Source organism: Syzygium oleosum, unplaced genomic scaffold, assembly GCF_021117445.2.
Source record: "Syzygium oleosum isolate NSW1041296 unplaced genomic scaffold, Sole_v2.1 Sole_v2.01, whole genome shotgun sequence".
NCBI lineage: Eukaryota > Viridiplantae > Streptophyta > Magnoliopsida > Myrtales > Myrtaceae > Syzygium > Syzygium oleosum.
In genome coordinates, this window is record NW_026607485.1 from 24159622 (window position 1) to 24295907 (window position 136286).

The window sequence follows — 136286 nt, forward strand, 5'->3', positions numbered from 1 at the left end:
ATGGATATTTTGACTTCGAAAAGAAGAAAAATAGGCTGGATATAAGTGCAAACGCTGATACTTTTGGAAACAATTTTTTGACCAACGTGAGGTGAAAGAGAAAATTTGAAAATTAGGACCGTAATATAACATAGCGTGACGCACTTAACTCTTGTTTCGCACTTATCGACGCATTTTTCACTTAGCCCAATCATTCGACTAGATTAATCAAAGTTATAATGCTGAGTTTTAGCATCCAGCAAAACCCTTTTCCCAAACATAAGGCATTCTGACCTCAGTTTCTGATGTACGAGATCCTCATGGAGGCGAGTGTAAATGATATTACCAAAATAAGGTGCTATCTTACCATTATAAGATCTCTAATATTGGACAGAAATTCAAAGGGAAGAAGGGAGGATCAGTTTTGCATGGTTTACGCACACAAACACACAATTTTATTGCCGGAGGCTAGTCTGCCTAGAAAGTGATATGACGGACCGACGCGAATTGCTAACTCTGTATGAAACAGGGTATATGCCGGCAAAGCTGCTCATCGAACTTCTTTTCCGAATTCTGCTGATCACCCATGCCGGAATCCCGGCGAAAAGGCCGGCGAGCACCCGATCATCGCTCCGCTTCGCCGGCGAGGTTCGCTCCCCTGCAAACTCACTTAAATAATCGGGACGCCACTCGGATATATAACCCATTTGATTCACGGACAGACACCGGTCACTCGTAGGCAAATTTCACGTAAACAATGAATTATGCATGCATAATTATGGTATATGAATTTCAAAAATCACATAACAATAACGATAATAATAATAATAATATTAAAAAGGCCCAAATTTATTGGACCAATTTTTGGAAGAGCCCCTCGATGATCGGCGCCTTCTTCTTCTCCTTCTCCATGCCCAAAGCCCACTCCGATTCGCAGAAGCAAGAGAGGTGTCGCATAGTCTCTCGTCTCCTCCTTTCCCCCCTTCCCCTTCGAACGAGCAACACGAACCAAAAAAAAAAAAAAAACGGGAACAGCACCGGGGGCAAAACCTAACAAACCAAAAAAAAAAAAAACCGGCCAATCCGCGTCGGGGATTTCGCGTTCGTTCTTCGACGGAGCCCCGCGGGCGCCCTCGCCGGAGATTCGCGCTTCCTCCCCATGGTCTGCATTCGCGGCGGATTTCCTGGATTCTAGGGCAAAATTCGGTGCCGTCGCTCTGAAGGCGGAGGAGGTCCCTCAGATTGGAAACCCTAGGGAGAGGAAGGTCGCGCGGGGGAGCGCCCACCTGAGCCTCCGGTCGTCGTGCCCTAGCTCCCAATTTGGCGATTCCGCACCCAATTCAGGTGATTTTTCTAATTTCTTTGGAAACCCTAGAGTTCGTGGAATTTCCGCGCGAGTGCCGGGGGTCGAGCTCCGGCGTCGCGTTAGGGTATGGTTCGGTGGGGGGGAATCGTCGTGGACTGCCCTAGGCGTCGGTGTCGTTGCGTGCATTTGGGTTGAATGCGCAAGGATTCAGCTTTCGCGGGCGTTTGTTCGTGGGCATTCCGCCATAGTCCGCGCGCGAATGTTGGAATAGAGGGGTGTTGTCACTGTGGGGGAGCTGTCTGGGGTTTGCATTGACCCTAGGCTCTGACGTGGAGCTGTCGGGGGCACCCAATAGAGGTTACGTGTGCAAGGCTCGATGACAGGGGTGGAGTTAGACAATGTTGAATGTAGATGCGTCAAACGGGTCTGTTGTTTTATCATTCTCTCTGGGCTCCGATTCTATCTTGACTTTACATTCCTCTATTGACTTTAGATGAATTTGACAGCTCTCCCCATACCAGTGAAGCTTTGGGTACTAGGTTATTGCTTCAGTTACGGGTTTTCATGACCATTCGTAGTTGTATCCTGGTGGATAGCAGGTCGTCCATTGTGTAGCGTAATCACGGACAGATTAAGAAAGTAATTCCACACTTCTGTTGAGCTCTCTGTATGTAAATTAATGAAGGGGTGGTTGTGATAGGAATGGAACAGTGCCTACTCTTCCTTGATTGAAGGAAGAAAACAAGCAGTTCTCGTGTTTTGATTGCAGATAACTGCAGCTGCTTTAGTCACCGCATGTACCCATAAGACGGGCTAGCGTCTTTACTGCCTTCTGTGTATTCTGTATTGCATTATTTCCTCCTTACTGCCTTCTGTGTATTCTGTATAGCATTATTTCCTCCCTACTGCTGCAAATTTGCTAGATGTTCTTCATATTTATGTGTAGCGCGGATACTTTTCTCTGCTAGTATATGTGAGGCATCCTGGTTGGCAATAGGCTTACAGCGAGTTTTAGATTTGAGCCTTTGTCTTTGCCTCAATGCTAGATTGGTTTTAGGGATATCTCTGGGGTGGTGTTCGTGTTATAATTTCAGAAGTGATGTAGTCTCGATGGATGAGAGTGAACTGCAAGTAAAGGTAAAGCGCCTTTATGAGGGGACTTTTTGATCTCAAAGTTCTTGATAGTTTGTTCCCCTCTTGGCCAACAAGTTCTTAATAGGTTGAAAGTAGAGCTTACGAGTATGAATATTTATAGAAGAAGGTAAAGGATAGAAGAAGCGGTTTTGTTTAAAAAAAATCAAGAGTCGGTTGTCCCTAATCGAAATGAGAACAAATCATGAAGTGGAAATGTAGGTACGGTGGTCGAGGGATAATTTGGGTAATTTATTGTAGGATGAAAGAGAAACTCATTGAAGTTTTATTGATAAGAGGAAGCCAGTCGTGCTTGAGGAAATATCGTGGAACTTTTATGAGGCCTAATTATGCTTTGGGAATGGAGAATTGGGGAATTAAGCATGGGCATTGCATTATGGATATGAAATGAGTGTAGTTGATTGAGATGGGATGCTTGATGGACGTGCGGCAGCCGGAAACAATATTACTGTATTGAGAAAGTTCATTTGGCCTTGTCAAGAGTAATATGATATGAACCTCATCTCAGATGTAAAGATTTAAAAGCATCTCAGATGGAAAGATTTAAAAGCAAGTTAGGAGGTATCATGTCTTGTGCAATACTTGCTTGAGACATAGCAGAAGGTTCGAGGATAAGATGAGGTATCTATTTCTTTTTCCACACATCCTTGGAGTTTTGTGGTGATTCATTTTTGCCATTTATCTTTGTGTAGTTCAGTGGAATCTCATGCATATATTCTTCGAATAGACTGAATTACCCAGGACATGGACAGCCTTGACCTCTTTGGTTTGCCGCAGATTTATTGAAGTATAAAAGAAAGGACAAGATGGGGGGAAATGTATTTAAGGCCTAGAGACCTAAAATAATGATTTTATAAAATGATGAGATATGATTATTGTGTGGCCTATATCTAGGGAGGGAAGTTAAGGAAACAAGGTAGAAACTTTGTGGAAGAACCTTGAATATCATTTCAGAAGACTTGTTAGTAGATGAGGTGTGATGGCATAATGAGGGCTTAGTGTAGCTGGGGTGGACTTAATGTAGAGGCAAAGTGCCTAATTTTATAATATAATGCTTGTTTGTATTAACTCGGTAACGTTTTAATGCCTGGTTATCAATCCAAAATAAAATGTAGTGCCCCCTCCAACAACCAAAACGAATAAAAGAGATTAAAAAAAGTTATGAACCACATGCGTTGCTGGTACCTTTGAGTTTATCAGAAGCATCTTATTTGATTTTTCAGTTTTTCCTATAGAGTTGAAGTAGCTCAGAAGTTCTATTCGAAATTTTTTATTCCTCCAGTATGATTCGATTCAGGATATTAATATAGAGAGCAATTGGATTTCCTTTTCTTTTCTTTTCAGTTGGTTTACTCACATCTTGTTTTTCCATTACCTTCAAATCTATTATAGATTTCTGCATCGGTTAGAAGGGAAAGGCTGTTGGAGGTAGCTACCAATGCATGGATGTAGCTCAGTACTTGTTTTATAGTAAATGCTGAGTTTGATTCCATGGGAGGGATTGTTGACGGCGGAGTTGGCATTGGTATTAAAACCTCTCCACGTCGGGCAGCAATTGAAAAGGCTCAAGCAGAGCTTAGGTATACTTTTTTCCCTAATCTCAGTATTGATTTTAATATCTGAATGTTTTAGCAAGACGTGCATTAAACTCTTATTTATTGATAACAGACAAGAGTATGATGTCCGTGAGAAAAGAAGAAGAGAATTGGAGTTTCTTGAGAAAGTATGGAATTTTTTTCTCTTATGTAGTTTGATTTCCAAGAATTTCTTCTTGCAACGTTGCTTTGGATGAAGTTCTCTTCATATGGTGCATTTCTTTTTGTCTGTTACTTCAGGGTGGCAACCCATTGGACTTTAAATTTGGAAATGCGGCTTCTGTAAGTGGACAATCTGCGTCACCTATCGATCGACATCCTGAACAGTTTGTCTCATGGTATGTTCTTCTACTCTTCGACATTGGTGGGTCTTCAATGATTGTGTAACTATTCACCATTATTTACTCTCTCTTTTGATTTCCTTCTTTCTGTTTTACAGTGAAGCTAAAGGTAGTTTTGCCTTGACTGCCTCGCCTCATGGAGATTCTATTGAGAGTAGTGGTCGACCAGGCGCTCCTCCAGTTTGTGAACCCAACAGCGCTGATAATCTTTTACTTTTCGACAGTGAGAATGAACTGCCTGAAGGCAGTAAGAAGTCTATTCGTGCTGATAGAAAGAACTTTATTATGCCTTCGGTGCAATCATCACAAATGGATGGTAGTCGGAGTGCCAAAGATTCAGAAGAGTCGGCAATTTTTCGTCCATATGCTCGGAGGAACAGGTCTCGACTGAACCGTGATGGTGCTAGGTTGAATACAGCTGAGGCACTTCACAGCCGTGGAAGTCATGGATCCTCTATACCTGCCCGTGCGGGTATTAAGGATTCAAGGGGTTCAACGTTGGCATCAATCAACCTAAAAGAACAAAATGTGCGGATCGGAGCAAAAGGGGAATGTGCGAGTACAAATGGCGATTTGGTGTCAAATGTTACTCCTGATAATCGTTTGAATGTAGAGGTAGATGATAGTCAAGCTTTAGGATCTAGCGGGAGCCTCAAGCAAATTGGTTCTGTTGAGGGTAAATTGGATATTGAAACAAAAATCTCCAGAGATGAGCAGCATAACCAATCTTTACAAGCTGATGGCCAAGAAACTCCAGGGGATGTGGGTTGTGGCGGGGAAAATCTTATCAGAGAAGGCGAAAATATCAGTTCAGACAGTCTTGATCGTCGCCCTTCTATAGCTACTGAAAGGGACAAGGATAAAATCAGTCAGCTGAACAATTCTGCTGAACTAAAAGGGAATGATAAACCTATTAGTAATGAAGTTCAGAAAAGCAGCACAGCATTTAGTACAAAATGTTTAGAATCAGAGTCATCCTCTGCTCCTCTTATGGCAGAGGTAAAAACCGATGTGATGAGTATTGATTCAGGTGGTAAAGTGGGAGCCGGGAATTCAGAACACGAAAGTACTCAAAAGTTAACCGTTGCTGAGATGGTAGCTGAACAAATGGATGAAAAGACCTCGAAAGGCAATGCTGTCCTTAAAGACGAGCAGAATTCGTCTCATCAGAACCACGTAGATGATGCTTTGATAGATGGAGTTGAAGAGAATCATAACAGTAGATGTGACCTGCAAAAAAAGGAGAGCCACTCTTCCTCTATTGACAATGTGGATCTGGCTGAAGTAGACCCCGAAAGAGAAGGAACCAAATTTACAGTCAGTGATCCCAATGCAAGTCAAGAAAAGTGCAGTGCAAGGGGATCTCAGGAGTCAGTTGATCTGTCACCTTCGGAGATTCAGAAGAGCAGTCAATTGGAAATGGGTGTTGCTGCCCCCACTCAGCTTCAAGTTCCTTGCAACCGCCTACGACTGGAAGACAAGGCATATGAAGATTCTATCTTGGAAGAGGCTCGAGTTATCGAAGTATTCTTCTTGATTTGCTTTGTTACAGTTGGAGATTTCCTCCAAGTCCTAAATTGAATTATATCCTGTTTATATTCTAGAATATCTGACATAAGACTATAACAGGCTAAACGTAAGAGAATAGCTGAGCTATCTGTGGGTACTGTTGCACCAGAGAGACGTCAAAAATCTCACTGGGATTTTGTCCTTGAGGAGATGGCATGGTTGGCAAATGATTTTGCGCAGGTTTGATGATAATTATTATGCTGTTGGGTCTTTATCATAGTATTCCTGTTACTCTCGAAAATGATCCCATTAATCAATCTTCTCCAAATTTATCCCTGCTAAGTTTACAGTATTGTAAATTTTTGCTGCAATTTATCCAGGAGCGTCTCTGGAAGATGACTGCTGCCGCTCAATTGTGTCGACATGCCGCGTCTTCATCACATCTAAGATTTGATAGACAGAGTCAGCAGATGAAGCTAAGAAAAGTAGCATACACATTGGCAGAGGCTGTGATGCACTTCTGGCACTCTGCGGAGGAACTCTTAAACAATGAGGGTGAGTGTTTAAGTCTTGATCTGGGAGGCATCCAGCAGGAATTGGATTGTTCAAGACAGAATGGCGGCAATGAAGTGTCCGAGGGGAAAACTGGAGATTCTGTTGTTAAGGTGGTAATCTATTTCAGTGCTGCTCCAGCCAATTTTAAGATTGGCCTCACAACTTTGTTCTTCCAGCTTAGATGCATATAAGTTGCATCTTTCCTACATATGACAGTAGAACTGTGTGGCTCGTTTTTGTGCTTTACTCATGAGTTGTCATGGCTTTTGTCAATGGATGCATGAATTAGACTCTGACTATATTGAAGTTTGTTAACGCGATGAATAATATATTTAAAGCACGTTATTTAGATTGAAGTTGATGAATACACTCAACTTACCTAGAAAGATGGTGAGTTGCATGGATAAGAAAGATGAGTCTGGGGTTATTTTCTTTCATATCTTAACTAGGACCGATATAATTTGGTTGGCATTAATGAACCTAGTAATGAATTGATTGCCATCTTATGTGCAGTGGTAATATAGTTTACATAGGATGAATGCGTTACTGTTATTACTACCATTCTAAGTGAATTTATGAGTGGGTCGGTGTTAGAATTGGTTTATACAGCCTTTTCGCTCTTGATTATTTCTAGGTCCACAATGTTTACTTTGTTGGTCTTTGACTCTTTAATTTTCATTTGTTGATAACGTGTCTCGGATATAATTCAATCTAGTTTGTGTCGGAGGTGCTGCTGTCACATGTTGATGAATTGTTTAATTTGACCAGTGTCAGGGATCAAGCAATGAGTTGCCATCGGGAAGTGCCAGAAAACGAAAAATTACTGTACAAGGATATGCTGTGCGATTTTTGCAACAAAACAATTCTCATGCTCCTCTCCTAGCCGAGGCACCAAAGACTCCTGATAAAATATGTGAAATGGACTCTTTGGATTTGTCCTGGGAGAATAATCTTACAGAAGTAAGATTTTTTTATTTGAGTTTGGGCATGATATATATCCTCTTAGTAGTGTGTAAACATTATAATATCTTCTTTTTCACATGTGCAGACAGAGGTAACGCAAGCATTATATGCACACTTAGTTATTAATTACTGCCGGTATATCATGTCTAATAGAATATTTGTTTTGGCAGGAAAGCCTGTTCTATGCAATTCCCTCCTGTGCAATGGAGAATTACAGAAATTCAATTGAATCTTATGTGACACGGCTGGAGGTAAGCATATCCAACCAACATCTCCTCCATCATTTCTGGCCATCTTTCCTATTTCGGGACGTTTTCCAATTCATCTATTTTTTCCTTTGATCAGTTATTTGTTTCTTGAATATCTAGCGTAATAATGGACAAGTAAGCTTCTCCTTGAAATTCTGGCTTGCTGAATTGGTTTCCTTTTTCAGAGAAATGGAAGTAATATTCAAGAAGTTGAGAAATCAACCTTTGATGTTGCAGGTAATGCAAATAACTAATTATTTTGTCTTTGTAGTTAAGTATCACTTCTAATAAGTTATTTGAAAATAGAGTACGGATATCAAGAGAATTTGTACAATGAAGATGAAGGAGAAACAAGCACGTACTACTTGCCTGGGGCCTTTGAAGGTAGCAAGTCATTGAAATTTGCCCAGAAGAAAAGGAAAAACCCTACAAGATCATATGAAGTAGATGCTGAATTGCCCTATGGGCGCTACTCAATTGGCAGTCAACAGCCTCCCATGATTGGAAAGCGGACTTCCAATCTGGTGGGTCCCATACCGACGAAGCGTTTCCGTAGTGCATCTCGGCCCAGGGTTTTAATGCCTTCCAATGCTGGAGGTAGTATGGGCATTCATCCTCCCATGAAAACTGATGCTTCAAGTGGAGATACTAGTTCATTTCAAGATGACGTCACTACATTGCAAGGTGCGTCAAGAATGCCAAAAAGTATGGAAGTTGACTCAGTCGCTGACTTTGAAAAGCAGCTATCCTATGACTTGGGTGAAACATCTATGAAGACCAAGAAGAAGAAGAAGGCAAAAAATATGGTGAGGAGTTGATCATCCAGAAATAGTGACTTTTGCTATTATAATCACTCACAGCTCACTTGATCTCTTCTCTACTGGTGCAGAGCTCCCCATTCGAGCAGGGTTGGCAGTTGGATTCAGCCATGCTTAGCGAACAGGTGATTCTTGTTTATTTGGAAGTTGAAAGCTTAGCCGATGTTGGGTTTGATTTGTGACTTTGGTCTTTTACTTCTACTTTTGACGTTAAATTCTGACTCTTTTTCACAAGAAACACCATTTTTTTAAGAACATATGAATGTTAGCATTTACAGTTGCCCTAAACTTTGCCGTATTTGTTTATAAGTTAAGGTACATTTTGAATTTTGCCGGAAAATTCAAATGTGGCTTATTGGAACCAAACAGGCCTATATATTTGGTTGAACTTTCTTATCTGATTTTAAATGGATTAATTCCTGAATGTGCTCATTTCGTCTTGATTTTCTTGATATGGTGCCCTTGGGGAGCTTGGCTCCATTGACAATGTTGTTTCTCACTCTCTCAATAAGTATTTCCTAGGGGGGCTTTCAGTTGCTTGCGTAGGATTATCTTGAATAACCATTTCTTCTTAATTCATTGTGGAGATTGTTCAAGTTTTTTGCATCCTTTCGGGATACGTAAGAGCATGGAATTATGTCTCCAAACGTGGCTTTTCGTTTGCTCTCATCCTTCCTGGCTTTTTGTAATTTTAGGCAAATAAAGTTTCTCGTGGAATCTGTTGCACATTTCAGCATATCATAAAGAATTTTCTTGTCTGTTTTAGGTTCATGTAGTGATATCGTTCTAGCAACTTCATAACAGTTCTGACATTTCATTTCTTAATTAGATATTGGATAACAGCGCCTAACTTTGACTAAGTTTTAGTGGCCCTTCTGAAGTTAATCGTGACTGTTTTTTATCTTGAGATAGGTTGATGACAGCTTGAGGCTGGAAAAATGCGCCATTGTAATAGAAGTTTTAAATAAAATTCATTGAATTGTTTAGGGGCTTTTTTCCTTAGAACAGAAAATTGTCACTGTGTAAAATGTTTTTTATATTTGCACAATTAGTTATCAACTTATTTCGCTTATGTTTGGAGGGGCGATGACCAAAATATTTCAAAAAAATTATTTAAATACAAAAGCTGGCAGAGCAGAGGCTGTATGTAAAGTACTCTTGGGTGTTGTGAAAAAAAGTGTTAATTGTCTTGATATGCTTTGTTATAGCTGCTGCAACTGTTCAGAAGTTGAAGCTTTCCTAAAGCAAATGCTGAACTAATATTATTGAGGGTGTATTGGACATAAAGTCTGAATTTCAGCGTAACCAAGAAGTTAAGCCGAGTTGGTGTTCATGGCTTGCATTGCACTTGCACAATAGGGTTAACTCTTGCAGCAATTCATTTCATTATTAATTTTCTTCCTTTGAATTACCTTGGTGTCACCTTATATTGCACGTTTGGTCAAGCACTCATGTTAAGAGAACTTATTTCTACCTTTGGTTCTGTAGAGTAATCAGTCGAAAAAGAGACTGGAGAATCACCAGTTTGACTCGAATGGTACCAGTGGTAATCTCATCTCATTTTTCATATATTAATGGTAGATTCATTTTAAATCTGTTTTCTCTCCCTCAACTTTTTGTGGTATATGAAATGAAGGTTTATATGGGCAACATAATGCCAAGAAACAAAAGATGAAACACTCGCTGGAGAACACTTTCGACAACATCATGCCTATGACTGGGTCAATTCCGTCTTCCATGGCTTCACAGAGTATTTCCAACCAAAATAAGTTCATGAAATATATTAGTGGCCGTGATAGGAGCAAGAAAGCAAAACTGTTGAAGGTATAGTGTAATTGCTATGCCATCAATGCATGCACTTCTTAACAGCATAATATAAATGTTTGTTACTTGTTCGCTGATTCACTTATTTCTACGTTATGTCTAATAGTTTTAAGCATTTGACCTGTCTCCAGACACCTTCTATGCAGCCTGGTTCTGGAAGTCCTTGGTCTTTGTTTGAAGATCAGGTTGTTACTTTATTCACTGTTTATGTTTGTCAAGTTTGGTGTGCTTGAATTGACACATTTTTCCATCCTGCTCAGGCTCTTGTCGTCCTTGTGCATGATATGGGTCCGAATTGGGAGCTTGTAAGTGATGCAATCAACAGCATTCTGCAATTCAAGGTGAAGAACATCTGAGAAAAATTTCTTCCTTATACACACACACACACACACACACACGTGCGTGTGCCTCTTGTCATGCATACACACACATGTGCGCCTCTTGTCATGCATGGCTTGATACATCTCTCTGCATCATATTTTATGTCTGTAAATAAGCGCTCACGGAGACAAAATATGTTCAAGGCTGCTGCCTGGTGGGACTCACATTTTCCTTATTAAGTAGGGCAGGAGGGCAAAATTAGTAATGAAGATATAGGGTACAACAATGTCTGTATATAGTAGTCATTTATAGAAGGTTATGCTATCTGACCTGATTCACTATCTGCTTCTCTTTTCTAGAATGTATTAAAAAATTCTGATTACAATTTACCGGCTTGATTACTCAAAGCATAATTTCCTCCTGGTCCTCATTAACCAACTTGTTTTTCCTGTGCAGTGCATCTTCCGAAAGCCAAGAGAATGCAAGGAGCGTCACAAGCTATTAATGGATAAGACTGCTGGTGATGGAGCTGATAGTGCTGAAGATTCAGGATCATCTCAATCTTATCCATCTACTTTACCTGGAATTCCAAAGGTACTTCTTCCACTTTTTTTGAATAGAACAATGTTGAATTGTTTCCTGAACGTGCCACTTTGTTAATCATTGGATTTGTTGATGCCATGTCATCTCTTGCAGGGAAGTGCCAGGCAGCTGTTTCAGCGATTGCAAGGCCCTGTGGAAGAGGATACCATTAGAGAACATTTTGATAAAATAATTCAAATTGGGCAAAAGCATCGTCAGCGGAGGATACAGGTTGGTCCATTGCTGAAGCTTGCATTAGCTACTGTGCAAATTTGAGTATGTTACTAATTTGAAGCCTAGACTTTTCCTGGGTTATCGGCATGCCTCCTTTGAGCATGCTTGCACAAACCCAGCTTTTCAAGACTATGTGCTCCATGAAAATTTTATCAGAGTTATGTCCAAAAGTTTGTTAGACCTAATGTCCGTGAGGGCCAGCGGGGCTGAATTCAGCATGATCCATTGGCCATATGTATCCTTCTCTTTAGGTTGTATTATGCTTGGCCATTTTACGAAATGGATGTGTTGTTTTTTCCTCGATGATGGTGCCAGTAAATATTATATTTGTCGAACTCCCTACTAAATTTAATGTTTGAAAATTGTGTTACAATTATTCACACATGGGTACATCAGATTTTTTCTTGATAAAAGTTACACCTTACTTATGGTCACTCTAATTGTCCGGATTTCCAGTCATATTCAGTTGATAATATGGCTGCATGTGTCAGTTATACGGTGGTTTTCTAATCATCCAAAACATATACGTGTAACTCCTTGGTTAAATGTGATTCGTGATGCTTGAATATTTGGATTGAAGATCTGGCCTGGCTAAGATGTTTTCGCTATATCTTGCGGCTGACCATTGACTTTAGCCTTTGATATGCTATGCTGATAAGTGTCTGTTATCTGGAAAGCCACCTCAGTTATATTAACATGACACGTGAACTTAGGATATAAGCAAATTGAAAATGCGGACATAATGGTATTGCTTACTACATCGGAGAGACACCCTTTAGACTCTTAAAAAGTTCAAACCATCTTTTTTTTTCTTGACTACTTATCCATCTAATTAGGTAATGGAAGTTTTAGAAGTAACTTTTAGTTCTTTTCTATTTTTTATTGTTATAGCCATTTTATAACTTAAGGTCCAAATTTGCTGTCAATTTGCTTCATGTTGTTTACTTGGCTTCATCCATGTATTTAATGAACTCCTCTTCCATTGTCCATTGGCCTTTTAATTATGTCCGTATGATAGAATGTATTCACGTTTGTATATTACTCCATCTCAGATTGGCATGTTTGCATGTCAATTGTTTACCTTTATATAGTCTGTGCACCGCAGTGACATGATGTATGTATGGAAGGAAGGGATTTAGTATTAAAGTATGTGGACTTTGATGAGGAGTACATAATTTGAAAGCAAATGCCTTTTTTGTGTATTTCTTTTGAAGTGACATGTATCTCATTTTGCAACTCTTCCTTTTTTTCTTGTGAAGAATGAGAATCAGGACCCAAAGCAACTAACAGGTCACACTTCACATTTTGTTGCTCTTTCCCAAGTTTGCCCAAATAACCTAAATGGAGTTCTTCTCACGTAAGTGCTATCTTTTATATGGCGCAATCTTCTCATGCCTTTCCGTTCCTTTTTTCCTTATTTGGGTATTTTCTCCTGTCGTGTTGCTTTCTCTTGTTTTAAAGTCTATGCATAGTAATGATGGTTTTCCCCCCTTGATCTCTGTGAAGGCCCCTTGATCTCTGTGAGGAAACTTCATCAAATACCGACTTTCTTCCTGTTGGTTATCAAGTTCCTCATGGGGGTAACTTGGCAATGTCAAATCAGGGTGCTGTGGCATCAATGCTTCCAGTATCTGGGGTATATCCACCAGTTCAAGTATCTGGTGGTATGGGCATGGGAACTAACTTATTATCACCTTCTGGTCCACTCAATGCTTCTCTCAGGTAATTCTGTTTCTATAATTTTTTTTTGGATGAGTGGTAATTATCGTTAACGCTAAATGGGGAAGCAAGGGAACTTATTCCTGCTACACGATCACATACCTCACATCAAGTCGCTCAATCAAAAAGTTCCATCTTGCATGCTATTTTCATTTTTATGTCATATTTCCATATCATTGCAAGACAATCACAGTAACTTCTATATCTGTGTGCTGAACGTTTGCAGAGATGGCAGATACAATGTTCAAAGGCCTTCACCTTTACCGGCTGATGAGCAGCACAGGATGCAACAACATAATCAAACCCAATCAAGCAGAAATATTCAGCAGTCAAACTTGTCTATTCCGGGGAATATTTCTGGTAATAATCGAGCTCGGATGTTGTCCAATGGGAATGGCATGGGTATGTCATCTGCAATGAATAGAAACATTCCAATGTCAAGACCTGGGTTTCAAGGATTGGCTGCATCATCAGCACTAAATCCTAACAATATGCTTTCCTCGGGAATGGTGGGTGTGCCAAGCCCTGTAAATATGCACTCGGGATCTAGTTCTGCTCAAGGAACCTCCATGTTGAGACCTCGTGAGGGGATGCATATGGTGAGGGTGAGTTGTTTTATCAAACATGTGCCTGAACATCAATTTCTACTGGTTATTTCACTAATGCTGCCTCTCCTATGGTTTTGCTTGTATGGTCTATTTTGAAAACAGTTTGTTCAAATGTGCATGACTGTGTGAATTAGCCTTTTTCAATAAAGTAACTGTTAAGGTTGGTACGATTTAACTTTCAAACCAAATACTTATCTTCTTATTCTCTCTCTCTCTCTCTCTCTCTCTCTCTCTCTGTGTTTGTTGGGTGAGGGTGGGTTCAGCTCCCCTCCCCCCTCCCCTTCTCCCATTTCTTCTTTTCTCTCCTTTCGGTTTTCTCTTTTTTTGTTGGGGTGTTGGGGGTGGGGGGAAGAGTTTCATCCATGTCTTAACATTTTAGCTACTTGTATTTTCCTAGATATCATGATCAATTAACAACTCTGTAATTGCTGTAATCATATCATAGTGATTTCATGTGTAAACTATTTAGAGATGCCTTATCTGGTGTGTGCTTATAGTTTGTGCCTCTCGCCAAGGGCATTTTTGGTCTTAGTGCCTCAGGTCTGCCTTTTGCCTTTGAAATTTCTGCTGTGAAGGGTGACAATCACACACAATTTCTGCTTATGAAATGTTACTGAAATGCTGTTGTCGGCATTGTTTCAGTAGTCAAAAGTCCTCATCATCATATGGGTGCTGGCATTGCTACTTTTTGAAGGAAAATTGATGCTTTAATTTACAATGAGTTCTCTATTTGCTACAGCCTGGCCATAATCTGGAGCAGCAAAGACAAATGATGTTGCCAGAACTTCAGATGCAGGCTGCACAAGGGAACAGCCAAGGTATTCCCCCAATCAATGGACTGGGTGGTTCTGCCTTTTCCAATCAGATGACACCACCACCTGCTCAGTCATATCCAGGCCATACCCAACAGCAACATCAAATGGCCCCGCAACAGTCTCATGCACCGAACCACCCTCAAAATCATGTTGCTGGCTCACAGCAGCAAGCTTATGCAATCCGATTTGCAAAAGAAAGGCAGCAGCGGTATATGCAGCAACATCAGCAGCAGCTTGCTGCCTCTGGTTCTTTGATGCCACATATGCAATCTCAATCTCAAGTTCCCATGTCCCCATCCTTGCAAAACAGTCCCCAGATTCAGCCACGACCGTCGTCTCAATCAGTGCCAATATCCCCTCTAACACCAGCTTCCTCTATGAATCCCATGCCCCCCCAGAATCCACAGAAACATCAGATGCCACCTCATGGTCCCAGTCGAAATCCTCAAACAAATGTTGGTGGGATGAGTAATCAGATGGGGAAGCAACGCCAACGTCAATTGCAGCAGCAACAATTCCAACAATCTGGAAGGAGCCACCCTCAGCAACGGCAACCGTCCCAGGCCCAGCAGCAGGCAAAAATTGTGAAGGGAATTGGAAGAGGGAACATGGTGCAACAGAGCATGCCTGCTGAACCATCTCAACTAAATGGTCTGTCCGCAGCCCCAGGAAGTTTGGGTGGTGAAAAAGAGTTTGGGCGAGGTCAGGGCTTGTACTCTGAGACATGCGTAAACCCTGTTCAATCATCAAAACCTCTGGTTTCTCAGTCTTTAAACCATTATCACCTGCAACAGCATTTGTCTCCTGATCCAGCACTCCCTTTGTCAAAGCAACAACAGGTGCCTTGTCATTCTGACCATGCCACTCCAGTCCAGATTCCACCACCCGTTCCTCCCGGACAAAGTGCCACAGATTCAGTTCAAAGTGCTCCATCCACATTGATGGCTTCCAACCATCTGGAGGTACAGCTGCAGCAACAGCCACGGCAAAAGCAGGCTAATCAATCGTCACCAATGCCACAGAGGATGATTCAGCAGAATCGTCCAAATTCTCAAATTGACCGAGTTAAAGGAGACCAGAAGCCAGTCAATAGTACTTTACAAGTAGGAACAACTGCAGTAACATCTCAGGCATCTAATGATTCTGCTAATAGAGCAACCTTTACGAGTTCTGCCCTTCCTTCTCAGTGGAAAGCATCAGAACCAGGATATGATACTGGTATCTTGCATGCATCCAGTCCAAAAGGCAGCATAGTGAACTCCACTCTTCCAAATCCTGTCAGGAATGAGCCTTTGACTAGCCAAGGAGTAGGCCAAAGGCAATTATCAGATAGCTTGACTCCTAAAGGGGACACTGTTGGAGGCATTGTGTCGGAGTGGCAACAGCAGCAAACACACTTAAAACAGTCTTCTGTGCCGTCTCCTCTACCGCAACTGCATTACCAGACAGAGGAACAGCCTTCACAGCTAGAACAGCGATCACCCGAAGAACATCCTCTTCGTCCACAATCTCAGCAGCAAACATAACATTTGCCCTTGGGCCAAGGCAATCATGGTACATCAGACAGATGAATCCGATGGAGTGAATGAAGCAACTGGCTGATGTAGCTGTTCTGACAGCAGTGGGTCCTGGTAGTCTCGGATCAGCATGGCCTCATGACAGTGGTGTACAGGTAAATATTTGATTCTTTTTTCTCCTGGTAACTATTGCCTAATTTTGCTATTGGTTGTATGATTGGGTGGGTGGTTGTCTGTTAAAATGAAGTGTCTTTAGGGTTCATAAAAGTTTCATGGTCCTATGCAAAGATTCACTCTGGAGACGACAGGTTAGTCTTCTCTAAGTGATAAAACATCGACAGTCAGTCCACATGGGTCAAGATAAATTGAATTGTTGTTACCTTTACTGTCTTTGTTCTAATCAAGCCAAAGGAGTTTAAAAGAGAAAAGTTTTATGCTGGGTGGTGGAGAAATAACTATTAGTCCAAACCTTAAGGGAATAGAGAACAATGGTGAGGATCTCTCTGATTTGCATTATAATTCAATGAGCGCTTTCCGCTTTGGTGCAGATTATGCTTGGTTTTCCCAATGGGGACTTCGAGGTAGACAGAATGGCGACGGCAGTTTGCTAATTCTTCAAGTGAAGGGATGTAAGCCAGGCATCATTACTTTTCTAACCTGAATTCATGTATAGTACCAGTAGCCTAGGGATTCGGAGGAGAGAGACAGATATAGAGATTTTGTACAGGTTCTCCTCCCCTTTGTACGTTTTTCCTACCCTTTTAGGCTTTTTCTAGGTGCTCTCTCTCCTCTTAATTGGGGGGGGGGCCTTCTCGTTTCTGGCCCATTAGATTAGTGCCTGCGACATTACCCTCATAAAATTCAGTGGGTATCAATTATTTTCACAGGCAAAAGCCTCTGCAATTTTGTGAATACGGGTTTCGGCTGTATAGACTGACTGGTCCATTATGTTATTACAATTATCCCTCTTGGCTTTTTGCCGTGTACACCTGCAAAATAGACTGTATCCTGTAATCGCAATTAAGGGGAGAATGCAATTTGCTTACCACATTCTTCTGTAATCATCCACGTATTGAATTTCGGTACAGAATAAGATACATTATGCGACGATTGATCCTTAAGAGTATGACTTAAAAAGAGCGTGCTTTCCCATTATCGACTTACCTGTGCTTGGAAATTTGATGGGACAAAAAGCAGAAAGAATCTTACTTTGTCAAGCGTAAACGCCATTGTGTACAGGTTGTAAGATTTGCAAGTTATGTATGTTCCTCCTTGACAAAAATGTCAATTTTGGTAATATCTATATACCATTGGGGTACTTCTTAAAAAGATAATTTGAGGTCCATGCGCTTGTCCCTGCCCATCTCCAACGATCATGTTATGCCGCCTCAATATGATAGCTGAGAGAAATTTTTTAGAGTTTGTTTTAGTTTTGCAACAGCCAAGTGTGGACAGTAGAATTTGGTAACACAAGCGAAGCAAAGTTCATACCAGCAAACCGGACTCTAATTGTACCTTGTAAGGTGGCGAATAGACTACGGCATTTTGGTGCCAACACGATTTCTAATAGCGTTGCATTTAAAAATGATAGCATCGTCTGCCATTTCTACTCATGAGCTCATCGCGTAACAATCAGACGGTGTCATGAGAGAACATATATCGTGCTGCAAGTAAGCATTTAACGAAAATATACTTTTGAGTCTCGGAGACAAAATAGTGAGCTCTTGAACTTTTATGTCACTATGCTTGTGGTCACGTATAACATCGATATCGCTCCGCAAAAGAAAATTCTCATTTATGTACAAGAAATTATGAACATGGGGCACATTCATTCTATGCCCGGCTAGAGAAATCTGGGGTCTAAATACACAACAGGCCGGTCCTTCCAAGGTTCACCCTACCAATTAGGAAATGCACGCCTGAAAGACCTGTGGGAAGCAGGAATAAGGTGTCACAGAGAGGAGGGAGGGAGGGAGGGAGAGAGACAGACAGAGAGCGGGGGGGAGGAAGGGAGATCACCTGGAATTATAATTATTGTGGTCCAGCGAGCAGTTAAATCTTGTTGCAATTCTCTTCCCAGGAGGTACGAGATACAGCCGAAAAAAAACTTTCTTTCTGAAAATAACAGAGCTCAAGTTCCTGGGGCACCAGATCTATATCTTGGCCAACAAGTGTTTGTTCCGTGCTGTAAGACAGAATTTACGAGGGAACATGATAAGATCAGTATCGAATTTACAATAAGAGTTCATCTACGAGGGAACGCGATGAATCTACCCATTCAATGTCATATCTTTTCGGTAGAGAAGATGACAATCCCTCTGACTAACGGCCGTGTCTGGCCATTTGATTACGACTTTTCTCAATGGCAATCAATATTTGGCCATTTGATTACGACTTTTCTCAATGGCAATCAATATTAACATACGTATCATGTTGTTCTATGGCCAAAAAAGAAAATCAGTCTTCCCACATTAGTACTACCTATACAGCTGTAGGAATCTAAGGATGATTAGATGATGGGGAGACTTTCCAGTGACTTCAAACTCATGCATCACAGTACTTCAGATGAACTAATGCCAGAAATTTTTTTTTACTAGCTATGAACCAAAGGAACCTTCATTTGTAGAAAAACAATCATATTATCTCATGTGTGTGTGTGTGTGTGTGTGTAAAAGAGTTCAAAAGTTCCTTGTTTGCTGTTTCCGGGGTATATAGAAACTCACAGCTGATCTGTCCTTTAAACTTTCAAATGATTGAGCAAGTTCTACTTGCTGAGATGCAGTGGCAAGCAGTGCCTGCAATGTACACGTTTAGAATGAAAATCAGCTTCCACAATAAGACAAAGGACTTCATTTCTGATAGCTTCCACACCATTTAGGAAAGATACGTACCTTTTTTGTCTTCTGCAGATCATATTCTATGGACTTAATGCGACTCATCGACTCGAGAAGTATGTCGTCTTTTTCTGGGGGTATTTTCGCATGTTTATTGGATAGTTCAGTCACCACCTTTTCTAAGTTTTGCAGCCTTTGCCAGCACGGATGGAGCGAGTTCTCTTCTATAACCTGGGATGTGCCTTGTGCTCTTGACTCTTCGCCATGAGATCTACCCTGGTCTTCTGACTCTATGCCATGATGTCTTAATGAAAAGGTTCTCCCTACCCTCTGGAATAGAAGATATATACACCCTAAAAATTTGACTAGGAAGCGAACTACAAAACTTGTTATGGGAGGAAGAGCTCTTCTTGGGGTATTGGCATCGGTCAGACGATCTGTAAATATCACCAAACGAGATTATATTCCTGTTTGTTTTATAGATGTCAAAACTCAAGCTGGAGGGAAATGAGTATAGTGCCTCCATGGGATTAATGAACCAATACAGGGAAATTCGCTTCAATTTTCTCACAAAAGACATGCTTCGTCATAGATTAATCAGCATAAGTCATGATTGAGAAGTCATCTATTCAAAGCTATTTTCATACCAGAGAACTTCTATTTTCACTTAAGAACGGAGCGTAGTAAGACTCGGAAGTTACATCGCATATAAGAGACATATATTTGATGTTTATAATGTGAGGTTCTAGCTACTACACAAAAATACAGTGCACTGTAAAGCCCAAAGTATTCAATTTTTGCATATGGTTCGCCATGATCGAAATGTGGCGGAATGGTCAAGTACCTGTTGGATTAACATCTCCAATTCTTTCGGTGGCATCAACAGATGTTATTGCATTGGAGGAAACTCCGGGATCTTCCATTCTTTCCTGGTGAAAAATAAAGATGTAGAAGTTTGATTTATATGTAGAGGAAAGTACACGGATGGCATAAATATGCTAATCCCTTATATAAGGCTATGTCTTCAATCTTAATCGAAATTCTCATTTCACAATTAAGAGAATGATCTCAGAGCAGGTTTCGATCATAGAACGACAGCTTCTACATACATCACCAACAAATACACAGTAGAGTTAAACAGCATGGACAGATGTTCATATAGATTGTAGGATTTTGTGGAGTTACATGAATACTAGCATTTTATTTTCTCACTACCTACCTAACTCAGTTTTGTCTTACATAGAGGGTTCTATTCTGCAGGCAGTCACTTATGTACATTAAAACCACAAAATTTGGAAAAATGAGTTTCGAATAGCCATGAGCTCAGTGTTTTCGAGAAGCTCTATCAACTGCTTTCCATATAGTTTTCCTTCATGTAAACAAACAAGGTCGTTTAGCAATGAAATGTTGAAATTTTTTTTTTTCCCTCGGTACCCAGGCAAATGGGCTATTCAAACCTCGAAACAATCTTTTCTTGTTTAATAATCAATTGAGAATTTGAAAGAAAACAATGCTATAAACAGAAGCTATCATGAATTGAGAAGAAGGTAATATCAAATTGCAAACGAACTTACTTTATCACAAGGTGGTATCCAATGCACAAGGTCTGAGGCACCTTTCCTTACCTCTGGTAGCAGCTCTTCTCTGGACACATCATCGCTGGTGTTCTAAAAGAAGAAGAAACAGGCATTATAAACCATACCTTGTAGTTCCACAAAATTTCGAAGACTTGGTCGCTAGTCTTGCAGTAAGTTACCTTGGATGCAAAGAGTTCCACTTCTAAATCATATTCATGGTAGCTTTTTATTTTCTGCAAATACATTGCTTCCCCGATGTGGACTAGCTGCACAGAGTAGATGGACCATTATATATATATATATATATATCTATCTAGCAGAATGAGGGTAGATACATCGACAGCAACTCAAAAGTTTTGTATTTTGAAGCATCCACATTCACCAAGTTGCTGATAAAAGATATAGGACTCTAGTCATTCAGTAGCGCCATACTTTCATTATCTCTGGATCAGTCCAAGGTCCCTTGTCAAACCTAAGGCATCCACCTTCACATGAGCAAGCTCCTCCGAGAAAATCTGGCAATTGGCTGCTCCATGATAAAGATCCTCGCATGAGTTCTACTGCCTAAATTAACAACTAATGGACAAACTTTCCATGAAGTACAATTTTGAGTACTGACCTCGAATCGATAACTTCCAACAACTTATTCCTGTATTTGGTCCCCAGAACCTGTAGGTCAAAGCAGCACCATTTAGGGATTTGTGTACTTTTCATCTTCCAACTAAGAGAGCATGTAGCATGAACCATACATGTATCTTTGAGGTAGTCCTTGGGTCAAGGAAGCTCTTTGCTGTGTTCCAAAGCAGTTTGAATCCTTGACCAGAATTAACAATGTATAGCTGATGCAATGTCTGCAAAGAGTGAAAAAAATAAGTGAAATTGCCTTGGCATTAGTTTTACTCAGTCGCGTTCTTATCATTATTAAGCTACCTCAGGATAGTTGTCGCCATCAATTTTCTGCATGCGCATAACAAGGTCATGTGCGATCTTTCCAAAGCTCATAAAATTCTGCATAATGTCCGATATGCCACTCGGTTATACACTGAAATCGATATGTGACAGGCACTCTTCACAAAATATCATAGTTCACAAATTACCATTCCTTGGACGTCCAGTATGGTGGTTGTAGAGTCGATGTGCCTTTTTGCAGCAATGGAGCATGCGGGGAACTTTTCAGCAAAAGCTTTCTCAAAGCCTTGAACATGGTACCGCAGAAACCGATCCACAGTTGTGATAGACATCAGCTTGCTAGGTTCAACTTTTCCGAGGCGTTCGATATATACAGGTCTTCCTCCTTTGTCAACACCATGGTAACCATGAGGATAACATGACTTGACTTCCTCATACTCATCATATACATAATCCTAACATAGGGACCATATAGCAGAAAATGTCAGAAGAGAAATTAGAGGCACTACACAGGGAGCCAAACGAGAGCTTTCAGGAACAGCAATCTGTCAAAATAAAATACCCCGAAACCTCAGTGGAACTTGGTTTCAACAGAGACTGAACTAGAGTGCATCAGCCCAATGAACCTCAACGATAAGCAAAAATATAGAGATGAGAAGACGATGGCGATGCCAGTTCTACCTGTAAAATAGTATCTACTCCATTCTCTTTCCTCCAGTTGAGCATTTGTTCCCACATATGGACTGTTTTGTCTAGGTCAAATTTCCTTGCCTTTAAGAATCTGCAAAGAAAAGAGGCGATATCTCGGTGACATCAGCTAAGCTCAAAAGTGAAACACATGGAAACTGATGAGGGGTAATAGAGTTACACCCCGAAAAAAAGTCAAAGATAACGCAAAAACTGGAATATGGTCTGACAGAACGATTGGAAGATAATCTAAGAAAAGCAATCTAACAACCTGATAGTTTCTACTAGTCGAAGACAACTTAAACCATCCGTCACTGCAGTCTAATTCTTTTCACGGTTTGAGAATGCTTCTCCATTGTCTATTTACTCATTCAATGTGCTAATTATGGACACCTAAATAGGACCAAAAAGACAAAGGATGCTAACAAAGCAAGCACTCAGACCCTTGAATACACATCAAAATGCATTTGCAAATGAGGAAACACAACGTAGGCTGCAGTGACATGAACAAAATGTTTAGGTTGCGGTGACCCTTGGATACACATCCAAATGCTTTTGCAAATGAGGAAGTACAATGTAGGGCTGCAGTGACACAAACAATGTGATGTGATTTACTGGGTTCAACGCTGGTAAACCAAGTCACCTACTAAAGGAACAGACAATATAGGTGGCGACAGAAATGGAACCAAAACTACCGATTCTTTATTCTCTAGATTGAAAGTCCTGAAACACGTACCATTTTCCAAGACACCTAAAGAGTACATTTTTTAGTGCTGAACATACAGTCCAATCTTAAACGACCACCAAACCTGCGTACATTTTATAGCGAAATTCCATATACCTCAACATTGTGTGGTAATCATCATGGAGAGGTGGAAGCAGATCCCTTGTTATCAATGTCTGACGGAAAGCCTCGACAGCCCTCTCCTCTTTCGCATCCCGCACATCCTCAACAGAGATCGATGCGTATCGGCAATCAGTGACGCGCTTACCGCGCTTTTTAAGAGAGTGCGCGATTCTCGTGGACGCAATATTCATGGCCTTCTTCTTGTGGGACCTGGACCGCGGTCTCCTCCTCTCGTCATCGGATATCTCGTAATCGGACCTCCTCGCCTTCTCATCGTCAAGCATCGCCATCATCGCTTCCCCTGAGATCACCAGCAATCAAGGACTCAACTCAGCGAATACATTTCCGATCGAGTTAAACCTCAGATACTCCGACAAAAAATTCCAAAATCATCAAAATTACCTGACATTCCACCAGTCCCTCCCGCGTTCGGTTTGGCCTCGATCCTAGTATCTGCAGAGATCGAGCGTAGTCACAATCTACTGGCGAATCGACCTAACGAACTGATTCAGTTTCAGGATCACAAAACACGCAGCGACACGAGCGGAACAAGCGAAAAAAATATCCGGATTGGAAAAACAGCAGATCGCGACATTGATCGCCGCACTCTCGAATCAGCTCGCCACTGCTCGCGTGCGCCGAATCGAAAAAAATGCAGGACGGACCAATCCAGGCAACCACAAAAAAAAAAAAAAAACAAAACAAGCAAGCAGCCAAGCAGAAACGGCAGAATTCGGCACGAGCTACGGCGATCGGCGGGGTTCTCGCAACCGACCTGGAAAACCGGCGACAATGGAGGAGGTCGAGGTCGAGGTGGAGGCTCGATGGAGAGAGCTGCGTAGAAGAAGCGGTGGGGAGGCGAATCGATTCGAACCGAACCGAACCGAATCGAATCGTCGGCGATCGGAGGAGCTCGGGAATCTTCGAGGTGCCGGGGAGGGAGGCGCCGGCGCCGGCGGGGGGGGCGGCGGCGGTTCAGGCGGAGGAGGAGGAGGAGGAGAGGCTGCGGCGGAGGAGAATATATGCGCCGCGAATCACTCGCATTTCCGTCTGAAGCGTATCCGAATAATGCAGCTCTCTCTCTCTCTCTGCCCTGGGAGCGAGGTTGCTTTTTTACGAAGTTGGCACTCTCTTTCGGTTCTCTTTTCTCTCTCTAGCGAAAAAAGAAAAAGAAAAAGAAAAAATCTTCTTGCTCCTTCTCCTCTCTCTCTCTCTCTCTAGCCTAACCAACTCTTAGAGGCTTTTTAAGATTTTCCTTTTCCGCTTTTTTTTCTTTTAATTAAATTAAAATGAAAAAAGTTTAAAAAAAAAAAAATACTGCCAATAGAGAGATCGCGGGTCTTTCTCAGAAGAAGCGTTACGAGGCGGGGCCTCCTCGGCTCCCCTTTTGTTTAATCCAAACGCCAGACCGTTTTGTTGTTTGCTTTCCCCCCCACCTCGTTTCCTCAGAGGCCCGCCGGCGCCGTTACTTGACGGCGGACGGCGGACGGAGTTTGTGAGACGCTCCTTCCTTCGCGTGCAACGCCTTTTGCCCCCCCCCCCCCCTAGTCGTGGAAAAAAATCGGCATATTTTTTTTAAAATCGAATAGAAAAAGGGGGAAAATTACGAAAGAATTGCATGTCGTGCTCCGGGTAATATTCTGACGAAGGGATTCTCAAACTCTGCAAAAGAAAAAGAAAAAAAAGAAAAGATAAGAAAAACAGAAACATGCGTGAGGAATCAAAAAATCAAAAATCAAAAATCAATCAGTCCCTTTTGACCGTTCGCGGTCCGCGCATATATGCCCGAGGAGAAACGTAATCCGTTTTATTATCGAGCAGCGATCGTCGACCGAGAGGGGCTCGTGGGAAGGAGTTTCGAGCTCGCACGCCACGGACCACTCGCTTCGCGCCACGTGCTGGTTGTCGGTACTTCGCTTCTACCAAAAAAAAAAAAAGTGATTATTTTCTCCAAAAATACATAAGATGATTTTTAATTTTTTATTTATGTGTGGAGTATACAATATAGGAAGGTGCATGCAAGAGGAAGGGTGGGATGGAAGCATAGGTCGGTCACCTACCGCTACCACGTTGTGGGGTTATGTAATCCATGAGGCGGTACATGTACACAAACATGTCCATGTGTTCGCTCCTAACTTTTATTATTATTCTTTAAATTTAAGGATTTTCTTTTATAGTTTTCTTGGTAGGATACACAGGCCCCTTTGTATGTAGACGTCTCACGATTCGATTAAAACCGAAATTATATACCCAAGAGTCAGCAGCACGAGGCCGAGCATGCTCGAATAATCAGGCAGGTCGAGAAATGTCATCTTAAGCGAGAAATCGGATAGGGATCGCGCCATTTATGTAGAAAAACAATTAATACGTAGTAGGGTCGGATCTTCTTTTCCTTTCTATGTTTGGGAAATTGCCTTACTTTGTAGGAAAAAATCTACATAAATCAACCCTCGTTATGATTATTATGGTTAATACTATGAAAAACCCTAAATTTGTACACCAGTAATAAATTTACCCAAAAATAATTTTTTAATTACCAAAAATCCCAAATTGGTATTAATGTGACAAATTTACCTAAGACTAATTTTTTTACCACAAAAAACCCCAAACTGGTACGTTTGTGACAAATTTACCTTTCGTCAAATTGGATTAATACTACGAAAAAATCACAAATTGTTACACCCTAACCCCGAATCGGCACACCCATCAACCACCACGTGTTATTTAACTCAAAAATTTGACAGTAAAATTTAACGGAAACTGATAAAAGGTAAATTTGTCACGGATGTACCAGTTTGGGGTTTTTCGTGATATTAATCATTATTATTATTATATTGCATTTTATGACCAAGGGGGGGTTGCGGGAGAGAAGGAGAGAGTTTTTCTAGATTCCAACGTTCGATTTTGCTGCCATGCCCTTCGAGAAACCGGAAATTGCGATGTGGGGACGAGAGAGGTGCGGGCAATCGAAATCAATGAGCTGACTTTGGGTTGCGTATTTAAAGGGGTTGGTGATGGTCCAATTGGCTGATGCAAAAAGATGCCTCCTCTCTTTTTTGATGCCCTTTTGGACTCAACTAATCCTTTGCTTCGGTTGAATCGGCGCGATAGGAGGAAGCATCGTTTTGCCAAACGGGTGGGACACGATTCGATTGCAATCGCATCCTTTTGGTTTTCTAGAAGCACATGCTGCTGCTTCTTTTTTTTTTTCTTTTTTTTTTGAGCTTTGCTCTTCTTTCTTCTTCTCTAGCTAGTCGGGGAATAAGAAAGTTTCCACGTGTTGATGGAAACCGTCGCGCCCACGTGCATTCGTGTAGAGTTTCGAATGAGTGAAAAGGTGAAGAGAGACGACTGGTGCAACTGCCCCTTTTTGAATGTTGTAACAGGAGTCTCGTACCCCTTGACGATTTGGTCCAATCTCGGTCATGGTAGCTCGGCAATCGGCGTGATTCATGGTACGGAATTTCGAGAATGACGCGTCCATCATTGCGAAGAATTGGTGAACATGTTGCTTTTATAAGCAGTTTTGATCTCGTTTTGTGGATTACTGGATTGTATCGGTTGGCTCTGCAAGGAATATTCACCGGTCAAGCTGTGGAAAGAAGACTCCGTGGATATAGAGAGCATATATGACTCGTTGTTAAACAATTGCACGTGGAATTCGATTGATGGAGGGTCCACACACATACGCGAAAGGAATAGTATTGATTCTGAAACCGTTTGTTTGGGATGCATGGTGCAACAGAAGCTCGATACCACTGTTAGGATGCATGCAGCAGAAGCTTGATACCACTTTGTTAGGGATAGCACGTCAGCTCCCCTGAATACGTCTCCACTCTGTTGTGTGCCGACCTTGTTCAAGAGACTATCATCGGGACGATGTTTCTACATCTCAGCACCCATCTTGACCGAAGGTCTTGGGGGTGACCAGTGGGAGTGACCATCAATCAATCATCGGTTTCGACGCCATAAAAAAAGTTCAATCCAAAAACTTAAACTGTCAAGTGGAGGCAGACCACATAGATATGAATGGTACACAAATCCCGCAGTCAAATTGATGTTGAATAATATTTCAACACGGAAAGCACGACAAAGAGCATTAAATACGAATCTTGAGTCCACTTGGTCCCAAACAATAGTTGAATTGGAGTATGATGTATCGATGGTGGGGCATCAGTGTATTCCAAAAGTTCATGCTCTGGTATCGGTCGAAAGAGTGCATATCTCAGAGTACTTTGGTCCGGTTCTTGAAGAAGCAAGCATTCAAAGTGACAATGTTTCTTCCCAACAAAAAAAAAAAAGGTGACAATGTTTCCAAGAATTGTCTCTATCAAGACATCACTTCGACAACGTCTCTCTTCATTCCATATACAACGTAAAGCTCTAAACTATAGACGATGTAGATTTAAACATTTTAGCTTACAATTTTTTGGAGCTTCTCTAAAGGCGCACAATGTGAGAATATGGAAGAAAATGTGAATTTTTTGCGGTAATCGTGCTTGGTTAATTCGTTAATTTTGCTGAACGAAAAAAGGATTAGAAAGAATGGTTATTATCACAAAAAATCTCAAACCGGTACACTTGAGACAAATTTATCCCGAACTAATTTTTTTACCACTAAAAACCTCAAACTGGTACACCTGTGATAAGTTTACCCCAAATTAATTTTTTGACAACTAAAAACCTCAAACCGGTACATTTGTGACAAATTTGCCCTCCTTTATTTCCTTTAAAGTAGATTAATATCACGAAAAATCACAAATCAGTGCATATGTGATAAATGGAGAGTAAAATCTCAAATTGATATACCCGTCGACTGCATCAGAGGGTAAATTTGTCACAGGTGTACCGGTTTGAGATTTTTTGTAGTATTAACCCTAGAAAAAAAATAAAAGGAAATGAAAGGAAACGGGAAAAAGAAAAATTGAATTCCCCAATATACACTTCCAATGCCCACGGAAGCAAAAAGGTCCAACATCAAGTCGCTTTCAACGTTGCCAATTTAAACTAAACTATTCAGAACGTACCGTCCACAATGACTCGGTTAGTATTGCACGAGATGAACTTGTCAAACCATTTCAAATTCTAAATAATAATAATAAAAAAATAGACAACTTCTAGAATTGATTTGCGATTGAATTGAAATGATCCTTACACAATAGCCACTTTTGCGATTTTGTTCCTCGCTGGTTTATTTTGTAGCAAATTTGATTCCGAATCTAATATTCGGTCACAATTTCAAGACAAATTTCCGTAATTCTGTTTCAATATCGGTGGAAAGCATCGACCGAGCATTGCAGATGAACACGTAAAATAAATAATTAAAAGTCAGTGAAAGAAATTTCAAAAGAAGAAAAAAACTCCTTATACTATTACCTCCATATAATTTTGATCATCGTACTTTATTTTGCAACATAGAAATTGTCCTCATAATTTATTTCGCGATAAATTTGGCCTCTAAACTAGATTTTGTCCTTATAGTTAGATGAAAAATTCCGATTAAGCGTCAAGAATCGATGTGCGGCGTCAACGTGATGTCAGTAGATGCATTGATGATCGGAGCCTGTAGGTATAACCATAAGCTAAACCTCTAGGTGTAGTACTCATGTAGCCATCTTAGGGTTAATCGCTAGTAGCAAGATCTAATTGTGGATCTGGCAACTCACAGAGTCGGCCAGGCCCGATCTAAGTCACAAGGGTCTAAAGACATTTTGGTCAAGGGCATTTAGTGAAAACTTTGCCTGGTCCGCCCTCAAAATGTACGTATGAATCTTTTATGCACTCATGGCAACGCCGCATGTTGATCGCTAATACTTAATCAACGCTTTTCTATTTTCATTTGGACAGAAAAATACAATATATTGGATCTAAGTCCATTCTAAAGTACACATACACGGATCGAATCTAGACATAGCTGATGGTACATGAATTGTTCTTGTCATCTTTCAATCTTTTTCCATTTGCTCATCCAACATCATAGCCACATATTCATTTTACGTCAACAATTTCCGTCGACACTTGGTCGAGAAAATGGAGTTTGTCCCGAAATAATGAACGGAGAAGGGACCACATAAATCACCAAAATGAGTCATTTTTTTTTGTATTTCTTCAATTTAATTTAATGCTCACTCTATCTATTTTCCCTTTTTTCCTTTTATTTTTTTTTGAAAAATGACATAAACAATCTCTGAATTTTAGCCGAAAAGTGTAACGTGGTCCATGAACTTTTAATTAGTTCAATATGATCCACGAACTTTAACCTAATGTATAATGTGGTCCATGAACTTTTAGTACATATTCAATTTAGTCCCTGAATTATATGAAAATGTTCAATGTAGTCCCTGGACTACATTGAACATGTACTAAAAGTCTGAGGATCACATTGAATAAATTAAAAGTTCATGGACTACATTGAACAAATTAAAAATTCAGATACGACATTATACTTTGGGCCAAAATTTAGAAACCATTTGTGTCATTATCCCAATTTTTTTTTTAAGTTTTTCCCTTCCCCTGTCAAAGAACAAAACAATGTAGAAATGAAGAAGAAGAAGGGAGAATATGTTTGGTTCGGAAAAGAAAATAGCATATCCCCTCTCTTGGATCTTGAGATGCTCTGGGCCCCCATTAGCATCGGAACACATGGAGCCAACGCCTCCTCACTTCTCCCTCATTCTCTATCTTCTTCTCCCCCTTCTGCACTTCGTCGCCTTGTTCACTTTCTTCTGGCAGCTGTAGCAAGCATGTGCCATTAGTAGCTGCCCATAAAGAAGCGAAAAACGCAGCTCTGTTTCTTGTTCTCTTTCATCGACACTCCACGAATGTCTCCGCCCCTCGCTCTCTTGAGCCAGAACCCGCCTGTTGTTCCGAATCTCAGGTCCCTCCGTCCGCGACCCATTGCCGGTCGTTCTTGCTCCTTCGCTCTCTCCCGTCGCGGAGTGTCGTTCTTGGAGCAGTATGGGAGCTCGGCGACTTCGGGTAGTGGCAGGGGTTCGAGTCTCAGGTGAGCTTCTTTAGTTTCCACGTGTTGCGATTGGACAGAGGGAATATCTGATGTGGGTTCTCTTGCTTGTCGCTTGTCACGCGGTACGTGGGATGTGGGTGTGTGTCTTTGTTGGTGTTCTGGTATCTTCATTTTCGCCGTGGCGTGAAATGCGTGCGCGCGGACGCGTTCTAATGCGATTGCTCCAGTTCCCTTTACATTTTGAATTTATGGGCATGTCTTGGGAGCACTTCATATATTTGGTCATTGAGGGAAGCCTGGTCAGGTTCTTGACCTTGTTTGATTTTAGCTGATCACTTATTGCGATGATGTGATATGGCCCAGCTAAGTTGATTGGATGCAAGGGGAATGTACTGGTTCACCGTGCGTGATCAAGCTATAGCCTGTGCCCGGGCTTGCAGTACTTGCGAAGTGGCAGTTGTGTTCTATACAAAGGAGAACTGCAACATGAATATTTTTTTCTTGTTAACTTTGCTTTCTTTCTGGTATTGCCTCTCATGGATAAATTTGCCACCTTTCCAAGATGCAACAAAACATCTTGCATGTTGGATGTTCTCCTTATACATCTTATTACGTTTTGGCACTAATTGTTAGCTAGCGGTTGCTTGGGCTGACATTGTCAGTTTATCTTTATGGAATTTGTAGGGCTGACAGGTGGTTTTTTTTTAACTGTGCAGAGCTCGGAGCTTGCAACAAGGGGATGGAGAAGTTTTTGAAGCCATCATCTCCAAAGATACTCTGGATGCAGCAGAAGCAGATATGGTTGAGAATGAGCTTCAAGACAAAGTAAAGAGTGGCGCCATTGGAGGAAGATCGTTGCTCATTAAATTAGCAATTGCCCTTGGCATAGCTGTATTTGGCACATTGATATCTATTAGTGTTAAGTGGTCTTCCCCTGGATCATCACTGGGATTTCAGATTTCGGCAGATGATTCTTCCTCTGCTGTAATGGCTGCATCTCCTGTTGGTTTCAGTTTCAAAGCTTTTGGATACAAAGTTTTGCTTCCAGAATGTGCCCCCGGGTAGCGTCTAGTTTCTGAATGCTTGCTAGAATCAATTGCAATTCGCATTGCTAGCTTGCTAACATAAAAAGCTTCACCACACCCTCTTCTCTTTGAAGAGTATCCAGTACTTTTCTTTTTCCTTACGATTTTCGAACCAGCTATGGGTTCGAATCTAAGAGAAATTCTAGAGAAATCTTGTTATCCTGAAATTTTCTTGTCTTCCTTTTTTAGTTATACTGGTTTTAAAAGAAATAATAATTTTTTTAAACCTTTCAAAGGAAAGAAAAAAATGGTCATGAAAATCTTCTATTTGTCAAAGGGATAATAAATGAAGTTTGAAAATTTCTCTTCATGTTTCATAAGCAGCAGTATTTGTCCATCTCATGAAGCATAAAACTTGAATAGACTTTTATCTTTCGTGTCTTTCGTGTGCATACTGCAAGTTTGAAGGTATTGTCACTTGCCACAATGCAGGTGGATTTACTTTTGGCTGTTAATGGCTGCTGGGTGTGGACTTTTCATTAGTGAGGAGGCTTTGAATATATGGGTCTGTCCTTTCTACTGGTACTTCTGTTTGACATACTCATCGTCTACATATTTTTGCTAGTTATTGTTCTCTGCTTTTCCCCATTGGCTTTCAGTTTTGCAAATTCATAAGTGGAGGTAAATACTATAGGTTGGCATAACTTTGTCCCGGATGCTCTCCTTGGATGGCACGTGGCAATCGTTTGCGGAATCTTTCTCAAGAAACACCCCTTTCATCCTGTCGACAGTTATGTGGGTATATTGGTACGTGGTTGCTCCCTGTGCTTCAGTTTTCTCCATTCTTGTGTTGATATTGTGGATATTGCTACCAACTCGTCCGATTATCTAATCTTACTTGATCATCTAAATTGTCAGGGGAGTTTGTATAAGCGATATGATACCCTTTTACCTTGGGAAGCTTTTCAGACAAACTGGGGCATCAGATGATATTTGTGCAAAGGTTGGTTTTTCCTACTTATTCTTTGTCCTTGCCAATCTTTTAGAAGCATTTGGAAACTCAGCATGCATGTATGGATATGGAGGACGTGATGCCATCTAACTTGTATGCATTTTTCCTAACAAATCTTTCCTAGTTGTATACCTTAACCAACTTTCCGACCATACAGAAAGATGACTCACCACCTTCAGACATACACCAGCATAAACATCACTCAAGCACTTATATGAGTATGCATGAATGGATGTCCATTTTTGTTCTCTAATAATCATAATTACATTCTAGCACATTTACCAATGGATGTCTGAAGTAACAACACCACTTTTTTCGCCACTTCACCTTTTTAAGTTGTATTTTTGCAGTTAGGCATTGGGAAGGAGAAGGTTTTGAACATTACTCGTATTGTACGAAAATATGGAAATCTCATCGGTTTTGGTGAGCACTCATACTTTCAGATTCTCTTGAAATTTTCAATTGCTACATTTGCATTGTTGGATGAGCTCAAGTACGGTGGTAATGGGGTAGTAACTTCTGCAATCAGGGCATCTCCCTTGCTATTCACCCCCTTCATCACATGCTTCTTTCGTGCTTTTCGTTTTCTGAAGATTCTTCTTTGTCAAAAATTGCGCCTATCTTCTACATGGTTTACTTAATTTCTTAGGCTGAACACTTTACTGGTCAAAGTATAACACAAATTTGTGCCGTTTCATGGCCAGAACATATCAGTGTCGGACTACTACTGCAAAGTGTAATTCTTTATTAGATGCCTCATGCTTTATGAGTCATGACAGTGATTTCTCTTGGAACTTTATCTGCAGTTGAACGATTTTCCCTTGGAGTGAGGAATCCAACAGCTTTCCTCGCAGGGGCCTCGGTATATCATCATCTTTGATTTGTTACCATATTAATGAAATATTGGTGCTTAAAATTATTTCATGTGCCAAACTTTTATGCTATAGAAGCTTCAAAAGAGGCTTCTGTTCATAATTTTGATGTTGCGTGATTATTCTATGCCCACTTTCTTGTCCGATTCATGAACACTGGACCTACTTATACATACAGAGTTTCACGGATGTTTGTGGCGTGATGACATTTTGAGAAGATATTTGCTCCTCTTGCTTTTTTTTTCACATTTCCTCCCAAATGCAGCTCTAAAGTTGGGAGGCTTTCTATTTTCTCGTGCTTTTGATTCCATCTCATCTTCTGATGCTACTTGACAATTTGGTAGTTTTTCCTCGGATTAGATCAGATGTGATTAGCAAAAGAACCCTCTATTTTCAGTTACAATCTGGTGACTGGTCTGGGGTGATGCTTTTGAGTTAAGTTAGTGAGAAATTGTGAGGTTATGTGGGCGTGTCATCCTTGAGAGGAAATGCTTATTTATTTGCACAATTAAGTCTCAGCAGAGAACCTGTCCTTGGCTTCTATCTTAGTGAGTTAAATCTAGGTCAGCTTTAAGGATTTTCCGCTTTTGTGGGTGAAAACGAATTTAACACCTTAGATGAATAATTAATTTTCTCCGCATCACATAATTGCACAATGTGCAGACCATCATAAAGAGTTGTTAGTAACCTTGTCATTTGCAATTCAGGCATACGAAATAACAAATTAGAGACACCATTCTTCATACAGTTTGCAGAGATTAATTTACTTTTGTTCAATGTGCAACAATACAAGAACTATTTACCTTCTATATCAATGACTGGACATCGTGTAATTGGTTGGATGACATCCTCTCAAAATCATTCTCAGGGAATATCTCCAGAGTATTTTTTTGCTGGAGTGTGTTGTGGAGGCTTGATCACACTTCCTGTCCAGGTGAGTCGAGTTTGCATAGAGTCAAATGTGGCATTTCATTCCTTTTGAATAGTAACATGCACTAGTAAGTTTCTAGAGTTTCAATCATACCGGTTACCTTCAATTTTCATTCCTTTTTCTTTTCTTTGCACTTCTTTTGGGCTTAAAAATAGGAGTTTATCATTTATTTGTCTGTTGATTATGGAAAATTTGAAAGTTGGAGAAGAGAATTTGGAGAATTTGAAATAAAACAAAAACTGATGAACTGGAGGTGTGCTTCATGAATCATCTTGTTCGGCATGCTTGTTCTTCTTTTCTTCGGTTTGGTAATAGTCCTGAAGCTGTTCTCTTCTCTTTGCTTCTGAGTCCAGTTGGGAATCGGATTTTTACTGAGGGAACGTCCTCTATTTGCTGTTGCAACTGTTGCGACTGCAGTGGTATGGATATATTCCTTTGCCTAAAGTATTCTGATTGTATTTTTGAGGTAGTAAAAATTACCTGTTAATTGCATAAATCGCGCAGGGAACTTGGACCATCTTTCCATATGCAATAGCTGCTTCTACAGCGCTATTTCTCTTTCTGCGGCGGCGCTACTCCACATGATTGGCTTGTAAACTTGTTTTCTGCAGCGGGAACTTCTCGTGTAGATTCATGGAATTTGCTACATTGTATAAAAGGAGGAAATAGCTGCTAGCATCTTATTTATTATTTTTGGGATGGTCATTGCAACTTTCTGTTGAATCACCATCCGTGTCATAGCTTTTTCATGATTTTTAACGGAATAGTCTGTCTATTAATTTGTTAGATGTGTGGGCGGTGTACAACCAAAAGGGAATAATGTTTGATGCTTAGAGTGTACCCTTGTTTGTGATGCTTTCCTGCTCTTCAGTTTCCCTGAGCTAAAGTGCTTGCGTTATAATTTTCTGCAGTTAGTATAATCTCATCCAGTTTCACCAGCGACCATTTTCTTTTCCTTTTGGGTGAGGACTTTGTGATAATTTTGTAGAGCCTTGCTTGAAAATGCATCAAATTTTGTTAGGCCCAAAAGATTTTGGGCATCAAATTGGTTACTGTACGTGTTTCAGTTGCTGCGTCCATTAATTTTTAGTCCCTTGACTATGCTCCTCGAAATGCAGCACATCTCGAACCTAGACAGTCAGAACTCTCTCTGACCTCAGAGCCACTTCCCAGTTCATCTATTGTAAGGGGAATGTGCAAGTCTTTTAAAGGCAAAGTTTGCATGAGACTTGCTCAAACCTTGTCGAAACTTGCTATAATCCATCTCTTGGATGAGTATAGATATCATGAAAGAAGCTTGGAAGACCATCTCATCCGGGCAAACCGCAGTGTTGTTCTCCCTAAAAGATTGATTATGGATGTGTGTTATCAAACGAGCAGTCTTCTGTTACTGCTACAATATTGGCTTATATATCAGAAGAAATATGTTCTCTTTCAATAGAAGCATATGGGAACAAAAAGTTGCTTAGTTTCTCTTGCATAAATAAATTTTACATAATGCCATACCATACGTTTACATACAGCAAATATGATAATTGCACCCAAAACTCTTTTTCTGTACACAGGTTCTGCTCAAACAAATGATAAACAACCTTGTTATCAGGACAAACGACCTTTTTTTAAATTCTTTGGGCTGAAAAGAAAATCTTGTCTTGGTTTTAACACGAGCGGAATCAGTTCACATGTCCAGAGGCTGCAAGATAAGAAAGCTGAATGCTGTAAGACTCTTTGAGCACAGACAGTATCTGCGCGATGGTTGGCCTTTGTGATGCATTCCTCTCTACAGACCTCACAGAGATTTTCGCTACTTTCCTCATGCTTTCCACATCAAAATCTCCTCCTAAACTCTCGTCCACTATCTCAAATGCACCTGCCAGCAAGTAGGGCTTTGCCTGCAAAATCTCACAGGACAAAGGATTTTGCACTGATCACAATACCCTTCAATAGATAAGTAGAGACCATAACCAAGAGATATGGCTAGAATGCAAGAAAATATAGGAATTTTGAGGGCTTTTTGATTTCTAAATATAGGAATTCAGTTACTTTGGCTTTTCTTTGTTGAAAGATTTAATTTAGAAAACAGATGGCAACTCAAATCTGCTCATGCTTTTCTTCACCGATAGAGATCATTATAAACAATATAATTTAGAAGGGAATACATCGAAGATGAGACAATCGGCCTAGACTTTGTTCAACAAATAGGCTCTCAGGCAATTGCTCAAAGTTGTGTAGTATATATTCCTGTTCATTAATTATCGGTTGGTAGCAGAATCATTTATCATGTAATTCTGCATCATCTGCAGGAACAAAGCAGAGCAGTGTGCCTTACCCATAAAACCAAATTGAAGGAATCTGGAGTTCCTGAATGACTCAACGGCTCTCGTCCACAGATGAGCTCCAAAAGGACAATTCCGAAGCTGTAGACGTCGCTTTTCTCTGTAAGTTGTTGGGTGGAGTAATATCTACACACCAGACACACTATTAAGTAGTGACACTAGATATAGAGCATCTGCCTTGACAGTGTTCAGAAGCATACTCGGGGTCAAGGTAACCAGCTGTGCCCTTGACTACAGTGGTCACATGAGTTGCGTCTGCCTGGATCATTTGCTTAGAGAGCCCAAAGTCGCAAAGTCTTGCATTCATCTCCTTGTCCAATAGTATGTTACTGCACTTGATGTCTCGGTGTATGATTCGAGGATCACTTCCATTATGTAGATAGTCCAGTCCTGAGAAGAAAGGTGTCGACCATCAAGCTTGGAAGAGCGAACTATCGATCTTTCATCAAAGGAGCTTCCAACTATATTGAAGTTTCCAACGTAACAAGTCTCAGAAAAGAAGCTTATCCATGTATACCTTTTGCAGCATCAACAGCAATCTTGAGTCTACGAACCCAGCTTAGTGAGAATTTCTTACTGTTTGGACCTAAAATTCACATTGCCATCCATACACAAACATCACTGAGAGATGATATGTAAGACCACATTAAAACAATAGAGACAGAGTGTTGTTGCAGAAACCCACCATACAGGTGATCAGCCAGTGATCCACCTGGTAGATATTCATAGACTAAAATCTGACGCTGCGACTCGTAACAAAATCCTTCCAGACTTACAAGGTTCTGATGGCGGACTTGTGATAAGAGACGAACCTACAGAGATTGATAAATGTATTTGAGGCAATTAACCAGTAGACAAGCGATAGAAAAATTATCAGAAGATATATAAACCTGTATATGAGCTAGATCAAGGTCACAGGATCGTAAGAATGATTTTCTTTTATATTTGACATGCTAGAAAATCTAAATAATAACAAAATACAAACAATTGACACCTGAAAGTGCTGGATATTTTTTTTCAGGGAGGAACTCCTCACCTTCATCATTCTTAAGATAACAGCTGAAGTTAAAATAGCCGAAGGGTACACATTAGATGTACCTCGAGTCTTTTTTGTCCACATATTTTGACCACATTAATGTTAGCATGCAAATGATTCAGAACTGCGTGTGTATGTGTGTACAAACTGTTGATTGTTCCAGGGGGGAAAAATTACAGAACCAACCTCATTTATGAAAGAATCTGCACCAAGTTGGGTTTTATCAAACCGCACTTTCACAGCAACTAGTTTTCCTTCTGGAAGCTTTCCCAGGTAAACGGATCCAAAACTACCATGACCAATGACTTCTTTAAAGTTGTTTGTAGCTGTTTTGATCTCTTTGTAGGAAAAGATCTTAGCTACATTCCAGTTTCTCATGTCTGCGGCTGCCCCTGCAAATTTTGAAAGATCACACCATGAGATTGAAATAATCTGTTTTCATCTAAATTATGTTTGATGCTTTGGTTTACATACTTTCCATATATGACATTTCAGTTCTTCCTCTCCTACTGTAAATGAATATGAAGAGCGGGACGAGTAAAATAGCTAGCGATACTCCTCCGACTGCTCCGAGTATAATGGCTAAATGATTATGTCCACTTTTGTTGCTCTTGGGAACTATTGTAACTTGCGGTGCCTCAATTGAAGGATTAGATGATGCATCGCCGCATGCGGTTGTCGAGAAGGAAAGACACAAGTTTCCTAAGGTTCTGCAGAAACTTGACACCTCAGTAAAATACAAAATAATGGGCAAAAAGACCTCTTTTGGTTTGCTTGAGGAACCGCTAGGAGCACCGGTTTCTTACCTGACCTCCAAGCTCTCTCTGTTCAAGGAATCTGGTAAGGTGCCTTGTAGAAGGTTATTCTCCAAGTCCCTTGCAAAAGATAACAAAAATAAAACAGATTTATTTTTTGTATATTCATGGCTTCTAAAGGCCAGGAAATTCGTTTTTACTCCACAAGCCCATAACTAGCTTACAGTAGGCGAAGGTCTTTCAGCTCTCCCAAGCCGTCGGGAACAACTCCTTCTAAGCTGTTGTTCCGTAAGTCCCTTCGTTATTTCAAAAGTAAAGAGCCTCATGAGGTCTAATCATCGGAAGCTGACATATATACGTAACTTTACGACCAGCAACTTACAGAACTTGCAGGCTAATCAAGGTCTCCCAATCTGAGCCAAACGATGTCAGTTTATTGAAACTCAGGTTCCTGAAATAACAGAAGGAGTATAAAGCCAAATCAACCTTCTGAAGTATGTAGCAAGGTGTGCACAGGTGAGAGATACTTACAATTTTTCGAGATTTTGCAGGCTGCCCAAGTTCTGTATCTCACCAGCAAGCGACGTGTTATGCAAATCCCTGATGGTGAAACACGTGAGATGTAAGAGATTGTGGCATGCACGGATTATAACAAACTAACAAAGTAAAAGACCTTACAGTGTTTTGAGATCCAACAAGTCCCCAAATGTTGGACTGATAGACCTTAGATTGATGTCTGAAAGCTCCCTTCAAAATCATAAATTCCTGGTTAGATGCAGATTTGTGAAAAATAAAGGTGGTGTACATTTATCAACTTCGGGGCATAATTTTTTATACAGTGATGTTACTAGGCTTCCTTCACATCCGACATGATCCCATGATTTTGGCGAGCAAGGATCATCTTCCCATCCCAGATCCAGGCCAGTAAACTGCTCGATAACCTGAAGTGCCGAAACTGCAATAGAAGGAATTTTAAAGGGATAATTATCATATGGAGCAAAAAATTCTGGCCAGCAGTGCGATTGAATTTGAAATGTAGACACATTAAGAGCTATTTGCACCTGTGGTTGATGAAGCTTCTAGGGGAATGTCAACAATTTCATACACCTCAATTGCATTAACCTGAGGAAAGAAGCTTTTGCTCTTAAACGTCACGTTCAGCGACTTAATTTCCTTCCGCGTAACATATAGAGCACTGGCTTCTGAGGTTTTCACTGTATAGTTAGATTGCACTATGTCCCCATTAATTATTACATCGAATGATGGGGAAATAGGAAGGATCCCGGCGAAATAGAGGACGACATAATAGTCGCCAAGTGAGTCGAGAGGGAAGTTATACGTCATAACTTCTTTTCGTGCCAAAACTCTTGCAGTTTGAAGAACAGCAGGAGGAGGACTCTCCGAGAGGCCCGAGAGATTAAACTTGACTTGAATTTTGAACCCTGCAGTCACATGGAATGGTGTGAAGCTCTTATCAGCATCCCATATTCGATCATAGGGATCTGCAGGGTACCTGTATTTAACGAATATTAGTCGCGGAAACTTTCACAAGTCGTGCAACAATGTCACAATGCCAGAATCTTCATCACAGCAGCATCACATAACCAAAACTGGTTAAGAAAACAATCTAAAACATCAATAACTATGTATTGCACCACAAAAAGTTGGCATGTAACTCACTTCAACGAGCCGTTGGTGTAACCGCTATCAATTCGATAAGACTTCCTGAGTGACTTATTCGGGAAATCTCCCATTCCACTTTTGTAAGCTTCAGGAGGAAGAGGCCGCACTTCGAGCGAAGAAATAACTGGAGTCCCACCATTCGGAATACGATGCAAGCAAAAAGAGAGCGTGTCCTTGTTGACCGGCCATACGAATTCTTCAGTCCAAGGATCATTAGTGGTCAGGTTAATAGTACTAGCCATTGCTGTCCCAAGAGAAACAGAAAATGCCGGTGGCTTCCCTCTTCCATCGTAGTTCTTGTACACGAACTGGCTTCTGACGAGAATTGAGGAGGATATATTCCTTATAGGTAATCTGTAGCAGTTACGGCCTTTGGAATCTGGGAAGAACCGAAGCGAAACACCAGATGAAGCGCCCTCGACATTGTTAACGTAGGTAGTCTTTCCCATGCTTATGAAATCACCGTCGGTTATCCACAAGATGTTGGATGAATCTGTGTAATTGGTAGTTCCACCACAAGCTAAACTCAGAAAACCTGTCGCATACACACAGATCATAGGATACAGAATTGACTGTCAAAAGAATATGATGGCAACTCTAAAGATATGGCTGATACTGTTGTATTGATGACACATTTTTCAGACAAAATTTCAGTAGCTATGTATGTTCATCAGGAGGAGCATTGGCAACTTAAGACAGTACTAATGTAAGAGAAGCAACAACTCAGAAGAATCAAACATTTAAAACTTCATTGTTTACTGGAAGAAGTGAAGGAGATCGGTTCATCGGGATGGGTTCTTGGAGAAACCCTCATGCATGAAAGAAGTAACTCGTTAGCACAACAAATTTACTTGATTGTGAATTGCATACCGTCCTGATCACAGAAGCCAAGTGAACAGATGCAACAGAGGAGAGCAAATCTGACTGAGAATATCTTCAGTCCCATATGGTCGGGTTCTTCTATTTGGGGACTTTCTTCTTTGAAGCCAAGGCAAAGTTCAAGAAACAAGCAGCTTTGAGGCTTTGAACGCGACAGTTGGGTGAGGGAGATCGGAATTTCAGGGTTATATATGACACTGCAAGAGAACAAAGCAGAGGTACCTATTTATTTTCTTTGGTGGGGCAACAGATTGTTTCAGAATAATGACTAATGACAAACATTATCTGCTGATTAAGGTTGAAGATGCAAGAATAGAACAGTTGGAGATAATTATGGTGTGTTGATCGGTAATGATTAAGTTTCTTTGCTTGTTGCTGATCGACACTTTCTTTCTATGATTACTACTATTACAACTACCACCATGACTAACGCAATAGTATAGTAGTAGTTACAAAAAGCAACCAAGAAAAAGACCGAAAGGTAGTTAACTTGCAGAAGAAAGAACATCATTTGGACTTGGTCACTGAAGTTCAAAAGCACTTAATTGCAGAAGAAGAACATCATTTGGACTTGGTCACTGAAGTTCAAAAGCATTTACTTATTCAAGAGAAAATCTAATTGCCCGGATTTGGTCAAGGATAAGTTGGACTTTTGTCTCCCTCAAAAAATCCGACACTCAGCAAAGCGACAGGCCGTGATCTATATGACAGTCATCTCTGACTCGGTCCGCATTACGTGTGTATGCCACCTGCGTTCTCTTCACATCCTGCTGATGCCATTACAGTTTTTATCGTCAATTTCATGGGTCAGGGTTATGAATTTCAAAGATTTCAAGAGAACTCATATGATCTTTGGCTTCATACAAGGAAAGAAAAAACTCTTCTAGATTATGCGTGTAATGAAAAAAAGAGCTGCCTGAACAGAACAACGAGCCCATTCCTCTGTGCAGAAAGCCACCTGCTTTCTCTTTTGAAATTAAACGGGTTTCTTGAACTGAAAGCCATTGAAAAAGAGAATTGGCAGAAAAGATCTTTTCAAGAATGCACAAATAAACAAATGGGCAGAAGTCAGTGTCATCACTTTGAAATCAAATTCATACAAGTCTCTGCATTGTAATATATCCATCAAAGAGATGCACCGAAAGAGGACTGAAATGCGTGTGTTTTGTACGCCGTCTGCTCGATATTTCGCACGGCAACGTCAGCGTCGTGCATGTGGGTGGTTGCTATAGGAAAAAAATGATGACACGAATCATCATGACCTCAATTGATGGACGCTTGATAGGCCAGCATCTGTGCAATGATATGTTGGCATTAATTTGATTCATTGCTTTCAGATTCATCCTCTGGTTTTCATATGATGCTTCCTTTCTCGGGAAGAAAAGGTTCTTATGGAGGGAGAGGAGGGGCCGTGATGAATGATGTCCATAGTGTCAAAAGAGTCGCAGAAAGCAACCAATGCCCGGCAATCCTCATGCGTGAATGATGAAAATCTCAGGTCGCCTCACCAACCACCAACACCAAGTATGAACTTCTGATATTTGTTCTTTTTTTCCGACCTAGATTTCGACTTGCATTTTATTTGATTTAAGGGATTAAAATGACTTTTCAAGGATTCGGGCATCAACCGTGGAGCTAGATAAACATGTCAATCGGTGCAAGTGCGACATATTAAGGGAAAAAATCACCTTAAATGTAACAGGGTCATTTGTTTTTGTGCGGTATTTTAAGCTTGTTAAGCTCACAACCTTAATCAAGGCCAACCGCTTCACAAGGGGACAATACGCTTTTATTTTTAGCTAATTTTGTAACACAATTCACGTGGTCCCACTGACTAAGTGGCATATGCTATTGATGAGATGCTTCGATTAATTCGATTCTGATTATGAGGGTACGTACTACACATGAAGTGTTTAGGGAGCATGTAAAAATCTCTCCGAGACTCTTGTTAGATCGGAGCTTGGTGGAGTCAGGGCCCACAAATTTTATGGGTTTGGATTAATTGATTAAAAGAAATTTTAAACCCGAAATAATTGGTAGGAAAAATCAGCTCGGCAGGGTCAATCAACATTATTGGTCAGAACAGAGAACCGTTACCGCATCAGATTCTCTCGTTTTGAGAGAGAAGGGAGTCTCGCACCATAAAGAGGAAAAATGGCAAAGAGCAAACCATCAACAATTGAATGAGAAGTTAAACCACCCATTCCAAGGAGCAGGTGTCCTCATAATCACAGTAATCCATGTTTAGGATCGCTCGAAGTGAGTAGATTAACAGTTACAAAAAGAGTATATATATAGTATCGAGAATCCCTAACGGCAAAGACGTCGATATGTCCGAGTGGTTAAGGAGACAGACTTGAAATCTGTTGGGCTTCGCCCGCGCAGGTTCGAACCCTGCTGTCGACGCTTTTCTCTCTGTTCTACTTTTATTTTCTTACTTATCATCTGCTTCATATATATATACACACACATCCAATGCGGTTATTATGTTTTTGGCACATGGTGACAAAATATCCCCGGCCCAAAGAAAATATAAGGTATGATTTCAAAAGTTATCCAAGAAATCCAAGGACCTATTCAAAGTGCCGTTACCTTCCTACCTCCTCTTTCGAAGGTGATTGCTTGCGATTTTTACATTTCATCCGCGAGCATCAATAGTGGAGATCACAAACTCGGCCGACCACCTTGTACCGCGATGAATCCTCGTTCCTCGGGATATCAAATCAACTTGGCAAAGGTAGGAGGACTCTTCGATTGCTGCCAATCGAATCAATTCGCAGTCTCTTTCAACCCCAAACGACATCGAACCGGCGTTAGTGATACGGAAATCTCATGACTCTGTAATTAGCATGACAGAGAGCTGATGGAGCGTATCCTGTCGAGCACAGCATGAAAAAGCTGCCGGAGCTTTTTAACCGAATCAAGATTACAACACGATCCATCGCAACAGAGTTATCGTCGGACACCGCATCATCGCACGTTCCCATTCCCAGATCATACCAAGACCTAGTTTAAGGCTACCTTGTGTCCGCAGGGAAAAAATAGAGAATTAACTAAGACCACGAATCATGTTCAAGGTTTTCTTTTAAAGAGGTTCATCTACTAAGAGATGAGCAGTATCAACCAAAAGAACACAGAGCATAGGCGCACAAAACATCACATTTCCGACTCCTCTTGTCTTCAGACGCATAAATTGTTTCAAGGAAATTCACCAAAACAATCTCAACAAAATTTGGAACAGCTATCACCAAGCTAAATACTCGAATCCTAGTACTTCACGGTGGCAAGGACTTCGAGTTGAGAGCCAAGCTTCTCCTCTGCAGACTTCTCAGCCTTCACTCTAAGCTTCGTCAACTGCTTCTTCCGCTCGTAGACGGCTTGAGCCCTCTCCTTTCTCTTCTTCTCCAGCTCCTGCAGATTAAAAGTAAAATTAAGAGTTAAGACCAACAAAGCGTGACGGAAAGAGGAGATATATTAATACAAAATAGTCTGCTGTCATTGGCTTCACAATTTCATGCATCATGCTGTGGGAATTTTTCCAAGCTGCGATCAGACACAAAAGACAAAAGACTATGTGGTCTTCTCAGCCTTAAGAGCGAGAAGACATCTTTACATACGATAGTATAGAGACATGAAACTAGCCCATGCGAAATCGCACATGAAAAAGCCTCTCTTTGTGTGTTGAGATAAAGGTCAAACAGGTAAGAGAATGTACAAGCACCTGGGGACTGAAGACTTAAGAGTTCAAAATTTGCCAGGAAAAGAGAAGATATAGTGAATTGCACTACTGATATGGAACAAAAAAAAGATATGCTACCATTCACCATGAACCATCAGAAATCAAGATTTACCAAATTTCACTCATCTAAAACCAAAAGCCCTAGCTTGACTCGATCAAGCATCCAGAAGAATAATACAAATCTTGTCCGATCTTTTCACCAAGTATGAGCGTCCCAAAAAATAGATTTGCACATATTCTGAACTGTTTGCCAACAAGCAACCTAGAAAAGAATTAGGGATCATCATCATTTTTTAAGTAACAGATCAGACAATCCAATACCCAACTTATCTAACAAAAGTAACGATTCGGGTAAATCTAACAATAGCAGGCTAGCACAAAAGCCATCAACTCCAAAAAAAAAGGAAAGCAAACTGATACTACTATTATCTCTCCAAGAAACAGCATTAGCTAGCCAATGCAACAAAAACTCACCCTGATGGTGTCATAATGGTTCCATCCCACTTCAGAAGACAGGCGGCCCAACAAACAGTACTTGTGCCCCTTTTGAAGCCTCAACACCCTATAGATCACAATGCAAATTAAGCATTAGATCGACATAATCCTGCACAGAAAAGATAGTCCTAAAAATGAAAACAACTCAAATGAAAAAAGAAACGTACTTGAGAGCATCAGGGATGACCATTCTCTTGGTCTTGTCATAAGGAGGAGGGACGCCCTCGTAAGCCTTCAATCGAGCGAGCGCAGCTGCTCCCCTCTTGGTCTTATGCGGAATCATTCTGAAAATCCACACGAACCAAACAAAAACTCAAAACCTCAATCCGAAACAAAGCGCGCGCAGATTCAGCAGTCACCACACCATTCCAAATTCCAAAAAAAACCCAAGAATCTAATTGCCTATGGAAATAACTATCATCCTGCAACTATTGTCCAGCTCTAGAGTCCAGGATCAGTAGTTCGAGCAACCCAAGCAAGAACTTCCCATCGCATTGATGCGTCCACTATACACACACTCGCGGAAGCTAAAAGAAACAACTAGCAATCGAAACATCATTTCCTGCCATTCGCGATCTCCGCCGACGCATCGGAATCGCAAAATCCAGCTGGGGAACCTCAATCCAAGCCAATAGCAATCATTTCCATGATCCTCAAGACCGATCAACAGGCGAAGCGAGAGCTCGAAGAATCAAAGCTCAGCAAACAGTCGGCCGAGGACATACCCGCGGACGGTGCGCCAGAAGATCTTGGCGGGGGCGCGGAAGTGGATGGGGCCGTGGGAGGGCTTGGTGTTCATGCGCTTCCGGAGGAACCGCAGGTACTTCATCTTCTGGCGCACGAGGCCGCCGGACATGCAGATCTCCTCGCACCGGACCACCACCACCCGCTGGCCGTTCAGGAGCTCCTTCGCCACGATCGACGCGAGGCGGCCGAGCATGTGCTGCCTCGCGTCCACCACCACCCGCTTCGCGCATATCCCCGACCCCGACACCATCTCTCTCCTCTCTCTCTCTCTTCCCTCTCTCTCTGTGTTGCCGCGCGGTGGCGAAATCTGTGCAGCTTCCGAACCCCAAAGCGACTCTGTGCGTGAGTTATAAGAGGGGGCAAAGGAGCTAGGGTTTTCGTGGGTTTTGTTACGGTGCGCGCGCGCGCGCGTACGGTGCGGCTAGTGGAATGGACTGAGCCCGCTAGGCCCAACTGTGGAGTGGACGGAAAATCCTGGCCCGGCCCGGATCGAATTCAGCCCGTTTCGGGCCCATCTAGGCCCAAATATAAGCGAGCAAGTATTTTTTTTTTTTTTTGTAATGGGTGATTCGAGTGACGAAATTAGGCTCGATCTTGAGGCCCAAACCTGTCTCGCTCCCTTGGGGAAGAGAAAAGGAACGGTCTCAGGGTCGACCGCGCGGACAATTAAGGCGAAACGCCTCCGGCCGGCGCTAACTGATTGCCCTTCCCCTCCCAGTAGCGTGCTGGAGAGAATAAGGGTGGTCGATCCGAGATTCGTTTCAAGGTCTCAAGCCAAGAAAATCGAACGGTGTTCATCTTCTGCTACCGGCCCAATTGCCCATTGGTTATACGAGCTTACATCTCTTCGACGGAGATGGGGTCTTCAACTCAATAGTCTATTGATTAGGCCTAGGTTGATCGATCCGTAGTCTGAAACGGGTGGGCCTGGGAAGGCCATTCCCTCCTTTTGACCCCTAGCTTACCCGACTAGAGCCTAGATCCATCCAAGCACGATCGATTTTATACAAGATTCAAAATCTTGGTAATTCAGGATCAGATTTGGATAAGGTTTTCTAGCCCGGTCAACACAAGCCCGCTCGCGAAAGATCTTAACTTCGCCTACCACAAGCAAAAGAGGGCCAGGAGGTAGATCGATTGTCACCCTCAGATAGGACAATCAAACCATAAAGAACGATTTTCCCTAGCCCAAAGTTTTCCGCAAGGAAATAAATAATTAATCAAATTCTGGCACCAAGAAATGTCCAAAACAGCCGTCAAGATCGCACCACCGAGACCGAGAGGTCCAGCACGACGTTAACGACCAGAATAGGTTTTACCAAAAAGACGCCAAAAGACAGGGCGACGTTGAACCTACGGATCTTACGAGGAGAATCCCACGTGAGCATTCCAAAGTTTTGGCGACCCAGGATCGAATTCAGTACGAGTACCAAGTTCTTGACCGTTTTCTCCAAAAATAAGGTCCCTGATTCGGTGGGTAGTTGAGGAAAAGAGGCCTCTTTCACTTCACCAACCCCAACACCACCCAATCGCCATCCAAAATCTGCCATTGACCTGAGGCAACCCACCATTTTTGGCTTTTGGGTCCCGAGTTTTCCACCTCTACTTTTGGTCCCATAGCTCGTAAGCGTGAAAAGAGAGAGGGACAAAGTCGATCAGAGATCGAGTTTTCTTGGGATCCTTCCGCTATTCTTTCTTTTTTGTTCTCTGTGTCAGAGTGAAGCGAAAGAGAGATGGGGGGAGAGAGCAAGGTGTTCACTTTGGCGGAGGTGTCTGAGCACAACACGACCAAGGACTGTTGGCTCGTCATCGAGGGCAAGGTACATCAAGATTGATCATGGTCGTTCTTGTTTATGTTTGATGGTTTTTGTTTATTTGTTTTGAATGGTTTTGTTTAGGCGTGACTAGATCTAGAGTGAATCTTGGTATGCAATTCATCATCTTGGGATGAGTCAGCGAATCTTCTTGATTAGCATTCTGGTGGAAGATTGGTGATCTTCTCATTTGTTTTGGTCTCATACTAATATTGTTTCTGTCATGATATTGGCTTGTGGATCAGCTTTGTTTTGTTAAAATATAGGCAATATCTAATTCATCTGGAAGGTCTATCGAATATTGGAGGGGATAGCTAGCTCATAAAGTCGATTAGCCTTTGTAATCTAAGGGACAAGAACCATGATCATGCCTTTTTGTGCAGCATAAACCTTTGGGAGAAGTTCGACCTAAAATAAAAAATAAAAAAACCTTTGGGAGAAGGATATGCTTGCTCACAGCACATGACACAATTGGTTGCTTTTACTTATACTTGTCCTGTGGTGGTGGATTTGATGCGCGAGTGCTGTGCCTTCATAATTAATGCTATCGAACTACTAATTGTTTTACACGAAACAGATTTTGCAACTTTCCGTTTGCTTCGCATAAGGGTATTGCTTTCTGTTATATTTGTCTCGCAAGTGGAAATTCTAATACAACTACTGATCTTAAGATATTTGGCCCTCTCGAAGTTTAAGACCTCACCATGTCTTTCCAGTATAACTGCCGTGGCTTTTAGACAAGTTTCCTTGATAAATTTGAACTGTTTCTGATGTTGAAAACATCTGAGAGTGGTCAGTGCCGGAGTCTATTGTGGGTATCAATCTTTGGGTGCTCAGAGAAGGGACGCATGTGCCTGTGTATTTGTTCATCTTTGGTTGTTCTTACACTATATTCTGATAGAGCAGGATACGTGTACAGAATGCGTTATCTGGGGCTGCAGATAATGTGCAAGCAGTCCTTGCCTTGCTGCTCAGCCATTTGTATGTGAATCTAACAGTGTAGAATGTGCGTGCCAGTTTCTGTGGTGAATATATGGTAATGGGAGCTTGTAATTTGACTAAGTATATCGGTGTCATTTGAGCTCATTCCTATTGATTGAACGACGACAATCGTTACAAGTAAACTTTTTGGATGGTCTTGGGAGCTCAAACACCTGCGAATTTGTTGGAATAGGTCTATGATGTGACTAAATTTATGGAAGATCATCCTGGTGGTGACGAGGTCTTGCTCTCCTCCACAGGTAACTAAGATGTAAAGGAAATCCAGACTTGAATATTTCCTTTATCCTTCAAATTGTTTCGATCAACAATCCGTTAGGTCGACGGTTTCATTGATCATTGTCTGTACCTCTTCGCAGGGAAGGATGCAACTGATGATTTCGAGGATGTGGGTCATAGTAGCAGTGCCAGAGCAATGATGGATGATTTCTATATTGGCGAGATTGATACGTTGACCATTCCTGAAAGGACCAAGTACACTCCTCCGAAGCAACCTCAATACAACCAAGACAAAACTCCGGAGTTCGTCATTAAGCTACTGCAATTTTTGGTTCCCTTGCTGATATTGGGATTGGCTTTTGGCGTTCGCTACTACACAAAATCTGCTTGAAGACAGCCTTCCGCAAAATTGGAAAAGATTCTTACAGAAGCTCGCTCACTCTCTTCGAACTTGGATTCGTGTGCTTTTGGTGGATGTAAGACATTTTGCGTTTTCATATTTTCGTTGTCATCATGCTCCTTGTTGGTTATCTCCTTTCGGGAACTTATTGGCCTGTTCCTTGGTACGCTTGTTTGAAAGATCTTTTGCTCTGCACTGGCTTGTGAAGGTTAGTGATATTCAGAGACTTGATCAAGTTCCATGCGTAGGAGCTTACAATTGAAACAATATGGGTGAAATCTTATTACATTCTGGTCATGATCCAAAAAGATTCATGCTCTTTCGGTACAAATAGATTTCTTGGGTCGCACAGTACCTGCTAGCTGTTGGTTTTTTATATGGTCCTCCGGACCATAACTTGATCAATCCAAAAGTGGGTAATTCGATAATAAAAGTTACCGTCGCTAATGGACTAACTCATGTGCAAAAACTATCGGCGACACGCTAATGGACTAACTCTTGTGCAAAAACTATCGGCGACACGATGCACGCTAGTCGCTAAGCACCTTGATCTCTGACTTCTCGTCTACCATTTTTGTACGAGTGAGCAGGGGCCAAAGAAACGATAATGTGCAAAACTGATGACAGGACTCAATGATCTGAAGTCGCTTCAACCGCATATGCAGGGCAATGAATTCTGAGATTATGAGCTCTTAAACTTTTCTACAAATCCTTCCTTCCCAAAAAAAAAAAAAAAATTTCGACAAATCCTTCATTGGCAATTGGGAATGATAGACATTTCCACACCCATGCGGTCCATAGAAGCTGGGAAGCCGTGGATACGTTTCTTGATAATGGGATCCACGGACGACCAATGAGCGATGGGGATGTACTATTAAACCTAAACTGGGATTAACTTGGAACCAGAAAAGGAGATAATTTTTATCTATGCATCGTTACCTGCCAAACTTGGAAGGAAAATATGGAGAAAATTAAAGGCAAACGATTCTGAACTTCTGATTTATACACACTAAGTCAATCTATTTCGAGCCTATACAAATGAGGGAGTATAGTTGCCTTTAGATCAAGCTGGGGACAAGTTACAGCATAGCCCTCCAAACCTTCACTTTTCATCGAGATGACTATAGAGAGAGTTCTTTCCTGCGGAACGACATAGAGATCAATAATACTACTATTGTAACATAGCTACAAAAGCAACTCATCATGCTACATCTTCCACCCTCGCTGTGTTAATCGCTACGCGTCTTCCACGATGTGGAATTCTTCATTCCTGTAAATCAGAAGCAGCAGCAACACTTTGAACTTTATTTCCATATTTTAACAGAGCAGTCGTGACTCGCCGAGGCAACCATTCCAGTTGCAGGCGACTGTGCCAAAGCTGAGATTATATTCTCGTGTGCTCGAACCGTCAATCTCTTGTTCTCAGCTATGTTCCAAAGCTCCAAGGACTGCACATAAATTTGAATCAGTCAGTCTGCCACAGATCGCAATTTCTATTCTTGGCTTCCAAGTTAATCCGAGGTATATGCTTTGCGACTATGTTGATGCACAGTCATGAGGACAAAACATGCTTATAGCTCACCCTCAATATCATTATTATTATGGTTACTAGTTCGCACCGAATGATGACCAAATGATGACGGCAACTGAATGAAATGAACAGGTGAAATGATGTGATTTCTTTGGAACCGGCATTAAAATTTAGCTCTCCATGAGAACTGAGATCGCCAGTATAGATAAAGCTGCAACTCAATATGCACAAGGAGACTGGACTCGACTCTGGTTTCATTTAGTATGCACCATTTTTTCCCTGGGTTGGTTTTTTTTGGGAAGTATGGGAGGGGTGAAGGTAGGAAATAACCGGAAAACTACTTAAATGTTCATAAGATGAACCACTACTACACCAAAGTCTCGTTCACACCGAAGCATACTATCTACATTATAAATTTAAGCGCATTATTTTAGACATATATGTAAGAACATAAACTATCAGGCTTCTTCCAACTAGTCCATTGTAAGCAAATGAACCAGGATTTTCTTAACATAAATAAAAAAGTCTAGTTGCTAGATATAGATTGAGAGTAACCCAAGATATAGATATACTACCGAAAATCCGCCAATCACCAAGAGATTGGGGTAGGTGGGATGAAATACACAGGAGTGGAATTGGTTTTCTATCGAGCTCAGCTCCCGGATGCACTCTTCTCTAGTCAAGGACCAAATCTTTACCAGGTTCTGACTGACAGATGCCAAGCATTCTCCACTTGCATCCCAGCTGATATAGTTTACCAAATCAGGATGTCCCTGGGATTGAAGTCAAACATGGCGAGATTGCTTTATTCAGAATGTGCTTCAAATATTATAAATTCAGATAATTTCACGGACTATTACTGCATCACATTATGATCACCAATATACCTGCAATGAATGCATAGGCCGGTCAGTTTCAACATCAAAGATGGTTACGACTTTGTCTGATGCTGCTGCCAGTAGCTGTCCAACTCTTGGCTGAAATCTTACTAGTTGGGTGCCTCCCTACATCAACAAATAAAGCACACGATGTAATGATTATCTTAGGCATCTAAGAATTACATGTATACAAAACTCAGAACCAACCTTGGATATTCGAGTGCATGAGAATGGATTGATACTCCAATAGCGGATTTCATTGTCATTATCACAAAAACATAAGAGGTCGGTCTTCCTTGGGTGAAAATCGAGTGACATAACTGGTGAACTATGGGAAGTATAAGCATCCAAACAAAAGTTTGGCTGCAACACGTAAGATGAGTAAACTGCATTAGTCAACATTTAGCAACATTTTTCATTACATATCAATTTTCACCAAAGAAAAGGGGACAAAATTTCATACCAATTGTACTTTAAGTGTTTCAGTAAGTGACCTCTTGTAATTTGATTTTGGTGATTTTGGTCCCCCAGACTTTCCATGTAAGTGAAAATAGTCATTCTGTCCAACTTTATTGGAGTCCAAGGGAATCAGGTTATTCAAATCCCCTAAGGGACTACCACATAGGATATACTTCCGGTACAAACTGTAAGGGAAATTTGGATGGAAGCTATCTTTACCGACACAGAAAGTACATGGATCAAAATCACCAAAATTGAAGGTCACTTATCCAAACCACAGGAGGTGTCTAGTAAGAGAAATAAAGGCTTTCAAACTGAAACCACATGCACTGAGCATAAAATCATACATAATAACAATGGAGCTTAAGAAGAGTGGGGAGATAGAATTACCTGTGTTGCATCCCAAAGTCGCACAGATTTATCAAATGAAGCTGTTGCAAGTTGAGATGAATTTGGTCTAAAGCGAATATCGGTTATAACTGATTTGTGCTCCTCGGGCATGCTCACTGTTTGTAGTGTATTCATGTTCCAAATGACCACCTAAAAGAAAGCCAGAGAATTTAGAATACCATAAAACCTTGCTAGTTTATTTGCTCATTGTCATGTACTATTTTATTGCTCCCACAATGGTGACAATAGATGTGCAAAAGTGAAGAGAGATAATCTATTGCACCAAAATAAAAACACGTGATATAGGTTGAGTCACCTAGAAGAAATTGTCATTGGAAAATTGGAGAGACAAAAATGTAACCATCTACGTAAAGCCTACCATCAGTGGGACAAATGTTCATTAGACAAACATGTGCCCCAAACAAAGAATTTCAGTCCATCCTTCCATTATTTGTACCTTGTTGTCATGACCAGCACTAGCTAGTAACTTTCCATCTGAAGAGAAATGACAGCATGTGATTTTGCTATTTCTTGTTCTTATACAACCAACTTCACCAAAAGTGAAACCTGCATTAGAGAATAACATGGCTGGACTAAGAATGCAAAAGATCACTAGGACTTATCACATAGAAAGGAAATGCCATTCAATTACTCTTAGAAGACTCTTTCTGACGCTCAGGAGGGCTCTGCTTTGCTGTTCCATAAATATTACTTCCATCTCCGCTCTCATGTGACAGAAGAGATTCCACGTTATCATCCAAAGACCCAACATCTCCAAAACGTTCCACATCTTCCTGCAGAAAGAAATAACTTTTCCATATATCCTACGTTCCTTATTGAAGATATTCTCCAATTCAGAATCTGATTCCAAAGAACATGGACTTCAAACATACACTTCTAGAGTTTGCTCACTCAAGAGCCTTAAAATGCAGACTTGGAATATCAATTTACACCGAGAATATCACCTTACTAGATGCAGACTTAGTAATTTAAAATGATTTGTTGGTCAGATGGTCTAGGTCATGATGGTGTGAACATTTTTTTAAGTCATACCAGCAGGTTTGTTGAGGATGCAGGACCTCCACTCCCCGCAGTGGCATGAATAGTCATGCTTTTTGCAGCACCATTAGTGCACCGTAGACTGCTTGCTGTATTTACTCCATCACCAGGTGTATGAGTTGACGGTGGAGAGTTTGGTGAAGGACACGGTCCTGTGCCAGTACTGTTAGCAGCCCCTGAAGATGAATTTTGTTTTCTTTTCCTATTCTGCATTGTGTAAATGATAAGGTTGGTGATTCTCAAGCTTATATGGACTCTAGAGATCTCCCAATATCATGTCCTGAGAATTGAAACACAACTATGCCCTCAACGAGAAGTTCAGGTTTCAGATTTGAAAAGAAAACCACATGGCAGTCACAAATCTGGCGCACTAAGAACAACCAGTTGCAGTTGCTGCCGCTGCATCTCATTCTTCTGGTTGGCAGGAAGAATGCAGTCAAAAGAGATGTTTCTAAATTTCAAAACTATATATTGATGCCGAAAGAATTCCAGGGAGAAGATTCACACAAACAAGAACAAAGAATATCTAGCTAGAAGACAAACGGAAAGAAACAAATTGTATGAACTGCAGTAGTTCACAGACAAACTATTTGGATAGCCATCCAGAAGAGCTGTGCAAATGCATATTTCTGCACTCACAAGGGCACTCATAAGTCATAAGCACAAATCTGGATATTATCGACTCAGCATATCGTCTATTCGAATCCTAATAGGAGTATCCATCCTGGTACTGACCAAAGCATGTAATGCACGTTTATGTGAAGGACATTGCGTTCAAAACGATGACACAGACACAAACATAAAGAGACACATGCATAGTAAGACATACAGAGGGAAAAAGAGAACTGAAAAGCTCATATTCAAATGTTCATTGATCAAATCAAAGGGCACAGAAAAAGCTATTTTTGGAGATGTTAGACAAAAGCTCCTAAAATAATAGGCATTATGGTCCTAAGTCATGGGAATTAAGAAAGTATTGACTATTAGAGCATCCGCGATTTGTTAATGTTTACTCCATCGTTGTCTTCAAGAAGTTATAGAGACCTTTAGATAATGGAATCTAGAATAATTTCACCTAATATCTTGCTCTGCGTTGAGTTTTGGTGAAATCCCTGTACAGAAAGAAAAAACCTACAAGAATGATAGCATGTCATATTCACAGATAAATAGTCATATAAAAACATCTTTTAATTTGTGCCTCAAGTTACTGGCTGCCTTGGGTAAAAACCATGTGATTGTAAGCATCTAAAACATTGCATAATGTAGTTTCATCTATTAGTACTCTGGAGTAAAAGGTTCAACTAATTCAGCAAGCTTTCAGGAGAGGACTTATCACTTACATAAGCATTTGAAATTTTCTGGACCAGAAGACAATGTGGCACGCTAGATTGCACTCTTATTTATAGTAAGAAAGATAACCTTTGGCGAACTTGATCCATCATTTTTTGTGGATTGATTATCTTTTCCATTTGAACCACCTCTAGGCAGTCCACCAAACCGCCGGGAATCCACGTCACTTAAGGTATTTGGATTTCCAAGACTACTTTGTGCCTGAGGTTGTGCCAAGGGCTGCTGCTGTTGTGATGTCAAGAGAAACTGATTTTGGTTTGGTTGGGCAGACTTCTGCATTTGACCACCAATATTTGGCCGTATTTGATCAAGTCCCTATAAATTGTGGTAGATTCCTAGATTAAGGCCTGAAACTTAAATAAAGAAGAATGGTTGGAAAAAGATACTCTTGGACTGGGAAACTGTAAGACTTACAGTTAAAGGCCAACCTTTCAGAGGAAGGCCAGTTAGCCCTTGATTTAATCCTGAAAAACAAATTCAAAATCATCGTGAGAGAAAACCAAAATCCTAGCATGATAAATCTCACATAGATGCATCTAATCTCCATCACTTTTTTCAAAAAATGACAACTAGAACCCAATTAGGTGACCTCAAGAACTACATTTCAGAAAGTAACTATTGCTGCATCTACTCAACAAAAGGGGAAAAAACTGCTATCAGAGCTTCTACAAAAGCAAATATCACATTTCGCATAAAAAAAATAAAACAATCTGCTAGCGGACACTACCAGTACTGTTGAGACGTAAGCAGGTGCTTAAGAACTTGTTCTTTAAGATTCTGTTTGGAAAAGAGAGGAGAAAGAGAGGAATGAAAAAGAATGTGGAAATTAAGTGAGATTTTAAAAGAAAATTTTAAATTTTGGGCGTTTTCTCTCCAAATTCTATTCCACGTACTCCCAAACATAGCAAAGAGGTAAACATGAAATGTTTCTTAGTCCTACATGGTAACAAAAGTTGAACTGGAGAGCAAAAGCAAGAAATGTCAAGGAACATCCAATCTCATAACTACCGCGATCTTAAACCAGATCACAACTAACAACAGACTAAGCAATTCTTCCATAAACTGTCATCCACCACCAGGACTCAGTCCCCGACGTTTCTTATTCTTTTCTCTCACAAGAATTGCAAATTCAGCCGAAAGAATTACAACCTATACTATTTTTCCAAAAGAAAAGGCATTACAACTCTGTTATCCTTATGATAACCATGCTCTAGACGGCCGAAAACCAAAAGTAGACCATGGACTACGTAAAATAACCGCAGTGGACTTCCACCAAGAGATGCAAGATAGCATGTATATAGCCAGAGCCAGATGTAAAATTCTGGATTAGTCAATTAGATGAAGCTCTCTGATCTGTGCATACTCCAAAGTTGATAGTTTAAGGGTATAGCTGCTTTCACATGATAGAAGTGAGTTGCATCCATGCAAAAGGCCCAGTAGGTTAAAGATGCAGTCTGCAGCTATTATCAATGAATGGCCGAGGTTTGAGGAAATGATCCCTTCCACTTACTGGGAACAAATGTTCAAGTATTGCTTGCTTATCGCTACCATATTATTATAAGCAAGGAAGAGCTTTGAGTCTGTTTGTAATTCTATCTCTGAAGGAGATTCTGTAGCAAACTATTGTGCAACAAGTTTACAGAACTATGTCTGGGTCCCAGCAACTTGTTCTGTAATAATTATTAAAGTTTATTTTTTCCAGCAAAGAGTGATTTATCAAGTTAAAGGCACCATTGAGTTGTGGCCAAGATACATACCTGAAGGAACAAGACCTGATTTTGATTGTAGAATTGCTTGTCCATATATTGATGAAGGATCCGCGGCCAAAGACTTTTGAGTTGCACCTGGGTTAATTTCACTTTTGACATCCTGCAAGCTCCGTTGATTGCATAACTGGAGAATTATAAAGTATTCCAAGAACCAATCTGTTACAACCAAACTAATTGAAAAAAAGGACAGACAAAAAAGATGGTGCATTTCGTGAGAGCTCATACGGTAGCGAGGGCAGGTTGTGGTGGCGTTTGCTGCAAAGATGATGGCATGTTCACAGGATTAGCTTGAATCAACTGGCTGAGTAAATAAAAGATTAAGAAAGGTCAGCTGTTTAATTTATCTATATTAGGAGAGAAAAAATTAGGTTGTACGCAAGTCCTCTTTACCCTTGACGATCTGTTGCTGCTTTAATATGGGCCATCCTATTGGCATCAATGACAGCTGGAGAAGTTTCTAAATCCATCCCATGAGGGTGATTCATGCGTTCCCCGTACATCTTCATGGCCAGCATACTTGGTGATGGCTGCCCCATCACTACTTCAGGGTTTACATTGTTGAGAGAACCACCAAGAGTGGGATGATTAGGATCCCTCCGCTGTAGCTGTGCATTTCTCTGCTGCAAAAGTTGTAATTGCTGCACCTGAAGCTGTTGTTGCTCCCTACCCTTTAATTGCTGTACCGGAATTTCACAAACCAAACAGTCAAATACTCAAAATTTCCACATGTTCAGGGAATACCATCCCATGGATGAACGGAAAATGGTGCAGGAACCGTGGACCAAAGAAAAACCTCAATGTAAGCAGCAGCAGCATCAGAATGCTTCACATTTGTCCTTGCAATGAAAATGTCCCAGAAGACAGACCACCACTCAAAAAGAAATCCTCCCGGTGCATCAATAGCTGCACATATAAAAAGCTAAGTAATTAGCACAAAGTAGACCATGATTTTGAGAGATCATTCCGCCCACAGACTAAAATACACAAGTTAGACTTCAAAGAATAAAGAATTACCTACTGGGTCAGTGGCAACTTTCCCTTCAGTCATAAAAGCTTTAGCAGAAGCGTGCAATTTTCTCTTCAACATATAATCATGTATGTATACATCAAGCCTGAAGGAAGAAAAGACCAAAACAGAGTGCTCATTAACAAAGCGCTCCCTTATAGAAGAAAATTTAATGAACAAAGAAGATTACTTGGCCAAATATAAACTCTCTCTCTCTCTCTCTCTCTCTCTCTCTCTCTCTCTCTCTCTCTCTCTCTCTCTCTCTCATGATTGAGTCAGCTCTGAGCAGGTAAACGATGCCCACTGCGATTAGCAACTATAAATAGGGAGTGAAGGTGATTGAATTGCATTCGACAGTGAGTGCTGCGTTAATGAGAGCTTAATGTTACTCATCTTGACTCTTTGCAACATCGTCCGGTCCTTCGGTTTCATGGCCACCACTTTTCAGTTCAACAGAGTTTTTTTTTTTTTTGGTTAAATTCAGTTCAACAGAGTTAACCAACGCTGTAAGCAAAAAAACTTACATTTTATCAGCTTCCCAGTTACTTCGAGCCATGATTGCGCTTGAACTCCAGCAGATGGAAACAACGATATCTGCAATCAACTTCAGACAGCTGAGTATTTAAAAAATAACAAATCAGGAAAAAAAAAATTAGTTTAGCTCTGTTCCGCTGATAAAGGAAGCAACTTTCATTCATCCCCTCCTCCCTCCACACAAGCAAGCAGAACAAAAGTCCAACACTCAAATTGCTTAATAACCACGTCAGTGACAAACTACGGAATTCGGAACATTCCCGTAGACTTTTTATGCCGTTGACGTGAACCGCGAGAATTCCGAGAAATCTAAAACCTTAAACCGCTCGAGCGTCGCGACTCCGCCAACAACAATCCAAACTCCCCCTCCCCCCACCGCACTCAACCGGACGCACAGCCCAGCCACACGACCACCTCCAAACGTCGCCAGCAGGACCAGACACGGGAAAACTCACCTCAGGGGTCAGAGAAAGCACACACCGCGCGCCACCATCAGCGCGCGATCTCCGCCTGGAAAGAACCCGCCAAGCCACGCGGAATCAGCTCGAGACCAAGCCGAGCCCCGCCGCGAATTCGATCGAGCCCCGGCGCGACCCGAACGGCGTCGCCGGCGGAGGCGATCGGAACGGGGAATTGTCCGGCGAACGCGCACGTCCACGCGACGGACGAGGGTTTTGTGCGTGCACCGGAGAGAGAGAGAGAGAGAGAGGATCGTTGGTTCGTTGGAGTGAGGGAGGAGAGCTGGGGAGCTTTAAAACAGCGAAAGCGAAAAAACAGTGGGAAAGCAATCCACTGCCGGTGGGGGGCGGGGGGAGCAATGTGGGAGATTTTTTCCTCTCTCTCCCTTCGCCTCTGGTGCCGAGCCTTAGCCTCGGCGTACACCGAGCCTCAGGTTCGGTGCCGGGTTACGTGAGGGTTGGCGGGTGGGTTAGCGTATGTAAACCCGGGGGCCCGGGGGGTGGTCGTCCATCCTGGCGCTGAATTTTCTCGTCATGAGTTATTTGATTGCACTTTTTAAAAATTTTAAAATTCGATTGTATTTTTTATAAATTTTAGAACTCGATTACACTTTCATAACAAATTTTAGGACTTTCAGTATACTTATCTCAAAATCTAACTATCTTTTTTACTTTACGAAGGCACATAAAAATTTAAGAGATCTCAATCTATTACTTTTTGTCAATGGTTTCTTTCCTATGTTTGTTATGATCCACATAGTAATAAAATGGTTCTACTTAATTTTTCAAAAGCCGACTTTCTGGGTACGCATAGCGCGTATGCATGTTGGCCACTCGTGTTTACATCGGTTATTCGTGTCGGATTAGCCATATACGGCGATGGTTTGAATTCGACCCATCGAATAAGGAAAAAGTTCGAACATGGCAACTCGACGTGTACATTACATATCACATAGTAGCTCGTGACGTGTCCGTGTCGTGCTGGCTGATGTCCTTGTGTCATGCCGTGAATCGCCGCCTCCAATCTCATCTTCCATTAACTTCTTTCCCTTTATATGGTATACCTAATTGATAGGATATGGAAGGTCGAAATACTTAAATACAAAGTTACAGTTGCGTTTAGACAACGAAAATTCCCAGCATGGGGTGGTGACAATGAGAGCATGTTCTAATCACTCCCGTTGTGGTCCTTTCTAGCTCAGATGGGGGTGGTGACAAATGACAATGAGCCACCGGCGTTTATTTGGAATCCACTTCTATTTTACTTGGAGGAGTTAATGTGATCTAATTAGAAGTACGACTTAGAAGCACGTTCACGTTCCAATGTAGGTACCATATAATATAACGTACTTTATAGATATCGATTTTAGATAACTCGAAATCCGATATTCAAGTTGTTGATTTCTTTATCGTCCGTAATATTTCTCATCTGGAATCAATGCATAACCTATCTCCTTCAATTAAAAGCTGAAGAATGACTTTCGGTGGAAGATATTTCTTCGCTTGAGAAATTCTAACGAAACACGGATTTATGGAATTCAATCGATGTGACGTATGCCCACTAGAGAGGAGCACGTGATTCCACTGTTTATTAAACAATATAGCAAAGATTAGAATCACATTTGAACCAATCAAACTCTCTCGGTGATTCCTAATCTCCAATCAAACCAAATAACTTATACAGTTTTTGGCCTTCACAATTTCTTTCGAAATGATTTCTCAATTTCCCAAAAGAATCCACAAATATCACAAAATTTATTGACTTGAAAACTAAGAGCTCCTCTTAAATTGCTTTAGAGTGTAATTCACTAAGAACCCGCCTCCCAAACGATTTTCACACAAAAAAAAAAAAAGCTCACTCCTTATAAAAACTGGAGACACAACTTCAGCATAGTCAAATGGGCTTGAAGACGTGTTTTCCCAATGGGATCACACATCAGCGATTAATCAGGCAAAAGTTTCATAAAGAGAAAAAAGAAGAAAATAACCAATAATTACGGACACGTGTATTTGCTTAAAAAATCGGTATCCTTAGGTACTTTATAGTTTATACACCTTTCTACACGACACCTGCGCACACAATATCGGGGCGGTATGACCCGAAACCCGGCAATTACCCGGTTTCAATACCCGGATCGCCTCCGATTCCGCCAGCTCCCCCGGGTTCTACTGATTCCCCCGTCTTCTTCACTTCTCTCTCCACGAACCGCTGCGGATCCCACGTGAGACCTCAGGTCCGGAGCTAGGCTCGGGTTCGGGTGGAAAGCGACCCGCGGGGTGTCCGCCCCCCCCACTCCTTTTTCTCGATGCTTCAGGGGAGGCGCCCCGGTGGCGTCAGCCTCGGTCAACGTCGCGTGGCGACGGCGGGGCGGCGGCGGGTGGGAAGGCGTCGACGTGGTCGAGCACGTCGAGGAGATCGATCCGAGGCGCTGCTCTTCTCCGCCCGCCCAGACAGGGGAGGGCCCCACCCTACCCTACCCTACCCTACCCTACCCTAACATCATGTAAAACCTGAAGGACCAGGACCGGGAACCTGCCTCGGGAACTAGACCCATGGGCGTGCTGACGTGGAGCGGGGGCAGCGAAGGGTCACGTGCCCGACGTGGCGTGACGTGGCGCGGCGAGGTCAAGGTCAATGGGTTGTTTTTTCGTGCGTTCGAGCTGGACTGGAACGCAGCTTTTGGGAAAGCGTGCGCCTAAATTTTGGCCAATTTATTATAATATTGCAAATTTTTTTTCCTTTTTTACTGAAGTATTTTCTGGTGGATTAATTTCCAGCTGTAATTGATTCCTCTCGGACGCCATCTTCTGCTCCGTGCATTGATCTTTGGAGCTTCAGCGCATGCCCCCACCGTCGATGACTAACCTTTGAAAAGCAATCGATGCGATAGTAATTAGGTTATCCTGGTAATGCATAATTATTTATTATGTTAAAAATTATTCATCATACACTAACTTTTACATTAATTAGCATGATAACAATTGCTCCTAAGAATATAATTCCTGATGATAGATAAAATTTTAGCCTTGATGATACGTATGAGGTGGGGAAAATTTTCTAAAAAGTTGAAAGCCTATTGTATGGTAACCAATTCAGTTCTAAACTTATCAATTTGGCCAATTAAATCCTAAATTTTTTGATAATTTACCAATTTAGTCATTTCAGACAAAATCAATAACGTGGACGCCGATCGTTCTTCTTTCCTGAAGGGCCAGCTCCCCGAACGGCCGGCGGGTGATATGTGTGAATCGATTTCTAAAATGCATTAATCACGGGATATGTTTTCGAACTTCAATCAAACATCGTGAAATATGCCCATTATTGTATTGTGGTTCTAAAGTCATGACCCCACGACGTGAAGAAACAAGGTCCCCGAACTCGAAGTGATGACTTGAAATCACTTCTAATAGTGCCGACATGCATGTCAATGATCCGAAACCCACAAGCGAAATTTCAGCTACAAATGGGTTCTACGTTAATCGAGGATGCGTAGCCTCCTTCTTAACCATGAATCAGAATCCGATGCGGCAGCACCTGCAATTATGTTATGGGGATATGTACTTTTCACCTGCAATTGGTTCAATCCACTGTCGTTCGAAATGGACTTTGAAACTTGTAAGTATTGCACTTAAATATGCATTTTGAATCTGCATGAGAGAGTGACATTCTTCGACCACTGAAAGGGGAGAAAAGCGTTCGACCAAAAAAAAGAGGGGCGGAGAAAAGCGACATGCGAATGGCAAGTGTTATTTAGCATATTTGCAAAACAGTCGACCAGGTGCACTTCGAGTTTCGTTCTCCTTGGTGTTCATGGCAAGAGACATAACTAAATCACATTGATTCGGTTCATGAATCTAAAGAGCAATCATCCACACCATGTCATGAATGTGATATACGAAGCAGGCAGGTGTTCGACGAATGAAACTGTGTTGGCAGCGACACATGACTCTATCTGTCGCAACCGCTGAAAAAGAGCTGTTGCAATAGGAATCCAGCATCCAATCACTATTTAGTAAATAAGATGCTCGATTAGCTCAGCTCAACAAACAAAATGCAGGAGGTATACTGGTGTGAAGAGAAGGAGATATGATCCATTTTATTATCAGACCTACCAAGCATAGAGTGCAATACATGCTTCTACATAAAGCAGAATCGTCATCCATCATTTGATACGCCTACAACAGGGTCATTGCTATCAGAATCCGCATTCGAGTCAACCGAAGGTGAAACCGTACCAGTAGTCAAGGATGAGGTGGGTGAAACGACACCGCCGTTCCCGGCATTTGCTGCAGCAGATGTTGGAATTAGCCCCTGAGCTCCCATTGCTTCACGGGCTGCTTTTTCCTTGGCCCTTTTGGCTCTTTCAAACACGTCTTCCTGTGGAAAAATTGATATGGGCGTCGTTTATTCATACAAAACAACAAAGCAATTGACTCTTACCACTTACAGTAAGAAGATAAGATGCCATTACCCTATTTGTTACAAGGCTTTTTCAACTGGTTAATCTGTGGATATCTGCTGAAGTGGTAAAGACCAGCTTGAAAGATGACAAGAGAAGTTGAAACCATTTACAGCGTGATCTAGCAATCTCCAAAAATCCAGTAGAATGAGTGATTACAATTGGGTCTTCATGCGATCAGGGAATTACCAGCCCTTGTTTACTCACTGTGCTATGAACTATCAGAGAAATTTTTCAATTTCTTGTTCACAGTGTCAGTTCAGACGCTTACAAATAAGTCCTAAAAGATATTGAGTAAACCCACTAACAGGATCGTGGTAGTTTTAATCCAATTGCATCCTTCTCGTTCTTGATGATGATTCAGCTTCTTGAAAAAATGTACCCAGATAGAACCTTTTTTCTTCATCAATTTAGATTCTTTCTGGAGGGAACAATCCTCGCTGACGACTTCAGACCAACGAGCTTCGTAATCAAATTGCATCGAGGAAAGATTCATTTGGTAAAAACATGCACATCATTGCAAATTACCTGGAATTCTTGCACTTGCTTCTGTTGCTCAGCTTGCAACCTCCCGATTGTGCTCAAGAACTCCCCAACCGTGGACTCAATACGCTCGTTCAGCGCTTCAGCCAGAGCCTTCCCCAAGAAAAAAGCGTCCAACACGGTTCTGCTGTCATTTCCACCTGTACAATTTCAGCAAATGGGCTTCAAACAATGCAACAAGTGCACGATAACGATAAGGACAATCCGCCGTCCCCATTGAAACAAAACCCCAGGTGACCCAATAACAATGATTTCGACAACCCCCTTTCCCCTTTCTGGAATCCAAGTCTTTTTTTACTATTAGAGAACGTGTGCATAGCACTTTGAAAAGGACACAAGGCTGTCTTGAGAAGAATAGGCATAAACCATAGAAAGATTACTTTGAACGCAAACTAACAACAGGGGAATCCACAAGAAGTATTGTCTTTTCCCTTAATCATGTAATTATCAAAGATTCAACTCGTTTATTTGACAACAGGGCAAGATACAATGAGAGATAAAAGATTGTATACTCAGCTAAACAAGAGCTAATTGCACCCACGTAGAGCGTAGGAAATTAGCTTCGTCTAACCGGAAACATCCACCTGAGATTCATCCTGCGTTTCAATTGATTCAATCAGGCATACAATCTCCCCTCTGTTCACTTCAAACGGCAAGAATCGAACCCGATTCGCGAGGGACAGAGGGAGACAGAGAGAGAGAGAGAAACAAGCTCCGCGCTTTCGATGCGGAACCAAACCGACCCATGCGCGCAAGAGGAAAATTCAAGTCACCTGAAGAAGGACCGCGGGGTCCGGTGCTGCTGCTTCCACGTCGGACGCTCGTCCTCCGGGAACCGAGGCTCCCCGCGAGGTGCGTCGGAGGAGGGACGGAGCTTCGGGAGAACGGAAACGGCGAAGAAGGAGGGAAGCGGCCATGGTTGCCCGACTCGGACCTGGGTTTCGGAGAGATTGCGGCGGCGGCGGCGGCGGCGGCGGCGGGGTTCGGGCAATGAGCGGACATCATCCCGTAGCTCGTTCGCTCTCGCTCGCTCTGGTCTCTCTCTAACGGCAGAAACTCTCTCTCGCGTTCTTCCGCGTTTCTCGCTCGTGGAAAGAGGCCGACAGACACTGCAGATATTTTTCTTTTCCGAAAAAACCTTCCTTCTATTCGGTTTCTCGGACATTATTCTGGCCAAACCAAAAAATTGGAAAAAGAAATACAATGAAAGTCCTAAAATTTATTATAAAAGTGCAATTAAATTCTAAAATTTTCAAAAAATGCAATCAAGTCATAAAACTTATCATGAAAATGCAATCGAGTCCTAAAAAATGCAAAAAGTAAAGATGTACAAAGGAACCGGGAACCACCTGGACCGCCCGAAATCGGACTGGATCGGCTCAGAACTGGCGGTTCCCGTGAGGATCGATCCGGTTCCCAGTTCTAATTTACTAGAACCGGTGAGTACCGAGCCGGTTCCCGGTTCTAGGCGTGGAACCGCCCACCCGCCCATTCGGACCGGACCGGTATTATATAATTTTTTAGAAAAATTTCAACTTAAAAAAGAAAGAAAACATTTTTAGAAAAATGAAAACCATAAAATCCCTAATCTAAAGCTCGACTCTCAACTCCCGTCAACTCACGGCCGCGCCTTTGGCTGTATATTGCCTCCCTCTCTCATTCTCGGTCACCTCCATTTGCGTGAAACTTTGTGGGACCAGTTCTATGGAACCAACGGGTGGTTCTCGATTCCAATTTTTCGGAACCGGTCCTTAGTGGGCGGTTCCTGATTCCATGTCGGGAACTGTCCGCCTGGACCGCGCTCACCCCTAGCAAAAAGGCAATCAACAAAATGACTTGATTGAACCAATTTAACAAGTTTTAATATTTAATTACAATTTTGCAACAAGTTTTAGGATTTAATTGCATTTTTTGAAATTTGTAGGACTCAAATGCACTTTTGTGATAAGTTTTAAGACTTCCAATGTATTTATCTCTTTTTTTATTATTATAATTTAATTCAATTTATATTTAAAGACAAAAAAATAGAGTAAAATTGGCCGATGAAAATAAATAAAAGGGTGACAGAAACAAACAGTTCAAATACCAACTTACTATTGATAACTATACGTCTTGAAAATTCTTAATTGTCATCCAGTTTCTCTCATTTTAAGTCTTCTAAATTTTGAATAAATGTTTGCTTTTTAATTATCGAAGGTGTAGCGAAATGTTGAATTAGGGGTGAGAAAATAATGTTGAATATTTTAGTTCTCCATTGAAGTATATTATCGCTTTTATTGTTAATCCGTCGTGATATTCATGCCGGAATAAAAATAACCGTGCAGATGCATAGCATGTGCATGAAATACATATCGTCCCAATTTTCAGAAATGACCAAATGATCCAATAAAGAGAACTTCCTTTTTTTATGTGATTTCATTAAATAAAAAGGTAACAGAAAAAAAGTCAAACCACCAACTTTTTATTAATAATCATACGTCTTGAAATTTCTTGATTGTCCTTCACATTCTCTCATTTTAGTCTTCTAGATTTTGAATAGATGTTTGCTTTCAAATTATCGAAGCGAAATTGTTGACATCCATTTGGTCGGTCGGGACAGAAATGTTGACATAGGGGTAAGAAAATAATATTGAATAATTTAATATTCCATTGAAGTATATTATTACTTTTATTATTGATCCGTCATGATATTCACATCAGAAAAAAAATAACCGTGCAAATGCATAGTGTGTGCATGAAATACGCATCGTCTCAATTTTCAGAAAGGACCAAATGATGCAGTAAAGAGAACTTCCTACTTTTAAGCGATTTCAATTATTTTTTCCTCAAATAATCTCAGTTACTTATTCTACAAATATCGTGTCCATTGACAAAATGCGTAAAATTAATAAAATCTTGCCACAATTATCTCTTTTCATGTATATGTGTACAGTTTCTTTGCAAGGTGTAGTTTTTCTCGTGTATTTATGTCAGCTTATTTTATTCGAATATTGCTAAATTGGATGATTTTTCTTAATTTTTTCAATGCCTCTTTCTTGCATATGCGCAAATGCTTTGTACATCTTTGCTAATAATTAAAAACGAAAGAGTCGATTAATTAAAAAATTTCAATTTCCTAATTCTGAATTTCTTATGTTCAGAGATTTGTGTGGAACATGTCAAAATCGACATTGAAAGTTCTGCAATATAGATTCCTATTTATGTAGAAACAATTATGAATAGCTTCAAAAACATGGAAATTCTGTAGAGGAAATAAAAATTATAGAAATAGATTTCAATTATTGCAAGGTAAGGAAAATTATTTATATTTAGAATCTATACAAGAGAGATTGATTAATACGATTATATTCGTAGTTTAAATTACTATATTGTCCATTGTTCCGTAGAAATAATTAGGTAAGTAGTCCTCAACTTTTTCACGGTGTTTAATGTAGTTTCTTAACTTTTTATTGTTTTGTGAAATCGGACTAAATGCGATCCTTCCATTAATTGGAGTTCAATGTCACGTGTTTTTTGGCTAACGGGGCATACCGGTTTAGCAAACTGCGCATGATGCGGAGTGTCCAACCCGACCAAAAGTTAATATTTCTATTTAAAAGAAAACTTATTCCTCTTCATCGCCACAACGCCGCTTGCTAGCTGGCCGCTCATCGCCGCACCGACCATCACCACCATCCTTGTCCTATCGCGTCTTGCCACTTCCATTGCCGGACTCCCATGCTAGCTCAACCTTAGGTAGGGGTGTCAAAAACCAAATCGAAATCGGAACTTTCGGTTTTCGGTTTGGATAATGTAAAAAATAATTGTTCTTTTCTTTCGGTTCAGGTTATTTCGGTTTAGTTCGGTTAACCAACCGAACTGAAATTCTCAACAAAAATCGAATGCTCTATATCACCCCTCTCAAAATCGCCATGAAAAACGCTAATATCCGGTTTTCCCATATGAACTGAAATCCAAACTGATCCGATCCGACTTATTCGGTTCGGCTCGAGATTCGGTTCGGTTCGAGCATATACCCTAACAGTTCGGTGAAAATCCGAACCGAAGCGTTAGACACCTGAGCCCCCTCTCTCTCTCTCTCAGCTAGGTGCATAGCCTCCATTAATGGAGGCCCTTGAGCTCAGATCTAGGCCGCGCGACCTATTCTAATCGAAAAAACGCGACGATCGCAAGCCGGCGTTGCCAATTGGCACGATCAACCCAAAGATCCAAGAGCGCAAAAATCAGGACGCGAGACAAAAACAGTGGCATCGAAATTTACTAAATACAAACAGATTCCACCAAAGACAAGACCCAAGTTTCGTTCTACGTCCCCAGCTTCTTTTTTTTTTTCCTTTTCTTAATTCGGAAAAACTGTCGTAATTGCATCATCGTATCGGCTAAACCGATACGGGATGACGGAGACAATAAGGAAAAAAAAAATTCGTATTTATTAATTTCTTAAGTCTCCATCAAGGGCATTTTTTATCATAATTATTTAAATTATTTCTTGGTGGAACATATCGCCTCACCGAATACCTTAAACCAATACTGCCTTCGCAATAGAAGAGAGAATCTAGGGATGGAAACTAGATCTCATCAGATCGGTCGACCTATGTCTTGATCATTATTAGAATATTTCTATTTTTTTTATTTTTTTTTGGATGGTGGACTTTCATACACTAAAGTACGAACCTCGTAATTTCTACTCGAAATCTCGAACGTGGCTCATTAGGTGATTGCCCAAAAGCCCGTTTTCGAGGCATTTTTGTATTTTCCATCATCCCTTTAAAGCGCCAAAATGTGGCGTTCTTGACGGATAAATGACATCCAATCTATTCAGAACAGAGCCGCATAAAATCGTTTCGGCGGATAGAAACCAAATGGAAATTACACCCGCTTTGCTTTTCATTTATATATAAATATATATATGCTAAATCTCGAACAATTCGTAATTTCGATTACCTAACATCTGCTCCGAACGAGAGACGAGAAGGAGGAAAAAAAACAGAAGCCCGGAGCTCCGTGTCTTTCAAATTTCACCCGGAAAATAAAAAAAAAAAGCCAGCTTTGTCCAAGACAAACAAAAGAGGCCTTTTTCACCCTCCCCCTCCTCCTCCTCCTCCTCCTCCTCCTCTCAATCAATCAAAAACCAATCGCCCAAATGAAAACGCCCTCCTGTCGACAAGAAAAAAGAGCGAAGCTAAAACGGCGTTCAAAAATTCCGAATATATATTCCCGACCCCAAAAAAAAAAAAAAAGAAACAAAAGAGAAAAGATGATCGGGCGACAGCGAGGCATTCACGTTAATTACGACGCGACGCCGGGTTAGCTTAACCAAACCCCCCATCCCTCCCCAACGAGAAATTCCAACACGCTACTTTACTTCGACCGAAGTCCTCTCTCCCTCTCTCTCTCCCTCTCTCTCTCTCTAGACCCCCGTCGTCGCCGCCGCCGCCGCCGTCGCCGTCGCCGCCGCGGAGCCGCGGAGAGGAGGAGGAGGAGGAGTGGGGGGAGGAGAGGAGAGCGCGAGCGAGACGCGGTGCGGGATGGGGCAGCAGTCGCTGATCTACAGCTTCGTGGCTCGGGGCACGGTGATAGTGGCCGAGTACACCGAGTTCACCGGCAACTTCACCACCGTCGCCTTCCAGTGCCTCCAGAAGCTCCCCGCCACCAACAACAAGTTCACCTACAGCTGCGACGGCCACACCTTCAACTTCCTCGTCGACGACGGCTTCAGTAAGTGTCTCGCATCCCCCCCCCCACCCCACCCCCTCTTCGATCCGTCCCCCGTGGATCTGCGGTTCTCCGAAGCCTTCCGCGGCTCTGATCTGTGCTGGTGCGCGCTTGATTTGGTCCGATCTGTTCTGCGCGCTTCGTTTTGGGGGGGGGAGTTGATCGTGTGCGCGGGGGAAATGGTGTGATCGGGGACGGTCTCGACTGTATTGTTTCGATTCTTACGCGATTTGTGATAGTACTCGGTAAGCCGATGATGATTAGATCCGGCGTCTCCCGATGTGTTCCTACGAAAAGTTCGCCGGAAAATACCGCTCGGTAAAAGTCTATCTGGTTGCGTTGACTTCAGATGAATGGCTTTGACTGAGCACGCCGACAATTTCTGCAGTTGCTCGCTTGATAATCCTTCAGGTGCCCTACGCGATTGCGATAATTCTGCTCAAGCTTGATTGGAACAATGGTTCTGTAGGTAGCACAGGCTGATCCGGTGAAGATGATACTCGTGCACGCGAGCGCGCGCGCGCGCGCACACACTGAACTTACTAATGCTCGGTTTCTCGGTTGTGCCTGAACAAACTCCGGAACCAACACTTTCTGTCATACTCATGTTAAAATAGGATCCAAGACAGGATGATTTCCTTTACTATTTGCCTATTTGGCGAGGTAGCAAAGCATATCTTGACTGAAAGAAGTGAACTTAAAAGGATGCAAATTACACCAATGTTGTGGAACCCGATCGGTTAACCAAGGGACCGCTAACTTTTTGTGCTTACTGCTCAAATGTTTGGATTTGGGTCTCTTTTAGTTACCCCTGGTAGCATGCTAAACTTGACGAGTAAATTTTTCCAGCATACTGTGTGGTGGCTGTTGAATCCGTCGGTCGGCAACTTCCAATTGCTTTCCTTGAGCGAGTCAAGGATGATTTTACGAAGAGATACGGCGGTGGAAAAGCTGCAACTGCAGTTGCCAAAAGCCTAAACAGGGAATTTGGGTGAAATTTTTTTCTTAATCCAGTCTGGTTGATTTTGTTCCGCAGTTATGCAATATACTTCAGGATTAAGACTTTGTACTTGACATAGGCCCAAATTGAAGGAGCAGATGCAGTACTGTGTGGATCATCCAGAGGAGATCAGCAAGCTTGCTAAAGTGAAAGCCCAGGTTTCAGAAGTAAAAGGAGTTATGATGGAAAATATCGAGAAAGTAAGGCAAATTAGCAACTGTTTACAATTGCTCACTGATTATCTGAACACGAAGTTGATTTCTTCCTGTTGGGTTTTGGATTTTATGATGTATATCATCAATCTCATTCTTGAACATACAAACTTTAAAGGGTTATAAACTTCCTTACTGATTTTATCCTGCTTTGCAGGTTCTTGATCGTGGAGAGAAAATCGAGCTTCTGGTCGACAAAACTGAGAACCTCCGATCTCAGGTAGGGAAATGCATGTCCTCTTGATGACTCTCTAGGAAGTTTAAATGGGCAAATCTCATGTCATTTTGTTTTAATCATGATCATGCTCGTCCTGTGTGTTCTGCTTAAGTTCCGCAATTGGTCAGAACCTCCTCTTGTTTTATGGATGAAGAAAAACCAGCACAGGTTAAAATATATCCGATCTTGACCTTGAAGGATTGATAATACATGGCATCCTGATTTAGAGAGAAGATTAGATTAAGGGATTGTATTTGGTTTATAGCCTGTGTAAACTGTGTTAGATACATGATGTCAACACCTGTGCATGTCCATGCCTCTCCTTCCATAACAAGTGCATTGTTTAAGTAACCCGTTAAGTAAAAGCCAGGGGGTGAAACGCATGGTTGCTTTTATTTGGTATTTTCATCAAGCACTTGCAGTAGTCAATAATTTTGCCGAGGGTGATATTGATGTCCCTTAAAAGGGTTCCTTTCTGGTGATTCTCCTTAGCTCCTACCGCTCAAAATTTGTTGGAACAGTTGCTTTTCTTTTGGAGAGCTCCCCATTCTCTTAAGCTGGAGTTGGATTTGCACTTACACTCTCTCTTCTTCAGGCACAAGATTTCAGGCAACAGGGAACTCAGATCAGAAGGAAGATGTGGCTGCAGAACATGAAGATCAAGCTGATCGTATTCGGCATTTTGATCGCTTTGATTCTCATCATCGTCTTATCTATTTGTGGCAGCCACAATTGTAAATAAATTTTGGTGCTTTGAAGAGATTATATAGTTTCCAAGTCTCACACAGTATGGACGCGCGTTCTATTTGACAGTATTTAATCGCTGTGTATAGTCTTGTACTCTGAACGTCTGTTCTAGCGAGTCTCAAGTGTGCTTTAACTTTCTGGTTCTTGAGATGTCTATTGGAGTCTTATTTTGGTAGAATTTTTTGTGCGCATCAGTTTAATAAGGGTGGTATGCTTTTCACCTGTTTCCGATATGGACTTTTCTTGATAAAAACCTCCCTCATCATTGAGCAAGTACATAGCAAAGGAAAAGAGCTTGGGGTAAATATTTTTCTGTTTCTGCGAACTCTATCATAATCGGACCAGCAATTCTCTAGACTACATATCTACATTATTGAATCCCTCCCTGGTTTTGAGTTTTGACATTTTGATTCGATGAATATGTCGGAGCCATAAGTTGGTATTTTTACCAAAGCAACCGATACGACAGCTGAAGCCAAAACCAGAACCAGAATGAGAACCAGATTGTCGATGTCAGATCCACATATGCTTCATTATATGAATTAAGGGCCTGTAATCCCCAGGTGACCAGCCTCTGAACTGTGTCAAAATCAGAGTAACTCTGCTAATCGGGGGAAAAATGAAATGATGCATTAACACAGCGATTATTGTGTAAATGCCACCAATGGAGACCAGTCATTACGGCCGCCCCCGGAAGTGGCAAGAAAGAGAGAAACTCTTCCTCATGACAAGATGACAAGCACAAAGGTGTTCTTTCAGACATCGATTTCTATGTTGTCGATCAGCCTGACCTTCCCGAACCAGGTGGCGACACAGAAGACAACGGGGCTCCTGATTTCTTCGACCGACTCTAAACTCTCTTGATCTACAATCTGCAGATACGTAACCATGAAATTAATAGATACGTTGGAGTACTGACAGTAGGATTCATGTTACGATACCCACCACCAGAGAGGGAAATCTAATGAGGGTTGACCATCTGTTCTTACAATATCGAGTTTTCAATGTTTTAATAGTTATTAGGAAGCAACATTCATTTAGAAAAATAACAGAAGCCTTTCTTTAGAACGAATTGCACTAAACTTGTAGAGTAATGAGCCTTTGTGCATTCTTTTTTCCTCAATGGATTGGAAATAGTCAAATACTTTGGTTGTGCAGATATCAGGTCCCAAACTCAACTGGTACCATAGAGTTGAAAGCAAAGACGCAACTCCAGCTCCTTGCTTGTTGAATGCAACCAATTACTCTCAAACTCGTCATTTGCCACTAGTGCTACACCATGTCCTCATCAACCGAATCACAGAAACATCTTATATTTAGAAACTTCGTCAATGAATTAAAGAAGCAGGGCATTTGTCTCCATGTGCTATGTTCTATCACCTTTGAAACCATGGCTATTCTACCAACTATATCTTGACCTAATTCCATAGTGTAAACGAAGCAAATATCAATTCTATCTCATCATCAGACCGAGATATTCCACCATACAGACAAATAATTTGGCTAAAGAAATTGGCACCTCACCTCAGCATAATCAATCTTCCCACCAGCTTCCTGTATTGCTTGGATGACGGAGTCCTTTAAATTTTGGCAGTCAACTTGACCCTTTTCCGTGGCAGATTTAGCCCTTGACAATGACCTGCTTATGGACAATGCCTGCATGGTACTGCAGATGTTAAAATAAAAACAAGGTCCGAACTAAAAGTTATCACATCAGCAACTGCACCTAGGGGTGATCGGTTCCCGGTCCGGTCCAGTTGGTCCTAGAACCAGGAACCGGTCACTTAGGGTTTAGTTCTTTTTTTTGGTCAAACACTTAGGGTTTAGTTCACATTTTACTAATTTTTGTCAATGAATTTATATCAACAAACTTCACTTAGGGTTTAGCTCACATTTTACTAATTTTTGTCAATGAATTTATGTCGATGAAGTTTACTTAGGGTTTAGTTAACATTTTACCAATTTTTTGAAAAAAAAAAAATATATAGTCGGTCCTGTTCGGTCCGGTCCAGTTCCCCCTTGGAACTGGGAACCGGAACGCCCGGACACCGGTTCCACTTTTAGGAACCAGGAACCGGACCGACACTCCCGGGAACCGGACCAAACCGGCCGGTCCGGTCCTGTCCGAGCGGTTCCTGGTTTGGGCGGTCCGTTTTGCACACTCCTAACTGCACCTCCAACAATTCTCTCGCTTGAGAAAATACTGTCTAAAACTAAGTTGAAAAGTAACATGTCATACAAAGCATTCACACAACTTAATAAAAGTCGAGAATAGTTGACAAACTTTTGTCAGAAAAGTGAGTGAAAGTGTACTAAAAAAACGACGTAAAAAAATCTCCATCTCCTTGTGCGACACAAGATAAAGAGCATTTACAAATTCTACTTATATGAATGAGATACAGAGCATTGAGGAACCTTTTCCCTTTCTTCAGGTGAGAGATGCACATTGCGTGAGCTCAGTGCAAGGCCATCATGATCTCGCACGACCTCAGAACCAATCACTTGTATGGAAAAGTCAAGATCTCGAACCTGTGGCAGGCACAAGGAAAGAAATGATTAGCAAAAATACTTACAATCCTGTTAATCATCAACAGTGCAATTTCCATTAAGCCCTTCATAGATGCAAGTGCGAATAAACTAGACAGACTACACAACCAAGAACAGAAACAGAAAAACAAGTTGAGTGAACATGACCAAGCCCATATCGTAAACTTACACGTTAAGGCAAGATTTGTGAAATAAAATAATAAGCACTGAAGTCAGATGCCAAAACACATCATTGGCAAATTGATTCTCGATCAGTTTAAACAATGTTAGAGTAACTGATGGCAATGTCAATTAATCGTAGCATTTCTAACATTCTAGCCCACCTAATAGCAAGAACGTGAAAAGTAAATTTTCGGACTAATGCACAATATCGTCAAAGCTCCTCATGTCGAATTATTCAACATAGTTGTAACAGAGCAAACATCCTAATTCACAAATATGTTTCATAGCCAGGCAGCCTCAAACTCTCAGTTCAGAAATATGAAGTAAATGCATCTCATATGTTGCAGTAGAACATCAAAAGAACAACAGCAATCCGAATCATTAGCGACCAGTCTTCACACGAGCATAGAACAGAATCTTTCACCTGTGGCTAAAACACCATCAGATTTTCAAATTAAATATAATACTACCACTCTGCTAATTGAGTCATAGTTACCACCAAAAACCGTCTGACTAGTTCGAAACTGGCATGAACTGACAATGACTACATTCTAGAAGCAAGTCTATCATACAAATTGGAAAAACAATGTACTTTTCTAAAAAGCAGCCCCTCTTTCCCGCCACACCCAAATTAACAATGCTCGAATCGAATAGAAGAGACTCACCAACCGCCGAATGATCCGCCACTGCTGGTAATCCTTCTTGCCGAACACACCCACATCAGGCTCCACAATGTTGAACAGCTTGGTGACCACAGTGGCCACCCCTCTAAAGAACACAGGCCTGCTCTTCCCACACATGCCCTTCTCCAACCTATCCACCCTCACCCACGTCTCGTGCCCCAAACTCTTCTCCTCCAAACAAGACACGGACCCATTACCACCACTATCACCACCACCACCACCGACCCCGCCGCCAACCTCGCGTTGACCGTAATCGTAAAGATCGTGGGGATGGAAGACCACGTCCACACCGCCGGGAACAGCCCTGAGCTTGCTCAGGTCGCCCTCGAAATCAGATGGGTACGTCGAAAGATCCTCGGAGGGAGCGAACTGGCCGGGGTTCACGTAGACGGAAACCACGACGACGTCGGCGCGGCGGCGGGCTTCCAGGACGAGGGACAGGTGGCCCTCGTGGAGGAAACCCATGGTGGGCACGAGGCCGATGGTCTTGCCCTGGCGTCTCGCGGACCTCGACCACTCCCTCATCTCGGCCTTGTCCGTGATGACCAACGGTAGTACTTTGGTAGACGGCGCCATTGGAAGACCGCCGGGAAGAAGGGTTAGGCGAGGGAGGGAGGGAGGGAGGGAGGGAGGTGCAGAAATTGGCTAAGGCCGAAGGAGAAACGTGGCGGCTGCTTCAATGGATCGAGCTGCTGCTGTTCGGTGGTCGAATCATTGAAGAAGAGCGTCGCAAAAGCGAAAGGAGATGGAGGAAAAAGGGGGGCAAATCTCGGATCGTGGAGCATTCCAGGATGATGATGCTGTGCATGCGGCGGCTGGGTTTGAAGTCAGAAACGGCGACATTCGAACTTTGGCTGAGATAGCGATGCAAATGGTCCTTAATTCTTGATTCAATATGCAACGTAGCCCTAAATTTTTAATTTGTTTAATATGATTCATGAACTTTAATTTAATGTGTAATGTCATTCTTGAAATTTTAACTTATTTAATGTCATCCATGAATTTTTAGTGCATGTTCAATTTAGTCATTGGACTTTATGAAAATATTCGATATAATCCCTGAACTTGAATTAACGGAAGGACTATATCGAACATTTTCATATAGTTCGGGGATTAAATTAAACATGCATCAAAAGTTCAGAGACGATGTTAAATATTGTGTTAAAGTTTAGGGACTACATTGCATATTAAGTTAAAGTTCATAGGTCATATTGAACAAATTAAGAGTTCAGAGACCACATTGCACATTGGGCCAAAGTTCAAGGACTATTTGTGTTCCCTTCTTAGTTTGAACTTGTTTTGTTTCGACTTAAATAAAAAGTATATTTAAAATTTTTATTTAAATTATAAAAAAGTTACGGAACAATTATACGATGATCTATTGAGTAACATTTTAAGGAGTCCTAAAAATTTCGGGAGTTTCAAATTTAAGAAAACGTCAATGCGCTGCGAGAATTAAATTAAGTAAAAATTAAGAAGCAAAAGTCAATTCGGACATGTCTTTGTAAATTGACATATCAAGTAATATTATAAACTATTATTATTAAGTGTCGTATTTGTTTATTATCTATTGGTTTTCTGTCTATTCATTTCACTATCATTTTTATTATTCTATACTCTTGCTTGTGCTCCCAATCAATATTTCAATTATTCTAGATCATTACATCCATCAATAATTCGGACAATGTTAGACATTGCCTGTTTGGTTCAACTTTGAAAATGCTATTTGGGGGAATGCAAATACCTTTGGGTGAAAGCCCATTGGGGAAATACAAATGGTGTTTGGTAAAAATATTTTGTAAAGCTACTTTAGCCAAAATATAGTGTTTGGTGAATTTTTTTTGCAAATGTACTTTGAGAATTATCTTATTTATTAAAAAAAAAACTAACCTACCCATCGCCGGAGCCGGCCGCCGGCGAGATAGATCTGGCGCCGGCGGCCGTCGACCGAGGTCGGGCGACCCCTGGCGAGCCAAATCTGCCGCCGCCAGCTGTCGCCCGAGGCCAGGCGACCCTCGGCGGGGGTCGCACGACCCAGGCGACGCGACCCAGGCCAGCCGGCGCCTGGGCGATCGCGCGATTTCCGGCGGTCGTCGCCTGGGTCGTGCGACCTCGCTGGCGCGATCCAGGCGCCGGTCGCCCTCCCTCGCCGAAGAAGATGAACAGTGACGCATGAACAGTAGCATTTGGAATGCTAGCATTGGCCAAATGCTAGGCCAAATGCTGGGCCAAATGCTGAACCAAGCACCCCAGCATTTTGGGAAGGGGCTTTCGAGGCTCAAAGCCCCTTCCCAAAGCTGAACCAAACACCCCCTGAATGGGATATCCAACCATGTGCAAAACGCTTGTGTGTCAGAGTAATGAATGATGATTAATTAGGGTTGGTTCGTTTTAACGTACGAAAAGTAATTACGTATTTTCCATCTAAATGAGAAAATTTATGTCAAATCCGTAGAAAATATGAGAACTATCGTAGAAAATAAAGTCATAATATATATAAATTCAAGTATCTGAGGTGTTCTCTATTAGTAAAAGAATACTTTCTTTCACTTAAAGTACACAAATGTATGTGATTTTCAGTGAAACTTAAGTCGAGAACTTACTCATTCTTTTAGAGCGTAACGAATTATATCCGTGTGAGAATGTTTTACTTTTATCTTATTTCATACATTTCAATTAGTCAATTTGTGATGTAACAAGTCAATTATCATTATATAACAAAAAAACGATAAAGCAATCAGCTTGGGCATTAACACGATTCTGTTATAGTATACTAATGAATATGATATTCTTTTGATTTCTCATTACACAGCACAACATAGTAACAAAATGCAAGTATCGAATTCGATATTTTCACATAGTATTATAATCTTTGGGATAATGACATAAATGGTTCTAGAACTTTGGTCCAATTTGCAATATCAGCCCTAAACTTTTAATTTGTACAGTGTTGCCCCTGAATTATCGATAAATATCCCAAGTAGTTTCTAGACTACATGAAATTGTTTAAAAGTTTAAGGCACCATATTGAACATTGGACCAAAGTTTAAATATCACATCGAACAAATTAAATGTTCACGAACAACAATACACATTAGATCAAAATTCAATGACCAATTGTGTCATTTTCCCGCAATCTTTTTATGTCGAGAAAGCACAAGCCACATGTAAACTCAGACCCATAAAGTACATAATTAATGAAATATCCTAGTTGATTTTTTTCCCGAAGTTCCGAGCCTCGTTTGTGCCTTACGTGCACGTGTGTTCGTAAGACGAGAAAAAACCAGAGAGAAGGTAAGATTTGGAAAGGAGTAAGCACGACACAATGGTAGAGCTATGGAAGATCTTCCTCGTCTTCCCACCAGAGTGGACATGCAGGTAAGAAAGAACAAATTTGGTGGGGGTAAGAGAAGAGAGTGCTTGGATCTGGATTGTCTTCACAGGAGCAATATAAGATGAGTAGGATTCTGAAGGCAGAGCATCGTTGCAATACTCAAAAGAGTTCTCCACTTAAATAAACAATTTTGCGCAAAAGGAGATATTTCATTCAATGAACAATTTAGGTAGCAACGAGTCCACACAGACATGTAACCCAGTATGAATTATGTTCATCGGACTCATGCCGAATCGGATATGCTTGCACATCCGTTCCATCTAAAAGGAAACAAAAAATCAACGAAAGAAAGAAAGATGCGCGTACAACTATATAACTGCAAAGGCGGCATATATTCACATAAATCGGTGGAATTTAATGGTCAGATCATCACTTTGTCAAGTCCACTCAACAGCATCTTCCATCATAGCTCTGTACATAGGAGGTTAGAGAGAGAGAGAGAGAGAGAGAGAGAGAGAGAGAGAGAGAGAGAGAGAGAGAAGGGTGTTTGCAAACACCAGAGAAAAACGGTTGGCCAAAAGAACCGACAGGTGGGAAAAGAATTCCACCAAAAGGACTTAAAACTCTAGGCTTAAAGCCAAAACTTTGACCAATAAGACCTTCCCCATCCATATCGCCAGGGAATAAAAAACCCACAACAGAACACCACTGTTAACCGTTACTTGCCTTTTATAAACACCATACTCTGCTAGAAGTTCAATTCGCTTGCCAAGGCAAGCATTCGGAAAGATGAGGAGACTGGTCTCCGACTACGCCTGGTAGCCACCACCTCTAGATCGACCACCCATCCTTCCACTGCCACGTCCATAGCCTCTACTCCCTCCAACCCTGCCCCTTTCATACCCAGTGCCTGTTGACAGGCCAAGTCAAGCGTTAGGCATGGATTTGTTTTCTCGAGCATGCCCAATCGAAAAAAAAAAAACCCCAATAAGCAAATGACTTGTAAAGGAAGTAGGATCCAGACCAAATGTTTCTTGACAAAGTGAAAGAAATACTGGACATTGACTAGATGCCATCTAAATCAATCACTGGAGTGAAGTGATCCATACTGATAAATGGACAGGATCAGATAACCAGAGAGAGCAAACAAATAAAGCAAACCAGATCAGATTTGATTAATTGTTCGAGGATCTAACTTGTACCAGAACAGACATGACTGCAAGAAAGGATAGGGAGTACTCCCTTAATCTTCTACCACTTCTCCTTGAATATGAAGAACAAAAAAATAAGAAGTGATCAAGCTTACCACGGTAGCCCCAGCTTCTGCCTCTGCCATCTCCTCGGCCCCAGTTTGCATAGCCACTATTATCTATTTGATGATGATAAAAGATCAACAAATTATAAAAGAAGAGAACTAGAGTGACTCAAAAGCTGTCATTACACGCTGTACAGCAATATGAAGATCTACCTTGAAAGTATCCATCTTGGTAGCTTCCGTATCCTCCCCTGTTCCAGCTCCGCCCTCTCCCTCTACCGCGACCTCTCCCCCGACCATACGAGTCTACAACGAAGAGAGCAGTCAATTGTCAATGTCTAAAGGCACAACTACTGCAGGCCATAAGAGAAACCAGTCTTACCTTCATTATAAGTATTGTAGGGGACACGTCTTTGTCGAGGTTGAAGCTGCTGATATTGGGTCTGTGGCTTTGCTTGCTCCATTCGAAGGGGTGCTTGGTAGCTGAAAATCAGCTTTCATTATATAAAATAATCACGACAAATAAATTATTTAAAACACTTCCCGGAGCAATGAGGTAAGGAGGCATTGCATAAGGAAAATAAACAGATATTATAACAGTCGAAACAAAATATATACCATTAATTCCGCTCGGAATGCAACTTACTTAACACGAAATGTGCAAAAGAAACAAATTGCAGATTTTCTATCCAGTAGTGACTTCCTCAACTCATGTAGATGGATGTCATTGCCATGAATTACTAAGTCCTAGTGACGTCGAACTTACCCAGGCGAATTCTTGTTAAGCTCCTTAATAGACAAGGTGATTGAGATCACTGAGACATGCCGAGTCATCTCCACACTGCATGAGCATTCAAAAAGGGCTTCACACCCTCGCCGCACAGTTCAGAGTAAGATTGACAATTATTCAAGGCAAAATTCTAGGGTAGGAACCTACGGTACAAGCCCCTCTTCGATGGGCTCCCACACATCAGTTATGCTGACTGAGCTGATAGCAGTATCTTGATGCAACCGAGGTATTCTTTTCTGCTCAGGGAGGAAAGTGCTAATGAGATGTTGATTTTGTTGTGTCATTTTCCCTTCCAGAAGGGAAATCAAATTTAACCGAAAGGACATAGGAAATGACACTTACTTTCATAATCTCCGTGATGGCTACTGTTTTGCTGATTGCTTGTCCCATTGCCTTCAATACAATTTCTCGCATGCGTCTTTCCTTCATATGTAAGATCCTTTTACATCGTCAGTTAAGTTGGAAGAGCGAAATGAACCACTAACATAGTCATTCTCTATGATAAAAACAGCCATATTTTTACATTGAAAGACAGTGCTTTCTATAATTCTTTATTCGCTAATAATTATTATACAAATTTTTTTAATGATTATTCCACAGAAAATTCAAGACATGAAGAATGACAAACTTCCATAACAAAAATCACCAGAAAATACAAATAAATGGTAAAGACTCAACCAGAAATAAAACTGAACAACATGCCATGACTATTTACCAATCAACCTAGCCTTTGCAAGATGTCCTAACAGCGGTAAGCATCCAAAAAGGTAGCAAAAAATCCAACAGAAAGCACCAAAAGACAGAACGGCTTGATAAGTGGGGAGCACAAAGATCACTGAATAGGACAAACCACATAAGCAAAACTTACCGTGTAAACAGATAGATGGAAAATCGACATACAAGCGCTGATTGCAAAATAATTTAAAGCAGATAAGGCAAAGTAACTCATTTTGATCTAAAATTTATTTCATTCTGAACCTTTCAGGGTTGTTATTCCTACATGGAGGACATAAAAGACGAGGGCTGTTCTAAACTATTACCACAGATTAGCAGCTCTCCGTAATTGTCTAGTCAATATCTTTATGCCTTCTAATAAGTATGCGCGACACATTTTCTCTCTCGCGAGCTGATTGTAAAGATAGGGCAATACAATGGCTGGACCCCTGTGCCCGGAAATCCAACTTCTTCCCATCAAACCCATAAGACCTTTCCAAGAATTCAGTTTCCCTCTACAAGTAACACTGAACGAAGACTTTCTTCCTCGGTCCAATGCTATTGGCCATCATTCGACGCTTAGGCACGGAGCATTGCACACTTGAATCGAATGATAAAATGCATCGAAGAGTCTCAGCGTAACGCCTAAGACGTCTCCCACACTAGTTACTTGACTTCGACCCGCATTTCCACCAAGAACATGCACAACTGTAAAAACCTTACACGAATCAAAATCTCAACCATACCCACACGACACTTCAAGGACACTCCCTAGCCACGCTCGCATCAACAATGCTGCCCCCACATCTTCCCCGAACAAAACCAAAATCACAATAGCCTAAACCTCTAAACGCCACAGCAAACATACCGAAAAGAAAAACGAAGAGCACGAAGATCATGATGCACCTACAATCGAACTCCATCAAAACAAGACCCTAGAGCACCGCCATCAAAAGCAGCATTGCAGACCACGTCCGGCGCAGTACACGCAGAGTTCCATTTTCTAACGAGAAACCCCTCACCAACAAAACAGCCACAAAACAGCCACGAAGCACACAGAAACACGCGGAGAAAGGACCTGGAGGAGAGTGGAGGCGTAGCCGATGTAGTTGCGGATGAGTCCTTGGGCGGTGATCCGGATCTCGTTCTCGAGCATGGGCGATTCCTGCCGCTTCGGCCTCTCCACTCTCTGGTACCTGTCCATCCCCCCTCCCTCGCTCTCCCCTCTCGAACGCGAGCGTGCAGGGAGAGATTTCCTAGGAAACCAAAACCCTAGGAGAGAGAGCGAGCGAGCGAGTTCCTGCAACAGTGTGCAGTGCGAGAGTGACACTGCCGTGTTCTTGCTGCTGCTGCTGCTGCTTCGACGGCCTTCGGCGCAACGCGGCGCCGTTTTCGAGAGGGGAGAATCCCGTTTCGACGGGATCGCGTCGGGGCTGGGCATTTTCGGCCGGCCTCCCTCCCTCGCGGGGCGTACGGGGTAACGGAGATTATTACGCCTCTGGAGTTTTTTACGCGCCGGAAGCCCGACACGTGGCGCGACGGAGGTCCGTCATTGGCCTGGCCGTCGAGACGAGGAACGAACGGTTCGAAGCTCGCGGCGATTAAAAAATTTAAAAAAAAAATCCAACTTTTTCCGGGAAGGTTGTCAATGTGGTAATAATCTCGAAGTTGAGGGGCTAAAAACTGAGGACGAAAATGAAAGTTATTTCCACTGACTCATCTTTACAAGGAAGACGTAGACTAATAAAACAAGAACTCAGTAGTGTTGACTTATCAATTCCCTTACTCAAGTTTGGTTTTGGTTGAACGATCTTTACAAACCAACGGGTCACGGTCGGATCATTCATCTACTTGTAACATAACGCGCAATTGCCCCTCCGTCGAAGGTGTAGTAGTAAACCCAGTTTGTAGGCTGTATGATTTGGTTCGGTGATTCTAAAGTGTCGAGATTGAATCTGTACTGCTTTCGAGCTCAGTTTGGTTGTGATGTAAGGTTAGCTCGGATCGCATTGTCGTGTCGGCACAAAAAGCTCGACCCGGCACGAGTATAGTGATCCCTGAAAGAAATACTTACACAGTCTCTGGCCTCCCTTCTCGAATGGCTCAAGTCTCATTGCATGATTTTTGCCAAAGTCCAGATCGAAGTTGTTCTGAACAAGATGTTCTAGATCGTGGATCTTGTGGTGACTATATTAGCTTATCGCGATTTGAATCTTCATTATGTACACACTGATCCGAAACCTATTCGATTGATCCATTACAAAAAGAGTTAATTTATGCGGGGTACATTCACTTTTCCGATCTGTCCATCTGAGCAACGAATAGGCTCTAACATTTCTGTGCGACCAGCAGCGAGCGGAAGTCCCGTTTCGCATCAGAAGCGAGCTGATTTTCCCGTGAATAGATGGAGCCTCTTCTCGTCCCGGCATTTCACAGCTCTAGCACCACGACTGTCCACAAAACAAGAGAGTCGGGTTTAGTCTTTTCGCGGCTTTATTCGCGGTTAAAACATGCTGTGAGTACAGCTTGATGGATTTGTAGAGCACTTACACTCTGAGTCTGTGGTGATCCAGTTCCCTTTTCTTGGAAGGCACTGATCTGTTATGTGTGGTGGAATTGAATCCGCCGATAATCGGCTAGCAATTGGATCGATCCTCGCTGAAGCTAGAGAAATGGCCGAGTAAGATGTGGAAATGGTAGAGCAGCTGTCCACGTCCCATCTGAAACTGATCTTCGGAGATTCGTTGCTGAATTGGTCATCATCTGGTATCGCCTTGAGGGCTCCTCGTTGCCGGAACTGTAATAGCTGAAATATGTTCTATTCCAATTAGGACTGCGAAAAGCGATCGTTTTAGAGGTAACAGTAGCTGATGAAATGCTTCGACTTGTCAGAAGTATGCATGAATTTGGTTTCTTTGATTTATTTCATTTTGGCATGCCGAGTCTAAGCAAATTAAAGCATATTGTTAATTAAAAGGAGATAAACAAATACTCACCTTTCGACTGATGAACTTTCCGCCCTTCTCGGCTTTTGAAGTGGCTGCCCATCTCAAGAGTTCCTTCATTCTTGAGATGGCCTTCGCCTTATCACCCTTAACCTTCTCCTTCTTCTCAGAAGTGCCGGATTGGTCATTTGCAGTAGTTGCTGAAGAGGCTAATGCCGTGTCGCTGACTGGCAAAACCTTGTTCCCACCGTGAGCAGCGCCGGAATCTGCCTTTTGGCTGATAATGCTGAGCCCTCTCGCGATATCTTCTTTCTTCATTCTTTTTGTGTGGATTGGATTTTGTCTCCGGTGTACGCTGCCGAGTCTCCTCAAGTTGATGGTGCTATAGAAGCAAGCCTTAGCAACATCTTTTCTGCATAATATGGCAAACGGAGCGAACTTTGAGTGGCCCGGTTTGGCCTTCTCTTTCCCTCTTGGTCTCCGGGACTTCTCGAACAGAGCTATATTTTTCCCTTGACCAGCTTTTTGATCTGAAGAAGAAAGGACATCGTTTGCATAACGGGATCAGAACTCGCCACATAATTAACAAGCAATTACCGTCATCTTTCTCGAAATGACATATGATCGTCGAGACTCTTACCTGAGAGTGTATTCTTACTATCTGTCGAACTGCAAGAGTTCCCTTTTGCTTGCTCTTGTGATACCTTGAACAGCCACCGGAGGATCTGATAAGTAAGGTTCAAGTAAAAGGGACTCGCATGAGCAGCTTTGATGTGATTGGAAAAATGTTTATCTTTTTTTTCTTACAATGACATGGTAAACACTGAAGGGTGTGAACCTGCATGTCTATGCTTTGTGCTATGTCAAAGCCCTCCTGCTTATATAGCTGCTCAGTGCATGAGATGATGGTGATCTAGTCTTGGTCAAAATGTGACAGAAGAGGAGATCTGTCTGTTCTGTCCCTATGCCTCAAAAGATTCCATCGTCTATGTCTTGTGGCTTGTTCTTGTGCTCTTATGGGGAGGTCAAGACAAAAGAAGGGCTCATGGAATGTGAATCTAAGGGAAGATGAGGGGAGACAACCAGGCAGTGAGTAAGGGATGGTTGGCTTATGATTGCTGGTAACATGGGAGGGCAACTTTATTTATATAAGATGATCATGTGGTGGGTGTTAAGGAGAAGAGTTTTGCATTTAATTAGGTTTTGCTTCATTGTTTAAGGTCATGGTGGCATTTCTCCTTACCATACATTTGTGTGTACATTTTTCAGTACATCGATCAGCGCGTCTCCGAGAGGCGGGTCACATTCTAGGGCAATCTCATGGATCATTACCCATCATTACCTTCCTGCTAGTGAATTGGGGATTGATTGGTCTGAGTAAAACAGCAGTGATGGTTGCTGTAGAAGAAGCGGATCATGCTCATCATAGGATTGGCTTGGTACGGAGAGTGTGAGATGTTCCTGTGCCATTGACTTTGAGACTAGCAAAAATGGGAGACTCAAAAGCTGACCCTTCAAGTAGATAGACAAAAGGACGGTACAAAAAGAAGGGGAAAGTACTATTTGCAAGGATTACATAAATGAAATCCTCCCGGGAATTGCAGTACTTCCACCAGCAAAAGAACGGGGGCAAAAGATTTTCAATGACGGATGTTTGAGGCAACTTGTGAGCATAATTCGATTTCTCTTTTGCGGGATTGCCCTTTCTATTCCGGTGAAAACTCGCGGCGATTTGTACACATGCTTGACCATTCCATTCATGCCACTGCCTAGGATTTTCCTCTTCCTGAACCCTGGCATGGTCAGCATTTTCCATCTATTTATTGAAGCCAATTCTCCCTCCAAGTGCATGTCAAAGGAAGATGTTCCCTTTTTCATTGATCCTCAAAGTGCTTGGCAAAATCAGTGACCTCATGTCCTCAAAAGCCAACAATAGCCACACACCATCGGCCGACTATAGAGCAAGGACCTACATCACAAACACCATCCGTATCTTGCCTAATCCATGGGATCGAGAAGAAAAAAAAATTATTTTCCATTTCTGATTCTTATTCCCAATTTGCTTCTTGATTCTGTTTCAAAACTGATTTTGGGAATAAATTTTTGTAAATTTGTGCTCGGGAACAAAAAATTTACCAAACGGATTTTTGTTCTAAAACTGATTCTGAGAACAAAAGAATAGAAATTGTTACTGTTTGGCAACTTGCCAAACACGCCCTTAACTTCCTATGGTGGACTTTCTCGTCAAAACAAAAAGAACAAACTTGCTGTATTTACAGATCTTCAACAAGATTATACCAGCCCAATGTGGTCCTCTTATTCGAAATGCTGCCATAACTCTCTTTCTCTCTCTCCCAACATGTGGGTTGATAGCAGAGCATGTGGGGAGGAGATATTTCAGGATGCGAACACATCACGCAGGGGCTACAGACAGGGATGCAGTTGGGGGGGCTCACATGGGGTCCTGTGTAGGAAAATGTGTTTATAACTGAAACGCTCTTTCATTAATTATTGTTGGTATCATCCCGTGCTCCAACCTTCCTAGCCCATCACTCTCACAGGGCACAAACTACAAAGACCCCCCCCCCCCCCCCCAACAGGCACAGTGACGTGGCGCTCTCCTAGCCATCTTTTTGGCACTCGGGCCGACGTGGCCTCATCCCACTGGTCGGATGTGTTTGTGCTCCTTGTTCTTACATCAATCACCTATTCTCCATATATTCCGTGTGCATACAATCGGAGGTGTTCTTCCTCCTATAAGAAGGAAACTTTTCTAGCTCAAATGGATACAAGAGTCGCAGTGAAGGGGTCCGCGAAATGGGAATTATACCATCCCTAGCCGGGTGACCGTCAATCCGACATGGTTTACAAAGCACTATTTACGCACATAAACAGAGAGATCCACTCATTAAAAAGGTTGTTACTTGGAACAATTAAAGCTGACATTACAGAACATGTAGTAACCTTACTTCAAAATCTATTCGAAGCAGTAATTACGATGAAGTACCATGCTATTTGCCTCTCCGGTCTTTAGCTTCGATTAACACCACTCACTGATAAAGAAAAACCAGCATGATTCCAGACTCCAGGTCGGACCCAATTCGCAATGTCACCTACCAAAAGAAGCTCTTCGCAGAGACTCAAATTCAGAGTCATGCATGGCAGCAACAGTAACTCACATACAACCGCCTGAGCCCAAAGACATTCCCTCCTTCCTTAAGGACGAAGCGCCTTCTCTATAGGCGTGAACTCATGAAATCCAGTGAACCGTGTAAAAGATGAGCTAAAAAATAAAAAACACGTGCAAAAGTGACACATGTAAGAGTACAAAACCGCGCAGGAACGCATTAAAGGAAAGACAGGAGGAGAGAACATCCATGAAATACACCAAAAACGTGAAACCGATAAGGACTGAGAAACCAACAATCTTAGACCATCCAAAGATCTTCCACTGTATTACTCCAGAACCACCAAACTATGGCACTGAAAATAGCAAGGTATAACAACACTAACCAAACAGTAAGAAGAACCAGGTAAACCATGAATGATGAGAATAACTGTACAATATACACAACTATTAAGTCTTCCAATCCTTTTCCAGAAAAGATAAGGCATTCAGTTACAAAGATGGAAACAAACCATTAAATATAAGCATATAACTTAACCATGTGATGGCCAGGATATCTACTATAGAAGAAGAGGAACTGAAATACATGAATTCCAGACACAGGAAGTTCATGCATTCTGGACCCAAATACTAAATTGCGAGACAAAGGCGCGACGCCATACGAACTTGTTCCTTCAAACCATTCCCGAAACTTCATGCTGATGCTCCATACCAGTTGGCGGCTTTCTAGCATGGTGTTCATGAGTTAGCAATCCTGCTCCACGGGAAGGCAGCTTCTGCACATCACTGAAGAAATATTACAGGTGAAAGTAACATTTTGTCAGAAGAAAAGCTCCTGAGTTCAGGCACTATCGGCACCAGAAAGCTAGAGAAGATACCATAAAAGCAGGCCTCCATCACGACCGATCCTCATCAGACCTTGATCGCATCAACCGTCTACGTCTTCTAGGGATTGGAGATGCATCTTCACCCCCGTCACTTAGCACATGGATCCCATCATCACTATCGTCGTCGTCGTCATCTTCATCATCATCATCCTGCAAACCCAACAGGTTCTCACCCCAAAGAAGCCTCCTTTCAGACCCTCCTGGGCGTCTATGCCTCATCCAAGCCCTTGCCCTTGATCTTGGCTCACCTGAAGAATCCATGGAGCCAATCATCTGAAACAAAAAGAAAGTAGTCCACCAAGGTCCATTGACTTCACCTGAGCCATTTTCCCTGTCAACAGAATATCTATCTCCATTTTCAATCACATAATCCCCTACAACAATAGCACCCGGCATAGCAGAACGAATGGCACTGACAATGTCACCATATTCTCTCTGGTGCTCAAGGCGTCGCCAAGCACGCTCTCTGGATGGGTCAATATCGGAAGGTCGGATAGCAGGGTGTACCCTACGAGCATGCCTCCGTAATTCTTGATAGTTCCCATGATACGAGCATGCCTCGCGTGAGCAACTTCTCTTCTTCAGGTTGAGATATCTTCTGGCTTCTTCATCAACCTTCCAGCCTAGTATGGCTCCACGGCATAACGGGCATTGAATATCGAACTTTGATTCTGTCGAGTCCTCCACATTAGCGACTTGAAGATCAGGCCTTTCTTGCAAGGACTCAGCATTAACATTCTCCAGATCACCCTCCACTTCAACTTCCACACTTGCAACATTATTCTGACTGTGATTTTCTCCAGTGTTATCATCCCCATGCCCCTCAGATGATCCACTAACTGTTGCACTGTGATTTCCATTTGGATTATCAATATCATTAAAATGAATTGCACTGTTTGACGAATTCCTACCAGAAGCATCACTAGAATGGTCTGCATTTCTAGGCAAAGAATTAGGTAAAGTTGGATTGCACCTAGAATTGACTCTTAGTTTCTTAAACCTGTCTAGGCAATTTGAATGTCGGTAACTTGTATCACATATATAAGATCTGCATCCCTTTTCATGTGAGCTGCATAGTAGGAGAACAGCATTATGTGGATGGTCCATGCAGATAGGACAAGACACCTCATCCAACTCTTTGTGAAAAGCACGAATATCTGAATCTTTATAAGCCCTTCTTTTCACACCAGCCATCTTGCATACACTGTAGTATTTACTCAGCATATTGAACTAATTAGAATGCCCAAATAGAAGCGACAATCAAATATTAATTGCATAGTACGACGTTGATAGTCTTGACAGCAATAGTAAACTACAATATCATGGCAGCATATGGAATCAAAAAAATCCAGAATTGATATTAAAATCAGTCAGTTAAAGCTGTTGCGCACATTTTGTACTGTAAACGCTTCAATGAAAGTATGACATCAAAATTTCGGGAATTCAGTAGCTGATAAATTGATCATTGATAACAATTATAAGGTTATTCACCAGAAAACTGAATCAGATACCACCTCTACATGTAACCCTCATTGAACAAGAAAATGCACACTCCTATAAGCTCATAATTTGTCTGTACTCAAGCATCACAATCACCTAAGGACAACTGCAATCATTTTTTTTGGGCAAGAAAAACAACTCCGCTAAAATTCATAAAAAAAACCAACTAACGGCCGTCGTGTTATATCCAAAGAGTTCCAGCACCACAATCAACCAAATTCTGGGTCATTTCCCAATCATCTCCATTAGGAGCGGGTGAAGGATAGAAATATTATTTAAAGAATCATTGTCAGCCTTTGGGAAAAAGGTTGAAGAAAGCTCTCAAGTTCACTGTGAATTCCATCCATCTCTTGAGACTCAAGTAAATAAAAAATGATGCTTTCAACAGAGAAAATTAAATTATGGCAACTGACTCAACGGTGAAGAATGATAACTAAACTAAATGCACGCCTAGGCTGCAATTACTCATAGTTCTGAAGTGACTTGATCAATGTGATATACACTCGTAATTTGATATCAATGTCATTTTTTTTTAACTTTCGAATCGAAAGGGAAAGAAGAAAAAGAGGAACTGACATCTACCAGACTTAGATCGAATGTCTGTTGCTTTTATAGCATGAGGTAGTTTAGATGCTTAGTGACCACCCAAAGTTTGTTATATTGCAAGGTGGCAAGCTTTTCTCAGAGGTATTCTCACTTCTGTACCCAAGTTTTGACAATACTCATCTACATGATACTTCATTTCTCTCCATATTCTTTATCATTAGTATGACAATTCCATCACAGAAACAAGAACATATTTAGGTATAACTATTTTCCAACATTGTATACAAAAATCATCATTGATCGTATTCTACTCATACAACAAGTTGCACATAAGGTTACTTGGGCAGCAAATGTCCTAAAATGTTCATTTGATCCAATTCTTACTCATAGATTGATGATCATTATGTTTGATTAATATACCAAAATGCCGATACCTGTCAGATAGAATGACTACTAATAAGTTCCTGAAAGACCTAAGCTTATGACGAATTAAAAACTGAACCTAAGCAGAGGCAGCTACTCGGGCATTTATACATCACTCTTCCTGTAAATCTTTAATTATTCGGATGATCTAGAATTTTTTAAATGACTTACTTTAACAAAAGTAGATGCATTAACTTTCCATATTAACACAAACATGATTCTGCCTCTCTTGATTTAAGAAACCAAAGAAGTTATACTTCTCATTCTATTTGAATCTGATTTCCCACTTTGCCAACAAGATTGTAATTTGTAATAGTACACGAAGACATATATGCATCAATTAACATCTACTGCAATTGCAAACATGCCAGATTCAAACGGTGCAAAGCTTTAGGAGAGAAAGCATAAGAATTCACAAGAAACAGAAACTTCATATCCTGAAGAATGTTACTGAATGATTGTAATGATGGCTACTTACCAAGACCAAGAAATCTGTGGAGTAACAACAATTCCTCCGAGTCCGTACAGCTTGTCAGTTTTAGCTATTGTTAACAAACCCTATATTGAGCTTAAAGTAGAAACCAGAAGGCAAGCTATCACGCAATGTTTTGTTTTGCAAGACAGGTAAGAAAAGATCACCCACGGACCCTACAACCTGCAGTTATCCAGTAAAAGAGAAACATCGGTCACATTATTGGATTTGGATGTTGCGGACAAAAAATAATGATTTGAACGCAGCAAAATCCTCAACGAAAACGCCCAATCCAGGGAGACACAAGTTCATTCCATTCTCTAATTAAACCACTTCTGGAGAGACTTTTAATGAGTTTTTGATAAGACAAATAGCCCATTTAATTATGTGAGAAACTCTCCAGGATTAACTTCCCTAGAGCCTATTGAACTAAAAAAAAGTATAATAAAAGTGGACTTTGTGTAACTTAAAAGCAAGGTCCATGAACAATCTATGTTCTGTCGCATCATCTCCCCCATTTCAGCAGCTACAACGAGCGACAATCAATCAGAATGATAAGTCTACCCGCCTAAGAGCAATACATGACATACAAAATATTTCAGCAACAATCCAACCTATACCATGTCGAAAACCTGTGTTCTAAGGTCACCATAAATGGAGAAATGGAGAAACTATAGATTCATAAACGGATTAACCCATGACAAATGATCAATTTCTTGCCCCGCCCGCAAATTCAACCCTTTTGACCAAAAAACAAAAAAATCAACCCCCACCAGATCAATCAATCCTAAGACGATTTCAAATGAAGCTAATCTTGGTCGTCCATCCATCCATCCCCCCCACAAAAACCACCTTTTTATCAATACACTGCGTATTTTATCACTTGATCTTTGATGTTAATCCCGATGATCGGATCTGAATTACCACAACCCACCAATCTTCCCACGGGCACCGCGATACAGAAAACCATCCGATGCAAACCCCAACCCACCCCTATCGTGTAATCCCCAACAACAGCAACAAGGATTCTCATCCTTTCTCGTCCGCCATTACCTCGGACAAATCAAGAGACATCAGACCCAACAGACCACAGATCGGACGAGATTCCAATTTCATTTCAATTATCGAGCATCGCGAATCAAATGTAACGCGAAAAATCCACAGTTCATGTCGATCGACGGCAAAAGGAGAGAGCGAACAAAGGGCGAGGGGTTTACAAACGGATCAAGAACCGCTACGTCCGCAGAGATTGATTTCAGATTCGATCTTCTTCGTCGCGATTCCGTCCGTCCGAGGACTCGCTTTGAGTTGGGGGAGAAATTGGGGAGAAATGAGAGGGTGGTGTTGTGAGACTTGCGAGTCGTCGAACATCGAGGCTCAACCATTGTATTTATAGGCCCGAGAAAATTAGGAATGAATTTAATTTCACGATTTATTTATAGAATTTTCGTTGGAGGCTAGGAAGGCTGTGAGTGCTGGCTTCCGCCGCCTAATCAAGCCACAAATGTCCAAAAATTAAAAACTTGAAGCGAAAATTTATAAAAGGAATTTATTAATTAAATATAGGGAAAATGACACGAATAGTCATTAAGACTTTTAATTTGTTCAACGTGATCCTCGAACTGTAGTTCAATATGTAATGTGATCCTTGAACTTTTAATTTGTTCAATCTGCTCCATGGACTGATGGTGCAAGTTAATGTTCAATATTTTCAGAAACTATATTGAACATTTTCATATAATTCAATAACTATATTAACCATATATCAACAATCTAATGATCATATTGAACAAATTAAAAGTTCAATGACACATTGTGTAATGAGTTAAAGTTTAAGGACCACATAATGAGAAAAAACTAAATTAATTCTATGAATGATTTAGAAAATATTTTCCTATAAACAGTAGCCAGTATCGTTTACATAAATGAATGGACGAAAAGTATTTTCATTATATATGAAAATATATAGACACGAATTGTCGTCAATAATGAAAATACATCCCAATTGATTAAACGAATGATCATTTCTTGAGAAATACTTGCTAAATCATTCATTTTTCACGAATTTTCTAAACAGAAGTAGCTGACCCACATGCCCCGCCACTGGTATTTGTGTAAATGAAATTAAATTGTCAATATGAAAATTAATTATTACTATTATTATTATCTTTTTTTTGCTAAAATTATTATTATTATTATCATTAATTGATATATGACGGAATCCGATTTGGATATGATATTTGGTTTAATTAGATCGAATATGGTCTCCATCAAAATGCCCACCGTGATTTTCTGCCGCATCTCGCTGCGATTGATGCCCAACCAACGTCATCGAGTGCTCTAACACCCCCACACGAACTCCGGCGTCGCGGCTCCGATTCCGGCGAAGGCGCCGAACGGATCTGATCTCCCCGATCGCGGCGGGAGCTATCGATGGCGTACCTGCTGAACACCCTCCGGCAGAAGCGGGAGGTGGATTCCGCCGTCAGGGACACCATCGACAAGGTCCTCGTCCTCCGCTTCGGCCGCGCCTCCGACGCCGTCTGCCTCCAGCTCGACGACATCGTGAGTTTCCCCCCCCCGGCGGATATGAGCTTTTCCCCTGTCTCTCTTTGTCCGGTCGCTCGGTTGCGGACGGATGAGTTTCGGCTGACTTGCTCGGTGTGTTTTTTTTTTTGGTGCAGCTCGCGAAATCGGCGAGGGAGGTGTCCAAGTTCGCGGCGGTGGCGCTCGTGGATGTCGATTCGGAGGACGTGCAAGTCTACGTCAAGTACTTCGACGTTACTCTGATTCCGTCCACTGTTTTCTTCGTCAACGCGCACCATATGAAGATGGACTCCGGGTATGGATGTCTCGTTTCTGGCAACTTCCGTTGTGTTTTTTTTTTTTTTTTTTTTTTGCCTTTGTCAATTGCTTGTTTGCGGGAGTTCCGACAATTTTTGTGGTGGACTTGACGGTTCCAAAGCAGAAATCTAGCCTGTTCCAGGGTAGGCTCGAGCAACTTTTGCTTAATTTGATCCTTCATGTTGTGTAGTGCTTTTGATTACTCGGTGTTTCTTGATCATGTCATGTTGGAATGAGTTGTTTCAATCAATGGATTAAGTTGATGAGGGGGCCGGCAATAGTCGGTGGCTTAGATTCTTGTGCAGCCTCGGTTAAATGAACCCCCGTGTCAAGATAGCTCTTGCCGAATGAATGTTCTGTTATGGCATTTCCTTTTACCATCTGCATTGTCGCGCATAACTGAGTAGCTTTTGAGCAGCAGATACATTATTCCACTATGTCCAGAAATCTTAATTTGATTCATTCCGTCCTCTCATCATCTTTCATCAGCTACTTTGGAGACATTAGCAAGCACAACTTGGGCACAAATTGTATATATTACCGACGTGCTTCATTCAATGGATTTCCAAGGCTTTTGTCAACTGATGTTTTTGTTTACTGTGTGGTGATATTGCAGTACTGCAGATCATACAAAATGGGTCGGTGCGTTTCACAGAAAACAAGACTTCATTGATGTCGTAGAGGTATTTTATCCCTTTATGTTTTACCGGATGTTGCAATTGCAGCATTGCTTCTCTGACAGTAGCTTATGAGGACAAGCCTCAAAATGTCACCAGAAAAATAGATGATTCCGTGACAATAATATTATGAAGGAATAGTTCCTGCAGTCTAGCAATAACAATGCTTTCACTAATTAAGTTACTAGTCTACTAGTACTGATTGAGAGAGAAGTTGTTGGTTTGTGTAGAAAATGGAGAGATAAGAAAGATGTGATGCTCCACATTGGATAAATTCAGGATTTGTTTTTTCTTTCTCAGTTAAGTTTTGGTTAATGTAGCCTGTGCAGCTCATGTGACATAGTCTAATTTGCTGCTTGCGTCCTTGTCTATCTAATCTCTAGAAGTGAACATGGGCAAGTTAATCAGCAAGGTTTTGTTGTATTAGATTCTGTCAGGGGGCATTTAGGGCATGGTAGGAGGTGAAGATGTATTTCTTTAATCTGAAGTGGAGATTGAGGATAGCTGTGCTTACTCTCTAGTCCATTATTAGAGGCATGGTAGAGCCTAAAGGAAAGCCTCTTTGTAGTCACACTTGAGTAAAGGTGATTTGTGTTGAAGCTTGTTATAGGTCTTAAAAGAAACCTCATGTATTTCTTTGGAGCACATTTGGAAGATTTTGAGCTCCAGTTAGGATTTTTTGGTTCCCACATCAGCAGATTTAAGGTGTATCTGAAGTTTTGAAGTGATGATAATGTGAGGAATGCAGCACTCTATCTTGGGTTGGTGTACAATGTGTAAGCAAAGAGGGGGAGTTTGTCCATCAATCTGTTCTTACACTATGCTTTTTCTGCGGACTAGGGTTGTTCTCGGTTCCATTTGAAGTTAGTTTCAGCCCAAACTTAGATTGTCCTTTAAAAAACACCTCAACCCAAATCCAAAAAAACCTGAAAGTTTCAGTTTGATATCATATAAAACCTGTTTGAAACTAATTGCGCCAACCCCTTACACTAAAAGATAAGCTTTACCTCCAATATCAAACTAGAAAATTAAAATAGACAACGAGTGTGAGATAATCCTCCATGATCATATGACCAAAAACATAAAGAACCAAGATAGTATTAATGTTTAAAAAAAAAGTGTGACGGAACGTGCTAAACTCTAATATAGGCCCTTGTCTAGATTTAAAAAGCCAGCAGCAAAGGCCAACTTGAGCAAACTTTCACTTGCTATGTTCAAACCAAGTGATTTTTCGATCTACAAAAACTACTTTATCTACTAAAAGTTATCAGTTTGGTTTAGTGAGTCTATCTTAACCAATATGCCAAAACCAAATTGATGTGTTAGAATGTCCAACAAAAGAACTTTAAGTTATTAGGTGGAGAAAGATTATATATATAAGACCCATTGAAACACCGTGGACAAGGAATGTGAGATACTTTAACACTCCCTCTCACGCATAAGCTGAAGTTAGAACAACATGTGGAATTTACGAAAACCCAATCACACATGCAAAATAAACTGGGAAGGAATCCGGTTATGATATCATGTTAGAATGTTCAGCAAAAAAAATAAATGGAGGGAGATTACATTTTTATAAGGCCAATGGAACCCTATAGACAAGTGACGGTAAAACTTAAGTATCCTCTCTCATCTGCAAAACGGACTGACAACGGCATGTGGGAATGACGAAGGGGGAGCCACGGACGCAAAATAAACTGGTAGAAAACCTGCCTTTGGTACCATATTAGAATGTTCAGGTCAAAAGTTTAAACTATTAGGTGAAGGTACACTGTGTGTATCTAAGGCCCATTGAATTCGCATAAATGATACTTTAACACAATGAAGCAATTGCAACAATTTTCCAACTCAAATTTGTGATAAAAACGATTCGGTTAGGTTTTGGATCATCAGTTTTTTAGCTTTTGGCACCTGTCCTACAGACCTTTAGTCTCGGTTATCTATTTGATTGGAAGTTGAAAGTGCTGAAGCCTGTGAACTTCTTTCTTATTTTCAGCAGTTCTCCGGAATATTTCGGGAAAACCTGACATTTTTGTGTAGAGTATTCCAGATTTTGAGGGATCTTCAGATATTTAAACTTAGATATGCCTAGAACTAAAGGTAAGAGTGACAGCAGACATATCTATTTATACTTTACACCTCTTACATTGTAAATTTTACAGTGGGTTATGGCATCGGTACAATGATCCATGGCTGATCTACTTTTGGGGACTGGCATGACAAATTCTAAATTCTTATGTAGTTTTTGATGGGACATTGGATGATTGACCTTTTATATTATATGAGTCTAGCTTAGAGTGGATGGAAGGAGCGGGATGGAGAGAGAATGCGCCACCAACCACACCCCCCCCCTTCTCTCCCTCTCTCTCAGAATCATAAAGATGAATATGGCTTGATAACTTTCTGGACTACTAAGCTCTACCTGCTTGAGCATGGTGGAATAAGTACCCTGTAGGGGACATGTAAAGATGTATGTGGCCCTAAAGTTTCTCAGCTGATGACAGTGAACCAAGTGGACATCCTGAGTACAGAGAGTCAAAGGACAGAAAGGTTGCGACTTCGATTAGAAGTGTAAAGGATGTTGTCATGGATATCATTGTTTTTCTTGTCTCCTTATCGTGTGCTATAAGTTCTGCAATGATCTGGTGCCTGAACAGTGTTAAAACCTCCTTTATCTATCTCAATGCACACTGTGATGCAATCTTCAATTGGTAGGCAGTGTTTGTACATGATATGGTTGATCAAATGAGAAGTGCAATATTAACTGCCAAGAGTGAAATGTAAAATTTGTCTCCAGACTGTTTTTTGGGTAAGAACATCAATAAGTCGCCCAATGTTGCCGCGTTTCTCTCATTTGTGATTGACTGCTCTTCCCATATTATTTGCAATCCCAATTCCAGTAGTCTCTTCAGTCATATGCGATGGTGCATCCCCTCACCGGAGTTATTCTGCAATTTTAACTAAATGAGACATCTCTAAATGGTTCGGATTTAGGCACATGCTGATGGCAAAACTCTTGTCCTTCCTGCAGGCTATTTACAGGGGTGCCATGAAGGGCAAGCTTATCGTGAACTGTCCCCTTCCACCAGAGAGAATACCGAGATATCAGTTGCTGTACAAAGACATATAAATAGCGCATTTCATCAATGTCTTTTTCTCGTGTTATACATATGAAGTTCGCATGACCCACCTGCATTCTTGATTTATAAATTGCAATTAACATTCACCACGTCTTGATCGTCTCACTGCTCTTGATAGCTTCGCATTCCTTGCACAATCTTCCAAAATCCCGTATTCGTCAACCTTTGCTTTCAAGAAATAAATTCCCAGTTGAGAAAAATTTATGTGTGTGTATGTTTTTTGTTTTCTCTGGACATAGTATGATGAAAGGAAATAGGTTTCTTGCACGGTTAATGATATACTCTCCGAAGATGAAAGCCGACTGATGTGGCTTTTTTGTTTTGGATGATGATGAACGCCGCCATGCATCGTTTTCAAGCACTGCTGAATGAGGAAAACACTGATTCCATCATATACTGAGGTCATCAAGAGCACGAGCAGCATAAAATATGAAATATAATATGATGCAAACGTACGTTGCCTTCACAATACAATCATGCAATAATCAGCAGAATTTTCTGGGAGCGTACAATTCTCACGTGATTTTTGCCCGGTCAAAAGGGCTAGACGAGACAGAAGCCAACCAGAAGCAGCAGCTCAATAGATGACTCAAGTCCGAAGTAAACTTAGTCTACCATTGACTCGGGACTCGGAAGTTCTTGCATGCTACGCTTTTGCCTATAATCATGGGATTGAGTGATTCATGGGTAAGAAAGATTTCTGTTCGTGTTCTGCTCTAATTCGGTTTCCTTGTCATTATGGCAAGACCGGGGGGCGGGGGGGATGCAGAAACAGCAATTTAACGTGCCGCGTCCGTTGTCTATCTGGTTTGGGAATTCGAAGATGTCCTACTTTTCCTTCACGAAAAGAACAAATACGGCTGAGACTAGCTCGCAAACTTAAGGCACAAAGGTAAATTGGATGTGTACACAATCTATATAGAGGCCCAAGACATGCTAAAAAGGGAGGTCTAGACGGGCTCGCCTATGTACGCAATCTAGACTGACGGTATTGTACCGTCACGAGTCCGCATCAACTTAGGTTTGAAACAACCGATGTGATTATCATCGAGTTGCAGAGGCGTGCAAGATCGAGCTTAAGGAGTTGGACCGGCTTTAATGATCCTGAAAATTACAATATTGCAACAGAGTGAGAATATGCGGCATTGCACACTTAATCTCTTGTGCGAAAACTGACCTAGCCATTTAATCGATACGCATAGATTATGTCTTTTCGCGAGCTGCAAATGCATGGATATTAAAATAGGTAAAGTGACTCTCTCGAAAATTATTTGAGCATGACGAGTTAAATGCATATTAAACTCGATCAATTTCAAACTAACTCAAGTAGGACAGTCATCACATTCATCAAGTTTTACTCACTGCGGTCCGTTAACTATCCCTAATTCAATATAGGCCCTAAATTTTGAATTTGTTCACTCTAGTCTCTCGACTTTCCATAAAAAAAAAAGTCTAAAGTCTTTATAATTACTCTATTGCCTTGATTTTAGATTATCCTTTCATTTCAATCCATTTTCTAAATAAAAAAAATGGCTATCATCTTATGACTTTTCTTATTTTTTTGGTTTTAATAGATATTACACATAGTTTTATTTATGTATATTTTAGTTTATTATCACTATAATAGTAAAGGTATAACCTCATGTAAAGTTGTATTGAGTTGATATTCTTACTATTTTGAATTCCTAATTTATAGATTTAACTAAATTTAGATAAGAAAACACGCAATACAAAAATTTTATCCAAAAGAAAAGGAACAAGATTTAGATTAATATAAGTACAAGAAATCAATAGATAAATTAATATATTCTTATATTATTCTTATAAAAACAATAATTATAATGAATCCGATGTAACTCTAAACGAGGTTATATTTTTACTATTGTGGAGATCAGCTAAAATGTAATTAAATTGAACTATAGTAATATTGATAAAGACAAAAAGGTAAAAAAGTAATTAAAAGTAGGCTTATTAAACGGATTGAAAATGAAAAAGGTATTCTAAAATCTTGACTATAGTGTAATAATGAAAACTTGTGAATAGATTGTTACTGAAAATCGAGAGACTAGATTGAAAGAATCGAAAGTCCGGAAACTATACAGAACATTAAAAAATATTTCCGGGATCACATTAAACGAATTAAAAATCTAAGGATAACATTACACATTGAGCCAAAATTTGAAATTTACTCGATTTTCCTCCCCTTCCCTCCTCCCCAAACAAAGTGGAGACGTCGATCTTCATATAATTTCGCTAATTTGAGATGTTTCGTATAAGAAATGCAGACCTGTTAAAATGGATCATAAATCCAATTCTTAACATATATATTAGTAAATGGGTATAAGTCTAATATGGGTATTAAATGGGTCATAAATGGGGTCGTAAATGGGTCCTAAATAAGTTAACAACTGATTTAAACTCAACTCATCTCTCTCGCCCTCATTCAATCTCGCGCTCACTCGCTATGTATTCTCATATCAGCTTGGGTATGAATTTTCCTAGATTTAGTTAAATATGGAAGTGTTTTAGTAATATGGGTCGGATCGGGTATGGGTCAAGAAAATTGCATTGCGCATAAAATGAATCATAAATGAGTTAATGGGTCAATTTGGGTCGGACCATTTATGACCCGATCCAACCCACCCATTTGGCAGGTGTAAAGAAATGTCACGTTTTCAATGTTAAGGTTGAAGTAAAAGCCAAAAGTCAAATCAAAGAAGGATTTGAATTTGAGTTGGATGGAGCTAGAAGTCCAAAGAGCGTGGTCCACTTGATTTGGAAGCATAACAAATCACTTACTTTTGTTCGTGTGTTTTTTTACCCTAAGAAATTTATTTTTCAAATCTTTTGATTTTCTTTGACCAAAAAAAAAATCTTTTGATTTTCATTTTATTCGAGTACATCATATCATTTCTACACGTAACTAGTACATCCACAGTGAAGTCAGTCAACTTTAACTTTTTTTTTTTCTAAATCTTTGAAAAATAAAACTAGATTTTCAATTTGGGGAAAAATACTAATTTGAACCGAGGGTTTATTCTAAAAATGCCCGATAGTAAAATTACTTGGTTCAAGCGAGTTTGAGATCAAGACACGAGGCGTCGTTCATAAACACAAAATGTCTAGAACTCATGAGCGTGTTATATAAGTAGTACAATGAGCATATTATATAAATTTACACGCAGACATCTATCTCGATTTCAATTTCAAACCTGCCTATTTCTATTATCAGGTAAAAGGAATTTAAAAATTAATGACGACGTTGTCCACGCTAAAAGCCTCCGTTTGTTTCTTGGAAAAACAATGATTTGAAAATGATCGCTTACATCGCTTGCAAAAAAAAAACAAACGAGAAAACTTTTCATTGTTGATGAAAATATCGAGACATAAATTGTTGTCTATAATAAACGCATTTTCTATAGCAATCATTTTCGAGAAAATATTTTTCATGTCCTTCATTTTTCGAAAAACAAACGGAGTCTAAATTTGCTAGAATAAAGTCTAAAATGGCAATTATGATGTAATTGCATAGGGGTGGTTTTTCTTCTTTTTTTTCGAGACAGGGTAGCTTTCGATGGGGGGCAGTTACTCCCCAAACGTGCACGATGACGGGTTTTAAAAATAAAAAAAATGAAATCACCAAAAAAACAATTTGCCCCTCATTTTTACTATCCTTTTTTTTGGTCGAAATCTTATTTTACAGGCAAGGAAGTACCGAAGAAAGAGACAGGGTTGGCAAATTGACCAAATTGCCCCCCCTCCCCCTTCAATCCGACAGTTAACGCTGACGACTCGCGAGGACGCTTCTAAATGCAGCACCGCTCGGCCCCCGTCTCACTGCCAGCACGCACAGCGACGCCAACTTCGCCTCTCTCTCTCTCTCTCTCTCTCTCTCTCTCTCTCTCGCTGCGAAGAATCTCCGCTGGATCTGGAGCATCGGGATCGAGCCGCGCCGGAGATTGCTGCGGCTGCGGCGGCGGCGGCGGCGGCGGCGTCGGCGATGGCTGCGATGTCCGAATCGCCGGGGAGCCGCCGGAGCTCTCTCGCCAGCTCGCCCGAAGCTCCGGCGACGGACAACGGCGGCGGCGGCGTCGGCGGCGGCGGAGGAGGCAAGCAGCTGGACAATGGAGAGGCCGCCGGTGCTGCCGAGGCTTCGAGCGACGGCGAAGGCGGTTTTCCAGGTGGGTTCGTGATGCTCCCTCTCGAGCCTGGAATCGGTTTCGGTGATTTTTAAGTTGCTTGTGTGATTTTTTGTACCGTGTTGAGGAATCTGGAGGAGAATCTCGGCCGTGGTTCTTGTTTGCTGGAGGAGCGCGGGTTTCGCGAGCTCGATTTTGGAAGTGTGTCGGTGGAGAGCCTCCTTTATCTGATGCTGATGGTGGTTGTTTCTTTGGTTCGGACTTACTGTTTGCTGTGTTACGGCGTCGTGAGATTGATAGGCTTCCTTATACTTGCTCGTGCTCCGAAATGACATTGATAGATTCATTGTATAGGCTATTCTACTGGAAAGTTGCGACTTGATTTCTCGGGTATCAATTAAGATTCATATAACAGACAACTGGATGACGAGCAATGACAAGTGACTTAATACCTTGAGAGAATAAGTGACTGTCAACCTCGATTAAGTTGTCACTGATTCTTTAAAGGAAGAAATTAGACCGTCCAAGCGGCATTGTCCATGGACACACCTGCCGTATTTCTTCCGTGCCAACAAAATAAACGAAATGGTTGAAAATATAGCAAGGGGTTACTTTTGTGTCATCTAATCGTAAGTCTTGTTTCTTTGTGCTTGATTCTGAGGCGGGACACTGTCCTCCTTCGTTCGAAACCAACATGGACGAGTGAGCTTACAACAGTCAATCAAAGAGTTACTTTGACATGCAACTTTCTACTATATTTGTAATGGTGGAAATGAGCAATGGTTTGGATGAGCTCATCAGAGATGTGGAGTGCAAAAAGGGCAAATTTTGCCGGGATATTCTATGTGGTTGTTATTCTTTTTAGAATACATATCAACACCGATATGGAATTTGCGGCGAATGTTTTTCACACATGAAAGCTATTTTCCTAGGATCGCTCTCGGCCTCATGAAGTGCACTGAGAGTCCAAATTAAAAATCTTAGATTTTGTAGGCATGCGAGAACATCTTTTCTCTATAAATAGCTGAGGTCTTCTTCGAGTGTGTGCGTGTGTAATAAGCAGAAGATTCCACTGAGTCCCTTTGAGAGTCCAACCTTGGTACTTATGGGAGAAGGTGTATGGTGTGAGTACGCGTGAGTGTGGATGAGAAATAATGGAAGAGTCATCAAGTGTATTTGTCCCTTTGTGTTGATAAGAAACTATCATGTGTATATAGTTAAAGGATTGTCTTTTATGTGTGTGAACATGCGAGCGTGATCAGAAAGAAAAGAAGCAGAAGTCTGAGAGTGTCTTGAGTTGCGATTGAGAAAGCTCATATTTGTCATGCGGTGGTATTATTATTATGGTGTAATGTTGCGTTGTACTATTTTTTTGATAAGTTCTTGCATTGCATCGTTGAATGTGAGTTAAAAAATAGCTTCTTCCACGTAAATTATCAAACAATTCTTTTTATTTTCTATGTTCTTTTTGTTTTCACACAGCTATAAAATGTCATTGCAAAATGCCAATGCATTTCCATATAATTGTCTTATATTGGTCTCATGTGGGCAAATACTTGAAAAAATTGGCACGACTTGGTGGCAGGAGTGTTGCTTCTTTTTGTGGAAAAGAAAACTTCTCTCTGATAAAGAATATATGCTATTCTGTTTAGTTTCATCAAGCTAGAAGAGATGCTTTTCATTTTTCTAGTTTTCTTCCGAATGTTGAATTTTCTTTTTCTGAAATTTGGCAGCTTCCAGATCTGGTGCTTATCTTTGTTTTGGTTCTGTCAGTATCCATGTTTATATTTGTTAAGCACGTTTGATGTTACTCTCAGTTATGGCCTGCTTTTGAGGAATTATTTTCTCTGCATCAAAATTCAGTAATCGCATCACATGCTTTGAACTGAAGAGTACGTGACCTCTATTGAAAGCTTGAAAATAGGAATTTGGAATGTGTTCTCTGGTTTCACCCTATTGAAGAGAATTGGTTATCTTTGAGTGAAATTACCTTTTTATGCTTAGGAGTAAGATCTGTTAATGGTATATCTGAACTTCTTTCAGGATTTTCTCACAGGATAATGTCTAAAGTAAACACCTTGCCTGTGGGAAGGTTAAGTTCTGAAGGAGAGGAATCAACTTCAAACCAGGTCAGGTTGGAAAGAGCGAAGACTGAGAAACCGATGGCCCCTAATATACTTGCTGAGGAAGCTGCCCAAATTTTTGATGACAAAATTCCTGTCCAGCAGAAGGTATGATTTCTGTGCCATTCGTCGCTCTTTTTGGTCTGCTTATTGGGAGAATGTTCATTTTGTGGTATGCTTGTTGCTTTCTGTTATTAGTGCAAGTGGGGACCTTTCTGTTCATGGCTACTTTCATTTATCTCCAGAAGGAATTTGACTTCTTCCTATGAGGAAAGTAAATGTGCTATGTCTATTATGCAAATGGAAATGGGAAAACCTCTGTACCTTTTGAGATTTATCACTGTCAGTTTTAGTTTTAAAAGGTCTAGCATTGTCAATTTTCATCAGAGGTTTTAAGCTAAAACTTAGTCAACAATAGATGCTATGCGGTAAACTACTCCAGCCGGAAAAGGAAAATCAGTCATGTTTCAGAGAAAGTTATTATGCTTCACTTTTACATAGTAGGTGTGAAGTAAAGTGCAGCCAATGCTTAAGTGACCAAGTTGACAATTCTATAAAAATGGTTTTCTAAATGTGTACTCAGAAATTACGTAGTGTATTGCTCTCATTAATTCTAAATCATGCACCTGAGATTTTCATTCGAGTGTTAAAATGTGCAGCTTCAACTGTTGAGCAGACTAGCTACTGTGAAAGATGGAACTGTGGAATTTGAAGTTCCAGTTGATGTTCAAGCTCAATCTCTTGATGTTCGACCCAAAGATGCTTGCGATGAAGTTGTTGATGATGAGCCCCTTGATGCCATGGACCTTCAGTACATACCGCCCTTGCAGATAGTTATGCTTATTGTGGGTACTCGTGGAGATGTGCAGCCTTTTGTTGCTATTGGCAAACGCTTGCAGGTGAACAGCTTGTGTATTTCTAGTTCGGGGGCTTATAATTGATCATTTGATTTTATGATACCTACCCCTCTTTGATCAGCAAATTTGGGAAATTTTGAATTGGATATGTCAAAAGGTTAAATGTGTCTTTTGAAGATTGTGGACATATACATTTGAGTTTGGTATCTGAGGCACCATATAAGTTATTAGACTCGTTGGAAAGCAATGCAGAGCTGTCAACTCCAAGTAAATTCTAAATGGTGAGAGTAATGAGAGAACGGGACCTCCCTTGTGGGAGACTCTTTGACGAATTCGGAGACTTTGTGAATTTTTCTTCTCCTTTTGATGCTACTATAGATGAATTAGAATATGTGGTCCTCCCCAATTAGAATTTGAAGCATAGAGGTAAAGTCGCTGCAAAATTGGCTGTCGCAGAAGGAGCAGCCTTAATTTATGAGAAGTATTTTATTTTTCCTTAACATAACTGGTTTTTTTATCATCCTCATGGATTGCCTCTCTTTCCTATTCTTATAAACTTTCACGAATAATCTGGAAGATGGGGCTGCTCGTTTGTCACTGAATGAAGCGGGATTATGTCAATTTTGTGCTATCCCATTGATCAGTATTGTCGAACTTTTGTTTTGTACAACATCTGTATGCAGGACTATGGCCATCGTGTTAGATTGGCGACTCATGCCAACTTTAAAGAGTTTGTTTTAACTTCTGGGTTGGAGTTTTTCCCTTTAGGAGGAGATCCGAAAGTTCTCGCTAATTGTAAGTACTCCATACTTTTCTTTCATGTTCTGTTTGCTGTTCAGCAGAATCATGATATTTCATAGGAGGACAGTGCACTTGACTGAGTAGATTTAGTTTCTGTAATCAATTTGTATTTGCTTGCTGTTCTTTTGGACTTGTATTGTTAAGGTAAATCTTCTTCAACATATTTGATGTTTAGTATGAGGAAACAGTTAAATTGACTAAGTTGTGGCTTAGGAATTATTTAGCATTTCTTAATGGAACATGGGGATTGAATGCATACAATATATCGTAGTTGTATACTTTGCTTTCTCCTCGTGTGCTGGGCATAGTTTTCCTACATTAGATGTCTCAGAGGAGATCCTTGACTTAAATTTTCTCTGGGACATCTTGGTCTCCTCCTTCCCTGCCTCTCCCTAACCTGCATATCTCCAAGTACTTTAACCTATAGAATAGATATGTTGTACTTTAACATATGGTAGCTTAACATATGATGCATTCCTTGTTGTGTGCTCTAGCAAAGCGAGCATAAAAGTGGAATTTGGTATCTATTCATTGGACTTTGTAAAATGGGCTATTGGCTCATATTGTGGTTGAATTTGCAAAAGTATAAGTCTCTGTTTCTACTTTTGTTGTCAATCCTGAGTAGCTCTACAGTTGGAAATAATGCATGACATGTATGAGGAAACCAAATTGTTTTGTAAGAGCAGAGCATAGTACATAAAAGAGCAACATTTCAAAGTTTCTTGAAATTCTATTTTGATTTTGGTATTAGATTTCCTCTCATCAATCTATGTTAAAAAACATAAATATTGGAGGAAGAAAACTTGTTTTTTCTTGGATGAGATGGCTTTGAACTGGAACTCTTGTAGTAAGTGGAGTTACTTCATCAAACTTGAGTTTTCTAAGTCTGTCAATAGATTCAATATTTTCTTCCAATTTCTCCTCGATTGATTTTTCTTTACTTTTATTGAGCAGACATGGTTAAAAACAAGGGCTTTTTGCCATCAGGGCCTTCAGAGATACCAATTCAGCGTAATCAAATGAAAGAAATTATATATTCTTTACTTCCAGCTTGCAAGGACCCAGATATTGATTCTGGCATTCCATTCAAAGCAGATGCCATCATTGCCAATCCCCCAGCATATGGTTAGATCTTGTCACAGCTATTTCATCATCTTTTACTGTTGTGAGTATCCTCATATAATGCTTTTGTTTTCTGTTTGGTTACTGTAGCAGATTTGACTAGTAGCTTTGAACTTTATGTGCTTTTTATTGGGCGATTTATAATATTCGTCTTTATTGGTCTGTGAAGAAGGAAAATGCTGTATAGTTTATGTGCTTTTGAGCTGTTTCTTTAAATATGAGGTTCCTGGTGACATTTTAGTGGAGAATTTTGACATATATTAGTCTGATTTCATCAAGGATATATTAGTTCACTTTTTTCTGAATATCACAAAATCTGTGAAAACTTAGGATGTATGATGCATGCAAGGATGCTAAAATGGCTACTACCATTCCACTTATGTGTTGGAAAAGTTTATTGATTCTAGTTATAAGTTCTAAGTTTTTGCTGGATACATGATGATTATGATACTCTGGGATTCCTAAGATTGTGCATGTTTCAATTCCTACTCATGGCCCTCATTTCTGGTTTGTTGAGTTACTCTGCGAATCACACCAGCTGCCAATGAGTTGGTAGTTATAGATTTTGCTTGAAATTGTTCCCGGATATGGGCTTACGAGTATGTATAAGGACAAATGATGTGTACCTTGTTGATTCTGTTTGAATCAGAATGCATATTGTAATGGCGTAAATGTTTGGCATATCAGACTAAAGAGTTACTCTAGCTTCCCTGCTGAAACATTTGCGTCTACAACTTTATAAGATACTTGTTTCATTTAAATCATTTGTTGATTTTTCTCGTGTACGTGTATATGCTGTTTCTTGAGGGACGGTTCATTGACAGAGACTATGAATGTTGGCCTTATCGCAGATTATCCGGCATGGCGGTTCATGATGGGTTTCTTTCACATGTACATATTGTCCCTAGCAAACTGCATTCTTTTTTTGTCATCTTCCTGACCCAGCCTTTGAGTTCTTCTTGTTGCAGCTATCTACTGCAATGAAATGCATTGCCATGGGTTATAATGCTTATCAATCTACTGCATGGAGCAGTTCTACATGCATAGAGAACTTATGATTTGGTTTTATTGATTCCTATACTTTATTGAATTGTCTAACCTGGTCAATGCTTCTTTAGGGCATACTCATGTGGCGGAACATTTAAAAGTACCACTTCATATATTTTTTACTATGCCATGGACGTAAGTCTTGTTTGAGTTACATTAAGTAGTCTATTTTGACATATTCTGCACTTTTTTCACGGGATCTTAGTTGATGCCTTTTCACTTTCTGTTTGTCATTATTCAAGAAAACGGTTTAGAAGCTTCCTGACCTAATTTCGTGCTTTCATTGCATCATTTTTCGCCAGACCAACTTCCGAATTCCCACATCCTCTATCTCGCGTCAAGCAGCAAGCTGGATACAGAGTAATTCCATCCATTGTCATTACCTTTGGTTTATATTTTCTCGTTATCTTAAGCTAACATTTACCTTCTGTGGAATTACCAGCTGTCCTACCAGATTGTCGATTCCTTAATTTGGCTTGGCATACGGGACATGATAAATGATGTTAGGAAGAAGAAGTTAAAGCTTCGTCCTGTCACATATTTGAGTGGTTCACAAGGCTCTGATAGTGACGTGCCTCATGGATACATATGGAGCCCTCACCTCGTTCCCAAACCAAAAGGTGGTTTATTACATTTGTAATTTGCATCTTTAGTACTTGATTTGGTGATTGCTTGATGAACTCCAAGGAAGGATCACCTCACTCGTTGCTGCCACTAGCTGTAATTCTTATCAAATAGAGTAATTGTTGAACTGAAAAAGATTTGTTGCTTCCTGCATGCTGTCTTTTCCTTATCTTTTTAATCATGTGTTTAGTGTCATACTTAGCAATATATATCCTTAATTTTATGGTGTTTGCTGTGGCTGACGGTGGTTTAGGTTCTATATCTGTCCTTTTAAATGAACATCTATGCTGGGATTCTGGTGTGTGGGCACATAGTTGGTCCTGCTTGTTTCTTTATTGGACTTCTGAATCTCTTTCATTTTTCCTAAGCCGGTGGATGCCTTTTTACTTTTTGTGGTCATATGCCTTATTACACTTCTTTTAGTAAGCGCACCACACCCCGCGCCACCACCCCCACCCCCCCCCCCCCCCCCCCCAAACCCCACCTTCCCTCTCTTCATATGATTTTTTAAGTATCGTTGACATCTACTATTTGTGATCTTGTACATTATTCAACAAATTATCGTCTTTTTATCTGAAACTTTATCTGATAATGAAGGTCTACTACTTGGCTTTCACAAGACTTTAAATGAATCTGAAAGGGCTCCCTTGCTTTTCTGTATCAATTTCATGCAGAATGAATGTCCTCTTTTTTTGGCTGAATGACTGGAAGAGTAGAAATGCTATATGACCTGAAAGATGATCCTAGGAATGATTGTAATCAATCTTGACATTGCCTTGTTTCATTTGCAGACTGGGGACCCAAAGTTGACGTGGTTGGCTTTTGTTTCCTTGATCTTGCCTCGAATTATCAACCTCCTGAGCCTCTTGTGAAGTGGCTTCAAGCTGGTGAAAAGCCTATATATATTGGGTTTGGTAGCCTTGTGAGTTTATTTCCTTTTCATTCCTTAATTATTACTTTTGTCGTTTTCCCATGAAACTATCCTCCATGACACTCATTCAGAGTAGCACATCATATAACTGAGGGAGTTCCTACCCTCATTATTGACTTGTTATGGTATTTAATGGATAAATATTGTTTTAGATGATATCTTTTAAATAACCTATTCTTCAAATAGTTTGAGTTGTGCTATGTTTATCATTTTTTGGAAGTTGAATCCTTGGGCCAAACTTCCTGACCTGATATTTCTACCTTTGTCTTGTGCATGTTAGCCTGTTCAAGAGCCTGAAAAGATGACCCAGATAATTGTAACAGCATTGGAAGAAACTGGACAGAGGGGCATCATCAACAAAGGATGGGGTGGTCTTGGAAACTGTAAGTCGTTGGCCATTTGGCTCCATCATCTATGTTACAGCCTTCTGTAAGAGTTTTCTGATAGCATCAATCGCTACCTTACAATGGTGGTCCACCTGCTTGTTGAAATCACATTTCTTGTTAATATTTCAGTGGCAGAACCAAAGGACTTTATATACCTGTTGGACAACTGCCCTCATGACTGGCTCTTTTTACAGTGCAAGGCTGTGGTGAGGATTGCATGTTGTTTCCTTTTCTATTTTGTAGGCTGCATAAGTCGTAGAAATGCAGGGATGCTTTTGCATTAATACTTGTTTTTTCTGTCAGATATAACAGGCTTCACGCATGTCCTTATAGTTCTGTCTTCTGATTTTAGACCTGGTTTTTGGCCCCACCATTGAGGCCAAATTGATACCGCCTATATAGATGTTTGTGTAGCTGATTGATACCACCTTAGTTTTTGCCCTATAAATATATGCTCAACTAAGTATATGTACAGAATCTGGCAATCCAACCTACTCTCTGTTCAGCAAAAGATGCTACAAAGCTAATCACTTCCTCTTAATGATTGCTGATAAATTCTTAAGTAAAGTTCCCTGTGCAAAGAGTCATGCCAAATAGGGATAAAGTTTCATTTGCCTTTTGGGAGCTGAGTGAAAAGCTATCCAAATATTGAGCCACCCTCTCTATCTTTATTGAGAACCCTCCATTGAGTTTCCTCTTATTTTGACTTCAACTGTTTGCAGATGCAAGTCAGATGTTCTCCCGGAAATTCACCCCATAGACTTTTTATGCTGAGAGATTTGTTAAAGTGGATTAAGGCTTTACTTGGTTGGCCTGGCCTCCTGAAAACAATGGAATCACATTAAAATATGACGAAATTCGAGATTTATGCTTCTTGAGATGCAATTTTCCTGTTTTGTTTGCCACTTTACTACTACCATGACTGAAGAGTGTTGCTGAACCTGCTGCCCTGAGCTATTGTCTTTGTAGTCGAACTCCTCATATCACCCAAAAATGTATTCATCTGGTATATTTGATTTATGTTGCTACAAGTTCTACAAGCTGATAAGATTCACGTTGTAGATTCTTCATTACAATATCTTGGAAACTGTGGAATTTTCTATGCCTTCTCATGGGCAGATCTACTTGTTTTCCTTTTACAGAGCAGAGTTTGTCGACTCACTCGCCATTCCCTTGATTTTTTTCCTTATCATTTCAGGTGCATCACGGTGGCGCCGGAACAACAGCTGCTGGTCTAAAAGCTGCTGTAAGCATTTCAGAATTTATTAATCAGTTTAGTTTGACATAGAACTTTGCTTGATAATAGCTAATCCATTCTCTTACCTTATACAGTGCCCAACAACCATTGTTCCTTTCTTTGGTGATCAACCTTTCTGGGGAGAACGAGTACATGCCAGAGGTGTAGGTCCCCTGCCAATACCAGTAGAGGAATTCTCACTTCCCAAATTGGTTGATGCAATAAAGTTTATGCTGGATCCCAAGGTAAGAATTAATTTTTTTCATATTGCCTGATACAATCAGTTCTGTGGCTGAATGGGATGATCTTATCTTTTTCAAGGATCTGGCAAGTCTATAAGTTTAAGCTCTAACTTATATCCAGCAAACAAAACGAAAATTAATTTAAGTTAGAGGTGTGGGTGTACTGAGCTCGAGCATAATTTCAATGCTCAATTATCAGGCGTAGAACATTTATTGAAGCGCCAAATTACTGTAAATTGTATTAAAGCCTTAAAAAACACGCACTTTAGTTTTGCATCCTAGCTATGTTGAGAGGTCTTTGATAAATTCGCTTTGCTCAAGCTTGTCCAGTGAATTGTAGGTTTTTTGTGATTTGTACGATATATTCAGTCAGACGAGCCTAAACTGGGACCGAAGGCAGCCTGATCAATTAGTGTGATATCTTTGTATCTTTGAATAACGGAATTCCACCAATGTCCTCCCTCTGTGGGTGAGAAAACTTTAGGTGCTCTTGTAGGTTGGATGCCTCATGAGAAACATGCAAACTTGTTGAGTAGAAAGCTAATCTTCCTCGTGCTCTTATTCCTGTCAAATCTCACATCCACTGTCCTTTTCACCCAGCCACAGAGACGATGAAACGTAGCAATTAGTTGTTTTCCATTTCCAATGTTTAGAAAGCTTTTTCTTGAAAAAGAATCTATGACAGGAAATTATTGATGTTTGGTGCATGCGAATGTCTGCGGAAGGAAGTGGATATCTGCCATGTCTTTAGATGCTGAAACAGATTTTGTAATGTACTTATCTGAGAAAAATGCCAGGTCAAAGAGCGCGCAGTTGAGCTTGCAAAGGACATGGAGAACGAGGATGGGGTGACTGGAGCGGTGAAAGCATTCTTTAAGCATCTGCCCCCTCGAACACCCGTTCAAGAGCCCGAGCCACCACACTCAAGCATCTTCTCTTTCAGTAGATGCTTTGGTTGCGCATGAATTGACGGTGGCCAATCTCTTTATGTGCTCACTTCTGGATCTCGGCTTTCTTAGCAGCACTCCCGCAAGAGTATGGTCTCCCAATGCCTTTTTAGCAACGGAAACTACTAGCCCATAGTCATGAATTCGTTTGTACAGATTTAGGGCTCAAGTCCCTTTTGTTGTTGTTGTAATTATTCCTATTCTTACTATAGTAAATATTCGGTGGGAGCAAAACGGTTCTTGCATCGTCGTCCATGCACTTCCCATCTCTGGATATCTTCTTTGCGTCTCTGTATATGTGGATTGAGATGTTCCCGTTCCGACCTCCATTGATACCCCTCAAAATCGAGTGGCGGTCCTTGGTTAGATGCACCTGGACGTGATTACACGGGCGCATCGTCATTGCTTCTTGCATCTGAGGAAATGATGACGATCGATGTCTTTCACCTTTTTGTGCACCCCATGATTTCTCGAAAGACCTGCTTGATGTCATAACACCGAAAGATTGCAGATCAGAGCAGAAGCCCAAGGGGGTTTGGACTTTGAAGGCATCAAACGGATGGAAGCAAGGAGGTCGAGGTAAGCTTCTTGTCTTTCCCTTTTTAGGGGGGTCTCTGGGTAGATTGCTGAGTTCATGGCACGTCAGTTGGATTCTTTCTGAGCTCCGAAAACTCCAATAGAATCTAAAATCTTGAAACCCACTTCTTGAGCCGTGGCCACGTGTACTGAAACAGGTGGCGGGGCGGAACGAAGTGAGTTGCATCATGCATTGCCATGATGCATGGGGACAAAAATTCGACGCAGGAATGGCGGTGGTGGAGATGGAGGGCGTGCAGAAACCAGTTGCTCTTGCAGTCCCATAACTCGTCTCCCTCTCTGCCCCCCCCCCCCCCCAATCATTTATATCTCAAGTCCCGCAAGTAGACACAGTAGAGAGAGAGAGAGAAGGACCAAGTGCAGAGGATTCTACTGACGGTAGCTTTTAGCTTACTCAATGTTCCAACATTGGCCGTCGGATCTCTTCTCAAAGCCCCCGTCGTCGTCAGAGATGGTCTGACTCCCCCATTCTTTCGTACTCTCTTTCTCTCTGTATCTCTCTCTATCACTCGCAGTCTCACGGCGCCACTTCTGTAGAGCGTGGACAGACACGAGGGCCCCCCCCCCCCCCCTGTGGATTTAAGAAAGAAGTCAAGAATTGTTGCCTCTTTATTTTCTCTCTTTGAAGACTTGGAAAATTTTATCTTTATGGAGGGGGGTGATGAGGGGTCATTCGACCAATCTGCGAATTGATTATTCTTGAAGTTTGGTAAAAATGATTAAAGTCGTACCTCCCCTCCTCCTTTAAAACCAGGGCATGGATATGGGGAAATTAGCGTTGAGAGATGGGGAGTTCATACAGCTTTAACATTACAACTCTCTGATCAGCTCAAGAAAAAACACCAAGTGCCCATGACAGTCAAAACAAAGAAGATGTGCTGTCAGGTGAAGAGAGAGAGAGAGAGAGAGAGAGAGAGAGAGATGGAGATGCCATTTCCCAATCCAAAAACCATTTGTTTCCACCAATCCACTTCATCATGCAGAAACGGTCTTCATGAACACAAATCTCTCTCTCTCACAGACTTATCTCTTCTGTTCCCAAGCCCATAACCCTCACTTGTGTCTTCCCCTCTCTTATTAAATTATCTTCACTCAGAGACGCTTCCCGTTTTCCAAAACCCTCCCTCTCTCTCTCTCTCAAAGTCCCTCTGAACTTCTTCTCCACTCTTCTTCCATCAGATCACCTATAAAAACACCGCATTCGCTATTGAAGTCCACTCACTCACTCCCCAACAGTTCCCACTCCCCACTTCTTTATTCCCTCTGTTCAGCCACATTCTCCTCCTACTCCTAAACCCCAAAAGAGAATTCTCATATTCGCGCAATATCCCATTGACTTCTTCCCCCCCGTTACTCCGTTCCCTTCCCACAATCTGACATCAATTCTTTCCCTCCATTTCTCTCTCACGGACAGATATGGAAGATGAAGAGAAAGTGGCTCACTCCAGCAGGGTCTTCCCTTGCTTGTTCTGCTCGAGGAAGTTCTACAGTTCCCAGGCGCTGGGAGGCCACCAGAACGCGCACAAGAAAGAGAGGACGCAAGCAAGGAAGGCCAAGAGGACATCGGAATTCATAGCGAGAAACTTCTCGCCCCCGACCCCGCCCATGATCCTCTCTCAGAACCGTCACGTAGGAGGGCTCCTGAGCCCTTCCGTTTCCGTCTCCGCTCATGCCCATTATTTGCCCGCTCACCACGCGGTGCCTTCGGACATGTTCGGAACCAACACCGCACCTAGGTTCGACGCTGGCGGTCTCGTCACGTACGGCGGGGTTTGCTCCGGTAACGGCGGGTTCTGTCCTGAAGACAGTGACCCGAGTTTGCTCAACTGGCAAAGGAGTGCCATGAGGTGCGGTGGCGTCGACGGAGGGAACCTGTCCCATCATGAAGCTGATCAAGATCAGGCCTTCGAGACTCGTGACAATGACAAAACTAAAAACCTTGATCTGTCTCTCCATTTGTAGAACTCTCCACGACCGATTTCTTTGGGCAGCGGAGAGAGAAATTTTGGCGGATTCAATTTTTTTTTTATTTTCATGGTGCGCTTCAGTTTCTCGAGAGATCTTGGAAGGAGTTGGGTTGGGTTCCCATTTTGTTTTTTAGAAGAAATAAGTCGTTGACCTACTCCTCCTCTATGCCAATTAATGCAAAGAACATATAGTTCAGTTGACTTTGTACTTTCAAAGCTTTCAATTCCATTGTCAGCGTTCTAGGAATTCTCCCATAGCACCCCACTTTTGCAGAGTCCGGGGTCTATCAGCTTGTCAGGTAATATATAGGAAGAGTACCATTGGTGATCAGAACTAAGAAGGTCATCCAAAACGCATCAGAGAGAGAGAGAGAGAGAGAGAGAGAGAGAGAGACATGAAAACCGTACGAGTTTCTTCCCAGATGTTCTAGTTGATGCGATGCTCAAGGAGTCTGCAAAATAATGTGGAGCATAATCTGTGGTAAGAAACATTCCGTTGTGTATGCATCTGATCACAAAATTTGCGCACGCAAACTACACATTCCCATACTAGACTTGTTACACAGCCCGTTCTGTCTTCAATAAATGAAGCGAATCTTCATATGATAAAGGATAGTAGCAAATCAAAGACCAGAATAGCGTCGAAGACTATTTCCTAATTCACAAAATTGTTAAGACTGGGTAGTTTTTCTATAGTCGATTCGCGACTCGTCTGGATTCGATGTCCTGATCTTTTAACTTATCGCATTCTTACTTTATATCTCACGCCATTTCTTTTTTTGGCCCGCATCATTAGAAAGTCCGTGTTTTCTAGGTCTTGGGGTCATTCATGAAACTAGAAAATATATGCTTTCTTACAAGTCAAGAATCGAGTAAATCAGACCTCGGCGAAGGTTTAGGACTAAACTTCATTGAAAGTAATGCATTATGAAGACACTGACTTCAAAACAATGATAAACACAACTCGCTCTTGGAGTCTCTATAGTTCATGAAACTTGAGAGATACCATGGGCACACCAGGAGCCGTTCATCAAGCATTGCTTGCTTGCTCGGACTCTACGCCCGCTTTAAGTTCACAAACTTCAAAGGTTAAATCGGAACCAGTCTCAGTGTCTGCAATCCGCGTCAATTGAGTTGGTTTGAATCGATCTTTAGTTCGTGCTCTTCGTGACCTTTCCGAGGACACACTAATCACTCTAAAGATTCGACGAGTGCACATCGTTGTCACTATTGACCAACCAAAAGAATAAAATGGATCACCCCCAAAAAAGTACGGCGAATGAAGTACAACCTGTTTTAGTGATTTCTACGAGTAGACATCATGTGTCCCGTGCTCACTTAGCAATTTCCGAAAAACTTAGATATGGAAATTCGACAAAACTGAATTACACCAATCACGATCGGACATTAGGCCATGAACTAGAATGATAACCAAACAAGCAATAAATCCCCCCAAAATTACCAGGACCAGAAATACAATTCCCTCTCTTTTATCCCCCGGTAACGTGAAAGGAGCAATTTCTAGCACACAAGCCAAGCCCTTCTCTAGCATTTCAAACCACTCTGATGAAAAAATTGAACTAGTAAAGATGCATTGTGCAAGCTACATTACAATTACGAACCACTTTCAATCCTATGATAAGTCTGCCTTCACTATAACGAAGAAAATCACCAACAAAACTAGTAATGCCTCCTATGTAAGAAAATCCATATCGAGATAAACCGAAGAAGTCAATACTTATCACGAGATAGTTCCAAAAGATCTTAGTCTTAGAAAGGTGTGTCGACTTCACTCCTCGTCTCGGTAGGGCTATACAAGGCCGACCTGTTCCTCGGCCTGTTCTCCTCGAGCTGCTTCACGACCTCGTCCATGGTGGGTCGCACCGAAGCCACCGGGGCACAACACCCCATAGCAAGCTTCAGCGCTTGGACGAGCCCTTCTTCCATTGGGCTCCTGATCCCCTTTATGACCTCAACGTCGAAGACTTCCAGCGTCGTCTCCTCCAAGACCGCAACTTTCACCATTGAAGGCAAATCAATGTAATCGCTGCTCCTACTGTTTTTCCCGGGTCTCTTGCCAATTAGTATCTCGAGCAAAAGTATTCCATAGGCAAAGACGTCTGTCCTGGAGTTGCATTTCTTCATCTTCTGAAGCTCCGGCGCCTTGTAGCCATCGGTTTTCGCAAGTGCCACCATCTCGTCAGCAACGGCAGGGACCATCAGCTTGTCGAGCCCAAACTCGGTGAGCCTGGCCACGAAGAATTCATCCACGAGAACGTTTTTAGATCTTATGTTTCCGTGAGTGATTGGTGCTTCAAGGCCTGAGTGAAGATGTGCCAGTCCTTTGGCTATGCCCAGCGCAATCTTGTGACGCCTGGCCCAGTTCAAAACTGGTTTCCCTGCCCTTGTTTCTGAGTTCAATAATCAAGATTAAGATAGCTACGTCAGTTTCAAACTTATTCTACACAACATTGACATAAGAACCTGCACACAAAGGGTTTCAAAGATCATGTCAACTTCCCATTTTTGCTTCCTATCCAAATTAGCTCTCCGTTTGAAGATGCATTTATTTATAGTCCTATCCTTCAAATCATAGCAACTACTCATACACAGCTATAAAAACATCCATTAATTCCAGTTCAGACTCCATATGCCAATGGCGCCAAAAAAGCTCAACATTGGTTAGTCGATTCTCTAGTTGGATCAAGCACATACAGAATATGCCTAAAAATAATCCGAGGACACTGCCGCATTTGCCATGAATCCCTTCCATGCAACCTAATTATTCAAGTACTCCGTTACTGGGGCAAAGAGGGCCTGGCAGAACCAGCGAAACATTTGTCAACTATCAAAGGCCGATAGCTTTGTTAGGTGCCTTGAAACAGTCTAAGTATTCCTAATGCGCCCGAATCCCAAAATGTTTCTCACAATTCACAGAAAGATCATTTATCTTTTTTTAAAGGAAACATCGCAAGGACAAGCTTTAAAAGTCAGAAACTCCACTAAAACAAAATAGCGATGCCATCATATCATAGCAATAGAACAACAAAGAGCGAATTTGAGAGTGCAACATTTTTATTACCATCATGAGACTGCTTGGATCAGATGGAAGCAAAAAAAAGCATGCTCAGTAAAACAAGGTGACATTTTAGTGATGGAACATCAGTTTCATAAGACTATAGGACCAAACTAAGGTGGAATAGCAGGGGCTCGAAGCCTAGAAAAGCCTGACATTAGTCCCACTCATTGATTAAGGCCCATACATTACGAAAAAATTACTGAGATAAAGTTAGCCAAAATAACACTGCATGGACCTCTCCCACTTCAGCTGATGAAGAATTTAACAGCCGCACTAGATCGCATTAGGGAAGTCGAGCTTTGCTTCGGGTGGTTTTGCATTTCCAAGAAAGTTTGCCCTGCAAATTGCAGATTCTAGAATTGCTTCTTTTTTTTTCTGATTTTGGCCTCTTTTTCCCTTTTGCATTCTGATGAACTTTGAGCTCAAGTTTCAGAATCATGACACTAGACAAGGATGAGTCTTTGGCATGAGTAGGGTGCAGCGTTTCATGGTAAATGTCCTTTTCATGGTAAACAAAAATATTATGCTCTGTTTCGTGGTAAATGTTTTTTTTATCGATTAATATTGGAAAAACCGTTTATCTCCAAAACCCGTGAATCATCAGTGACAACTAATTGACCAAGTAAATCTAGATTGACAGCAAGCACGCAAGCACTTACTTTTTCTTCGACTAATCACAAATCCACTTTTGGTTTTTTGCCACCAAGCTAGACAGAGTGTATTATGTGTACAAAAGAGGAACGAGGAATTAGTTTTGACAACTTACATATTAAATGAGTAGTTGATTTTATACCTGATTTCTTACTTTCACAAGTTCAGAATCATGACGGGACAGACTATAGATCACAAATTTCAATGAAAAAGACAGGAACAAGATGAGAACATACCGTGCAACAGATCATGAAGCGTTCTAACAGGGAGATAATCATAGATGAGAAGCTTCTCTCCTCTCTTTCCTTGATAAAAAGCTCTAAGCGGGATCAAATTCTCATGCCGAACTCTTCCCAGCTGCTTAATCACCGGTAAACAAGAACCCCTATCCTTGCAGCTTCCCTCCCTCAGCAACCTCAAAGCAATTGTCCCGCCATCAGCAAGTTTCGCCTTGTACACCGTCCCGTAGCTAGTCTTCTCCATGACTTGCCCAGTCGCATTCAGTACATCCTCTAGTGTCAAATGCTCACCGCCCTGAAATAAAATAAGCTTGCCTTCGCCACCGCCACCGCCGCCAACGCCACCGCCAACACTAACTCCATTTTCCTCATCCTCACCTTCCTCGAATTCATCATCGCTTTCACCCCTATTCTTTCTCTTCCTGTTCTGCATATACCCAATGAACAATGAAGCGGAAACGACAGCCCCAGTCATCAGACCAATCACTATACCGGCTATAGCACCGGAGCTCATCCTGGACCCCCCGCCACAACTACTTAAGGGCAACCCACAAAGCCCGGCACTATTTCCTTCGAAAGCATCCGCGCTGAATTTCGACCCGCCAAACACCGGCAATGCCCCGGTGAAATTATTATGCGAAAGATTCAGCTTTTCAAGGTTCAAACTAGTCAAACTCTGGGGTATCACACCCGAAAACATGTTATTCGAAAGATCAAGCTCCTTCAGACCCTGAAACCTGGTGATGAATTCAGGGAACTCTCCGGTGAACTTGTTGCCACCCAAATCAAGAACTTGCAAGCTACCACAAGTAGAGTTAGGCAAAGCAGGTTCAGGGAGAGACCCAGATAAGGAATTCCCGTGAAGCTTAAGAGAGACAAGCCTGTCGCACAAGTTCCATATAGAAGGTGGCAAAACCCCATTCACCAAATTACCACTCAAATCGATGTCGGAGAGGGAGGAGCTGTACCCGAGCTCAAGAGGCACGGTCCCGCTCAGCGAGTTGATGCCGAGATAGAGGCTCTGCAGCATCGAGAACTCGCCGAGCTCCCTGGGGAGCGAGCCAGTGAGGTTGGCCGACGGGAGCAGAAGGGAGAGGAGGTGCAGAGACGGGTCCCTGTAGAGGGAGGCGTTGGCCCAGTGGGGCGACGACACGTCGCTGCAAGAGAGAGGAGTCCCGTTCGAGAACACCCATTTGAGCCCCCTCCACTGGCACAGAGGCACCGAAGCGTTCCATGAAGAGAGCAAAATGTTCTCAGCGTCACCTTGTAGTGAAGCTCTGATCTTCCCCAGCAGAAGCTCAACATCAGAAGAAGAAGAAGAAAACTGAGCAAACGCAACAGGAGGCAGTGCAATGAGCAAGACTACCACAATGCAGGGACAGTAAAGCCTCAAGAACGCCATGAATGAGGAAGCCATCAGGTTTAGAGAGAGAGAGAAAGAGAAAGAGGAAAGTAGCTTGTGTGGTGGACTGCAGTTTTCAAGGAGAGAGAGGTCCTTCTTTCTGGGGAAAGCTGACACAGTGTTGACTGAAATGGGGAGGGGGGGAAGGGGAGTTGATTGATGTCAAAAAGTCCATCAATTGGACGGCCTCGATTTGACGGCATGTGATTCCAAACAGCAAACCGGGGCATGACCCTCATTCATCGCCCGCCGCTGAATCGACAAGGGTGGGGCCCCGCACCCCAACCCCCCACCCTTCACCGCAAAATTGATGGCGATCGAACGGTGATGACGATGTCGAGGATGGAAAAGTTTGATATTTTCAAACACAGTTTTGCTTTTCCCGGTACACTGCACACATGTTTCGAAATAGTTTTTGCTCTTTGTTTGGTCGGAAGTTTCAAAATAGTTTACTAAAGCGTATTGATGAAAAACATATATATATATATATATACAGGGGTGTCTGAAATAATCTACTTAAGAAAAAAATTTCGGACCGCATACACTTTTTATTTTTATTTTACCTAAAAATAATTTAATTTTTTAAGAAATTTATATATAAATATCCATACATAATATTGGCTTATATAATATAAATTTTTTTTTTAAATTCTGACTCTTAAAGAAATGTAAAAAGGGTTGCATTTTCTTTTCTTTCGCCAAAATAAGCACATATATATAATGAAAAATAAGTTATTGCACTGTAAATTTTTAATTCTTTATTTACTGCTTAATAAGAGCGTGGAATGGACTCCTCGGCAAAATCGATAATTCATTTGTACTGCTTTTGAAATGTTAAAATAGTACTTTACTACTCAAACTCACGGCAGCTTTTGCCGTGGATTTATTTTTGTTGATTGTTAAATAGCAAAATAAAGAAACGTTAATGTACTCAATATACTAGTTTCTCTTGCATAACTAATGTTCAAAAAATTAATTTTTTTTGTTAAGAATGTTTAATTGGAATCTGGAGCTGTTCGTTAACACGACTTACACATCTTGTAAAAAATTTTAAAGGGTTAATACCACAAAAAACCCTAAATCAGTCTATATTTGTGACAATTTTACTTCTGTCAATTTCCGTTAAATTTTACCGTCAAATTTCTGAGTTTGATAATACGTGACACTTGATGGGAGTACCAGTTTGGGGTTTTAACAGAAATGTACTGGGTTTGTGATTTTTTGTGGTATTAATCCAATGTAATGAATGATAAATTTATCACGCGTGTACCAGTTTTGGGTTTTTTACGGTCAAAAATTTAGTTTTTGGTAAAATTGTCATAGATTTATCTGTTTTGAATATTTTATAATCAATAAATTAGTTTGAAGTAAATTTATCTCGAATGTGTCAGTTTTGGATTTTTTGTGGTATTATCCATTTTTGAAAATGTATATAGTTCTAAATTCTTGGGAATGCCTCCATACTAAAATGATGAGCGACCTTCAATAATTTAATTACGGTACCAATCAAAGGGTCTTGTCCTACACGTCTGTAATTTTTCTCTTGCACGCTTCGTCTGTTTTGGGAATTAGCGATACGCATTTTTCTCACGGCAGCGACAGAGCGAGAGTTTTGGTCGGTGCAGGACGCCAACCCCCCCCGTGTGGTCATTTCCAGGGGCGAAGCGTGAGGGCAGGCCCATCGGACGGCCGGTGCTCCTGCCCTAACCGCCGTACACGTGGCGCGGATCCCCGCCCTTCGAAGCTTTCGGGAATCGGAGGGACGAGATCGGGCGACGAGGGGGGCGCGCCTGTCGCGTCCGAGGGCCGCAACGCCGGTGGGGCCCCGAGGAGGGGAAGTGGGCCCCACCGGGAGCAACCTGAGGATAGGGGAAAGTGTCTAGTGTCTACTATAAATTCTTTTCAAGGTGGGCATTATTAAAGTGGAGGAGGGTCCACCGGTCCATTCCGTGGGGCCTAGTCCTGGAAACTTGAGAAAATTATTAAGGATCAATAGGCCTAATTCCAAAAAAAAGCACCAACTTTAATTCTGATCTGAACTTTTTTTTATCCCATAAAAAAGTACCAACTTTAGGTCGAGAGACAATTCTGGCCCGAACTTTTTTTTGTCCCGTAAAAAAGCACCAACTTTAGTCGAGGGATAATTATGGCCCCAATTTTTTTTGTCTCATTAAAAATCACCAACTTTCATCATAATCCCAAATCTAGCTCCCCGTTGACTTTCCACCATTATTTGAGAAAAAAGGTTATGGTGGTGAGCTTGGCGAATCTCGTCTATGGCATCTGTCGACGGGCGATGGTCAGCTTCAGATTACGTTTGGCCAGAGGGATTCAATCTGGAGATCTTTTTGACTTGTCAGTAAAATGAAGGAGACGAACAGTTTCTCTGTTATTCTTCAAATTGTGGCTTAGAGAATGAAATAATGAATATTGTTTTAAATCCAATCAGCAAGCCACGTGGATTTATTGTTAATGTGGAATAGTCAAGTTAGATAATCAACGGTTCTAAGTCAATGAGGGCTAGATTTAGGATTTAAGTGAAAGTTAGTGTTTTTTTACGAGACAAAAAAAAGTTGGGGCCAGAATTGTCCCTCGACCTAAAGTTAGTGCTTTTTTACGGGACAAAAAAAAGTTTGAGCGAAAATTGTCCCTTGAGCTAAAGTTGGTGCTTTTTTACGGGACAAAAAAAGTTTGGACCAAAATTGTCCCTAGACCTAAAGTTGATGCTTTTTTTTGGAATTAACCCGGATCAATGTCACAAAAAATCCTAAATCAATATACTTGTGACAAATTTAAAAAACCCCAAACTGGTACACCTATGATAATTTTATCCTCCATTAATTTATGTTAAATTTTACAATCGAATATTTAAGTTGGATGACACGCGACAGTTGATGAGTGTACTAGTTGGGTTTTACCCTCCGTTTGTCATAGGTATACTAGTTTGTAATATTTCGTGGTATTAATACAATTTAACGGAGAGTAAATTTATCACAAATATATCAATTTGACATTTTTTGTGGTCAAAAGATTAGTTTAGATTAAATTCGTCACAGATGTACCGATTTGGAGTTTGTTATGGTATTAACCTTATTATTAAAGATTATGTAGTGTTTTTATTAGAGGTCATTATCGCCGGATCCAAAGCAAAATAGTTTGGGTATTATCGGAATAGTAATTTAGTATTATCGTTATAAGTCTCGACACAAAAATCTACCATGGCAAACGAATATCTTAAAATGAACATAAATGAGAAAATTAGATTTTCAATATTTTCAATCGATTTCAAGTTTTTCCCGACCTCTTTTAGTCCAGTAACAAAAAGCACCCCGATTTTATTTAAATTCATTTGAAATATGTCCCACCGCGTCTTTCATCATCATTTGTAAGAGGAAATATTCCATTAGAATTTATCTTACTTTATATCGGCCGTTCTTTTATATGTCGACTTCTTTTTCCGAACAAAAACGAGGCATTAGGTTTCCTTTCAAAAAATATATCATGATTTGAACAAGAATTTCGTAGATGCGTGATGTCAAAAAGGGCAAAATAGTCATTAAGACATAGTCATCGGAGAGAATATAATCTCGATGTAGATTTGATATGCGATGGATGGAGATTTATTTCGATAACCTAAAAAGGTGGGGATAAATATGGAAAGAGGAGAAAGAGGTGAGCATTTCTATTATCACCTGACCATTTATTTAACAACAAATAGCAAGAATAAATACATGCTGGATGGACCGAGTGGAGACTAGTCCCCTCGTTGCCTTGTACCCCACAGCCAAAGGTTTATTACTTGAAAGACGCTTTTGGATCCTTGGTATTTGGGAAGGTTTACCTCATCAAAGACGGGTATTGCCATTTGTTATAGGTTACGATGCCTTGTTTAACGATCCTGCGGCCAGTCTGCCTGTACACCCTCGTCCCTTCTCTATTTATTTTTCTTTTTTGGAGGATGATTGGAATACCTTCTCATTTTAACATCCTGAAATCTAGGTGAAGCCTTTGATGTCTTGCTTAGGACTAACAAGAATAAATACATGTTGGATGGATCGAGTGGAGACCAGTCCCCTCATCGCCTCGTACCCCACATCGAAAACTCTTATTTTGTTTTTTTCTTTTTGCTCGCACTTTAAAATGAGCCAAAAGATACTTTTTCATCTTCCGTCGAAATTTAAAATATTATTCAAAATTTTAAAAAATTATACATGAACTATGCTGGAATCTACGTATTGGTATTCGGGTGTTGTAAGAATTTATGGAGCATCGAATTTAAATAAACTAAAGCATGCGAGTTGCAAAATTCAGATTAAGCAAACAAATGAAAAGTAGAAGTCAATACAGACATTTTTGTAAGAAGGGCGAAGGTGAAGAATTTAAGCTCCATTTGTCTCGTGAAAAATAGATGATTCGGAGTTCAACCATAAGAAATGGATGATTCGAAAAGCATCTTCTTAAACCGATCGCTTGTGTCGCCTACGAAAATAACCGAACGAAAAGTATTTCCACGGTACGCAAAAATGTTTAGACACGAGTTGTTGTTGGTGATGAAAACATTCTCCATTGACTAATCACTTCACGCAGTCACTTTTAAAGAGATATTTTTTAAATAATTAAATTTTCACGAAACGAATGAAGGGTCGATTTAGAAGGCGACGCAATCGTTTTTGAAAAGATATTTTTTAAATAATGAATTTTTCGCCGAACGAATGAAGGGTCGATACGGAATGCGTTTTTCTTTCGCCGTATATTGATTCTAACACATGGCATCACTGCATTTCATCTGGAATTTCTTGAGTTGATCTGGAGCTGAAAATGAGGAAATAATTACAAAGATAAAAGATACACTGTGGATGCTCATGCATGTCCGAATTGGAATGATTTGCCCAATTGACTTTAAGGCTTCAAAGCTAAAACATGATTCCCCCATGCTCGACCGGCTTTCGGGCGAAAGTGACTGCTTTGTCTCGTCGTCCTTTCGATGGTAATAATTGTAATATACAAATGCCCCCAAAAGAGCTATTAATTATTGAAGTACATAGATTATGAATTCCATAACACCCAACTTTTTTTTTTTTTGTGAATTTTTTTTTGTTGGGCAGGGCATGTTTGTTTGCCATTAATCAATAGCAAAAGGTGCTTTTTTTTTTAATTTTTTGATAAAATATGAAATATATTCTGAATTTTTAAAAATCACGAAAAATGTTATATTATAATTATTAGAATTAAGAAAAAAAAGTGCATTATTATTAGAATTAAGAAAAAAATTATATATCCTGAACCGCAATATATTGATTAGGTAAAAAGTAAAATATAAAAGTCAATGCGGATATTCTTCTTTTTTCTTTTTTATTTTTTTTTTGGCTAGAAAGTTCGCCTTCAATCCCTTTTACTAAAAAAAAAAACAGGTTCAAGTTACAACCATAAGCCGACCTAAACAGCTATTCTCAACCAATAATCTATGGGCAAAAAAAAAAAAGTATTGAAAAGCGTCGGTTTTCCCATACAATGAACCATTTGAAGGTTCCGTTGGTTCGAATATGCTCTTAAATATTTCAGTAACTGAATTCTCATCGATCGAATGTGAATATATTCATGGGCGCTTTCAGAACATCACACGTGAACGTCTCTTTATTTAAGAAAAGCTAAACTATATACCGTCGCCATAAAGAAAGGGAAAAACAAAACATATTTGAAGCCCTCTCTCTTCCTCTTACCATGGAAACAGTAAAATCACAAACTGGTTTCTGAAAATTTTACTTTTCATAATATTGATAATTACTGCTTCTTTATTTCGTTAAAAGCAGTGGACTGGACAAGAAGAACACGACAGACTGCTACGCAATACAATCGACGCAGCCCCTTTTTGAACGGGGGGGGAATCTGTGGTGGATTTTCTCAAAAAAAAAAACTAAGGGAGTCGGGCGTGTTGGGAACACAATCATTAAAAGGTGTTTTGTTCCGTTAATACAATATTTCTAGTGGAGGCAAAGCACTCTTCCTTTTTTCTTTTCTCTTTTCTCTTTTCTTTTTTCGCCGAACTCTTCTTGGCCTATGGCATGATTCTTCTTGTCACTTTATGGGAATTTTTTTTTTTTTTGGGTCGAGACACTTTATAGAATTATTGAGCATCTATAATTTCGGCGAGCATGTCCGGTGAGGGTGAGATTATATTCCCTGAATTGGGCATTTGAGATTGTTTTTTTTTTCCTATTCACGTGCGACTTCGCATGAATAGAATCAGGGGAACGAATTTTCGGGACGAAACTGCCTCCGCCCAATGGCCGGAAATCGGCATGCAACCCTCTCGACGTCGCCGGACGGGGGGTTTTCAGCACCGGTGATGTTCCGGGGGGTCAATTGGAACACTGTGATTTATTTTGTGGGTATTTTTAAAATAAGTCTTGCTCTAGAGGGCTTTTGAGAAAAAAAAACATGCATCCAAATAAGGGGTTTTTGGGATTTCCATTTTAGAGATTAAGGGTGAGCATGGTTCGAGTGAGTAGTTCCCACCATTCCAGAAAATTGGAAGCAGGAACCGCCCATTGATTCCATAGATCCACTCGAGAACCGGATCGCTAGTCGGGTTCGATTGCCGAGTGAGTCCATAGAACCCATCTCTATTCCCTAAAAAATTGCATTCATCAATCAATACTATGGTAATGTTAGTTTATGTGGGTACTTCTTTGCAAGGGAAAATGTAAGAATAATAAAGAAATCTGCACTAGGGTCGTGCTTGTGATTTTAGGATGAATGCTCCCATTTGGATATTTGGTTCCATCCATTGCTTATCATTTGATAGAAAATCAAATAGACTTTGAAAAACCATTTATTTTAGCTTAAATCTATCATTACAGTTTCAAATGTTATACATATTCTTGCTTCAAATATCAGATCGAGTCAACAAAAATAGAATATACACATCAATGCGCAGTAGTTGCGACTAGATGTTCTTAGAGATGCATTTGTGAGTAAGTGGCGGGGGAGAAAAATAGAGAGAGACTCACATTGAGAAAAGCAGCATCCAAGTAGGAGACAATAATCTCAATGGAGACATCCGTGAGGGAGGCGAGAAAGATTCACTTTCACCGAAAAGTGAGCTGGAATTGTTCTAAAAATAACACACACACACACCGATCGGAGCCTAGAATTGGACTAGTACTTACCAGTTCCAGTAAATTGGAATTGGGAATCGCCAATTCTGGGCCGGTCCGGTTCGATTCCGGGCGGTTCTCGGTTTGTTTGCACACCCTTACTAGAGATGATGCAAACTAACAGAGTTTATCAAGCAAACTAGAATCCATATAGTTAACGATTGAGATGACTTTAGTCCGCACTATCTAAAACATCATGGCACATATTTTTCCCACGAGACTTTGGACAAGAGGCACATATGATGTAAACCGTTTGATCTATACAAGATTTTTGAACTAAGACAGGAGTTTATCATAAAACCTAATATTTGTCCGCGCGAAGTTGTTTCAATGAAGGAATTTAAGTCGTTGCGGGATATAGGAAACAATTCAAATTCTCAGAATCCTTTTCTAGGACTAATTATATTGTTTCATCCACTGTTTTAATAAATTATAGTAATTGTATATACTGTCATATATAGCAAAGAGAGCCTCATTAATTTTAAGGGATCTCAATCATTTTTTCTTCTTCAAAATTCTCAATTTATTTCTCAAATGTTTGAGTTTTTTTATATTCTAAAACAACCTTCTTAACAGAATTTCCAATCTTTAATATGATAAATTTTTTATTTTTAAAAAATTAATTTTATCGTTATGTTCATTGGCGGCGTAAAAAATTAGTTTACGCACTGATCGCTCATTGCACCTCGGGCCCGATAGGCACTCCACTGGACCCATATCTCGTCGGGCCGACAACCCGGCCCGATAGGCGCTCCACTGGACCAATATGTTATCGGGCCGACAAGCCCGGTCCGAACTTAAATGTTAATCATCAAACCCTTTGCAAGAAAGAATCACGAAGGGTAGTTTGATCGAACGGCCAGGATTGATTCGGACTCCCCCACGCTTGCGAACCCTAGACATATATAACAGACGTTCAGCGCCGATCCTCTCTCCGAACTCTCAGTCGGCCATAACCAGAGCTTTTGGAAGGGTAGGCGCGCCGCCGCACATCGTTCCTCTCGCCTCGTGCCCCGTAAAGCTTCTTCGCCGGAGCGAAGATGAAGGTGGTCGCCGCGTACTTGCTGGCCGTCTTGGGAGGCAACACCTGCCCAACGGCCGACGATTTGAAGGACATCCTCGGATCAGGTCCTCTCTCTCAGTCTGTCTCTCGATTTAGTTCGGGTTTCCCTCTTTTGATGATGGCTCTGGATGTGGCGGTGGTGGTGGTTCAGTAGTTTTGAGGCTCTCTTGCATCGATTGACTTAGGAACCAAGTTAGCTGATGTACATGTTAAGGCGGAATAGCTGACCATTCAAACGTATGTCGGTTTGTATTCTTGATGTTGCGTTGCCTGTTACCGTGACCGGAGCGAGGGATTGTGAAAAGTTGCGTCCGCTCGCAAGTACTGATTGCTTGATGCGTATCTCTGGTCAAGGATGTTCGCACCGGGGCTTAAGATTTATGTCGAATGTACTGTGCTCGTTCTGCGCCGGCTTCGGCTGATGTGATTTTTGATTCGCTCTTCGGATGGCTCCAACAATCAGTTTAATCAATTCTGTTTGGGAATTGAAAATGCGGATTCTGCCTTTTTGATTGCTGTGTCGGGATGGTTTTTATTGTCATGGTGGATGTGGGTTACAGAAATGACCAGGAGTTGATCTGTAGTTTATGCTTTTCGTGTACTGATTTACCCTCATCATGTGTCGGGAAAAGGTTTTTAATGCTTGTTGCAACGTCGATTTGCAATTTAGTGGACCTGCTCGTATAAGTAGTTGCTGGTCATCATTCTGTGGAGTTAGTAGACTATAAGTTTCTACTAGAAAGAAATGAGAATTTTCGGTCTTTAATGGAGTCGAGTGAGATGAAGGAGTTCTTGGTGGACAATAAGTTTCTAAGTGTACGTTTGTTTCGCGGAAAATGAATGATTGCTCGCAGCGCTTACAAGAATAAAACGACCAAAAGTATTTTTATTGTCCACGAAAATATTTAGACATAGTTTGTTGTCGATAACGAAAGTATTTCTCATTGACTAATTATTTCAAGAGATATAAGTAACCATTTGTAGGAAAATGTTTTCCTAATGATTCGTTTTTTGAGAAATAAACGGAGCCTGAGATGTTCCTAGAATTATGGCCCTCTCGAGGGAGTGCAGTTCGCTGATTTACTGAAGGATCGCCTTGTGATTTTGACAGTTGGAGCTGAGGCCGATGATGACAGGATAGAGTTGCTCTTGTCCGAAGTCAAGGGAAAAGACATCACTGAGCTGATTGCTGCCGGAAGGGAAAAGTTGGCCTCCGTGCCCTCCGGTGGCGGTGGTGGTGCTGTGGCCGTGGCTGCAGCTCCAGCGGGCGGTGCTGGTGGTGGCGCTGCTCCGGCTGCCGAGGCCAAGAAGGAGGAGAAGGTCGAGGAGAAGGAAGAGTCCGACGATGTAAGCGCCATCCCTCGGCTCTCTGGTCTTTTCAGCATTTGTTTTGTGCGGACGACTTCGTCTTTCAGTTTCTGTTTAATTCAACCTAACCCGGACCCTCGCCATTGCTGCAGGATATGGGCTTCAGTCTCTTCGACTAAGGCAACGGATGCCGATTTTTGCTTACAAAAGGAGTGTCGTGGATATAGTCGCAATTGTGTGGTCTCTCCCAAGTCTCTAATAGTTGGCAGTTGTTCTTGGTTTTGTTACCGTTGGGACTCCTTGAAGTATTTTTTTCGCTTACCTAATGAGATGTTTTCGGATGCGGGATTAATTTTTTCCCTGAGATTCTTCTGTTTAGGATTCCCTCTTGATTATATGGGGCTTGTCCTGATTCGGTTCGGTTTTTACATTGCGCGGCGCTGCAAAGACTACAACGCTAGTCGTGCGACCCGGGGTTTTCGAACCTGTGACGACCGCAGCGGGTTCTCTGATCATTAATCTGATCAGAGGTGATTTCAAGATATAGGATCATGTCCTGTTCAGTGTGATGCTCAAATCGCGGAATTACTGTTATAGATCGTTGTTCGAATAAGTAAAGTGTCTCGAAGATCAATTGAAAGATCTTACTAAGAGCTGCAAGTGTTTCGCGTTCGATCTTGAATTGACCTTCGTTTATCCAAAACCATTTCCCCAAGTACTATTGGTGAAGGTGTGAAAGTGCATTTGGTGAAAATAAGTAGTGTTTGGAAAACTCATTATTGTGTATGCTTTTATAAAGCAACGATGAAATGAAAAAAAGAAAGGAAAGAAAAGGAGAACAAAAGGCAGACATGTCACACGGGCAAGCATTGACAGAGAAGACAGGGACAGCGAGAACTTTGCCGGCGGCAACCACAGGCGAACATCGGCAGCGACAGAGGCAACCGTCGGCCAGATGAGCTTCGATCGGCGATCCATGTCGGAGCAGATCTTGTCTACTGAAGCTGAGCAAAACTCAAGTGAGTTGCGCCTGAGTCGCTTGGGAAAATTACCAAAAAAGTCATAAACCTTTTGCGGGAAAAGTACCAAAAAAGTCCTAAACTTTTTGCAATAGTGCTAATTTAGTTATAACCTTTTTTTGGTGTCAATTCAGTCATAAACCTTTTGCATTGGTGCCAATTTAGTCCTAAACCTTTTTTTTGTACCAATTAAGTCCTAAACCTTTTAAATTGGTGCCAATTCAGTCCTAAACCTTTTGTTTTTGTGTCAATTTAGTCCTTCCGATCAATTTTGACGGGAATTTGCCGACGTGGACGCCTGCCGGCCGGTCACCGGCGCCGACGTGGACAACTTTAATAATATTTTAATATTTTTTTTGAATTTTTTTTTTCCTTTTTTTTTTGTCTCCCACCTTCCTCTGGCCGGTGAGCTCGACCTTGCTGACCACTGGCGAGGGCGGCGGCCTCGCTCAGCGAGGGCGAGCCTCGCCTTAGTCGGGCGAGGCTCGACCTCGCCAGATCCGGCGAGGTCGGGCCTTGCCGCGGCCTCCGACGAGGGCTCGAGCCTCGCCATGGTCGGGCGAGGCCCGACCTAGCCGGATCTAGCGAGGTCGAGCGTCGGAGGCCGCGGCGAGGCCCGACCTCGCCGGATCTGGCGAGGTCGAGCCTCGCCCGACCAAGGCGAGGCTCGCCCTTGCCGGGCGAGGCCGCCGCCCTCGCCAGTGGTCGGCGAGGTCGAGCTCGCCCTGACCATGGGGAGGTCGACCTCACCCGGCGACGACGAGGCTCGCCCTCGCCAGTGCCGGCGACGGCCAACCTCACCTAGGGCTGGCGAGGTCAAACTCGCCGGCCTCAGCCTCTCGCCGGACCGGCGACCGGGGAAGAAGATAGGGGAAAAAAAATAAAAAGAGAAAAAAAATTCGAAAAATGATAAAAAAATTATTAAAATATTGTCACGTCAACCGGCCAGCGCCGGCCGGCGTCCACGTCAGCATCGGCCAGCCAAAAGTGGCCGAATGGACTGAATTGGCACAATTGCAAAAGGTTTAGGACTGAATTGGCAAAAAAAAAAGGTTTAGGACTGAATTGGCACAATTGCAAAAGGTTTAGGACTTTTTTTGTAATTTTCCCGAGTCGCCTTGCTCGGAGTCGTGCAACCCAGGCGCCCCGACCTAGCGTCGCAACGTCTGGGTCGCAGACTATTAACACTTAGATCTAAAGTCTTGCGACCAGCCCCGATCTCTCCTCAATCTGACCTTCAAGCGTCGGCCGAACCTCAGGCGAGCCTCATCTGAACTCCGACGTCACGCGAGTGGGGTGGTAGATTTGGACTCCGACGTTGCACAAGCCAGGAGACGAGTAATTGAGGCCGCACGACCACGGCAGCATGACATCGGCGTCACGCGACCCCTTGCTGGCGTCTGTCCATCTCCTCCACCTTTGTGAACTCCCATATTTGCATGGAAAAGATGAACAGTTGCGAGGGCAAAAATTGAAATAATCAGTGCGGGCAATTTGGGAACAAAAAAAGTTCATTTACCTTGGAACATCCCTTCCGAAACATTTCCCCAAAGTAGCCAAAAAGAAATAGCCAAATACCTAAACTTTTTTCCCAAGGAGCCTTGTCAACACTTGAATCCTCGATGTAAATCCATGAACAAAATTCACGTAGATAAACCCCTGACGGCGCTTCAACACCTTCGTAAAAAGGCATCCCCTGACTTATATCTACACCGACACGTTTATTGTAACCGATTCGCATGTAAATGAAATAAAGTTTTTTTTTTAACTTACGAGGAAATTTAGATATCGTGCATCTACTATTTCATTCAATTTCACAAGGCGAATCGTGAAATGGAACTTATGACTTCTCATGAGTTCTTTTTCTTTTGGGACTTGTCCTGAGTTTGACTTTAGTGTGAAAAAAACGAAGAACAGCGCAGCCGAATATCTCAAGTTCCATGGCCCGACCCGAAAGTCGTGTAAGCAAAATTAATTAATACGATTTAAAATCGGTGAGCTTGGACCGCAAGCGCTTGCAATAAGGGCTAAAGGCCATCTCGGGCCAATCAATGGACTGAGCATATACTATCCAAACAGACAAAAACACACATACAATTACAAGGTTCGTATCCCTGAATAGTAAAATTAATTAGTCGGCGTTGACGTTTGATAAATATATATAGGTTCATGTTAACGAGCGCCTACTTTACGGTCTCTAATATAGCGATTACCCTGGTGTTATGCACATTCAGTGCCTTGAGAAAACCAAATTATTCAAAATTAAGTATACTTAACAAGGGCTCCAGAGTCGCTCGTCAACGTGACCTTATCACGTGTTTTGTTTTTCGAGGCCGGTCTTAAAAGAGAAATTACCATGTTAATCTCACCGTGGATGTGAGGTGGTTGATTAGTTAGATTATTTGTCTTCTTCTACAACAAGATTCTGATATATCAAAATCAGCATTTTGTCTTGATCCAAATTCCAATTCCCACTGATATATTGTGTAACCTACCTTGTCATTTTCCTCTTTTTTTCTCCTTTTGTGTGATTTGAATTTGATCACTTTATATTGTGCAGCGCTTCTCGTTTTAGTGATTTCTATATTTCATTATTTAGAACGATTAAGGAAGAAAGAAATATACTCTATAGACAACAGATACTTGAACCTCTCCAACAGAAACTCGGTTTGATTTTGTTAATCCGTCTACATCACTGCTAGTCAAATAGCCAACTATAATCGAATGATTGATACGCACTATTATCCGAATAATTCTTGCATGATCCCGAGACTCATATGCACCGTTGACAATGTGGGCCTCACATGAGACCCAGATGATCCCATAATGCACGTGAATTGAGCTTTCATGGACCGCCATGCAAGTACGTCTCCTTCTATCGGTTGGTTGTCCTCGCCAACATCACCACTGTAGTTGCCCCTCGACCGATGTCGATGCAAAGATACTTAGTCGATTTCTATCTTCGTCCTCTTCTTTACTTGCAACCTGTTGTTTTTTATCCCTTTTTTCCTATAGTCTTCGAGTTCTCGACAAAAATTTTGGGAGAGAACATTGAAAGGTATCCAATAGTGGAGCTGATCATAAGCTTGACAGTCCGCTAAGCTCGCTCTTAGTTTAGCCTGTCTAGGCCCAATCATCTTACAAGAAAAATTACAAAAAGATACCCCCCGCCCCCGAGGTATGCTTTCGTAAATTTTTTTAAAGAGAATTGAATAATATTTTTACATTACGGACCGGCTTAGTCAAGCACTTTTAGACCAAGATAATTATTCAAAATCAATTGTATAGCGATCAATTCAGTCCTACACTTTTCAATTTGTCCAATTTAGTTATAAACCTTTTGAAGATTTATCAATATAGTCATTCTAATTAATTTTGGCCACAAATCGCTAACGTGGCACGGCGTGCTCATGTGGATGATTTTTCTAATTTTTTTTCCTATTTTTCTATGTCAGTCAGTAAGGCCTTGGCAATAGCCAGCGAAGGTCGCTGGCTACAAGTGAGGGCGGTCCTTGCCTAGTCCAGCGAGGGCGACCCTCGCGTGTGGCCGATCATCAGCAAAGGGAAATAGGGTAAAAAAAAAGAAAAGAAAAGGAAAAATAAGAAAATAAAAATTTTGAAAATTTTGAAAATATTGTAAAAATGGTCAACGTTAGTAGGAGTAAGCACAAGTCCAATTTTAAACGTTCTTAAATTTTGGAACCAATGATAATCAGTTTTGTTTCCGATTTTAGGTGCGGACCGAATCGCCCGGACCGGACTGATAGTTTTTCTCTTTTTTACGGGTCTTATTATTACAATTCCCAAAAGATGATTGGGGGCAAAAGTCTCAAAACCCAGAAAAAAGCAACGTTCATTTGGATATCCATGAGTTTATAGGAAATAAACTCAGGACCTTGTTATGCTTGCGCAACTATTTCCTTTTGTAAAGGCTTACTTCAGGTCATATGTTGTGTTATGACGATCATTTTGCTGAGGTTTACTTCCAACAAGTGTGAAACATGTTGCATAGGCAGGATAACTACTTCGAGGATGACAACTTCCATAAAGCAAGACACACTTGCAGCATTGCAGGGAATAGAAGGAAAAAAAAACAATTATCTGCTGGTTCTTAGACCACCCAGGAATTGGATTGGACAGGTCGATCCAGTTCCATGACTAGGTGGGCTGTTCCCGGTTCCACAAATCTGGAACCGACCAGTTCTAGGTTTCAAGGTGAGAACCGACCTACCTTGAAACCAATCACCCTTAAATGTTAGTGTCGGTCGCGCCACGATGATCATTGACGTTGGCTGGATTGCTATGTTAGCAATTTCTAGCAGAAGAAGAACGACATTGGCAAATTGTCAAATATAAATTGGCCAAATTAAAAAGTTTATAACTGAATTGATTGCCGTATAATATAATTATAAATTTTTGCACAATTTTCTTTTCTTAAACCTATTATTGAGTTTGACTAGCTTATTGATCAGCTTTACCAAACGAGTCAAGTCGATGAAGTGACTCGAATTTTCAAAACTTTTTCAAGCAATAATGTGAGCATGGACAAGCATCAAAGTTGGAAAATATGTGCCCTGATAACATGTGCCGTTGAGTTATATTACTTAACTAACGAAACAGTTTACGGTAACAAGGACAACCTAAGCCACCAACTAGTAAATGTTGCAATTTTCTTATCATATGGTCTCTAATTTCAAAACTCCTGCAGTATTTCACTTCCTTAGAACAACCGCTCCCATATATCTATTCCTAAACAAGCAAAGGCCGGTGATGTCCGTCAAATCCTGTCTTCTACAACTGCCATTTCAATTAGAAAAAACTGAGAACAAAATGATTTTTATTTTGAATTTTGATGGTAATTATGTTACCGAATCTTTGGACTGCAAAATTTCATGGTACCATTAAAGTAGATAAATTAATTTTTTAATTAAGGGCCTCTTTTTTTTGTTCGAATTATTGAAGGGTCCTTGACAAAAGCAAAGAAACGTGCACAGATTCCACACAAGGGAAGTTCCCAAGGTCATACCCTAGAGCTCTGAGCTCGATGCGTTGCACTGTTTTCTTCTTTATCTTCACTTGTGTTCGTACATCATTTAGCCTATGCGATTTTCTTATGTAAACTGCACGAAATCCCAGCATTTTCTTCTCCCGTTTCTTAAATAATTTTGCTTGTGTCATAGTTAAGTAATGCTCCTGGGAAAACAGAGGGGTAGGTCATGTCAGTACACACACACTGGCTGAAGAAGATAAAAAGTCTCGTTTGCTCACACGACTTGCCTTGAAACTGGGGACAAACTCAGCTATTAACTTAGCCTCATGACACGATTCAAATTTAATGTTCTTGAACTTCTTTCGTGGTCATTTCCTAGGGATGAGCCATTTGAGAAGTGATGGGAAAGGTCTTGCAGAATAAGAATTCAAATCTAGGGTATTGCTGCTCAGAGGATATACAGATCCATGCTTACTGACCACTATATTTCATGAGAAATACAGTTTCTATAAATGAAGTTTTACCTGTGTGTAAAAACCATATTGTGGGGCGTTCACAAAATTCATTGATGAATATGCATAACAAGAACCAGAAATTATTTCAAATAATTGGTGGAGAAATGGGCTCTTACCTTACCATATGTGCTGTATTCACAGTTCATTGTGTTCTAGATAAAAGCTGACAGATATCTAGTAAGTCGTAAAGCGAGTCACAATTTGGGATGCTTTTTTGCTTAGATAATGATTTTGGCCATGCCTAATTGCACGGGAAATGAGAAAAGCTCAAAAGCAAGGCGTGGCTTGTAATCATAATAGTAATCTGTGGTAATAAAAGGACCAAAAAGGAAAAGCAGAAGAAAAGCACTTTGAACAGCAATACATCCAAGCCAAAGATTTAACAGGATTCTGCAAAAAGCTTAAACAGCTTAATGGGTAAGAATTAATATCTCATCGTTTTCTGCAATTTTGTTCATTTGAAAAGTAGTTTTGGCTCATTGGGTCGTGGAATTTGATTCTCATTTAACGTCGGAAGTACGATAATTAAGATGGGTCGTCTCCAATAAGATTAAAAACCTCTAAGTGGAAACAGAATCTTCAAGCTGTGACATAGGGACTCATATGGAGTAAATGTGACTGGC

The 136286-nt window shown here is 41.2% G+C and overlaps 18 protein-coding genes and 1 non-coding gene across 34 annotated transcripts; 9 read left to right on the plus strand and 10 right to left on the minus strand.

Moving 5' to 3' along the window:
* Positions 1–1020: 1020 nt before the first annotated feature.
* On the plus strand, positions 1021–17072 carry LOC115676000 (chromatin modification-related protein EAF1 B). The gene is made up of 23 exons (XM_030598834.2): positions 1021–1323; positions 3830–4017; positions 4106–4160; positions 4273–4370; positions 4472–5897; positions 6003–6122; positions 6263–6547; positions 7206–7397; positions 7571–7651; positions 7834–7885; positions 7955–8454; positions 8538–8591; positions 9955–10012; positions 10103–10290; positions 10422–10475; positions 10551–10631; positions 11068–11205; positions 11308–11424; positions 12687–12784; positions 12934–13149; positions 13373–13751; positions 14494–16241; positions 16635–17072. Exons 2-22 carry the CDS (start codon positions 3929–3931, stop codon positions 16093–16095), a joined length of 5883 nt encoding a protein of 1960 aa, XP_030454694.1. The 5' UTR covers positions 1021–1323; positions 3830–3928; the 3' UTR covers positions 16096–16241; positions 16635–17072.
* A 719-nt stretch (positions 17073–17791) lies between these two features.
* LOC115676004 (phosphatidylinositol/phosphatidylcholine transfer protein SFH9) lies at positions 17792–24082 on the minus strand. Of its 6 annotated transcripts, none has more exons than XM_056314330.1 (16): positions 23716–24082; positions 23343–23393; positions 22935–23241; positions 22088–22187; positions 21595–21861; positions 21428–21505; positions 21247–21348; positions 21117–21166; positions 20930–21023; positions 20677–20763; positions 20487–20587; positions 19765–19844; positions 18978–19357; positions 18810–18881; positions 18106–18271; positions 17792–18014 (listed from the first exon to the last, which is right to left on the minus strand). In XM_056314330.1, the coding sequence occupies exons 2-15, from the start codon at positions 23347–23349 to the stop codon at positions 18218–18220; spliced, it is 1779 nt and encodes a 592-aa protein (XP_056170305.1). In that variant the 5' UTR covers positions 23350–23393; positions 23716–24082; the 3' UTR covers positions 17792–18014; positions 18106–18217. The 6 variants fall into 6 exon arrangements, with proteins under 6 accessions (XP_056170305.1, XP_056170301.1, XP_056170297.1 ...); XM_056314326.1 differs by having other exon boundaries at positions 23343–23435; XM_056314322.1 differs by having other exon boundaries at positions 23343–23443.
* A 5495-nt stretch (positions 24083–29577) lies between these two features.
* LOC115676006 (uncharacterized) lies at positions 29578–34600 on the plus strand. The gene is made up of 10 exons (XM_030598845.2): positions 29578–29943; positions 30621–30965; positions 31422–31494; positions 31624–31736; positions 31848–31932; positions 32292–32364; positions 32748–32803; positions 33682–33747; positions 34098–34163; positions 34249–34600. Exons 1-10 carry the CDS (start codon positions 29762–29764, stop codon positions 34327–34329), a joined length of 1140 nt encoding a protein of 379 aa, XP_030454705.1. The 5' UTR covers positions 29578–29761; the 3' UTR covers positions 34330–34600.
* A 594-nt stretch (positions 34601–35194) lies between these two features.
* LOC115676001 (probable LRR receptor-like serine/threonine-protein kinase At5g48740) lies at positions 35195–40774 on the minus strand. The gene is made up of 16 exons (XM_030598835.2): positions 40425–40774; positions 39552–40089; positions 38933–39384; positions 38709–38826; positions 38550–38618; positions 38403–38471; positions 38254–38322; positions 38096–38167; positions 37923–37991; positions 37591–37826; positions 37303–37508; positions 36766–36892; positions 36598–36666; positions 36281–36470; positions 36074–36206; positions 35195–35636 (listed from the first exon to the last, which is right to left on the minus strand). The coding sequence occupies exons 1-16, from the start codon at positions 40498–40500 to the stop codon at positions 35418–35420; spliced, it is 2712 nt and encodes a 903-aa protein (XP_030454695.1). The 5' UTR covers positions 40501–40774; the 3' UTR covers positions 35195–35417.
* Positions 40775–42757: 1983 nt separating this feature from the next.
* Positions 42758–42839, plus strand: TRNAS-UGA (transfer RNA serine (anticodon UGA)). Its single transcript has one exon. It is a non-coding gene; the product is annotated as a tRNA-Ser (tRNA).
* Positions 42840–43504: 665 nt separating this feature from the next.
* LOC115676012 (60S ribosomal protein L13a-2) lies at positions 43505–45714 on the minus strand. Its single transcript, XM_056302634.1, has 4 exons — positions 45393–45714; positions 44835–44951; positions 44647–44734; positions 43505–43844 (listed from the first exon to the last, which is right to left on the minus strand). The coding sequence occupies exons 1-4, from the start codon at positions 45662–45664 to the stop codon at positions 43701–43703; spliced, it is 621 nt and encodes a 206-aa protein (XP_056158609.1). The 5' UTR covers positions 45665–45714; the 3' UTR covers positions 43505–43700.
* Positions 45715–46806: 1092 nt separating this feature from the next.
* Positions 46807–49143, plus strand: LOC115676015 (cytochrome b5-like). The gene is made up of 3 exons (XM_030598855.2): positions 46807–47234; positions 48403–48469; positions 48587–49143. Exons 1-3 carry the CDS (start codon positions 47148–47150, stop codon positions 48835–48837), a joined length of 405 nt encoding a protein of 134 aa, XP_030454715.1. The 5' UTR covers positions 46807–47147; the 3' UTR covers positions 48838–49143.
* Positions 49144–49831: 688 nt separating this feature from the next.
* LOC115676002 (transcriptional corepressor LEUNIG_HOMOLOG-like) lies at positions 49832–58503 on the minus strand. 4 transcript variants are annotated; one of them, XM_030598837.2, is made up of 17 exons: positions 58278–58440; positions 57813–57882; positions 57297–57394; positions 57076–57185; positions 56673–56959; positions 56508–56583; positions 56271–56406; positions 54928–54977; positions 54583–54828; positions 53158–53370; positions 52757–52898; positions 52562–52671; positions 52105–52254; positions 51463–51618; positions 51265–51381; positions 50953–51150; positions 49832–50294 (listed from the first exon to the last, which is right to left on the minus strand). In XM_030598837.2, exons 2-17 carry the CDS (start codon positions 57842–57844, stop codon positions 50151–50153), a joined length of 2265 nt encoding a protein of 754 aa, XP_030454697.1. In that variant the 5' UTR covers positions 57845–57882; positions 58278–58440; the 3' UTR covers positions 49832–50150. The 4 variants fall into 4 exon arrangements, 3 of the variants coding, with proteins under 3 accessions (XP_030454697.1, XP_030454699.1, XP_056171097.1); XM_030598839.2 differs by having other exon boundaries at positions 56271–56382; positions 58278–58437; XM_056315122.1 differs by lacking the exon at positions 58278–58440 and adding an exon at positions 58090–58160.
* A 3849-nt stretch (positions 58504–62352) lies between these two features.
* LOC115676013 (uncharacterized protein At4g13200, chloroplastic) lies at positions 62353–64390 on the minus strand. The gene is made up of 3 exons (XM_030598852.2): positions 64057–64390; positions 63269–63423; positions 62353–62658 (listed from the first exon to the last, which is right to left on the minus strand). The coding sequence occupies exons 1-3, from the start codon at positions 64286–64288 to the stop codon at positions 62437–62439; spliced, it is 609 nt and encodes a 202-aa protein (XP_030454712.1). The 5' UTR covers positions 64289–64390; the 3' UTR covers positions 62353–62436.
* A 4321-nt stretch (positions 64391–68711) lies between these two features.
* LOC115676011 (vesicle-associated membrane protein 722-like) lies at positions 68712–71352 on the plus strand. The gene is made up of 5 exons (XM_030598850.2): positions 68712–69001; positions 69848–69989; positions 70078–70198; positions 70368–70430; positions 71023–71352. Exons 1-5 carry the CDS (start codon positions 68812–68814, stop codon positions 71167–71169), a joined length of 663 nt encoding a protein of 220 aa, XP_030454710.1. The 5' UTR covers positions 68712–68811; the 3' UTR covers positions 71170–71352.
* Positions 71353–71678: 326 nt separating this feature from the next.
* LOC115676008 (pantoate--beta-alanine ligase) lies at positions 71679–75340 on the minus strand. Of its 2 annotated transcripts, none has more exons than XM_030598847.2 (4): positions 74549–75340; positions 73590–73703; positions 72699–72830; positions 71679–72046 (listed from the first exon to the last, which is right to left on the minus strand). In XM_030598847.2, the coding sequence occupies exons 1-4, from the start codon at positions 75140–75142 to the stop codon at positions 71930–71932; spliced, it is 957 nt and encodes a 318-aa protein (XP_030454707.1). In that variant the 5' UTR covers positions 75143–75340; the 3' UTR covers positions 71679–71929. The 2 variants fall into 2 exon arrangements, with proteins under 2 accessions (XP_030454707.1, XP_056171158.1); XM_056315183.1 differs by having other exon boundaries at positions 72023–72592.
* Positions 75341–78273: 2933 nt separating this feature from the next.
* LOC115676007 (uncharacterized) lies at positions 78274–82135 on the minus strand. 2 transcript variants are annotated; one of them, XM_030598846.2, is made up of 8 exons: positions 81738–82135; positions 80288–80368; positions 80093–80181; positions 79922–79996; positions 79538–79638; positions 79369–79461; positions 79207–79269; positions 78274–78810 (listed from the first exon to the last, which is right to left on the minus strand). In XM_030598846.2, exons 1-8 carry the CDS (start codon positions 82098–82100, stop codon positions 78710–78712), a joined length of 966 nt encoding a protein of 321 aa, XP_030454706.2. In that variant the 5' UTR covers positions 82101–82135; the 3' UTR covers positions 78274–78709. The 2 variants fall into 2 exon arrangements, with proteins under 2 accessions (XP_030454706.2, XP_056171150.1); XM_056315175.1 differs by lacking the exon at positions 78274–78810 and adding an exon at positions 78872–79008.
* Positions 82136–82821: 686 nt separating this feature from the next.
* LOC115676009 (uncharacterized) lies at positions 82822–84733 on the minus strand. Of its 2 annotated transcripts, none has more exons than XM_056315192.1 (5): positions 84443–84733; positions 84245–84329; positions 83656–84125; positions 83210–83465; positions 82822–83109 (listed from the first exon to the last, which is right to left on the minus strand). In XM_056315192.1, the coding sequence occupies exons 1-5, from the start codon at positions 84446–84448 to the stop codon at positions 83090–83092; spliced, it is 837 nt and encodes a 278-aa protein (XP_056171167.1). In that variant the 5' UTR covers positions 84449–84733; the 3' UTR covers positions 82822–83089. The 2 variants fall into 2 exon arrangements, with proteins under 2 accessions (XP_056171167.1, XP_030454708.1); XM_030598848.2 differs by having other exon boundaries at positions 83656–84134.
* Positions 84734–87149: 2416 nt separating this feature from the next.
* On the minus strand, positions 87150–91936 carry LOC115676005 (uncharacterized). Of its 3 annotated transcripts, XM_056315168.1 has the most exons (3): positions 91777–91936; positions 90566–90742; positions 87150–88822 (listed from the first exon to the last, which is right to left on the minus strand). In XM_056315168.1, exon 3 carries the CDS (start codon positions 88810–88812, stop codon positions 87628–87630), a length of 1185 nt encoding a protein of 394 aa, XP_056171143.1. In that variant the 5' UTR covers positions 88813–88822; positions 90566–90742; positions 91777–91936; the 3' UTR covers positions 87150–87627. The 3 variants fall into 3 exon arrangements, with proteins under 3 accessions (XP_056171143.1, XP_030454703.1, XP_030454702.1); XM_030598843.2 differs by lacking the exons at positions 90566–90742; positions 91777–91936 and having other exon boundaries at positions 87150–87507; positions 87610–88848; XM_030598842.2 differs by lacking the exons at positions 90566–90742; positions 91777–91936 and having other exon boundaries at positions 87150–87517; positions 87610–88848.
* An 882-nt stretch (positions 91937–92818) lies between these two features.
* On the plus strand, positions 92819–97309 carry LOC115676014 (uncharacterized). 2 transcript variants are annotated; one of them, XR_008817305.1, is made up of 5 exons: positions 92819–93124; positions 93244–93401; positions 94020–94086; positions 96452–96630; positions 97112–97309. XR_008817305.1 is itself a non-coding variant. In XM_030598854.2 (4 exons), exons 1-4 carry the CDS (start codon positions 92993–92995, stop codon positions 97208–97210), a joined length of 456 nt encoding a protein of 151 aa, XP_030454714.1. In that variant the 5' UTR covers positions 92820–92992; the 3' UTR covers positions 97211–97309. The 2 variants fall into 2 exon arrangements, 1 of the variants encoding a protein (XP_030454714.1); XM_030598854.2 differs by lacking the exon at positions 96452–96630 and having other exon boundaries at positions 92820–93124.
* A 3706-nt stretch (positions 97310–101015) lies between these two features.
* On the plus strand, positions 101016–111910 carry LOC115676092 (sterol 3-beta-glucosyltransferase UGT80A2). 2 transcript variants are annotated; one of them, XM_056315147.1, is made up of 14 exons: positions 101016–101401; positions 103416–103590; positions 104142–104381; positions 105023–105134; positions 106095–106265; positions 107381–107444; positions 107612–107669; positions 107752–107929; positions 108725–108855; positions 109145–109247; positions 109380–109456; positions 110449–110496; positions 110583–110732; positions 111527–111910. In XM_056315147.1, exons 1-14 carry the CDS (start codon positions 101031–101033, stop codon positions 111692–111694), a joined length of 2046 nt encoding a protein of 681 aa, XP_056171122.1. In that variant the 5' UTR covers positions 101016–101030; the 3' UTR covers positions 111695–111910. The 2 variants fall into 2 exon arrangements, with proteins under 2 accessions (XP_056171122.1, XP_056171129.1); XM_056315154.1 differs by having other exon boundaries at positions 101253–101401; positions 103403–103590; positions 104159–104381.
* Positions 111911–112057: 147 nt separating this feature from the next.
* On the plus strand, positions 112058–114441 carry LOC115676194 (protein LATE FLOWERING). The gene is made up of 2 exons (XM_030599081.2): positions 112058–112255; positions 113688–114441. The coding sequence occupies exon 2, from the start codon at positions 113690–113692 to the stop codon at positions 114233–114235; it is 546 nt and encodes a 181-aa protein (XP_030454941.1). The 5' UTR covers positions 112058–112255; positions 113688–113689; the 3' UTR covers positions 114236–114441.
* A 1144-nt stretch (positions 114442–115585) lies between these two features.
* LOC115676110 (putative kinase-like protein TMKL1) lies at positions 115586–119722 on the minus strand. Its single transcript, XM_030598984.2, has 2 exons — positions 118207–119722; positions 115586–116651 (listed from the first exon to the last, which is right to left on the minus strand). The coding sequence occupies exons 1-2, from the start codon at positions 119624–119626 to the stop codon at positions 116011–116013; spliced, it is 2061 nt and encodes a 686-aa protein (XP_030454844.1). The 5' UTR covers positions 119627–119722; the 3' UTR covers positions 115586–116010.
* A 7972-nt stretch (positions 119723–127694) lies between these two features.
* LOC115676249 (60S acidic ribosomal protein P2-1-like) lies at positions 127695–129497 on the plus strand. Its single transcript, XM_030599126.2, has 3 exons — positions 127695–127896; positions 128943–129178; positions 129292–129497. Exons 1-3 carry the CDS (start codon positions 127809–127811, stop codon positions 129316–129318), a joined length of 351 nt encoding a protein of 116 aa, XP_030454986.1. The 5' UTR covers positions 127695–127808; the 3' UTR covers positions 129319–129497.
* The last annotated feature ends 6789 nt before the right edge of the window (positions 129498–136286 follow it).

Bases quoted from the DNA above. Each gene is read 5' to 3' on its own strand.
- LOC115676092 (XM_056315147.1), top strand. From the start codon at position 101,031: ATGCAGCACCGCTCGGCCCCCGTCTCACTGCCAGCACGCACAGCGACG. The intron at 104,382-105,022 runs GTGAACAGCTTG...ATCTGTATGCAG, and splicing joins CTATTGGCAAACGCTTGCAG to GACTATGGCCATCGTGTTAG. The intron at 109,457-110,448 runs GTGAGGATTGCA...TTATCATTTCAG, and splicing joins TTTTACAGTGCAAGGCTGTG to GTGCATCACGGTGGCGCCGG.
- LOC115676006 (XM_030598845.2), top strand. From the start codon at position 29,762: ATGTCTCCGCCCCTCGCTCTCTTGAGCCAGAACCCGCCTGTTGTTCCG. The intron at 29,944-30,620 runs GTGAGCTTCTTT...TTAACTGTGCAG, and splicing joins GGCAGGGGTTCGAGTCTCAG to AGCTCGGAGCTTGCAACAAG. The intron at 31,495-31,623 runs GTCTGTCCTTTC...TAAATACTATAG, and splicing joins AGGAGGCTTTGAATATATGG to GTTGGCATAACTTTGTCCCG.
- LOC115676009 (XM_030598848.2), bottom strand. The intron at 84,135-84,244 runs GTAAGAGTCTCG...TTTCTTCTTCAG, and splicing joins TAGTAAGAATACACTCTCAG to ATCAAAAAGCTGGTCAAGGG. The intron at 83,110-83,209 runs GTAAGTGCTCTA...TTTTGTGGACAG, and splicing joins GATCACCACAGACTCAGAGT to TCGTGGTGCTAGAGCTGTGA.
- LOC115676004 (XM_056314330.1), bottom strand. The intron at 22,188-22,934 runs GTATATGGAATT...TTTTCTTTGCAG, and splicing joins GATTACCACACAATGTTGAG to ATTCTTAAAGGCAAGGAAAT. The intron at 20,588-20,676 runs GTAACTTACTGC...TTCTTCTTTTAG, and splicing joins TGGAACTCTTTGCATCCAAG to AACACCAGCGATGATGTGTC.
- LOC115676015 (XM_030598855.2), top strand. From the start codon at position 47,148: ATGGGGGGAGAGAGCAAGGTGTTCACTTTGGCGGAGGTGTCTGAGCAC. The intron at 47,235-48,402 runs GTACATCAAGAT...TTGTTGGAATAG, and splicing joins GGCTCGTCATCGAGGGCAAG to GTCTATGATGTGACTAAATT. The intron at 48,470-48,586 runs GTAACTAAGATG...ACCTCTTCGCAG, and splicing joins GGTCTTGCTCTCCTCCACAG to GGAAGGATGCAACTGATGAT.
- LOC115676014 (XM_030598854.2), top strand. From the start codon at position 92,993: ATGGCGTACCTGCTGAACACCCTCCGGCAGAAGCGGGAGGTGGATTCC. The intron at 93,125-93,243 runs GTGAGTTTCCCC...TTTTTGGTGCAG, and splicing joins GCCTCCAGCTCGACGACATC to CTCGCGAAATCGGCGAGGGA. The intron at 93,402-94,019 runs GTATGGATGTCT...GTGATATTGCAG, and splicing joins CATATGAAGATGGACTCCGG to TACTGCAGATCATACAAAAT.
- LOC115676000 (XM_030598834.2), top strand. From the start codon at position 3,929: ATGGGAGGGATTGTTGACGGCGGAGTTGGCATTGGTATTAAAACCTCT. The intron at 4,371-4,471 runs GTATGTTCTTCT...TCTGTTTTACAG, and splicing joins CCTGAACAGTTTGTCTCATG to TGAAGCTAAAGGTAGTTTTG. The intron at 11,425-12,686 runs GTTGGTCCATTG...TTTCTTGTGAAG, and splicing joins ATCGTCAGCGGAGGATACAG to AATGAGAATCAGGACCCAAA.
- LOC115676194 (XM_030599081.2), top strand. From the start codon at position 113,690: ATGGAAGATGAAGAGAAAGTGGCTCACTCCAGCAGGGTCTTCCCTTGC.
- LOC115676012 (XM_056302634.1), bottom strand. From the start codon at position 45,664: ATGGTGTCGGGGTCGGGGATATGCGCGAAGCGGGTGGTGGTGGACGCG. The intron at 44,952-45,392 runs GTATGTCCTCGG...GTGGATTTTCAG, and splicing joins TTCTGGCGCACCGTCCGCGG to AATGATTCCGCATAAGACCA. The intron at 44,735-44,834 runs GTACGTTTCTTT...TGTGATCTATAG, and splicing joins GTCATCCCTGATGCTCTCAA to GGTGTTGAGGCTTCAAAAGG.
- LOC115676249 (XM_030599126.2), top strand. From the start codon at position 127,809: ATGAAGGTGGTCGCCGCGTACTTGCTGGCCGTCTTGGGAGGCAACACC. The intron at 127,897-128,942 runs GTCCTCTCTCTC...TGATTTTGACAG, and splicing joins GAAGGACATCCTCGGATCAG to TTGGAGCTGAGGCCGATGAT. The intron at 129,179-129,291 runs GTAAGCGCCATC...CCATTGCTGCAG, and splicing joins AGAAGGAAGAGTCCGACGAT to GATATGGGCTTCAGTCTCTT.
- LOC115676110 (XM_030598984.2), bottom strand. From the start codon at position 119,626: ATGGCTTCCTCATTCATGGCGTTCTTGAGGCTTTACTGTCCCTGCATT. The intron at 116,652-118,206 runs GTATGTTCTCAT...TATTGAACTCAG, and splicing joins GCTTCATGATCTGTTGCACG to AAACAAGGGCAGGGAAACCA.
- LOC115676005 (XM_030598843.2), bottom strand. From the start codon at position 88,842: ATGCTGAGTAAATACTACAGTGTATGCAAGATGGCTGGTGTGAAAAGA.
- LOC115676007 (XM_030598846.2), bottom strand. From the start codon at position 82,100: ATGCCCAGCCCCGACGCGATCCCGTCGAAACGGGATTCTCCCCTCTCG. The intron at 80,182-80,287 runs GTAAGTGTCATT...CTCCCTGAGCAG, and splicing joins CCATCACGGAGATTATGAAA to AAAAGAATACCTCGGTTGCA. The intron at 79,270-79,368 runs GTAGATCTTCAT...ATCATCAAATAG, and splicing joins CCAAGATGGATACTTTCAAG to ATAATAGTGGCTATGCAAAC.
- LOC115676002 (XM_030598837.2), bottom strand. From the start codon at position 57,844: ATGGCTCGAAGTAACTGGGAAGCTGATAAAAT. The intron at 56,960-57,075 runs GTTTTTCTTTGG...ATTCCGGTACAG, and splicing joins CTGCTGCTGCTTACATTGAG to CAATTAAAGGGTAGGGAGCA. The intron at 52,255-52,561 runs GTACAAATAATG...GCTTTCTTTTAG, and splicing joins GTGCTGGTCATGACAACAAG to GTGGTCATTTGGAACATGAA.
- LOC115676011 (XM_030598850.2), top strand. From the start codon at position 68,812: ATGGGGCAGCAGTCGCTGATCTACAGCTTCGTGGCTCGGGGCACGGTG. The intron at 69,002-69,847 runs GTAAGTGTCTCG...AAATTTTTCCAG, and splicing joins CCTCGTCGACGACGGCTTCA to CATACTGTGTGGTGGCTGTT. The intron at 69,990-70,077 runs GTGAAATTTTTT...TACTTGACATAG, and splicing joins AGCCTAAACAGGGAATTTGG to GCCCAAATTGAAGGAGCAGA.
- LOC115676001 (XM_030598835.2), bottom strand. From the start codon at position 40,500: ATGGGACTGAAGATATTCTCAGTCAGATTTGCTCTCCTCTGTTGCATC. The intron at 36,471-36,597 runs GTATACATGGAT...CTTTCTTCTCAG, and splicing joins TGCTGTTGATGCTGCAAAAG to GACTGGACTATCTACATAAT. The intron at 35,637-36,073 runs GTAAGGCACACT...GAGATTTTGCAG, and splicing joins CCTTCAATTTGGTTTTATGG to GCAAAGCCCTACTTGCTGGC.
- LOC115676008 (XM_030598847.2), bottom strand. From the start codon at position 75,142: ATGGCGCCGTCTACCAAAGTACTACCGTTGGTCATCACGGACAAGGCC. The intron at 73,704-74,548 runs GTGAGTCTCTTC...TGCCTGCCACAG, and splicing joins GGCGGATCATTCGGCGGTTG to GTTCGAGATCTTGACTTTTC. The intron at 72,047-72,698 runs GTGAGGTGCCAA...ACGTATCTGCAG, and splicing joins GGAAGATTGATTATGCTGAG to ATTGTAGATCAAGAGAGTTT.
- LOC115676013 (XM_030598852.2), bottom strand. From the start codon at position 64,288: ATGATGTCCGCTCATTGCCCGAACCCCGCCGCCGCCGCCGCCGCCGCC. The intron at 63,424-64,056 runs GTGACTTGAATT...GAAATTGTACAG, and splicing joins ACCCCGCGGTCCTTCTTCAG to GTGGAAATGACAGCAGAACC. The intron at 62,659-63,268 runs GTAATTTGCAAT...ATTTTTCCACAG, and splicing joins AGCAAGTGCAAGAATTCCAG to GAAGACGTGTTTGAAAGAGC.